This window comes from Pinus tabuliformis, chromosome 8 (assembly GCF_031772625.1).
Source record: "Pinus tabuliformis cultivar Carrire ecotype Pingquan chromosome 8, CPIR1, whole genome shotgun sequence".
Lineage (NCBI taxonomy): Eukaryota > Viridiplantae > Streptophyta > Pinopsida > Pinales > Pinaceae > Pinus > Pinus tabuliformis.
Window position 1 is genome coordinate 1,613,253,599 of NC_142294.1, and position 144,179 is coordinate 1,613,397,777.

Sequence of the window (144,179 nt, forward strand, 5' to 3'; positions counted from 1 at the left end):
TCGGATAAAAGCAACTTCCCGAACAAAGTGGGGGACGTTTTAATTTCGTCGTATGCCCTTCAGACTAATAAATGTTGGGGAAACGTTCTAGAGAGCAATGGATATCACCTTCTGAGGTCTAATGGGTCAGAGCATGGTGGTCTACCTTGATGATGTCACCGTTTTCTCGAAGAAAAGGGGTGACCACCTTCACCATTTGAAGCAGATTTTTGAACGATGCGGGAAATATGGAATCTCCCTCAACCCTAAGAAGATCATATTTGCGATTTCCGAAGGAAACTTGCTGGGTCACATCATCACCAAAAACGGAATCACTATGTCAAGGCTAGAACACTTTAAAGTTTATTTGTGAAAAGTTTTTTATATTCAGTTAATATTAGTTATGAATATCTAGTTAAACGAAATGATTTTATAGTTAGTAGGTAGTTAGGGCTAAGGGATATTGGTTCACATCCATGAACTCGTTTCTTGCACAGTTTTTATAGTTTTTGGAGAGAGGACGAACATTTTGGGGGCTGGAAGTTTTGGTGTGGGAGAGAGGTACACTGTTTTTTTTTTCTCTGTGTGAGATTGAAGTTAACTGAACAACATTTCTTAGACCAGTGGTTTTTATCAGTAAATCGAATTTGTAAGTGTGTGAGATAGTTATTTGCATATGCACTTGTGAGGTTTGTGAATCATAATATTAATATCTGGAGATTGAAATTGATTAGGTCTTTAAATTGTTGTGCTGAATGAGGAATTCATGTACTGTATTTTCTTTGTTATTTATATTTAAATGAGAAACTGGAGAGTCACATTTCAGTTAATCTTCTAATCCAGTGCTTTTGTATCCAAGATTTTGTATTGGAAAGAATCATTTACATTATAGATTCGAGAATACAAACCACTATGTATCAAGCCAATAGAAGAAAGAAAATTCTTAAGGGAAAACCGTCATCAAATTTGCGGGTCAATTTCTGATTAAAGAAAGATGAAATTCGAAATTCTGGCATTTGGGTTATGTGCAGAGCGGGGTCTATTTGGTAACTCGCAAGCGATTTTCCAAAACGATCTTTGGTTTGGGAGTTACAAAGGGATCTTTAAACTGTGTTTTTACAGACTACGTGACTAGGAAAAACGATTTGGTGTTCCCCCTGTACCAGCACTGTGGTTTTTTGAGATAGCAACGATTTGTTGTTCCCCCTATACTAGAGTTATAGTTTGCTGAGATAGCAATGATTTTTTGTTCCCCTTGTACCATCATTGTGGTTTGTTGAGATAGCAACAATTTGTTGTTCCCCCGATACCAGCACTGTGGTTTGCTGAGATAGCAACGATTTGTTGTTCCCCCCTGTACCTGCACTACAGTTTGCTGAGATAGCAGCCATCAATTTGTGGTATCAGAGCCTTAACATTATTGGTCTCTATGGTATAGAGAGATGAATACGCAAGCATGAAGGGCACGAGGTCGCGGAGGCAGACCCGCTAGTAATGCAGAACTCCGAGAAGAGATAAGGAGACTACAAGTTCGGTTAGAAGCCATGGAAGTAGGGAGACAACGGGATCCTAAAGGTGGAGATGTTAGTGAGGCCAAAGAGGAACTTAAAGAAGAAGGAGCGCCCCTGTTGAAGAAGTTGTTGAGAGCAGTATTGGGCTCAAGTTCAAGGCAAAGCCTGAAATCTCTATTTATTATGGCGGTTTAAAAGATGAGAATCTACTAGATTGGGTCAGTGAAATGGACAAGTATTTTGAGTACGAGGAAATTGACGAGGATAAGAGAGTCAAGTTTGTTGTGACAAGGTTGAAAGGCCATGTTGCACTATGGTGCAACAATGTATAGGCTGAAAGAAGGAAGAAGGACAAACCATTGATCAAGAGCTGGGATAGAATGGTGACAAAGATGAAGAGTAAGTTCTTTCCAAAGGATTCCTAACTAACTCTTTACAAATAGATGAAAAATCTTAAATAAAAGATAATGACATTGAGAGAATACACTGAAGAGTTTTACAAGGTGAATTTGAGAGCAAGCTACGTAGAAGATACCCCGGAAAAAACAGCAAGGTATATCAATGGTTTGAGGCTAGATATTCAAGATGAAATCAGCATACTTTCTTAAAGGACAATAGAGGAATCATACCAGTGCGCTTTGAAGGCAGAAGAAAAGATAGCTAGGAAGCAAAGCTCTGGCAGAGGACGTGGTTTTTCCAAAGGGAAAGGACAAACAAATGGAAGAGGAAATTTTCTTGTGCAAAAGAATGGTGAAGGCAACTCAAATCAGCAAGGGCGGTCAAAGAAAGGTGGTGGCAACAGAGGAGAAAGACCTTACCAGAGAGGTAGAGGTAGAGGAAGAGGCAAAGAGACTCTCTACCGATGTTACAGATGTAACAAATTGGGTCACTGATCTTTTGAATGCCCTGAGAATGAAAATATGGGACAGTGAGGTGCATACATAGCTCAAACCAAAGCAGTAGAGGCACAAGTACCTGAGGTAAAGAATGTGCCAGAGACTAGAGAGGTGTTGATGATGCACAAAGTCCTGAAAAACCAGCAAAGGAGACTATTGAACTAGTCCAAAGGAAACCCTTATTCAAGACAATGTGTAAGGCAAAAGGCAAATGCTGCAAATTGGTGATTGATAGCAGAAGTACAGACAATCTAGTTTCCCAATAAATGGTGGAAAAATTGGGATTGAAAAAGATGAAGCACCCCACACCTTATAAGGTATCGTGGTTGTGAAAAGGACACCAATTGTTGGTGCATGAACAAAGTGAAGTTGAGTTTCAGATAGGCAGGTATAAAGACAAGGTGCTCTGTGACATAATGCTAATGGATGCTTGTCACATTCTTTTGGGTCACCCATGGCAGTTTGATAGGAAGGTGACACATGATGGAGAGAGCAATTGTTATAAGTTCGAAAAGGATGGCATCAACCACACTCTTGTACCATTGAAAGAGGAAGGTACATCTGAAACAAGCAGCCCAAAAACACTACTACTTAGTAGAAATGTATTTCTACAACAGATGGAAGAAGAAGAGGTAAGCTATGCAGTGGTTTGCAAGCCAAAGGTAGTACTTCTACACACTAAAATTGTAGATCTACCTATTGAAGTTCAGGAGTTGTTACATGAAGTTCCTGTGTAATTGATGAATTGCCAAGTGAATTGCCACCCAAAAGAAGCATCGGTCATCACATAGACTTGATACCGAGAGCAAGTCTTCCGAACAAGGCTGAATATCGAATGACACCCAAAGAGAATGAGGAAGTGAGGAAGCAAGTCCAATAATTGTTGGACAAAGGACTAATAAGAGAAATTTTGAGTCCATGTGTCATACCTACAGTATTAAGTCCAAAGAAGGGTGGAGAATGGAGAATGTGCACTGACTCTAGAGCAATCAACAAGATCACCATTTGTTACAAGTTTCCATTGCCATGGATGGATGATATGATGGATTCCTTGGGTGGGGCAACGTACTTCTCAAGGATTAACCTGAAAAGTGGTTATCATCAAATTCGGAATAGAGAAGGAGACGAGTGGAAGATAGATTTCAATACCAATGAAGGCTTGTACAAGTGGATGGTCATGCCATTTGGCTTGTCAAATGCACCCAGTACCTTTGTGCGGCTGATGAATGAAGCCTTGAAGGAGTTCATTTGTAATTTTGTCATTGTTTACTTGGATGACATTTTAATTTTCATTCAAACTAAAGAAGAGCATTTAAAATATTTGAAGTATGTTTTAGAGAGATTGCAGCAAGAAAAGTTATTGATTAACATGAAGAAGTGTTCTTTTATGAAAAGCGAGCTTGTATACTTGGGTTTTGTCATTTCTAAGGATGGCTTGAAAATGGATTCGGTAAAGATAGAGGCAATTGTAAATTGGCCCTCACCTAAGAACATTTTTGAGGTGAGAAGTTTTCATGGCTTAGCCAGCGTCTACAAAAAAATTATCAAGAATTTTAGTGGCATATGTGCACCTATCATTGACACCATCAAGAAGAATATGCAACCATTTTATTGCACTGCAACAGCAGGAAAAAATTTCAACTATTGAAGAAGAAGATCACTGAGAAGCCAGTGTTGAAGTTGCCATACTTCAATCATCCCTTTCAAGTGAGATGTGATGCTAGTGGGATAGCCATTGGAGCTATACTAAGCCAAGAAGATAAGCTCGTTGCATATTTCAGCGAGAAGTTAAATGAGTCAAAACAGAAATACTCTTCCTACGACAGAGAATTTTATCCAGTGGTTCAAGCTTTGAACCATTGGAGGCATTACTTGATGCCTAACGAGTTTTTCCTATACACGGATAATTATGCCTTACAACATTATGCAGCAACATAAGTTAAATCATAAACATGCAAAGTGGATGGAGTTCCTTCAAAATTTCACTTTTGTTTTGAAGCACATTAGTGGGAAGGAAAATAAGGTTGTTGATGCCTTGAGTAGGAGATGCTTAATCATGCAAGAAATTCAAATACAAATTTTAGGCATTGAATTTTTGAAGGACTTGTATGACATTGATGTTCATTTTAAAGAAGCTTTTGTAGCGTGTAAAAAACTAGTCAATAGGGACAGCAGTCCATGGAAAGAGTTTATGTTGCAGGATGGGCTATTGTTCAAGAACAATCAACTATGTATTCTCAATTTCTCAATGAGGGAAAACTTGGTCCAAGAAAATCATAATGGCGAGTTGGTTGGACACTTTGGTGTTGTGAAAACACTTGGGCAGCTAAGTTGCTTCTATTTTTGGCCTAAGATGAAGGCAGATGTACAAAGGTACGTGAGTAAGTGCAGGGTATGTCAACATGTGAAAGGGAGAAGTCAGAATGCTGGACTATACATGCCATTACCCATTCCCAACAAACCTTGGGATTCGGTGAGTATGGACTTTTTTTTGGGTTTACCGAGAACTCAACGAGGTAATGATTCAATCCTTGTAGTTGTGGATAGATTTACTAAGATGGCTCATTTCATTCCTGTTTCAAAACTAGTGATGCCACCCATGTGGCTAATTTATTTTTTGATGAGATTGTTCGGTTGCATGGTTTGCCAAAAAGTATAATCTCTGACAGGGACACAAGATTCACCAGAAATTTTTGGAGGACCTTGTGGAAGAAACTTGGCACTAAGCTAAATTTTAGCTCAGCCTATCATCCACAGTCTGATGGGAAAACAGAGGTTGTAAATAGGAGTTTGGGTAATTTGTTGATGATTTTAGTAGGTGACCGACCAAAGCAGTGGGATCATGTGCTAGCCCAGATTGATTTTGCATATAATGACTCACCAAATAGGAGCACAAGAAAGAGTCCATTTCATATCATGTACGGCATGCATCCGAGGGGAATTTGTGAGCTAAGAGACTTGGAAAATCTTGAGCATAGAAGTGATGATGGAGAGGATTTTGCAACAGCCATGAGTGAGTTGCACGAGTAAGTAAAACAAAGATTGCAAGAGACGAACAACATTTACAAGTAATGAGCAAATGTACACAGGAAAGAGGTAAGCTTTGAAGTGGGAAATGTGGTCCTAGCTCACCTAAGAAAGGAGAGGTTTCCAAGGGGAGAATATAACAAATTGAAATGAAAAAGATAGGACCTTGTAAGATCCTCCACAAGTTTTTAGCAAATGCTTATGAGTTGGAGTTACCTCCAGGAATTGGCATTTCACCCATTTTTAATGTAGCAGATTTGTATCCCTACACTATTGGTGATGCGGATCAAGCTTCTGGGAATCTTGACCAGGATGAAGGAAAGGAACAACAGTGGTTGAAGCAATTCCTATGGCAAAAAGTTTAGAGGTTGAACAGATTTTGGATATGTGTGTTGTCAAGAAGACCAGAAGGAAAGAATAATTGGAATATATTGTGAAGAGGAAAGATTGTTCGATGGAGGATTCTACTTGGATGGATGAAGCAACAGTACAGAAAGCAAGTCATTCTATAGAAGATCTTATGTGCGGGAGCTCATAAAATTTTCTTTCTTTGGGAGTCTGATGCAGGTGCATTAGGCCAAGCAAATGATAAGTTATTAAAGTCAAACCAAGAGCCTAGCAATGTGATGGATTAATCACATGTCAAGGCTAGAACATTTTAAAGTTTATGTGTGAAAATTTTTTGATATTCAATTAAGATTAGTTAGGAATATCTAGTTAAAAGAAATGATTTTATAGTAAGTAGGTAGTTAGGGCTAAGGGAAATTGATTCACATCCATGAAATCATTTCTTGGACAGCATTTTTAGTTTTTTGAGAGAGGGGGAACATTTTGGGGGCTGGAAATTTTGGTCTGGGAGAGAGCTATGCTGTTTTTTTCTCTGTGTGAGATTGAAGTTAACTTAACAGCATTTCTTAGACCAGTGGTTTTTATCAGTGAATCGAATTTGTAAGTGTGTGTGAGATAGTTCTTTGCATATGCACTTGGTGAGGTTTGTGAACTATAATATTAATATCTGGAGATTGAAATTGATTTGGTCATTAAATTGTTGTGTTGAATGAATAATTCATGCACTGTATTTTCTCTGTTATTTACATTTAGATGAGAACTCGAAGAGTCACATTTCAGTTAATCTTCTAATCCAGTGCTTTTTCATCCAAGATTGTGTATTGGAAAGAGTCTTTTACATTACAAATTCGAGAATACTGACAGCTTTGTATCAAGCCAACAGAAGAAAGAAAATTTGTAAGGGAAAACCATCATCAAATTTGTGGGTCAATTTCTTATCAAAGGAAGGTAAAATTCGAAATTCTTGCATCTGGGTTTTGTGCAGAGCAGGGTCTATTAGGAAATTTGTGAGCGATTTTCCAAAAATATCTTTGGTTGGGGAGTTACGAAGGGATCTTTAAACTATGTTTTTACAGACTGCGTGGCTGGGAAAAACGATTTGTTGTTCTCCCAGTACCATCACTGTGGTTTGCTGAGATAGCAACGATTTGTTGTTCCCCCTGTACCAGCATTGTGGTTTGTTGAGATAGCAACGATTTGTTGTTCCCCCTGTACCAGCACTGGGGTTTGCAAAGATTGCAACGATTTGGTGTTCCCCCTATACCAACACTTTGGTTTGCTGAGATAGCAATGATTTGTTGTTCCCCCATTACCAGCATTGTGGTTTGCTGAGATAGAAAGGATTTGTTGTTCCCCCTGTACCTACACCGTGGTTTGTTGAGATAGCAGCCATCATAACTCCTGCTAGTACCCCTACAAGTAGTTACCAAATTAGACAATACTTGTATACAAAATCTCACTTCCACATGCCTTTGTGTATAGAAAGTCCCCTAAGTATACCTGAAATCATCTTTAGATAACCTAATTTACTATCTTGTTTCCATAATATACCAAGAATAGCACTTGCAGAGACCACCTCTCTAGTACCTAGGTGGTTGAGTAATACAGTTAAGGGCACAATTTAGTCACCTTAATTAGTACCCTGAGATATTGGGATGAGTTCTATTGTTGAACCCTGCAAGTATGTCAGAGTTATAACACCTAACACTCCCTTTTCCTTAAGACTTAATGACTTATCATGGCTCCAAAGGGATCTATAAAAGTTACTTCACCAATAAAACCTCTAGAAATATCATCCACAATTCATGAAGAAATGAAGAGTTACAAAACCAACTATCCAAATTGGACAATCCAATTAACAAATTGATGGGCAGTGAAAATTGTTGATTTGATAAATACACAAACAAAAATAGAATAAAATGTGGATTAAAATAAAAATAGAACAGTTCGAATAGAAAATGGATGAAAACAAAGCTAAAAATGGACAAGTGTATGGAACAATTGGAACATAAGATGAGAGATTCCATAAATTTGATAATGTTATTGAAGAGTTCATGAAAAGCATTTGTCAAGCGGATTTAACTCTAATAATGGAGTTACTTATGGATGATTTCTAAAGGGTATGAACCTTCCCAAGGTTGAATTAAAGAAGTTTGATAGAATGCAAGTCTTAATTTGATGTGAATTTATGAAGGGGACGAAATGATATATAATTTATAACCAAAACAAAGAGATATGGTGAAACTTGACTTCTACTAATAAATGGGAAATGTTGAAACTATATAAATGTACAATGAAAATAAACTAGCTCAAATGGTGGTGGCTTTGAGATGTGATGACTATGCATCTTTGCCAAATTGTCTTACAATGAGGCTCAAAAGCATTTTTATCATAAAGCAATGAGAAACCACAAACATCCAAAAACCTAATCCTAGGAGATGAAGTGCCAAAAGGCTTGTGGGCCCCGATTGAGTAAGTTGGAACATCAACTTCTCGGGGTCATAACTTTGACCTGTGATATCTGATTGGCGCTGTCAGTAGCCCGTTGGAAAGTTCTAACCAAGTACATTTTTCAAGTGCTCAGTTCCCCATAAAACATCGTTTACGACCTCAAAATAGCTCTAAAACTTCACAACCGAAAATATGTAAAAAATTGTTGTGAGCTAGTGGAATAGGTCGGTGGCCACCAATATCCATTGAGATCATTATCTGGGTGAACCTAACATAGAAATATTTTTAATTGCTTAATATTACGGATGATGAGCAAAGGATTTACATAACTTCGTACTTTGAGATAAAATCTTATCAATGGTATTAATGGGTATTTAAAAGAAAGTCTCGTTCTTATCATCATATTTGGGCTTTATTTATAAGAGACTTAGAAACACAATATGGGAAAGCTTAAAAACAAGAATATTTCATTCAATTGACAATAATCAAGCAATTTGGCAATATTAAATATTAGAATTTAGAATTTAGAATGTCTAAGTATTAGTCACAAGGGTGGATAACATAAGTGATTAACATTTATTGGAGTTTTACATGGGTGGATTAGAAGGAGACATTAAACATGAAGTTTTCTTCAAACATTTTGAAAATATTATGGAAGCTATGCAATTTTATTGTCATATTCAAGCCAAGATTAGGGCTACACACAAGTCTACCACTGGAACATATGCAGGAAGAAGAAATGATTTTGGGGTTGATAAGGCAACTCTACCTCATCCTACTCAAATACCATAGAAGGAAATGGAGGAAAAAATAACATGACAATTGTGATTTGGTTCTAAGAACAAATATTTGAAGGGGCATAAATGTCAAGAATCAAAATTGCCAACCTTGAAGAATAATGATGAAGAAGGCATGGAGGCATCCACATAAGGAGATGAGGAAGAACATGTCAACATAAAAGAGCAAGAAACATAGGTCAAAATTGTTCACAACATTGATTCAAGTGGGTGCCAAATATATGTTCATGTAGTGGCAAATTTATTTGCACCTCAAATCCTTAAAATTATAGGTTACATTAAGAAGAAAAATTGGCATAGTGTTTCTTGACTCGAGTAGTACCCGTGACTTTCATTGATAAATGATTAGTAGAGCACCTCAATAATTTTGTATGTTCAATGATAAATTTTCAAGTTTTGGTTGCCAATGGCAGGAGTATTGATTGTGGAAAAATGCCAAAACATTAAACTAAATCTGGGAGAATATAATTTGGAAAGCCCAACATATGTCAATCTCATCGAAAGTGTAGATGTTGTTTTGGGTATCCAACGGTTGAGAACGTTAGGTACAATTTTTACAAACTATAAGGAGTTATTCATGACATTTGAGTGGGAGGGAATTCAATATGGACTGAAAGAGTTGAAGTATGGACTTTCTCAAGTCATTAGCTCTCACAGAATGGAAAAGTTCCTAAAAAAGGGTAGCAAGGGAGTCGTGGTTAAACTCTATTTTATGGAAGTAAAGGAGGAAAATGAAAATATTCCATAGTAATAAAAATGAACCTTGGAAAAGCATTAGAGGGCCTTCTAAGAAATTCCTAAAGGTCTACCTCCATACAAGATCATGAACGTCAAATTGAACCAATACCTAAAAATATTCTTCCTAATAAAAGACCTTAAAGATATCCTCATTAGGAAAAGCAGTGGGTTAAGAAAATGGGACAAGACATGGATTCAAATATTATTCATCTTAGTAGGAGTTCATTTTCAACTCCAATATTGATAGTGAAAAAAAAATAAAAAAGATAATTTTAAGGGACATTTCCTAATTACAAAGATCTAAACAAAATTGTCATTAAAGATAAAATTCCTTATCCCAAATAATCACGAGCTTCATGGAGTGGCTTATTTGATAAACCTCGATCTTAAATTGGGACACTACTTCAAGACACTACCAAATCAAATTAAACGAAGAACACATTCCCAAAACAAATTTTATTATACGTTAATGATAGTATAAGTTCTTGGTCATGCCTTTTAGGTTCACTAATACTCCCCACTTTTCAAGCCATATGACCCCATCTTAGAAACATTGTGTGGGTTTTCTTTGATGATATACCTACCTATAGCAAATCATGGGAATACCACATTTTACTTGTGGATAAAGTTCTACAAGTTCTTGAGAACAATCAATTATATGTAAAAATATCCAAATGTGTTAGGAAACAACTAGGGTATTTGGGTCATATTATTTCAAAAGAAGTTAAGCTAGACCATAAAAGGATCTAAGCTATTACATAATGGCACATTCCTAAGAACATCAAGTGTCAAAACTTTAGGGACTTATAGGGCATTAATGGAAATGTGTTAAGTAGTGTGTGCATTGTAGGCTCACTCACCTCTCTTGAAGAAAAAATCATTTGTAAGGAATGATATGACTAATTTGACATTCTTTCTCTTAAAGGATGCCATATCTTCTACACAAACATTAACAATACATGATTTTGGTAAAACATTCATAGCATAATGTGATGCATCAAGACAAAGAATTGAAGCAATATTTACACAAGGGAGACTACTGGTTTTTGAAAGCAAACAATTCAAACAAAAAAATATTAAATCTATATATGAAAAAGAGATGGAATCAATTTTACACGTAATAAAAAATGGCACTTTAAATCAAAAAAGACAATGATAGTCTAGAGTGTTTTTTTGAAGTAAAGATTGTCATCAAAAGAGTAACAAATATGGATAGCAAAAATGCAAGGGTTTGATTTTGAAATAACCTACAAAAAGGTAATAGACAATGTAGTAGCAGATGTTCTTTCTAGAATAGAAGAAACCTCAAGTGTATATTTTATTACATCTTTTATTCATGTGAGGCTAGAAGAAGCTCATCATGAATGGAAAAATGATAACAATACCAAATCGAAATAAAATGTAAAAAAGAAGAAATTAACTCTATGAAACACTAGGAGTGGAAGGGAGATAAGCTTTTGTACAAAGGTAGAATATTTTTATGACCTCAATCAAAGTTGAAGTAACAAATACTAAGGGAGACCCATAGTTCTCCCATAGTATGACATAGAAGGTTTCTTAAAACATAACAAAGGATTAAAAAAAAATAAAGGGAAGGAATGAGGAAAGATATTCAAAAATTTGTAATGGAACATCATATTTACTAAAGAAATAAAAGAGAGACAATAAATATCTAGAGTTAATTTAGTCATTATACATACATAACCAACGATGGGAAGAATTATCAATGGACTTCATTATAAGGTTACCAAAAATTGAAGGTAAGGATGTCATTTTTGTGGTCATTGATAGACTCAAAAATATGCACATTTTTTGTGAAATTCAAAGTACATATACAACATGGCAAGTGGCAGAAGTGTTCATGAAGGAAATTCATACACTAAAGAGAGATACTCAAAATTTTGTGAGAGAATGTCAAATTTGTTAAAGAAATAAAGAAAACACAATAAAAGATATTGGGTTACTTTAGTCATTACATATACCTAATCAAAGATTGGAAGAGATATCAATGGACTTTATTACAGGATTACCAAAAACTAAAGGTAAAGATGTCATTTTTGTAGCCATTGATAGATTCACAAATATGCACATTTTTGTGAAATTCAAAGTAAATATATAGTAAGCCAAGTGACAAAAGTGTTCATGATAGAAACTCATAGCATTCATGGTTTTTAAAGTAATAATAAGTGACAGATCCAAAATTCGCTGGAAATTTTTAGAAAGAATTATGGAAGGTTAATGGAACAACACTAGCTATGAGTTCAACATATCATCGATAAATAGTTAGTCAAATAAAAATAGTTAACAAAAGTTTAGAAGGTTATTCCATTGAGATTTCTCATATCAAGAATACAATCTAGAATGCAATGTTTTATTGTATTGTTTGACGAAATTGCTCACTAAAAACTCAAACATAACTTGGGAAATTTGTTGGGGAATTATAAGGTTTGCCCACACATAACATCGGAAACTAGATAAATTCGATCCCTTTTGCAACATAAATCGGCCTCATAAGACGCAGTGAACTCAACAACAGTATATTCAACTTCTGGCTAGGAAATCGTGGTCCACAAACACAGAAAACTCTGCCTACATGAGGTACCCAACTCGGCCAGTTAGAAGAAGAGGAACCTAACCCAAAAAGAGATGTAACTCTACCCTCTTGGGTGACTGATTCAAATCATTGTTATTTGCTAAACCTAGCCCCCCAAACTAAGCTTGGAAACTTGGAATCTTCATGGGTATTCTCAGTCTACAAAGATTTCATAGAAATTTCAATATTAAAAAATAAAATCAATTGATAACATTGTTACCTCCATTATCTTCTACAAATTCTCTTCTTCACTAAAGCACAATGGCAAAATGTGAGTGATCTTGCTCCCCAAGCTAGCAAAGGTGTATAGTTTCAACACTAAAACTAGCATCCAAAAGTAGGGTTTCCAAAACCCTAGACTCTTCTCTAAGAGCTCTCCAAAAATCATTTTTCTCAAATGGCAAAAATGTTAGAATGAAGAGAGACCCCCTCAATTCCCTTTTTTATAGCTCACTTGACTCTTTTTTGTCAATATTTTTACCTTTTTCCTCCAATTAAACATTAAAAACGCTTTTCCTTTCTTTATTTAATAAAGTGACTTTGATTAACTAACTAAAGTCACTTTTAACCCCAACAAATGCTTAATTTGCCTCCACAGTCACACTGGCCACTCAAAGACCCTTTTTATCATTTTGCCATGTAGATGTTTTTTCCCTAATTCCAATAAGCTATTACACTTTGTTTCTCCATGTAATCAACTTGAAACAAAACTTTAAGCGTAATTAATTAAAATATGTTATAACTCCATTTTATAGAAATCATCGAAATGCAGCAGAACCAAGATAGAATTGTGCAGAACTAATCCTAATGATGAAAAATGGCAAGTGATCTCAATCAGGCCCTGTAAAACTCTCCTCAAAACCCTTTAGGCCCACTAATAAGGTAATCCAACACATGTGACCTAGCTGACATAAGCTCTAGAAACTCATAATCTCGTCACAAGGTAGTGCAAATATTGGGGACAAAACAGATATTTGGCTCCTAGTATACCATACTTTTTGTAAGCTAAGTCCAACGTGCATGCAATAAAGTCACATGCAAAATATTAAAAAAACTTTGACAATTATCAAGGAAACTCTTAAAGTGATGCAAAACATAATGAAATAATTGTCGAAAAATGTGTAACTAGGTTCAGTCTTCGTAAGTATGAAATGTATTCTTGTAAATATAAAATGAAAAAGAAATTATTATTATTATTGGAGCATGGGTTTCATGCTCAAGTTGTTTTATTTTATAGGCCAAGCACCCATTGAGTGCTTCTAGGGTTTGTCGTAGGTATAAGAGTCATTGTCATATATTGAACACCTTATGGGCACATTGTAAACTGTAAAGAAGAAATTATTTTGTTTTTAAAGTGTCAAAATACCTCCAAGATCAAGTCGGCCTACATGAAGAGCAACGTCCACCCTTGAAGAAGCCTATATATAAGAGGAACTCGCCCTCCATTTGGATCACTCACTCTCTCATCTCTTATACGAAGAAGTAGAAGGAAAATTCGAAGAAGGAAGTGAAAAGAAGAGGAATTCGAAGAATTCAAAGTGTTTATGGGCCTTATCTATTCATCTGGGAAGATCAAAGTTAGGGTTTTTGCGCTAGATCTTCTGGGGTTCGATTTTGGAAGCAGAAGAGAAGGGAAGGCAATCGAAGGTCTCTTAAGGCATCTTACTAGCCCTAGGACTCAAGTCAAGACAACCGAAGTCAAGAGGAAGGCTATTAGAGGGAGATCGAAGTCTCCTAGAGAAGCAACAGCATTTGCAGCAGTTGTTGGGGAGAAAAATTCCGGATCTACTGGGAGGTCGAAGGTATTGCAACAGGAGGGCGTGGTAGACTTGATCTTGGAGGGTATTTGTCTAAGTCTAGGTCATGGTAATCGTCAATTGAAAGATCTGAAAGATAAGAAGAGATTTACAGGTTTTCCCCTCAAGAGGAGGGGTTTTGGCCCTGGTTTGCTGCCTATATATTGTGTCATTGTTCTTATTGTTTTGGTAGTTGTTTGATGTATTGCACATTGGAATAATAATGAACAAAGCTAATAAGTAAAGGGTAACACAAATAGTTATCAAGTTAAGAGAATTAACATATGCATTACCCTATTGAATTCTCAACATGGTTTCAGAGCTTTGGTTCTCTAAGGGCATCATGAAGATCTCCGTTATAATGAAGAAGTTCATCAAGAAAATTGCAAGCCATCTCAAGAAAGGTATCAAGGAAGCATGGAGTTTCTTATTATCTTCAAAGAATGCATCAACCAATGAAAGGGATGAAGGTCTCTTCGCAACTCTCTCTAGTACATTCCAAGATGAAGACATCTGGTTAATTGATAGTGGTGCATCAAGGCACATGACTAGTCACTCCAACCAATTGAAGACCTTATGAAAAGGAAAATTTGCTTACGCTATGGAACTTGAAGACAACAAAAGCTATCCGATGAAGGGCATTGAATCAACCTCCATAAAACTCAAGGATGGAAGCAACATCCACCTCAACAACATTCTATTAGTTCCAAGTTTGCACAAAAATTTACTTTCTATTTCAATTTAGAAGATAAAGGAGATAGAGTAGCCTTCATTGATGGAAAAGTGGTTGTTTGGGGAAAAGACTCGAGCATAAATCAAGCAAAATTTATTGGTATCTGAGAAGGAAGGCTTTATAAATTAATATCTCTCGTAAACCAAGCCCTAGTTCACACTGAGATTAGTCCATGTGAACTTTGGCATCGAAGGTTTATTCATCTACATTTCAAAATACTTGGAACTTTAAATTCCATTGTAGATGGAATACCGAATTTGAAGGAGGATCATGAAGGTGTCTGCAAGAGATGTGCATTGGGAAATATACCAAAAGACCATTTGGAAGCAGTGCTTCGCGGTCGAAATAAATCTTGGATCTCATTCACTCTGATGTGTGTGGCCCTGTGACTCCAAAATCACTTGGAGGCCATCTATACTATGTCACATTCATATATGACCATTCAAGAAAGACTTGGGTTTACTTAATGAAAACCAAGGATAAAGTGTTTACAAAATTTCAAGAATTCAAAACTGAAGTGGAGATCTTTACAAAAAGAAGAATCAAGATACTAAGATCTAATAATGGAGGAGATTATACATCCAAAGAGATTATAGCATTTTGTAAGGAGTTTGGGATTAAGATGGAGTTGATAGTCCCATACAATCCCAAACAAAATGGAGTCGCAGAAAGAAAGAAAATATCTATTGAAGAAAGTGTAAAAGCAATGTTACACGATCAAGATCTACCTAAGTTTCTGTGGGGAGAGGCAACAAAGACAACAGTCTACATTCAAAATCGGTGTCCTGACAGATCTCTAGATAACAAGACTTTGGAAGTAGTGTTCACTGGGAAGAAGCCATATGTAGATCTGAATCTTTGGGTGTCTTGTGTATATTCATATACCAAAGGACAAAAGAAAGACGTTGGATCCTTCCAGTATGAAGAGAATATTTGTTGGGTATAGTAACTCATCAAAAGCCTATAGAATCTATATAAAAGATGGACATCACATTGAAGTTAGTCGTGATGTAGCATTCAAGAAGTCAAAAGAACTTTCTATAGATTTTGATGATGAAGAACTTCCGCTATTTGAGGAGGAAGTTGACAAGGAAGGAGAAGAATCACATAACGAAGAAGAAGAGCCAAGTGAACCTGTTCAACCCGTGGTCATTCCATAAACAAGAAAAAGACTACTTGATGCAGAAGGTCATGGGGCAGCGCAAGGATCATTTAGAGAAAGTAAGAGACCCGAGAAATATTACGGGTATGTTGCATACATGACAAAAGTAATAGAAGCATAACCATCCACCTTTGAAGAGGTTGTAGAACATCGAGAATGGAAGGATGCCACGAATGAAGAGTATCAATCTATAATGAAGAATGAAGTCTGGGAGATCGTACCTAAGCCCAAAGACAAATTTGTGGTTACTTCCAAGTGGATCTATAAGATCAAGCATGCAGCTGATGGAAGTATAGATAAGTATAAAGCAAGATTTGTGGCTAGAGAGTTCTCTCAACTTGAAGGCATCAACTATGAAGAAACATCTGCTCCAACAGCAAAATATACAATGATTTGATCATTAGTCTCTCTGGCAGCATCGATGGGATGGAACATCCACCAAATAGATGTCAAGACTGCGTTTCTGAATGGCACTATAGATTAAGAAGTCTATATAGAACAACCCTTGGGATTTGAAGTCAAAGATATGAAGGCATATGTTTGCATATTGAAGAAAGCATTATATGGCCTCAAGCAAGCACCAAGGGTATGGAATACTAGAATGGATGCATACCTACAGAGAATAGGTTTCACAAAAAGTTATGCTAACTCGAACCTTTATATTAAGGTTGTGAACATTGAACCTGTCATTATTCTTTTGTATATAGATGATCTTCTCTTACATGTGTAGAAAGTCGAATTGAAGAATGTTAGAAACAACTGGTAGTAGAATTTGACATTAAGGATCTTGGGTTGATGCAGTACTATTTGGGACTATAAATCTGGCAAGGGCCGAATGAAATCTATTTGGGTCGAGGAAAGTATGTGATCGAGATTCTAAAGAAGTTCGACATGATGGATTGTAAGCCTATGACCACTCCGATGACCAAAAACTTGAAGAGACTAAGGAGTTTTGAATCAAGCCCTTTGGATCCTTCCAGGTATAGACAACTTGTTGGCTCATTGATATACTTGGTGAATACAGTATTCTGATAAATGGTGCTGCATCCCATTTCTTCCACTCTGAAAGGGGACTTCGTCAAGGATGTCCCCTTTCCCCCCTCTTGTTCCTATTGGTTACAGAAGCGCTCAGTCGTCTCATCATTGATGCAAAGAGGGATGGAACTATCCGGGGCCTAAAGATCTCAGAAGCTTGCTTCCTAACTCACCTTCTATTCGTGGACGATGTCCTTATACTTCTCGATGGAAGTATTCGGGATACCTCATCATTCAACAGAATCCTTAATCTTTTTTCACATGCCACGGGCATGGTGGTCAACCATGAGAAGTCTTCCATCACTATGGTTGGTACATCTGTAGCTGAATCACAATCGGCTATGCAGGCTTTTCCATTTATCACACAACCTCTGGATCGAGGTCTTAAATACCTTGGATATTGGCTAAAGCCTACAAACCAAAAAATTGCCGACTGGGTATGGCTTGTCACCAAGATTGAAAAGAAAATAACTTGTTGGTACTTCAGATACCTATCCAGAGCAGGCAGATTAACTCTGATCAAATCTGTGCTGGAAGCAACTCCTGTTTTTTGGATGGCTTTAGCATGGATTCCCCGAAACATTCTCTCAAAGATTCAGAGACTCTGCAACAGATATTTGTGGGCTGGAAAGGAAGAGAAGCGCACCTTTGCTTGGATCTCCTGGAGTAAGATTGCCCTCCCTAAGAAGTGGGGGGGCTGGGGATTAAAGGACCTGGCATCCTTTGCAAAAGCCCTCGCTGCTAAAATGGGTTGGGCATTGCTGACTTCCCACAGTTTATGGACAGAGATTGTATACCATAAGTACATCTGGCCTCTCGACATCATCGATTGGGCCAGACTCCCAAGCTGGAACAGAACGGGCATCTCTTCCATTTGGAAAGCCCTCCTACACTCCCTCCCCCTCCTCAGGAGCAACATCATATGGCGCATAAAAAGTGGGAACAGAGCACGCATCGGAATGGATCCATGGAGTGGATGCGGAGGAAGACACAGACTTCACTCAGACCTGATTGCCCTCCTAAACTCCCGTGGCATTAGAGTGCTTGCGCAGATCGCTGACCCTGAGGGCTCGGACATATTGCATCAGGCTTGGAAATCTGGCACACAGTTAGACATCCCGATCAGATGGCACGAACCATGGAAAGCATACTGTGACGCCCTCTCAGAATCCCATATCAGAATTGTGGATGGACCGGATGAACTCATCTGGCAGATTGCTGATAGTGGGATTTACTCTCCTCGTGAGGGATACAAAGTCATTATTTCTCACAGAAAGCCGGAGGTGCTTGATAGATGGTGGCACCAGATTTGGAAGCTTAATGCATCGCCCAGGTCTAAGTTATTTACTTGGTGTGTCCTTCGCAACCGCATTCCCACTGACGAACACCTCAAGCGCAGGGCGGTATCCGGTCCTTCGCGTTGTGTGCTGTGCAAAGCAGACACAGAGACCACCGAACACCTATTTTTAAGATGCCCCATTGTAAATCAATTATGGCATCATATCAAACATCACATACAGTTTTCGGGCGATTGGTCTGGTACAGACCTTATCAACGCGTGGATGGATTGGGGGAACAGACACAGTGGTTCGAAATCTGTAAACCTTCCGATCATAGTAAATTGGTCTATATGGAAGACTAGGAACAGAATGATATTCGATGGATGGGAGCCTACATGGTCTCTCGTTGAAGCTGGTATCATTACAGCATATAACGAACTACCGAATCCCCCTCCCCCAAAACAGCGACGGCCGACCCCTCCTCCCAATATCGACATGAGCTCACCTTGGGCTTTCTTCGATGGGGCTGCAAACGAACATGGCTGTGGAGGGGGCATCATTATACACAAATCATTGAGGCACTTCTATCACATCAAAGTAGGACTGGGGGCTGGCACAAACAATTACTCTGAGCTCATATCTCTCCGCCACTTACTTCATTTTGCACTCAGCCATCATTGCACCAGCATCAACATCTATGGAGATTCTCAGATTGTCGTTAATTGGGTCAATAGAGTTACTACATGTCACTCACACACTCTAAATATACTGCTTGATGAAGTCTTTATACTAATGGAGGCTTTTAACTCATTTCACATATCTCATATATACAGAGAACATAACCAGACTGCTGACAAGCTTTCCAAGGAGGCCGCGGTGATGGAAAATGGCTTATGGGAAATCACTGAATCTTTGGAACAGCAGGAGCAGAAATACCACCATCGGCCATATATAGACCCGTCATATCCTACTGCGGGTCTACAAGCGACTTAACAATCAGTCTTTTTTGTTATTTGACTGCACAATATGATATATATGTAAATAGATCGAGGTTTGCCTTAAATGGCACCATTTTTGCACAATTTTTGTAAATGTAACAGACAGATATACAGCACTGATCTGCAAATATCTTGAAAATGCACTGAACAGTTTGGCATATGCGACAAAGCATCTACATATGTAATCTTTCATATTTATAATGAAATATTACGGATTTTTCCAGTGGAAAAAAAAGATATACTTGGTGAATACTCGACCAGACATGTTTTGCAGTAAATGTACTTAGTCAATTCCAAGTGGAGCCAAAGCATGATCATTGGATAGCAGCAAAGCATATTCTAAGATATCTGCAAGGAACCATCAACTATTGTCTGAAATATGATAGAAGGAATGATGTCCAATTGATTGGACATACAGATTCTGTCTAGGCAAGCAGTGAACAGGATGGAAGAAGCACTACGGGAGGACGTTTCAGTTTAGGATCCTCCATGGTCTCATGGATGAGCAAAAAGCAAGACATCGTTGCTTTGAGTAGTGCTAAGGTTGAATATGTTGCAACATGTGAAGTAGAGACGCAGTATGGTTAAGGACACTGCTATCTGACTTGTTTAAAGGACCGATGAACCCTACAATGATACTTTGTGATAACACTAGTTGTATTCATTTGTCTAAGAATCCAGTGTTTCATGGAAAGACAAAGCACATCAACAACAAGTATCACTATATTCAAGAGCTCGTACAAAATGGTGTGTTGCGGCTACGATATATCTCCACTGATGAACAGGTAGCTGACATATTGACAAAATCACTTCCGAACAAGTTGGTTGTATACTTAAGGGACAAGCTTGGTTTGGTAGATTTGTCCTCCCTAATTAAGAGGGAGAGATAGACACTTCTTCACTTGGGAAGAAAGAACGGAGGATTGGGTAACCATCTGGCATTCGATAGTCTTTGAGAATGTGGTAGGGCATTCAAGACAAGAGCAGTTGTGGACGGATATTCTTTGAGGATTAGCTACCCAAGATAAGAATAGTCCAATGGGATGTCATACTCTGTGAACACCCAGGTGGAGTATGTACCTTGGGAGACAATGATCATGGTGTTTATACATCATTAGTCTTGCTAGCATTGTGCTCGGATCTTGTAGAGAGATAGAATTGTTAGTCAAGACCTTGCTATTGACAATGTTGGTTAAGAGGGAGTGTTGAAAAATGTGTAACTAGGTTCGGTCTTCATAAGTATGAAATGTATTCTTGTAGATATAAAATGAAAAATAAATTATTATTATTATTATTATTATTATTATTGGAGCATAGGTTTCATGCTCAAGTTCTTTTATTTCATAGGTCAAACACCCATTGAGTGCTTATAGGGTTTGTCCTAAGTACAAGAGTCATTGTCATATATTGAAGACCTTATGAGCACATTGTAAATTGTAAAGAAAAAATTATTTTGTTTTTAAAGTGTCAAAATACCTCCAAAATCAAGTCGGCCTAATGAGCTATCAAGTTGGCCTACATGAAGAGCAATGTCCACCCTTGAAGAAGCCTATATATAATAGGAACTCATCCTCCATTTGGATCACTCACTTTCTCATCTCTTATGCAAAGAAGTAGAAGGAGAAGTCGAAGAAGTCAAAGTGTTTCTGGGCCTTATCTATTCTTCTAGGAAGATTGAAGTAAGGGTTTCTGCGTTGGATCTTCTGGGGTTCGATTTTGGAAGTAGAAGAGAATGGAAGGCAAGCGAAGGTCTCTTAGGGCATCTTACTAGCCCTAGGACTCAAGTTAAGGCAAGTGAAGTCAAAAGGAAGGCTATTAGAGGGAGATCGAAATCTCCTAGAGAAGCAACAAAAGTTGCAGCAGTCGTTGGGGAGCATAATTTCAGATCTACTGGGAGGTCAAAGGTATTGCAGCAAGAAGGCGTGGTAGACTTGATCTTGGAGGGTGTTTTTCTGAGTCTAGGTCATGGTATTCGTCAATTGAAAGATCTGAAAGATAAGAAGAGACTTACGGGTTTTCCCCTCAAGAAGAGGGGTTTTGGCCCTGGCTTGCAGCGTATATATCATGTCAATGTTCTTATTGTTTTGGTAGTTGTTTGATGTATTGCACATTGGAATAATAACGAACAAAGCTAATAAGTAAAAGGTAACACAAATAGTTATCAAGTTAAGAGAATTAACATATTCATTTCCCTATTGAATTCTCAACAACAAAAAACAAACAACATCGAAGTGAAAGACAATTTGAGAAGGGTGATTGGGTATTTTTGAAACCACGATCTTATAAACAATCTACACTGAAGCAAAATCAGAAATTGGCTCCAAAATTTTATGGACCCTACAAAATTATTGTGAAATTGAACAAGTGGCATATGAGTTAAATTTGTCGCCTTCTTATATTCATAAGGTTTATGTATCTTTCCTAAAAAAGGTTTTGGGACAAGTATACTAGTGCAAACATATTTTCCAAAATTAGATGAAGGAAATTCATTCTTACTTCTCTATCTCTTTGAAATCAAACCATTATGGAGTGCCTAATCAAGTGGAAGAACAAGCCTCTAGCATAAGTTATGGAGTACCTAATCAAGTGGAAGAACATGCCTCTAGAAGTTGTGTAGAAAAATGAATAGTTCATGAAGAAACACCCTAATTACAAGCTTTGAGGACAAAACTTTTTTAAAGGGCCTATGTTAACACACTAATAAGCATTAATTACTAATTTATTAATTATGTTTAAGTCAGCCTAGTGGTAGATTGCATCATGTCATTTTATCTTATATTTATAATAAAGGAAATTCATTTGTATTGGCATCATATCTTGTCTTATGTGTTGAATTCATTGTAAAAAGAGGTTCCCCCTTGAAGTGGATGGAGCCTATGAAGAGGAACCATTTATTGAATTCAATGCAAATATCTGAAAGGAAAACCTCTCTCTCATCTTATACAAAGGAGGCCTTTCACAACTTCAAATGATTACAAAAGCAAGAATATATTTATACACACACGTACAAGACAAAAGGCCTAGATAATCCAAATCATTTAACAAACAAAAAATGGTTGAAGGATCTCATCTCTAACAATTTCAAGGATCTAGCCCTCTAATAACTAGAGAAATCTAAATAGAAAGGACCATCTCCATTTCAATCATTTATGTTGGTTCATAATGCAAATTTGCAATCGTGCACCTTTAAAAAAGAACATTGCTAGACTAATAGAATTACTCATCTCAATGAGGCAAGCTCTTGGTACAACATAGCGAGCTACTAACATTTCTTGTGCTTCCTCGTCCACTAGCCAACGGTCCCCAAGGAGGTGCCACTCAAAATCAATTATTTTATTCAAAGGATATGGAACCCATCACTTTTTACATTACTTGAGCGACAAGCAATCAATTTCCCTAGCAAGTCATTTTCTCTAATCCAAGATTCCAAGAATAAATTAATTGAAGATTTAGAAGCTGCAACCATAATTTATTGCAGAGGATATTTGTGAGAGTTCAAACAGAACATGAGCAAGTACAAGTTGAATGTAGTGTGTAGTAGGAATTTATGCACTATGCTTTTCATTACAATTTCAGCCTATAAAGTTCAAAGAAGAAAACCAGAGCACTCAATTCGAGCTCGATACACACACTCCCTGAATAACTAGTACACAAACCCAAAAGTTGAGGTCCCTGTTGATGTAGCTATTGTCCAATATCAAACATTTTCCAGAGTTATTATTAAAACCTACAATAATTTTGATCTTTGCTCTAGTCAATAAAAAAGGACACTGCCATTTACTACTGAAAGCACCTTGAATCTTTTATGAATTGATCTACTGTTGACGCAAACCATGGAGGATTTCTACCAAAAGAACAAATATTGTTGTCACACTATCACCAGAGGCAAGAAACATTCAAAGGGGGAATGGAATTAGTCGAGTGTTGCAATAAGTAATGTTTTAGGGTTTTTACTGCATATTCAAATAAAAATAAAAATTTAATTACCCATACCCATCACACCAAAAAAGTTTAAAACAATGCAAATATCAATATTGTTCAATCCATAAATGATAAATGGGTTCATAAATATACTAATATTCAGAATCCACATCAATCATTGGCTCTTCTGGAGTGAAGCCAAAGGCACTGCTTTGACCAGTGTTATAACTGCGGCCTTCTAACATCTGAACATACATTTTGCATTCCACCGCAACACCTCTAAAGGTTGCTCATTATCATCATCATTCTGAAAACCAACATAATCCCACATCCTACTCAGTGCAATAAGGTAATCTATTTTTTGTCAAAATATAAGGCAAAGTCCTCATAGAATGGATGAAAGAGTATACACATACCAATGAGCTAGTAAAAAACATGGCTAAAGAGAATGGTGTCCTTTAAAATTTAATAACAGAAACTTGAAGTAGTGTTTTTTCTATTAGTCGTCTTTTGCAAACCAAAGGCCTCTAACAAACAACCATTATAAATGCTAACCATTTCCCAAGAAATTTTTTTACCATCCAAATAAGAAATAGATCCCAGAAACAAGTTCCTGGTATGGTTTTGGTTTCGAGACAGATTTCTGTAAAAAATGACACCCTTGGGTGCAATTTTCAGTATCATAGTTGTCAAATATGACCTCAATTTAGCCACTGTATCAATCCCACTGAATATCAGTCCACGGAGATTAAATAACAAAGAGGATCTTTGAGTTGTAAAGGCATTAGTGCTTCAAATCCAAGTCTAATTCTGATAGAGTCTAATGCTAATCTGTAGAACACATTTATTGCATCATTGGCATCGTCGCATAATTTGATGTTTCCAGTGATTCAACCAGATTCTTCTATCTTGATGTTTGATAAATGAGGTAAAATATCCTCTATTAGTTGATATAATCTCAATAATTGCCCATAGGATTTCATTAATGGTAATATGTAGCAGTAGAACACATTTATTGCAGCACTGCCAATGTCTCATAATTTTGATATTTCCAGTGGTTCGACAAGATTTTTCTATCAAGGTTTGATAAATGAGGTAAAATATCCTCTATTATTTGATATGTAAATTCATTTTGATGAATCAACAAAATAAATGCTTAAATTTCAAAAGACCAGCAATGGTCAATTATTCAACCCTCGAGAATATCTCAAGCAAGGTCCTTTTCCTTTATTAGAAAGGTCAAGTCCTGCAACGTCTTGCATTCTTTTTTGCGATTGCAACTTCTACATACTGGTGAGATCTAAAAAATATCAGGAGTTACAAGCTCAAGCAGGGTCTTAGCCTTGCTTTAGAAGGGTTGGCCTTGCTAGGTCTTACCTAAGCTCTCACCTTCCCTTTGGCAATTGCAACGTCCACATACTGGTGAGATCAAAAACTTTTCTAAGTTACAAGGGCAAATCACTTATGTTTCTATTATAGAGCTATATCATGATACAAAAGGCTAAAGTCCAGTGCAATTCTATTAAAACTTGAGTGCTAGAATAACTATTCTGTAATTAAAACATAACTGAAGAGATTTGCACTTGTGACTCAGTCAAGTGCCAAGTATCAAGTGTCAAAAAGGCATTCAGTCAAGTTTAATGTAAAGGCACACGAGTGTAGGCACAACCAGTACCAAACAACTACGAATGCAACGTCCACATACTGGTGAGATCAAAAACTTGAGTTCTAAGTTACAAGGGCAAATCACTTACGTTTCTATTACAGAGCTATATCATGATACAAAAGGTTAAAGTCCAGTGCAATTCTATTAAAACTTGAGTGCTAGAATAACTATTCTGTAATTAAAACATAACTGAAGAGATTTTCACTTGTGACTCAGTCAAGTGCCAAGTATCAATTGTCAAAAAGGCATTCAGTCAAGTTTAATGTAAAGGCACACAAGTGTAGGCACAACCAGTCGAAACAACTACGAATGCCAACATTTAATAAGGCAAGTGAAGCTTAATTCTGGGGGCAGGTTAATGTCATATGAATTTACAGAAAGAAACATTAAGAAAATAAAATAAAACAGGACAGAAAAGATTTACAATGGACAGAAAACAGCCAAATAACAGGGTTACCAAACCACAATGTTCACATGAGAACAAATGAAACCCAACAGCATGACAACATTATTGGCAACTTGTCGTTTGCTTTACAAAATAAAATACAATGCCACTGTAGCAAACCTAACTTATATGTATTAAGGCCCAGGAACCAAGCATGATGATGTGATTTACATATAATAAATGACACTCTAACAGCCAGTGAAATTGAAGTCATTATTTCAAAGAGCTACAAACAAAACGTAAAATATAAAAAAAAGATCAGCTATAGTTCACAATCACTGGAAATTTGTAAACAACAACTTGATGCATTTGTCACTCTCTACTTTGGCATTTATCATGCTGGGTACAAAATATATTATTAGTAGAGAATGAGTCAAATACCAGGGTGTAACCACTGACGTACTCATGAACATGGCAGATGGCCTGGCTCAACTGTTGTCCACAGGAACTGAAATAGCACACAACTGAAACCTGGAAAACTTTCCATCTGAAAAACGAGCCAATTGGTTATCTCATCGAAACAGGTAATTCTCTAAGAAAGAAACACACAAGATTCACCACTTAATGGAGTCAAGGAAGACATTGACACATCCTTGTTCTATCTAGGTAAACATGTGAATTTACTTTTCCTGTGATATGTGACATACATCTCCTTGGCTTTAAATTTTCATTGGAATGTCCTGTATTTACTATTTACATTGCCAGTGATTTATCTGGCTAAAACATTATCATAGATATATGTTTCCCTTTCTTTGAGAATTACAAAGTACTAGAACTCAAACTAGTAAGTGACTAGCATATATGGTGATCAATAAATGCAAGATTCACACTGGTGAAAGATACGAATGAATGCAATGTTCATCAGCCATAGAAGTGCTTGATGAAATCATAATACACCAATATTCAAAATAATGATAAGATTACAGATCACCATAAACCGAGGTCTGAAAACCATCATCAGCTGAACACTTAAAATTTTTCTGAACATCCTGCAAAGAAGAATTGTACAGAATATTACAACACTAATAGAATTGTCGCAGTGATTGAAAATGAATTGAATGCTAAATTTTTAACAGATAGATATGCTTTAAACTCTAATGCTTACGTGTAGGTAAGATTGGCCTTAAAACAGTTCGAATGTTTTTCTCCTTCACAAAGGCCTTAACCTGCTCATTGCCCGTTGCCATGAAAACCATCAAGATTCTTTCAGTCAGCTTTCCAGCCTGCAATGTTTTCTGTTAAACACATATTAGATTGTTAGATTGTTAATATGATAACGATCAAAACAAACCAAAACTCAACAAAATCCCTAGAAGAATGTCAATATTGTGTCTAATCCAGATACAGAACTTCTCCTAGTTCAAGCTTCATGGATTTCCAAGGCCACGCCAACTTACACCCATTTGCTTAAATCAAAAATAGACTTTGCTCAGTAATGCCCACAAATTGTCAATAGTAATAAGTCAGGTAACAAACTCAGCCACTAGTCCATCAAACAAATTTAAAGGTTAAGCTCATTTTTCACTATGCCTAAACTTTAATGCAATTTCTCTGTAAAATACAGATGAGAATAGAAACTCGTCAGAGACATCCTAAACACTGAATGAAGCATAGAGGATTGGCATTGCATTGCATAAAAACAAAATATCAAGAAAGGGTTCAAAAACCTTTAAACAAAAAAGCATACGATCTTTTAAAGTGATTTCTCAAAAGTAAACAAGGGTACGAGGAAGTGCTTCTATAAGGGGCTTTTGTTATAAGTGTATTTTAATGAAATTTATAATTCAGTAATATCTAAGTAAATGTGAAAATGGATAGAATGCCACAAGGGGTGATGAATAGAAATTTGAATAAAGAGAAAAAGAGAGGGTGAACAGAATTGTAGGGAAAAAATGCAGGATTTCCTCCAGAACACTGTAGAGATTGAGTAACTTGTGTAGCTGAATATAGAAATTAGTTGAGTTTCATGTATGAGATAAATCCCCTTGGCGGAGGTGTTGCTGCTTGCCTAAGAAGTTTAGTAGTGGAAACACTACCACTGAAATATATCTCGTTGCTGAATTATTTTGAAGTCCTCGGTCATCATGCCACGCAGCTCAGGGATCCCAAAGGAAAACGATTACCCTGGGTATGGTTGGGTGGAAGCAATGTAATGAGCTAGGCACTGCAAGGTAGCAGGTGAATTCAGCAGCTGAACCTCAGGTATAATTCTTGGTAATTTATTATATGAAAATGATTTATTTATTTAGTTTGAATTTGATTTTTGGTGGATAATAGAACTCTTGCAATATAAGAGAAATTGTTTGATATTCGTGCTATAACTGCCTTCCTTGAAGAGCGAAATTATAAAGGGTGCCTGAGTGCTTTCGAGCTAAGAATATCTGAATGGTGTTATTAATGTTGTTGCTAAGAGAAAACGCCTTTTTCGGAAAAGAATTCAGGAGGAAATGACGAGCAAAAACTAGGTTTTTCAAGCTTTTGACTTTCATTTATGTTCTCAATTTGCTTGTTCAGATGGTATTTCTGGTGAATTCCACTGCTACAGAATTAATAGCTAGCACCTGTACATTTATTTACGATTGATTACAAGACTGGAAAAATGTTTCTTATTGGGCACAATTCTATCCCGTATGTTTTGTATGTGAAATCCGTTTAATGGAACTAGTGGTGAACAGTCCAAACCATGCTAAGTACCATGGCTTTGTGCATTGGTAAGTACTAAGAAGTCATCTTAGCTGTAGCAATCATCTATCTCTGTAAACTGATTTAGTATTTTGTATTCATGAAGCATAGTATTTAATGCCTGTATGAAAATTCAATCTGTGTGAGTGGATAAAAGAAAATATCAGTAAGCGCATATTCATATTAAAATGCATATTCATATTAAAATGCTAACAAGGGGCAGCCATACTCTCCTGCCTTTTTCTTCTTGTACTTGATAGCTGGAGGTTGCTTCCTTGAGGTAAAACAAAATTGTTCGAGTGTTCTCGTTAATGGTAACTTTCCCAGCCATCTAAATTGCAATAGAAGTGCAGAGGGCGCATTCTCATATCCACAACCTCTCCGTATCTGTTTGGGGTCTCTGACTATGAAGGACATGCTCTAATAAATCTGTTAGCATGCTTTCAAACACTCAGCAATGAGCAGAGATCTCACCCCAAGTTGATCTGTCATTTGATTGAGAGGCAACGCATTCAAATGGTGGTTAAACAAAAATCTCTTGTATTTACGTTTGCCGGTGCCGGGTGCTTGTAGAAAGATCTCAACCAAATTTCTTTGTCTTTACTATGATTGCTGTTCGGTATTGTTGCCTCAGAATCTAGAAGATCTTATAAGGGGGCAACCTACAATGCAAAAACTATACCAAGGGACAACAATGAGATATGGCCTACTGTCACCACAGCCACTACCTTCTGCTCTTTTCGGATTTTCACCACTGGGAAGCTTCCCTTTAGATAGGCCACCTATGGATAACTCTTCCTATGACCAAGGCTTAGCGAGTGAGATAAAGAAATTCGCGTCCTCTAATAAGGCCAATTTAGGGAACAAGTGATCTAGGGCTTGAGAAATAGCAAGCCAAATGGACTAACCTAGAATCAAGAGACCAAGAAAAGGTTTCCAAACAATGAAAATTAGCAACCAAAGGAACAAGAAACCTTCAACAAGCCTCCAAGTTGAAGCCTAGGGAAAACTAGGGTTTTCCTGGGGCAAAATCTACCTAGGGCAAAAGAATTCAGCCTCAGAATGGAAGGATTGGCCACTAGAAGGAAGTAATTTTGAGAAAATCAACACTCCTTCCAATGTTGAATCCTTCCACAAGCCAAAACTTCCACACTAGGTCAATTTGTGCCCTAGCCCTAGCTACCGGCTTGACCTTAAAGGGAGTGAAATCATAATAGGAGAGAGAAAATTAGATTTATGGTGAAATTTGTGTGTGATCAACAAAGTGACTATGAAATTTTAAGCTTGTTACAATTACTGGTTATTAATCTCCCATCTGATTTGATCATTTGTCTTTTGCAATTAACTTGCGACAGATATTGAATACAACACAACAGCAACTTCACTGAAAAAATTAGTAACCACAGGAACTGAGATAATTATGCACACGCAGAAATAATGAACACCAAATTTTCAGACAAATGTCCCTAGAAAAACCCCGAAGGGAAAACCAATTCTGCAGATGAGGGTTTTATTATTAATTCTTCAACAAAAATATTACAACTGGTTTCTGTAAAATAGCAAACCTTCGGCAAAATATTTTCTTCACTTTTGCAAGTCTATCTAACCTCATGGAAGCAACTCGGCTCCTCAGATTAAATTTGGCCTTCTTCTGGCTATTCAATCTGGCTCACACTTGCGGCTTGGCAAATAAATTCAGTCCTCCTGGCAACTCGCACTACCTGGGAAATGCACTGGCTTCCACTGGAAAATTTGATCTCACTGGAAAATCAAACTTCCTTGGGCAAATCTACCCTCTTATGGGAATTTCGTCCTTCCTCCGACAACTCGGCCTCCTTGATCAATTTGCACCCCAACTAGAAATTCGACCTCTCTACAGAAAATCAATCTCCCACTATCACTGGGAAACTAGAAATCACTATGAAAATTTTCTCTCCAGAAACTTGATCTTCGATCTTTGTTGAAGCCCTTCTGCTAGTGTCCCTGTACTACCTTCGCGCCCTTGCTCTCACTGCAATGTTGTAACTCGATCTCTCACTGATCTTGTGTGTTCTCCAAATGACCCATAGATCTCCTCTTATAATCTTTGGTTGACGAATCAACGACCATGATCTAATCTCAATCAATGGCTAAGATCATCTTGACCCCATCTCATGACTTCTCCGGAAGTCTCTGGAGGAAAATCAATTTACCCCAATTAATACTAATTAATTAAGCTATTTCCCTAAGTTAAACTTACGAAAATTAATTAATTGCTTAATTAAATCTAATCAAGTTATTTTCTTGTGAAACCTTTTCTGGGTATTGGAGAAATTGTGTTCCCTACCCTGATAGACACAATATGAGACTAGAACACATGTCCAAGGTACACAAACCAACACTCCCTTCTAGCGAGGAAGGTAATCTACATAACACCCAACTTGTCTCTGAGGAAGATGAATCTCGCCTTTCCCAAAGCCTTCGTCAATATATCTACTACCTGCTCATCTATAGGTATATATTGTAGCTGGACAATCCTGCGCTGCACAATCCTTGATGAAGTGGTACCTAATGTCTATATGCTTGGACCTGTCGTGAAACACCAGATTCTATGACAACCTGATGCAACTCTAATTGTCGTAGTGTATCATCGTCATCTCTATCCTCTGACCAAACAAGGCTACTAGCAACTTACGAAGCCATATGATCTCACATGTAGCCATGCTCGCTGCTATGTACTCTGCCTCTGCAAAACTCAGTGCCACAGACTTTTGCTTCCTACTATACCAAGAAACAACTCTTGATCCCATGTTGAAGCAGCACCCTGAAGTGCTTTTCTGATCCACTGTGTTGCCTGCCTAGTCTGCATAAGTATAGCCAACCAAAATGATACCATCACCTTGAGCATTCTTGATCCCATACTCAATAGTGCCACGCAAATATCTTAGAACATGTTTTGTCATTGTCCAATACACTCTCTTTGGCTCCACCATGAACTGACTAAGAGAGTCTACTTCATAAGATATGTCTGGCTTGGTGTTGACCAAATACATGAGAGAGCCTATCAACTACTTGTACAAGGTGGGGTCCACATCCTTCTCCCTGGATGTATCTATCTTCCTCCAATTAGTGATCATGGGAGTAGACATGGCTCTGCAATCCTCCATCCCAAATCTCCTCAAGATCTCTATACAGTATTTCCCTTGACCAAGGAAAATCTCACCATTTGTCTGCCACACCTCCATGCCTAGAAAATAGTGCATGAGCCCCAAATCCTTCATCTCGAACTCAACTACAAGATCCCTCTTGCACTCCTTGATGAGCCCCAGTGAACCTGTCAAGAACAAGTCATCCACATATAGGACAAGAATGAGAACATCTCCCCCAACCACCAAGTAGTATAGGTTAGTGTCTGCCTCACTCTTCACAAAGCCCATGCCCTGCAAGTATCTGTCAATGTGATCATACCATGCCTTGGGAGCCTACTTGAGCCCGTACAAGGCTCTCTTCAACCTGCACACATAGCTCTCTCTATTGTGCCACAAAGCCCTCTGGTTGTTCAATGTACACCTCCTCCTCCAGTTCATCATTCAAGAACATCATCTTGACATCCATCAGATGGATTTGTCGTCCCATTTGTGTTGCTAATGAGATTACAGCTCATATAGAAGTGTCCTTGGCCATAAGAGCAAATGCCTTGTCGTAATCTATTCCCTCCTTCTGAGAGAATATGACATTCCCTAATCAATATTTTTCTCATTGTAAATACTTGTAATTATTTAAAATCGCTGAGAGAGGGACACAAATTCCATTGCTTGAGGAAGGAGATTGCTTGAGGGAATGGTTATTTTTAAATATCAGTCTTGGGTGGTTGAGTGGTTTTAAATGGGCTGACTGAGCCATAAATAAACTGAAAGAAGAAGGGGCAGGTCTAGGTGTCCTTTAGATCCAACAACAAGCAAGAAGAGGACAAACTATTGAAGGCAGCATGGGTTGCGCTGTCCTGGGAGGTTGATTGGCGTGCAATCGTAGAGAACAATGGGTAGTTAGTCTGTTGGGAAGAGAGAAGAGGATCTTCATTCACAACTCTCTCTCACACACACACTTGCACATTGCCATAGGCAAAGAGAACTAGCTCTCTGGGGGCGCGCAAAAGCAGTGGAAGAAAGCATGCAAAGAACACGGTTGTAAGAAAAAGAAAAAAACCAAAATCTTCCAAGGGTGGAGGTGAGAGCACAAAGAAAGTAGCGACTAGAATTCGTTGTTGTTAAGCGTTAGAGAGATTAAAAGCCAACTAAAGAATCCTCACAGAGGCTTGCTAGGTGAAAGCATTATAGAGAGCAGTGGCTTGCCTGAAGGCTAAAGAACCACTAGAAGTTTATGAATTGATGAACCATTGGATAAGAGAGAAACACCCAGGTTTTGGGGGAGTTGACGAACCACCAAGTGATGACTACACTGGTGTTTTCTCTCACTGATAAATTATCTAGTAAATATGGCTTCTATGCTCCTACAGTAGCTTATCAACTGATGAACCTTCCTTTATTGTGGGCTCTCTTCTCCTGAAAGTGAGTTGAACTCTCTGCACTATGTTATACTGGCATGGATGGTCATCACGTATGAAAAGTCTAAGAGGACTGATTGCAAGCTTGTGTAGTTGGTGGGTGACAGGAGAGTGGCCTTGTGGTATCCTGTTTCAATTGTTTATTTGTTTAAGTTTTCGCTCTGAAAGCACTCCACCTGAAGCTCTAGAGTTTGGCTCGGGGTGACAACTACAAGTAATAGTGGTTGTAGCTTGTCTATGGTTGGGTGGAGAGTTGAAGTCTGACTCTCAATTGTCAGCATATTTGCCACATAAGATAAGTATTTAATTATGCTCTTGATGTTTGAATGACATGTGCACGGCAATGGATCAATGGTCTAGCTATTATTAAGGAATGTGAATTCTTGTGTGTTACTAGATATCAGATTTCCTGTATGCATGTTTAAAAAATGGTTGAATTCCTGTAAGTGTTGTGTGAGCATAAATTGTTGTGTTTCTTTCATGAAAATGACGAATATGATTTGTTGGATCGTTTGCTAATGAGTTGCTATGTGTATGTGAGTTGATTGGTTATAAGAAATGTGTTTTATGCCATGTGAGTGAGTTGCTCAAGTTCCCGGTGATTCTAAAGAAAGGCCCTTAAATGCACATTCACTAAGTACATCTTTCTAGGCAAGTTATTTTTCCAAGTTTTTTTAATAGAACTCTTGTGTACCTTTCAGTGAGTTAGTTGAATGTCGCAGCGTCTATGTAAAACCAGAAAGGAACTCGAAAAAATTCTAAGTGTAAAAGGCTTGCAAAACAGGCTTGAATTCATCTGTAAGACCCGCCAACTCAGGGATCGGGAGGTCTTTCGAAAAGGCTGAACTCGAATGAATTCATGCCTAACCTAAGGTGTGTGGGCCAAGCAGTGGTGCAAGCCCGCTAGTCGGGATTCAAGTCATTCAAAGTCACAGTGCTTAGTCAGCCCTGGAGGTAATGTCAGGCAAGATCTCCTAGTCGGAGTTGGGCAGACCTCCAAGTCGGGGGTCAAGCCCCTTGGTTAAGTTTAAAGTTTTGCAAAGTTGTGGAATTAGGTCGACCTCCGGTTATTCGGACGAGTGCGTCTATCCACGTGGATTTGTCCACAATGGCAGAGCGAGCATGTCTGGTGCCACACGGGTTATTGTATGATTTCCACATGGGAATCATTAATGATGTGGCAAGGTTTGTAACTGGTCTATATATATCTTGATCTAGGAGTCGGATTGAGGCAAAATTTATATCGTTGGAAAGATATTGACGAGATGAACACAACGATGTTATCTGTTTTAGGTTTTGAAGTAGTTGGAAAAGAGTGAAAGTTTAGACGCCATTTCCATAACGAGACCATGGATATTGTGTCAGCATCGTAACTACCTCCTTCTATCCTTAGTTGGGACTAGGTTTAGGATGGGGTTATGTTACAGATTGGTATCAGAGCTTCCAAGTTCAACACTTGGACTATAAGGGCATCACCGCAAAACTAATAAGCGAGGGTTCGACAATGGACCTTGGGAGATCCAGTGAGGCCACGAAGCCCTGTGTCGAGCATTAGAAATCGTGTTGTTTGCATATTGATTATGTGTGTTGCTTGGTATATTTTATTGTGATAATTGCATTGATAATTTATATGATTCAATGATGCTAATATATTAATCAATGTGTAATGTTACAACTCACTATGCACCAGCAGATTTCCATCAGCAAGCAAAGGTGATAACGTCTACCTTATATTTGCATTTTGTTAAATCTAACAGTTATGTGTGTGTGTGACAACACATAAGAAGACACTAAGGTTTAAAGAGATGAGGATAGGAATGGTGCAATATAGCTCTGACCAATCCCAGCAGGGATATGAAGAAGCAAGGACAGTTGAAGAGGAAAGATCAGTTGAGTAGCAAGGAGGGGTAGACTCTTCTGATTGGATGGACACACTGAGAAGCCTAAGAGCAAAAAAGAAGTTGTAAAGCTGACAATGAGAGGCTTGTCAGAGCACAAGAAAAGCAAGTGGAAGTCAATGCAATTATACTGCAAAGCCTATCAAACCTACAAAGGCAAGGGCAGCATGAGTTGGGGATCAGCTATAAAGACGTCCAAAGTCCTTTGGGACAAGAAGAAAGAACCAATAGGGCGAATGAGAGCAGACCTAGAAAGAGGAACCGATTGTCCAGTGAATACACTGTGAAAGGGGCTACTCCATTAAGTACTCCTACAAAGATGTCAAGCACCAATGAGCAGTATGAAGACACTCATAGTAGGCCACATCGTCGTCATCATCATCATGGGAAGATAAGAGAAAGAGAGTACATACAAGAGGAGTTTAAAAAGGCTAAGGCTCCCACCTTCAATGGTAAAATGAGAAAATCAAAGGATGTTGAAGCATGACTGCTAGGAATGAAGAAGTTTTTCGAATTCATACTTATTTAGAGAACATGAAAGCAAGAGTAACTACTTTTAGCCTAAGAGGCAAGCCTGATATATGGTGAGAGGGTCTGAAGAATGTAAAGGGCTTAAAAGAAGAAGAATTGTCTTGGAAGAAGTTTGAGGAGTATTTCAGGAGCAAGTATCTATCTAAGAGATACTTCGACAACAAGGCTAAGGAGTTCTATGAACTCAAATTGGGTCAAATGAAGGTGATGAGTACACCACCAAATTCTTGGAGCCGCTAAGGTACATTCCCTACCTTAAGGAAGAAAAAGTGAAGATTCAAAGGTATATCAGTGGACTGCCACAATCCTTCAAGGATAGAATTGAATTTGATGAGCCCAAGACACTAGAGGGTGCGATCCGAAAATTGAAACATTGCTATGAGCAATCTAGGCGTAGGCTTGAGTATAAATCAGACTAGAAATCCAAAGGCAATGCCAAGTTCAAAGGAAAAGGGCAAAACTTAAAAGTTAAAAGGAAACCAAGGGAACGAGTTCGACCCCTATCAACCAAGAAAGCCAGCACAGGTCCAATGTTGTCAACAAAGGCCATTCTACCCAAGATGAAGTCAAAGATTATGGGAAGGGTCCATATAAGTGTTGGAATTGTGGAGAAAATCACCTAAGAAATATTGCCCACAATGTAAGGGCAGTGGCCTGAGGTTGTACAATGTACAAGAGGGTGGGACAGTCAATGACATAGCTCAAAGTACGCCCAGAATTTATGCAGCAGTGGATAATCGCCAAGCTAATCATCAAGCAGTGATTATAGAGATGGAAGGTATGCTCCATGACCAAAATATTTCAATTTTGATTGACCCCGGTTCAAAATTCAGTTACATCAGCCTCGCTATTGTTGAGAAATGTGCACTAAATAAGGAAGCACACGAAGAACAAAAATAAGGGTTTAGTATTGGGTGAAGACTTGCCCAATCGAATTATATGGGATGTCGACAATTGTAAATCTTAATGTGTTACCACTAGAAGCATATAACGTATTGTTGGGCATGGATTGGTTATACGTGCATCAAACAAAAGTAGATTGTTATGAGAAAGCAATTGAATGCCTTAATGAAACTGGAGAGAGAACAATGTTGCAAGAGAAAAGAAAGCCTACCGCTATGAGATAAATTTCGGCTATGCAAGCCAAATGAAGCCACATATAAGGATACCTTTTATTTGTTGTGCAAATATCCAACACCGTTGAAGCTAATTACAGTGCTTAGAATAATGACAACGATGTTTTGACGAAGCACCTTGTTTTGCAGCAGTTCTCAGATGTATTCCTTGAAGAAATTCTTGGTTTAGCTCCTCACCGAAAAGTAGATTTTTCCATTGAATTAGTGTCAGGAGCAACTCCAGCATCCAAAGCACCATATAGAATGAGCACTCCAGAATTAGTTGCGTTGAAGATACAACTCAAGGAGATGTTGGATAAAGGCTACTTAAGGCTAAGTGTGTGTCCATGGGGAGCACTGGTTGTGCACTGACACCAACACATTCAAGTTGTGCATTGACTACCGGCAACTAAACAAGGTGACCATTAAGAACAGGTATTCATTGTCACGAATCGATGACTTATTTGACTAGTTAAGAGGAGCAACAGCCTTCTCTAAAATTGATCTGAGATCATGATATCATCAGTTGCGTATAAAGGATGAGGATTGTTGAAAAATCTAGGGCAGCTTTGTTATGGCATTTAAATTTGATTTCTCTTTAACTGTGATAGATGCTTGTGATTATTAAGTTCTTTTTCTTTTAGTTATTATTATCTCTTTGATCATCAAATAGCTATCAAGAAATGAAAAACACATAGACACCAAATGTAGGCACTAAATCAGGGCAAAACCCCTACGGAAGGGAAAACAGAGTGAAACTCTTCCTTCAGTAGATTCAAATCAAAGTAAGACAACCAAGACCTTTGACACAGACTACTACCCCTCCATCCATCAAGTATGAATATTGTCCTTTCTGCAATTTGTCCTTTACTCTGTAATGGCAATTTTGTCTTGCAATCACATGATGCCTCAAATACTTCAGTCTGTAATTTCATCTACAACCACTTCAAGATTTTGGTCCTGTAAATACTCAATATTCAGTCATGTAGATGATCTAAGTTACCCACACTTCATTGTCTTGCAATAGAGTATTTTCATCCTGCAATAGAGTACTTTTTATCTTCTTCGCACTTCATCCTTCTACTTCAGAATCACAGATCCAAGTGTGCTTCAATAGGTCGAGTTTACCTTGCTATTTATAGTGGTTTTTATCCATAATTGAGATGACATGAATAGTTGACAAGCCAACTTGTAGAGAGTCAATTTAAGATCTTATGAGGCCGACTTGAGTTGTTGATGGATGGATGGTTATTCATGACCAAAATAAATTATCCCAAGAAGGGTTTACATAATAAATTTGACTCAAATTCCTAGGGCACTCAATGGGTGCTTTGACCTATAGACCATTGACCCAAGAATGAAACCCATGTTTTAATAAGTCAAATTAATAATAATAATAATAATAATAATAATTTGACAAATATATTACATCATGACTCAAGTACAATTATGAAGACCGACACTAGTTACATTCTTCAACAAGGATACCCATAAAACAACCTTCAGAACAAGTTATGGGCATTATGAATTTGTGGTAGTGCCTTTTGGGCTTACCAATGCACCTGCAACTTTTATGTGCCTTATAAACAATGTGTTGCGCCCTTATTTGGACAAGTTTGTCATAGTCTTCGTGGATGATATTTTGGTCTATTCAAAGACCAAGGAGGAACATGAAGAGCATTTGACCACAATATTGCAATTGCTAAGAGAACATAAGCCTTATGCAAAGCTTAGTAAGTGTACTTTCTTTCAGTCACGGATTCACTATTTGGGACACATTGTCTCAAGGGAGGGAGTAGCAGTTGATCCAAAAAAAGGTCAAGGCTATTATGGAATGGCCAACACCTAGAAATGTGGCTGAAGTTAGGTCCTTTATGGGACTAGTAGTCTATTACAAGCGATTTATTAAGAATTTCTCCAAGATCAGTTGTCTAACTACTTCTTTGCAAAAGAAAGAGAAAAGTTCGAGTGGACAGCTGACTATGCACCAAGCTTTGATCAGTTGAAGCAGTGGTTGACTAGCGCACCAGTATTAAGAATTCCAAACCCATAGAAGGATTTTGTGGTTTGCACAGATGTCTGCAAAAGACTTGATAGAGTCTTGATGTAGGAAGGACAAGTAGTATGCTATGAATCCCGAAAGTTAAATGAGCATGAGCAGATTTATGTAACTCATGATCTAGAATGGTTGCCATTATACATCCCCTAAAAATGTGGAGACACTACCTCGGTAGAAAATTTACTTTCATGACTAATCATGGAGGGTTGAAGTATTTATTTGAGCAGCCCAAATTAAATGCAAGGCAAGCTACATGGTTGGCTACACTCAACGAGTTTGAATTTGAAATTAAATATATAGAAGGCAAGGAGAACAAAGTGGTTGATGCACTTAACAGGAGGGTGCAATTAAACCACTTAGTAGCCATAGGTTCCTATGGAACTGATCTTGAAGAAAAGATCAAAAACATTGGGTAGTAAGACGAAAAGTATTAGCAATTAAAAGAGAAGCTACAACAAGGCTCTCAAGGCAATGAAGATAAGGACTTGTTACCGCTCAAACAAGCAGGGGACCTAGGGGGAATCCCTAAAGGGAAAATGCTAGGCCAAGGGCAACAAATGGAGACTTAGCCCATTGTCACCTCAGCTAAGGCTCCCTTCTATTTACGGACTTTCACCGATGGGAGGAAACCCGATATGTATGGAGCCACTAATGAAGGATAAGTCAATGGATATGAGTGACCCAAATGGACCCTTTCCCAGAAGAGTTTGAAGGATGGAGCTTGCTTTCTTTCTAAGCAAGGTATTATGTACTCTAGGGAAAGGAAGAGAGGATTTGAGGGTTAGGTTTATGAGATAAGACTTGTGAAAGAGTTCCCCAATCCCTAAAATCCTTGTTAGAATTGGTATCCTGAATGGTTCTTGAACGATGAAGGAGTGGGACCACACAAGGCCAATTAGACCCAGTCTAGGGTATGAGGAAAGTATGTAGCAACCAATGATATTCTTACCCTAGACAAGGTGGGGGAAAGGATAAAAGAAAGAATTTCACTTGAAGATGTTGCTTTGACCCTATGAGGTATTAACCTTGGGGATGGTAGGGTAAGTTTTGATCCCAGAGCTAGGGCTTGGCTTTTCTCCCAACTCCACAGTCTGAATGGCTTCAAAATTGGAGGACAGCGAGAGGAAAGGCCAGCGCAGGAGACCGTAGAAGATCGATTTTTTTTTATGGCTAGCTTGTCGAGAAATTGATGCCCTAGTTACCCCAACTTGGCTAGACCTATAAGGTGTAAGAATATGACTTTTAGTGACCATCCTTGGTAGATCAGTGCCTTAATCTTTAGAAGAATGGAGTCTATGATGAATATGAGTAAGATTTCTTGCTTCCTAGTCAAGGAGGCCTCAAAATTACTTCACAAGCCCTCTAGGTCAAGCGAAAGCAATCTTGCAGCTTTTATGCTTCAAAAGCACAAGACGAATGGCTTATCAAGGTCAGATTTTACCCCTAGGAGATTTCACTCACACTACATGGCCCATACATGGAGAGAACGTTATAATTGTTGAGAAATCTAGGGCATTTATAGTTAAAACATTTCTCTGCTTGATAATTGCTTGTGATATACTTTTACTTCTTAACTTATAGTCTTTTCTTCGTTATGTTATTACTATGTTATTTTCATCAAGACAATTACCAATATGCACAATAAAAGACAAGTGACAAAGTATGTAGGCTTGTCAGCAAGGGCCCAAATTTCTCACCTCTTGAGAGGAAAACTTGATCAAAATTCTTCTTCTAGATCTTCAATTGATGATTACCAAGACCATGACAAAGACCCTTGACTCTAGTATCCTTCCAAGAACCTTGTCACTAACCATGATGCTCTGCCTCTTCCCTTTCTCGACTTTCTTCTTGATCTCGAACTGCTCTCCTCGGCTGCTTCTAGAGAAACTCGGTCACTATACCTCACACTGCTTCTTCTCAACTTCTCCTATAGAAATTCGGTCTCTATAATCTCACTAGCTTTCTCTAGAGAATCTCTGTCTCTAGATCTCTATCTCGGTTACCCATAACAAGTATCCAGAAGAATCCTACCTTCACTGCCCCAGAAGAAACTCTTCTTTGTTAACCCCAGAAGAAACCTTCTTCGCTATGCCCAAAAGAATCCTCCTTCGCTTGCCCAGAAGAAACTCTCTTTATCACTTCTTCGCACTTCTCTTTGTAGCCCTTCTTCTTTGCACTTCTTCACCAAATGCTTATCGAGTTGCTTGTCTTCAAGTGAGGCCAAGTGTGGCTATATATACACTTCATTACATGTCCTTTAGGCTTACATGATTACAAGTGTATAGGCCGACTTCTTCTAGCATGTTCTTCCATCATTGTAGGCCAACTTGAAGAGGATAAGTGACAAGGTCTTGGAGGATACTTTACATAGACAAGTTTGACTCTATACAAAGTGTAACATGACTTCATTACATGACAATGACTCTATCATTTTATGACTAGATGACAAATAATTCCTAAAGACTCTCAATGGGAGTCTTGACTCAAAAACAAAATCTCTTGCTCATGAAACCCATGAAGCAAGTCAATATAATAATTTTATTTTTCTTCTTTACATCTCATTACATAAAATGATAATTATATGTCATGATGAAGACCGAACCTAGTTACACTTTTCAATAATAATAGAGACAATCCCACAATATTAAGCAATAATTTGAATGCAGCAATTAGCCCTAAAACAACAAAAATCCCAATCCAAGACATATGACAAAAATAACAAGAACAACATCAAAATTTCATACTTACATGTAGTAGAGTATATCCAACCATTCACAAATGACAATAAAGAAGCTCCAAGAGAAGATAGACTAATAACCATACATCAAAATTCATCCATAAATGCTCCAATTCATCCTCCAGAAAAAGTGTGAAATTCTCTAAAGAAGAGAGAGATCCAATCCAAAGTAATGATGAGCAAATGAGCTCATCTCACTTGTATTTATATACAACTTAGGAGTTCGAATTAGCCTCCTTGGCTTACATAAGCCCCAAAAATAAAATAATGTTCTAATAATTCAACTTTTGGTGACAAGCCCACCAAACTAACTCATAGATGAAAAAATAAGCCTCTCAAGAGGTCAAATAATAATTTATGCATTTCGTAGGGCCCTCTAAGAGGCCTAATGAGGTCCATGGGTGCCACAATGAAGAATAGGATCCTCAAAAGCAATGGGCAAGGGGTTGGCCTCTTGTAATAACCTGTGGTGCTCCACATGACATGTGGGGACACACAAATGTCCTCATGGGTCTCCAAACAAATCGAAGATCTCTGTAGATCGCCTGCAAGGGCTAGGATGATGGTATAGGTGATGCCACATCATCCTGCAAGTCCCGTATCATCTGCCAAGTGTATGGTGTAGATTTGGGGTCAGCTAGGCATGATGGATCAGGTGCATCCTCCTCATCCAATAAGTGAACTACAAGAAATCTCTGAATAGTTGTGGGGATCCATGGAGTGCAATCTACTGTTGTGGAGGCCCATGACTCTCAACGCTCACCCTACATGTGCCAATGTGGCCCTCTAGAGGATTAGGACCCCATATAGGGAGACCAAACCCAAGATGGAAACCATCTGCAATCCTGCATAAGATCCAATGTGTCCCCCAACCTTCCAGTACAACAAGTCATTAGATAAATCGAGTAAATGAACTTACTTAATCATGGACCATAGGTGGGGACTTCATAATGGTCTTCCCTTCCATAATGGGCTTCAGGATGTGCCAATGTCTCCTAAAGTCCAAATGGGGTTAACCAATAATCCTATTTAGTGGTTTCTACTTCTAAAGGGGATAATATAGTCAAGGTACATCCTTCAAAAGGTGGTGGCATGTGACAGATAGGTGAATGAAGTAGGGAATGAGAAGTGGCAGTGTTGGGTCACATGTTGGGGTACAAGGGTAGCTAATAAGAGGGAAGCCCACACTTGGGTTTATAATGTGTAGGAGGGAGCAATCATGGTACATGAGGTGCCCCAACCTTCATTCTTCCACCCTTTCTTTTAAGCCTTCTGTCTTTTTATGATTTTCTTTGATTAACTGCTCAAGGATCAAGGGGTTAGAGCATGATGTATAAGATATAGGCAGTGAATTCCCCCTTTTAAGGTGGGGCAGTTCATCGCCCACCAGGGGTTGGGACAATCATGGGTTCCTATATAATGAAGAAGGCTCGTAGAACTTGTAGGAACCAGGGCAATGGCCATGATGATGGGGTACAGCTCATGTATTGGCTTTTGCCCACGTGCTAAATGTATTTGTCCCAACCATATTTTTCATTTTGTGGCACATTTTCCTGTTGAATGTGGCCATATATGCTTTTATCTTTCTTTTCAGCTGCATCAACCTCCGGGCTTCATTACAGGCCATGACCGAAGGTGTGGGCAAGGGGAAGGGCAATATAACCCTATGTGGACCCAACAGAGGAATGTGGACCCAGGTGCGAGAAATGATGAATAAAGTAATAATGAACGAAAAGAGGTTAATATAAGCGGATAAAGGAGCGAAACCATGCAACCAAAATCGTGGTTTCCCATGAAAAACCATCCCTAGAGTCAAATGGTCAGTAAAAGAGATCCCACAAGACTAGAATCCAAGGTTAATACCTAAAAAGGGTCTAGGAGACAAGAGCACAGACCTAGTTCATTCTTTCCACCGAATCCCCCCCATTAATCCATGCTCAGAAGTGTCCATGATAAGCAAACTACAATACTCAATTTCCAAATGACAAGGCATACCTTTAGATTTGGGAGGCCCACCTTCAAACATACGATCATGGCAGAAGGGCGAGGGACCACATGGCTAGCTCAGGTGGCAGAGAAATAGCACAATGAGCTAGCTGGTGGTTGCAAGGGGTTGTTGGCTGCCAACTGAGGACCATCTAGGAGAAAAAATTTCTCCTAGGGATATCACCCACAAAATGGTGGGTAACAGGACTATTGCCTTACAAAAAGAGGACTGATTAAATTCAAAAGCAAAATTTATGTACCAAATAACGACTTGAAGAAACTCATTACGGGAGTTTCATGCCAAGTCATATTTTGGCCACCCAAGTTACCAAAAGACACTGACAGCGATAAAGAAATTTTATTCCTAGCTTGATTTAAAAAGAGAAGTGGCAAATTTTATCTCCAAATGCATAGAGTGAAAATACGTAAAAGTTGAGTGCAAACACCCAGCTAGTTTCCTGCAACCCATTCCCATTCCGGAATGGAAGTGGGAGGTGATTTCCATGGATTTTATTACAGGGTTGCCAAGGACACCAAAACAACATGATGCAATCATGGTAGTGGTCGACAAGTTGAGCAAGGTGGCTCACTTCGTGACTGTTAAATCTACAAATTCAGCTAGTGAGGTGGCTCAAGTTTTCATAAAGGAAATCGTAAGACTGCATGAAGTTACCAAGAAAATCATCTCAGGTAGAGATGCCAAATTCACCTCAAAGTTCTGGAAAGAACTCTTCGTAGGCTTGGAAACAAAGCTGGCATTCAGCACAACATACCAACCCCAGACTGATGGGCAAACGGAGAGAACAAACAGAATTCTTGAAGAAATTCTAAGAATGTATGTAATGCACCAACCTAAGAAGTGGGAAGAGTACCTTCCACTTGTGGAATTTGCATACAATAATGGGTATCATGAATCGTTGAAAATGAGCCCATTTGAAGTGCTTTATGGGAGGGGTTGTAACACTTCTATTAGCTGGAGCGATCCAGTGAATAGAATCCTCATTGGGCCCGGTATGTTGAAATACATGGAGTAGGAAATGTGAGCCATCAAAAGAAATTTAAAAGTGGCACAAGATAGGAAGAAAATCTATGCGAACCAGCATAGAGTGCACAAAGAGTTCCAAATAGGGGAACATGTATTCCTACGAGTTAAACCCAAGAAGAGCTCTTCGAAATTTGGAGCGTGCACCAAGATGACATCACAGTTTTGTGGGCCATTTGAAGTGCTCAAAAGAACAGGGCCAATGGCATATAGACTGCCTTTGCCTCCATCAATTAGAGTACATGATGATTTCCATGTTTCATTGCTTAAAAGATATGTGCAAGATGCTAATCATGTAATTGATTGGCTTGTCTTACAAGTGGAACCTAAGGGAGATTTCCAACTGAAACCTCTATGCATCATGGATCGGAGGCAGCTCATGCTCCGAAACCAAGCAATAGAGTTATTCAAAGTGTAGTGGAGGCACTATGGACCCAAGGAAGCCACGTGGGGAATGCCTGACCTCATGCAAGCAACATATCCTTTCTTATTTGCTAAGTAAAGCAAATGTAAATACGTTGTAAATGTTGTACAAAGACATGTATATAAAGCTCCATAATCAACAATGCTTGGTCTAGAGCATGTTTTGTCGTATATGGTTATTGAACACCAAGGACGGTGTTCCCCTCCCAAGGGGGAGGGGACTATGACATCCCCTAGTCAATATTTCTCTAATTGTAGATACTTGTAATTATTTAAAATGGTTGAGAGAGGGACACGGATTCCATTGCTTAAAGAAGGAGATTGCTTGAGGGAATGGTTGTTTTTAAATATTAGTGTTAGTTGGTTGAGTGATTTTAAATGGGTTGACTGTGCCATAAATAAACTAAAAGAATAAGGAACAGGTCTAGGTGTCCTTTAGCTCCAACAACAAATAAGAAGAGGACAACCTATTGAAGGCAGCATGGGCTACGTTGTCATGGGAGGTTGACTGGCATGCAATCGTGGAGAACGATGGGTGGTTAGTCTATTGGGAAGAGAGGAAAGGACCTTCATTTACGGCTCTCTCTCTCGCACACACACATGCATAGGCATATGCAAAGAGAACCAACTCTCTGGGGGCGTGCAAAAGCAATGGAAGAAAGCAAGAAGAGAACAGAGTTTTAAGAAAAGAAAAAAATCCTCCAAGGGTGTAGGCGAGAGCGGAGAGAAGCTAGCGACCAAAATTCATTGATAGAGAGATTAAAATCCAGTTGAAGAATCCTCACAGAGGCTTGCTGGGTGAAAGCATTATAGAGAGCAGTGGCTTGCCTAAAGGCTGAAGAACCACTGGAAGTTTGTGGATTGATGAACCATTGGCTACGAGAGAACAACCCAAGTATTTGGGGAGTTGACGAATCACCAGGTGATAACGACACTGGTGTTTGCTCTCACTACCAAATTATCTAGTAAATATCACTTGTATGCTCCTATAGTGGCTTATCCACTTATGAACCTTCCTTTATTGTGGGTTCTCTTCTCCTAAAAGTGAGTTGAACTCTCTATACTGTGGTATCTTGGCATGGATGTTCATCACGTATGAAAAGTCTGAGAGGACTGACTAGAAGCTTGTGTTGCTAGTGGATGAAGGCAGATTGGTCTTGTGGTATCTTGTTGTAACATACCCAACCCCTCAAATAACATAAGAGGAATGGGGCCGACAAACAGGACATCTACAAAGCACATGTCCAGCAAACAAAAAAGACAATCGCAGAAAGAAGAAAACAGAAAAGCAAGCTAAGGGATGGCAATTTTCTCCACCCTCCCCGAAAGACGAGGAGGAAGAAGAGAAGGAATTTGCCAAACCCACTGAAACCAGCCAGATAAACAAAGAACCAGCAGCAGAAAATACAAACCCACAGGAACAAATAGACACAGCACTGGAAAGTATATCTGATACTATGGATATGGGTAGAAACAAACGTCAACACATATCAGATACATCAGACTCCGAAAAAGACAATCCACAACCTGTGGCTGAAACAGCGCTAGCACTAATAACTCCAACAGAGACACAGGGGGTTTGGAGAAAGGTTGAGAAGAAAAAAGGGAGAAAAGTCTGACTTTTCCCCACCTGTACATTAAATTTTATTTCTGCATTACATGACTATTTCCTGAAATCCGCACACCCTGCGTGGTGATGAAGGATCTTTGCTTCTTTTTTGCACAACATTTTTGAATCTGTTTTTACAGCATATGCCGGAAGGCATCTACAACATGTAATTTTTCAATTATAATGAAAGATTACGATTTTTCCAGGGGAAAAAAACATAAGAGGAATGGGGTAAAACATATTTATTATATATATATATATATATATATATATATATATATATATATATTTAACTCTACTTACGCTTCCCAACTCAACATAAGATCCTCACTACTTAGAGTTTGCACTCTATGTGCCTATATATATATAGCAAACCCTACTAAATGCAACAGCCTCCGCTCCTGCAACAACCCGGCACCTTTAAACACAGCGCCTTTATGCCTTCCGGGTGGGTTCCATTGGACATGCCACCCCGCTTACCTTCTCCGGGCAATTCCCCAAGCACGCGCTTTAGCTACAGCCAGGGCCTTTGTTTCGAGCTTACGAGGATGGCGGGACCATACTGCTACCTCCTCATTAGTACACCCTTCCACTATAGCCTGCCATCGCGACCTATCCCACGTCACTCTGACTCCTTCATATCGGTGCCTCCTTTGTTGCACCGCTTTACCCTTCTGGGATCATAGCGTCGAGCTGACATGGCCATGGGTCCTCCCACCAATGAGAATATTGTTGGTCGTGCGTGTCTGGCCAATGCAACTGCCTTACGTCAACCAATTGGGTCCCTCCCTGCCCATTCCTAAGGATGGGCCTTCGCTAACCACCGAACTTATGTGGTTAGTAGGACTGCTCCCTAAACAATGGTGAAACAGTGAGGACACATCATCCTGATAGGTCTATCTCAATGCTCTCTTCCGCTGCACTTCTTAATTCCTCCGGAGTGAGACTTCCGGGGTGGCATCAGACGACATCATCCTGCATTTGTGTTCCTGACGCTTCCTAGTGGGCCTTCCTTTCATTCTTTTAGGATAGACTTCCAGGCCACCTAGCCAAGATGGATAGACTTCTGGCCAGTGGGGTTACTTCTGAGCTCACGTCAACCTACTCATGTCAACCCATCGCACTAACCCATCTCTCTCCAACATGTGCCCTCGCAAATGTTCTGGGGTGAACCTAAATGGGTTGACCTATCAAGAGGGTCCACCTCTAAACAATCACAAGAATTTCAAGTTGGTGTCTCTGCCAACTAATCCTGACTGACATCATCATGGTTGGTCCATTTGCTTCCCATAAAAATCTTTTGGGGTAACCTTTTCGAGCCACGTTAACCTTCCTCGTCCAATCAGATTAAGGGGGATCCAATCGCGCCAATGTGAAGCCTCCACGACTAGGGTTTTACCTAGTTATGGATAGGGTTGCCCGATTATATCTTATAAGTTCAGCGCTCAATCCATCCTGCGTCCCCTCAAGTTTTCATTCAATCTCTGGCATGGCTCAAGCAAGGGATCTTGACCCTGCGTTATGCAATGCATCAAACGAGGATTTTTATGAGCGTCATAAGAGCAAGTCTCGACCTTGCCATGATTTTCCTAAGTTGGTTACTTCGACCATGGCTCTATCTCAAAGGTCCTACAGACCTCTAGATCAGCGCCAGTACTCGGTGCCAACACCAAAGGTTTATTAAAGCGCCCTATGGTTCTACCCCTCCTGAGCTTGAGCCAATCCAACTCCAAGGAGTTCTTGGCCCATCTGCATTCCCCATTCTCGGACAGGGAATTCCAAGCATGTTGGCGTAGGCACTCCTGCGGCCCTTACCTACCACGGGCTTGGTGTGAACTCTTGAAAGGTCTCCACCTCGCCTACCACACGCCGAGAGTGTCATAATCCATGTCAAGGTTGCAAGCAGCTCCATGGCGTTATGCATAAGCTTCCAAGGCCTAGCTAGCTATGTCATGATGCTAGCGGAAGATACCCAGACTGTTGATAATGCATGGATCGTGAAGCCTGCCTACAAGGGTTTCAACTATCCCCACACTTAAAGGGAGAATAATCCTTCCAACATTAGTATAATGCCTTTTGTACAGGTTCAAGGGCTTGTAGCCCAGTGAAGGAATATCCATGTACATGCACAGACCCTGCTAAGCGGGCGATCTCTTATGTAATTATTTAATGTTAATAGAAAGGGTCTTTGTGCCCAATGTTTCAAGTTCATATCGCTCATGCTACAGCCTATAACATAGCATGATGTTTCTATGTTATTTATTTAAGTGCTATTATCAACATTGTTATGTATTTCATACAGAGTGGGATTCTTGTGTAGAGGAGTGGCATGATCTCAGTTATCGAGTTTATTCAGTTATATTTTTTTGCATATTGTAGGTTATGACGACATTAGCAAGCGCTCCACACAACACCTCTTCACAATCTAGAGGCATCTACTTAAGCAACGCATTTAACAGCAACAATACTTTCGTAAGTGTAACACACATATATCTATGCATATTTGTCATAACCATAAAAGCCATCTCCACACAAAGGGGTAACCACATGCTCAGTACATCAACAACATTATTTCAGTCCAGAAATCCAAAACCATTCCATCCAGAAATGCATCATAAATTAATCAATGTGTAAACAATCACAGATAGTTAATTATCTTTAAATTTGCAGGGCAACTGAGTCTAGGACAAGGACTCTCCACCCAACCATAGACAATTGTAGCCACACTTACTTGCAGTTGTCACCCCCAAGCCAGATTCCAGAGTCTGAAGGGGGTGCTTGCTTAAGGGAATCGATCACCAACTACCAACTGAAAGCAGGGAATCCCAAAGGACCTCTTCCTCAATCCCACCAGTTGACTGCTACCATCTTCTTTAGCACAAGGAGTCCAGAGGTTCTCTACCTCACCCCAAGTGTGCACACAGTGATTCACTCCCTTCTAGGAAGTCCAAAATCCATTGTAACAGTAAGGCAATAACCAGAGGTCTTCGATCAAGTTTTCATTCGATGTTGCTACAGGTTTAGCCTCTTCCCAAGTTGTCCAGGGCTCCAAAGATTACATCACAACCCACAGCCTCTAGGGACCCAAGCTGTTACAAGGCTCCAGAGACTTTATCTCAACCCACAACCTCCAAGGACCCAAGTTGTTATAGAGCTCTAGGAATCCTATCTCAACCCATAGCCTCCAGGGACCGCAAGCTGTTACAGGGCTCCAGAGACTAGCAACTCAACCCTCAACCTCCAGGGAACCTGAGGAAAATCCCCCTCTTCTCTTCTCTTCTCTTCTGCACAGCCTATTGATTGAACCAAAGTTCTTTGCTTCTCTGATGCTTGAATGTGTGTCTTCTTCCACTACTGCTCGCTTTCCTTTCTTCTTTGAATTAGCCCTGCTGCTCACTTTCCTTTTCCTTGTTTTGCAGGGATTCTTCATCCCTGTCCTTATTCCCTTACTTGGTCTCCTCCATAAATTTTTTGTCCTCTTTTCCTTGCTAAGGTTCTTCAGTGTATGGGCTTGTGTCCTTTCTTTTGCAACTCATTTAATTTAAGAGCTAACCCATTAAAATCATGCACCCACCAGCCTTTAATGGTTGTCCAAGCAATTCAAGTTTCTTCTCTGCACAAGAAAACCTCAATCATCCCAAGCAAGCAATCCTCCTCCCCAACTCTAGAATCTGTGTCCCTTTGACTCAATCCCCTTTTTAAATTTCACATATTTGTAAAAATATTTACAATGAATTTTATGAGAGAACCATGGGTGGGGTTGTCACAAACCCCTCCCCCTTGAGGGAACACCGCCCTCAGTGTTCATCTACCCATATGCAACACCAAAAATAAAACACAACTACATATTGTTTTATGGAGCTTTATATACACAACTCTATACAGTATTTACAATCATATACACACTTGCTTTAACCAGCAAACAAAAAGGGATAATTAGCTCTCATGGTATCAGCCATTTCCCACGTGGTTTCCTCTGGCCCAAAGTGCTTCCATTGCTCCTTAACTTGCTATATGGCTTGATTCCGGAGCATGAGACTCCTCTGGTCTAGAATGCACATTGGCTCTGGCTAGAACTCTCCCTCTGGTTCCACTTATAGCACAGACCAATCAATCACATGATTAGAATCCTATACATATCTTTTAAGCAAAGAGACATGGAAAACATCATGAACTCTAATTGATGGAGGTAAATCCAACCTATATGCCACTGGTCCAATCCTCTCAAGGATTTCAAAAGGCCCACAATACCATGGTGCCAACTTGGCACATGTCCCAATCCTTAGGGAACTCTTCTTGGGTTTAATTCTTAGATAGACATGCTCCCCAACTTGGAACTCTTTGTGCACCCTATGTTGATCTACATAACTTTTTTTCCTATCTTGTGCCACCTTCAAATTTTGTTTTATGATCTAAACTTGTTGCTCCATATCCTTGAGCATATCAGGTCCTACATGGACCTTGTTAACTAGATCACTCCAACTAACATAAGTGTTTCAACTCTTGCCATATAATGCTTCAAATGGGCTCATCTTTATGGATTCTTGGTATCCATTGTTGTATGCAAATTCCACAAGTGGAAGATATTCTTCCCACTTCTTGGGTTGATGCATCACATACATCCTTAACATGTCCTCAAGGATTCTGTTAATCCTCTTTGTTTTCCCATCTGTTTGTGGATGATAGGTTGTACTAAATGCCAATTTTGTTCCCAATCTTGCAAACAGTTCCTTCCAAAACCTAAAAGTGAACCTAGCATCTTTGTCTAACATAATCTTCTTGGGGATGCCATGTAGTCTCACAATCTCCTTTATGAAGATTTGTGCTATGTCACTAGTGGAGTTAGTGGACTTGACTGCTACAAAATGAGCTACCTTGCTCAACTTATCCACCACCACCATGATTGCATCATGTTGCTTGGTGGTTCTAGGTAATCTAGTAATGAAATCCATAGAAATTACCTCCCACTTCCATTCTGGAATGGGGATAGGCTGCAACAATGTTGTCGGATGCTTGCACTCGACCTTTACCTGTTGGCATTCTATGCATTTTGCCACGAAATCGGCCACTTCCTTCTTCAAATTCAGCTAGTAATAATACTTTTTAATGGTCGTAAGGGTATTTTGATACCTTGGATGGCCTGAATAAGGTTTAACATGGAACTCTTTCATTAGCAATCTTTTTACTTCATCACTATTTGGCACATAAATTATGTTTTTAAACCTAATTAGGTCATCCTCAATGAGGTGATATTCTTCATCCTTGCCATTTTGCAGCGTTTTTTTTCATTTGTTGATATTTTCCATATTGTTGCCCAGCACTTTTGACTCTTTCTATCAGGTTTGTTGTATAAGAACTTACAACTGCCAAGTGATTTACTTGAATTCTTTTGCTTAAAACATCAGTAACCTTGTTTTCTTTACCTTTTATGTACTTGATTTCAAAGTCAAATTCGTTGAGCGTGGCCAACCATCTTGCTTGCCTAGCATTCAACTTGGGTTGCTCAAACAAATACTTGAGCCCACTATGGTTTGTCATGAGTGTAAATTTCTTGCCAAGGAGGTAATGCCTCCACATTTTTAAGGCATGAATGATGGCAGCCAATTCTAAATCATGGGTTACATAATTCACCTCATGCTCATTTAACTTTCTAGACTCATAGCATACTACTTGTCCTTCCTACATTAAGACTCCATCAAGCCCCTCTTTGCAGGCATCTGTACACACCACAAAATCCTTGTCAAGATCTGCAATTCTCAGCACTGGTGCATTGGTGAGCAATTGCTTTAACAACTCAAAGCTTTTTGCACATTGTGTAGTCCACTCAAATCTTTTTCCTTTTCTCTGCAAGGCTGTAATGGGATGGCCTATCTTGGAGAAATTCTGGATAAATCTCTTGTAATATCCTGCCAATCCCATGAATGATCTAACCTCATCCACATTCTTTGGAGTTGGCCACTCCATTATGGCTTTGATCTTTTTAGGGTCAATTGAGATTCCTTCCTTGGAGACAATATGCCCCAAGTAATGTATCTGTGATTGGAAGAAATCACACTTGCTAAGCTTTGCATAAAGCTTGTGCTCCCTCAACAATTGTAACACTGCAACCAAATGTTTTTCATGCTCTTCTTCTGTCTTTGAATACACCAATATGTCATCAACAAACACAATGACAAACTTGTCCAAATAAGGACGCAACACACTGTTCATCAAGCACATGAACGTGGCAGGGCATTGGTAAGCCCAAAAGGTACCACTACAAACTCATAATGCCCATATATTGTCCTGAAAGCAATTTTATGAATGTCTTCCTCCTTGATTCTTACTTGATGGTAGCCTGACCTCAAGTCAATTTTGGAGAAAATTGTTGCTCCCTCAACTAATCAAAGATATCATCAATCCTTGGTAATGGGTACCTATTCTTGATGGTTACCTTATTTAATTGTTTGTAATCAATGCATAATCTAAGTGTTCCATATTTATTCTTTACAAACAATATCGGTGCTCCCCATGGGGACACACTTGGCCTTATGTAGCCCTTGTCAAGCATTTCCTTTAGCTGCAATTTCAGCTCAACCAACTCTAGGGTGCTCATCCTATATGGTGCCTTGGATGTTGGTGTTGCTCTAGGTACTAGCTCAATAGAGAAATCTATCTCTCTGTGAGGAGGTATCTAGGGACCTCCACAGGAAAGACATCTACATACTGCTGCAAAACAGGGTACCTTTGTTGCAATTCAGCATCCTCATCTTCTATTTTTGTTAGCTTTCTCTTCCTTAGAAACATGCATTGCAAATAGTGTGCATCTCTTTTTGTTGATGAGTTTGGCTTGCATAGCAGTGATCAACCTTACTAAAATGGACTTTTTACTGCCCTGCAGCACTCTTTTTGCTCCTTGCTCATCCAAGCATTCAATTGCTTTTTCATAACAATCTACCTTGGTTTGATGTAAATACAACCAGTCCATGCCCAGCAATATGCCATACACACCCAATGGCAATACATTCAAATGGGCTATTTTGGGCATGTCACTAAGCTTGAATACACATGACCTTACCCAATGGTTGATCCTTCTCGTCGTCATAGTTTCCAACTGAACCAACCAAGTTTCCTTATGCAACTCCTTACCCATACCACATTTCTCAACAAGCCCTGGGATGACATAGCTATAGTTAGAACCTGGGTCCTGGATCAATTAAAATAGAAATAGTTTTCTCTTGCTCCATCTCAATGATGAATGCTTGGTAATTTGCTTGGCAGTTGTCCACTGCGGCATAAATTCTTTGCATACTCTGAGATACCTCATCGACCGTGTGAGCCTCCTGAGCACTGTAAATCTTTGGTCTAACATTTTGCTGATGTGGACAATCTCTTCTTCTGTGGTTCTCACCACAAGTCCAGCATTTGAGCAACTCTAGGCCTTCAAACATGAGTTGTGTTGATATCGGTTGTTGCACATTTTTCTTAATAGCAACATCGACTTTCTACTTAGACTGTATTGTATGAGTTGGGTGCTTACCTTCTCTCCTTTATGAGCTTTTCTTGGGCCAACTCTTCTTATGTCCAGTGTTGTTTTTGGCCTGCCAGTTACTTTTAATATCAGGTCTACGTTTTGCTTTCTCATAGCAGTGTTCTAGCTTCTTGATAGCATCTTTCAGGGTTTTGGATTCCAACAACTCAATTTTATCTCTAAATGTCATAGGCAACCCACTGATGAATCTTTGAATTTTCGCTTTTTCATCCTTGATATATGGCACATACCTCAATCGTTCTAAAAACTTGGTGACAAACTCATCACTGGTTATTTGACCCATTTTGGGTTCATAGAACTCTTTTTCCTTACTATCATAATAACGTTTAGACAAGTATTGCTCTCTGAAGAGCTTCTCAAACTCATCCCAGGTCAATTCTTTCTCAACAATGGCTCTAATGTTCTTCAAGTCCTCCCACCATATGTCGGCTTTTTCTTTTAAGTTGTAGGTGGCGACCCTGGATTTCATATTCTCAGAATAGTTATGTATTCTAAAAAAATTCTTCATTCCCAGCAACCAAGCTTTTGCATCCTCTCTTTCTTCGTATCCCCATCAAATGTAAGCAGCTTGTTTTTCTTAAACTCCTGAGGCATGTGATCTTTTCCTTTGCATCCTGAATGATGATGATGGTAATGATGAGAATGGTGGTGCCTCCAGTCAACAGAACTAGATGGCTTGCTAGAGTAATGCACCTGTGTGCTAGTTCCTCCCCTTGGAGTGCTCAAAAGTACATCTCCTGACAAAGTGTCCTCACTTTCCCGCCTGTGCCTTTTCCTGGACCTGCCACCCTTTGCTCCATTGGTATTCTCTTCTAACTCATTAAGGTTTTTCCTGTCTCTATAACTAGCCCCCATCTCGGATTGCCTTTTCCTCTACCAATCCGAGAGACTTTGCAGGATGACTTCATTGATCTCCGCTTGCCTTTCTTGGACTCTTACCAGGCTCTCACTATCGGCCTTAAAGCTTCTCACCTTAGCCCTCGAGCTTCTCAAGGTGTCCATCCAGTTTGGGGAGTGATTCCCTCCCCCTTGGCCAATTGATCTCTCTTCTTCACTAGCTCTGACCCAATCACTTCCATGTTGTGATTGATCGGAATTGTATTCAACCATTCCGGTCCTCATTGTTGTATTCCTCTATTTTTATGATGCTTGTGATGTGTTGTCAACCACACACATTGTTAGACATTTCATGATAAATAAATAAACACATAATCATGACCATGAACTTGCATTCATGGGTCTGCCATGGAGATTTCTGCTATGACAAAACGACCATGTTAGTGTGCCAACATATTTACAAATCATATGCATCAATCATTCAATCCTACAATCCTATCATGATAATTAAAATAATAAAACATATTTATGGCCATGATCCTACTCTCACCGAGTTGTTGTCTATCTGCAACCAAACAACTCACATTAGCACAAGGTTTCCATCAAAGCGGCAATCAATAGTTTAGACCAGCTTTTAACACCTAGACAATTAATAATTTTTTCATAAATCATCACTGGCTCGTGATGAAGCCCATCCAATCCAAGAGTTGAACCTGGATGCTCTAATACCACTCTGTAACATACCAAACCCCTCAAATACCATTAAAGGAATGAGGTAAAGTATATATATATATTGAACTCTACTTAGGCTTCCCAACTCATCATAAGGGCCTCACTACTTAGAGCTTGCACTTTGTGTGTGTGTGTGTGTATGCATTTAACAAACCCTCTCGAATGCAACGGCCCCCGCTCTCGCAACAACCCGGCGACTTTAAACACAGTGCCTTTATGCCTTCCAGGTGGGTTCCACTAGACACACCACCCCACTTACCTTTTCTCGGCAATTCCCCAAGCACGTGCTCTAGCTACAATCGGGACCTTTGTTCCGAGCTTACGAGGATGGTGAGTCCATATTGCTACCTCCTCCTCATTGGTCCGCCCTTCCGCTATAGCCTACCACCTTGACTTATCCTAAGTCACCTAGACTCCTTCATATCGGCGCCTCCTTTGCTGCACCGCTTCACCCTTCTAGGGTCATAGTGAAATAGCAAACGCACAAGTGACACCATTATTTTTGGACAACTCGTCCCCAGAAAAACCCAATGCAGGGAAACCAATGCAGCAATTCTGAGGGTTATATTATTATGCTGTACATCCTTGAGTACAAATGAGTGCCAAACTGGCTCACCAGACAGAGAAAAACAACCAACAGTAATACCTCTCTATTCGGAAGCAAGTATTCAGAAAACCTACCCCAAGAAACCCTCTCCAACAACACTGAAGCACTGCGTCAACCCTCCTAGCCTCTGCGTCAGCCTCAGAACCCTCTACGTCAGCCCTCTAAGGCACTGCGCAGCTTCTAGGACCCTCTGCGTCACTCCAACTACCCTTTGCGTGGATGATACAGGCCCTCTGGCCTCTACATTGTCTTTGTTGGGCTCTGCACGACCTGTTCTAGCTTCTGCGTCTGCCTCTCTACCTCTGCATTGGTCTCTCGGCACTATCTCTACATCTTTGTCCAGTACTCATTGCCCCTCACTACTAATCACTGATTCGACTTTACTTAGCAACCCCGTTCTAGCAACTCGAATGATTGATCACTCTGGTGTATTCTCCAACTGACCCTCAAGCCTCTTCTTATACTTTTCCTGTTGGTCCTTCAACGGCTAAGATTAAATTTGGCTTGATCCATGACTTTTGGAACCTTCTAACCCAGTTTTATATTAATACCCATTAATATTTTATTTTTCCTAAGTTTAGACATAGGAACTCCATTAAAAATATTAATTATTTTAATATCTCCCAAACCAGGTACAATCTACCAAACCATTTTTGGGTCTTGGAGATCTCATGTGCTTTAGCCTCTCCACCAATTTTCATGGCTAGATCACATCCGATGCTACCCCAAATCAACACAAGGCATGATCCATCCTACGCTGCATCAAGCTTTCCTTCAATCTTTGCCATGGCTCGACCAAGGCATCTTGACCCTGCCTTATGCAATGCATCAGACGAGCATCTTTACAACCATAGTAAGAGAAAGTCTCGACCCTGCCATGATTTTCTTGAGCTGGTTAGTTCGACCATGGCTCTGTCTTAGAGGCCCTGCAGACCTCCGGAACAACGCCAATACTCGGTGCCAATGTCGAAGGTTTATTAAGGCGCCCTATGGTGCTACTCCTCCTAAGCTTGAGCCAATCCAACTCCAAGGAGTTCTTGGCCCATCTGCATTCCCTGTGTAAGAGGCTTGCAAAACAGGGTTGAATTCACTTGTAGGACCCGCCAAGTCAGGAGTTAGGAGGTCGATTGAAAAGGCCAAACTCGAATGAATTGTGCCCAACCCAAGGTGTGTGGGCCAAGCAATCAGAGTCACGGTGCCTAGTCGGCCCAGAGATAAGGTCAGGCGGGATCTCCTAGTCGAGGTCATGTCGACCTTTAGGTCGAAGGCCAGGGCCTTTGGTTAAGTTTAAAATTTTGCAGAGCTGTGGAATTAGACCGACCTTTGATTATTCGGAGTGCGTCTATCCACGTGGATTTGTCCTCGATGGCAGAGCAGGCGCGTCAGGCGCCACACGGGATATTATGTGATTGCCACGTTAGAATCAGGGATGACATGGCAAGGTCGTTAATTACTCTATCTTCAAATGGTCATATCTCTTGATCTAGGAGTCAGATCAAGGCAAAATTTATATCGTTGGAAATATCTCAATGAGACAAACACAACTATGTTATCCGTTTTAAGTTCTGAAATAGTTGGAAAAGAGTAAAATTTTAGACCCCATTTCCATAACGAGACCATGGAGATTGGGTCAGCATCGTAACTATCTCCTACCCTTAGTTGGGGTTAGTGTTAGGATGGGGTTACGTTGCAAATAACCCCTTGGCCACGAACCTTATCTTGTATTTCTTGGTGTTGTCATCTGCATTGTGCTTGATCTTATAGATCCCACATGATCCAACCACCGCTCTGTCTGGCGATCTGCGTACAACCTCCCATACATCATTTTGCATGATTGAAGAATACTCCTCAACCATTGCATCACGCCAAACCTGCTACTGTGCAACCTCACGATAGTTGGAAGGCTCGCTATCCACCAACTAATTGACTAATGCCATGGAGCCAGTGTAACCTTCTTGTTGTCTCCGCTCTCTCCTGCCCATCCTAGGAGTCCCCACAAACTCTTAAGCATCCTTGAGTGTCTATTGAACTTCTCGGTTCCTCCTGCCAACAGTGGAGTTAGGAATATCCACCTCCATATCCTCCTCATGCATCTACTGCATCTGTTGCTCCATGCTCTTCGAAGCCTCAAGAGCACTCGCACATGAACTCATGCTTGTATTGGTCACTGACTGGAACTCTACTGCTACCCTTGATTCTACTCCTCAACTCTGGGAGCTTCTGCTGGCTACTCACTCTGATCTTCGGCTACTGGCAAATCTCTGGATCTCTTGTACGCCTAGTCCTCCATGAACCTAACATCCTGCCTAACAATAATCCTTTTGTGGCCCCTGGGATGAAGATCCTATATGCCTTCGAGGTTCCGTTGTAACCAACGAATTAACCTCGGTCTATAGTCTGATCTAACTTCGACAGTGTGTCACCTGGAATGTGACAGTACACTACGCAGCCAAATATCCTGAAATGACTGACACTAGCTTCTTCCCTATGAATGCCTCCTCAGGTGTCATCTTGCCAAGTGCTCTATGTGGGACCCTGTTTTGGATATATATCATCGTACTACATGCCTCTGGCCATAAATAATGTGGAATACCCTGGTCATACAACATCGCTCTAGCTACCTCCGAAATAGATCGGTTCTTCCTCTTAGCAACCCATTTTGTTGCGAGTTGTAAGGAACCGTCCATTCTCTCCCGATTCCTGCCCTAGTATAGAACTCCTGGAACTCTTTGCCAATGTATTCACCTTCGTTGCTTGACCGAAGAGTTTGGATCTTTCTGCCTATCGCAATCTCCACTAGAGCCTTAAACTCCTGAAAGCAATTAAAGACCTCATCCTTGATCTTCAACAAATAGATCCAGGTCTGCCTAGAGAAATCATCGATAAAAGTAGCGAAGTACTCAAATCCCCAGTGAGACTTCGTCAACATTGGTCCACATATGTCTGAATGCACAAGGTCAAGCATCCCCTATGATCTACTGTTACTCCTTCGAACAGCGCCTTTCACAAACTTCCCCAAAACACATCCTCTGCACACATCATCGTGCTTTGTGCTCACATTTGGAACACCTGTCACTGTCTCATGAAGCAATCTTAGTGCTCCATGATGAATATGGCCCATCCTCTTATGCCATAGCTCCCCCTGATCCTTTGGATTGTTGCTGCTAACTAGTGCCTTAGGAGTATCCATCTACACCTTATACAACCTGGCGCTCCTCACTCCAAACGTTATAGGTGACCTATAATCCTTATGCTTCAATGGCACCTGTGCCCCTCTAAAGATAACATCATAGCCTTTGTCCTAAAGGACTAGTATGGAGATCAAGTTCTTCTCCACGCTTGGCAAATGCAACACATCATGAATAGGAATTGCCTTGCCATTCTCCCTTTGAAATGGAATAGTCCCTCTAGCAACTGGGTTGCACTTGGACTTGTTCCCCATCTAAATCTAGAATCTAATGTCCTCCCCCTTGTAACTGGAGAAGTACTCTCTAACTCCTATCATATGCAATGACACTCCATTGTCTATATACCAAACACCCTGTGAAGTTGAGCTAGACAGGTAAGCTATCAATGTGAATTCTTGTTCCATCCTGCAAGAGAGCTCATCTGCATCCGCTGAAGCTACTCCTTGCTTTTTTCCCTTCTTCCTGTGAGGACAATCACTGACAATCATGATAGCCATATCATTTGACCTTTGATAGGTCCATCTTCTTTTCTCCTTTGGAGCCAGATCCCTTGTTGGACCCCTTCTTCGCCTTTACCTTTCCTATTAGGGCAACATTTTCCTATTCCTTCTCCACCTTCAGTGCCTTGTCGCTGCTACTGGTGCCATTAGCCAAGTTGAGCGTAAGCTCCTCCTGAATGAAGTCACTCCATAGGCAATCCCATCCTGGAAATGTATCTCGCCCAGAAATCACTTGGACGAACATACTCCATTCCTTGGAAAACCCATTCAGTGTTATGCACACTAACTTGTCATCACTAGGCTTGTCTCCCACTGCGGCTAACTCGTCTCTGGCAAGTCGAACTCTAGTGAGGTATGAAGTCACACCTTCTCCGTTCTGCTACTTGATGGTCCTCAGCTTCTCTTTGATACGGTTTTGATATTTCCTTTAAGAAGGTAATGTAGATCTTGACTTCAAAATGCTTGAGTGTCCCTTTTTGAACAACCCTTCCTTGATTTTGTCACCTTTGCTCTGATCCCATGTTGAGAAATCTATGGCATAGGAATTTAGGTGATTTCTCTTTGAATGATAATTGTTTGTGAATACTTTTTACTTCTTTAAATTAGGTTATTCTTTGACTTAGATTATTATAGTGTTCTTCTTCATCAAACAACTACAAACCCTAAACAATAATGAGACAAGAGACCCAAGATGTAGACGATCAGCTAAGGCCAAAACCTCTCCAACTTGAGAGGAAAACCCAAACGAATTCTTCTTCTTACAAAAACTTCAAATGACGAATACCAAGACCAAGACCAAGACCAAAGACCCTTGACTTATCAACCACTCCAAGACCAAGTCACAAGGCTTCTAAGGTCAACTTTTTCTTTATTGAGTCAACACTAGTCAAACTGCTCACTTTCCTTTGGATGTCGGTTACCCTTCAGATTTTCAGCCTCTTGAATCAGACTTGCAACTCTCGGCTTCTTCAGTAACCCTAGTTGCAACACATATGAGGGATCTTGACCAATTTTGTACCTTGATTCCCTTCGCTTGGATAGTAAGAATTCCTTCTGCAATTCGGCTAGATGAATATCTTGTCTTCTTCCTTAATTCAGCCTCTAGAATTACCATGCTAGCCTCGGTTTCTTCTGCAACAGATGGCACCAATTCTCCTCGCACGTGTGAAGTATATTGGCCCAAAACAGATCAAAACTAACTCGATTATGATCCTCCTTTCTTCGCTTGGTTATAAGCTTATTCTTTGGTGTTTCTCACACTTCTTTTTCTATCTTGGATGCTTGATCGAATTGTATTCAAGTGATGTCGAGTTCTTCTATATATAGTGGTCTGTCCATGTGTAATAGGTCGACTTGCACTTGTGAGTAGGCCGATATTTCCTTCTAGAATGATCTATAGCTCTTTTGGAAGGCCGACTTCAACACATGCTTGTGACAAGGTCTCGAAGGGTTTATGACACAAAAAACTCTCTTTTTACTATATGTAACATGCCCAAATGGACCTTCAATACATGACATTGACTTACTAGACTTTATGACTTGATGACCAAACCTAATAGCTCACAATGGGAGCTTCATCTATAAAAATAAAATTCCTTGATCATGAAACCCATGACTCAAGCATTACAAAATAATTTTATTTTTCTTCTTTACATCAACTACATAAAATCATGATTACAAATGTCATTATGAAGACCGAACCTAGTTACATATTTCAACACCTCAATCTGACGGGCAAGCTGAGATAGTGAACAAATGTTTGTAAGGATATCTTTGTTGCTTTGTATCTGATAAACAAACACAATGGGTCAAGTGGTACCTCTAGCTGAATGGTGGTATAACACTTCCTTCCATACTACAGCAAAAATGACCCCATTTATGGCACTTTATGGATATCATCCACCCTCACATCATCTTTCTTTAACAAAAAATTCTAAGGTTCAAACAATGGAAGATCACATCGAGCATCAACAACAAATTCTCCAACTCTTAAAGGATAACCTCACTCTAGTGCAAAATCGAATGAAACAACAGGTAGATCAGCATCGCAGTGAAAGAAGTTTTGATGTAGGAGACTATCTATTTTTACAACTACAACCATACAAACAAATGTCCCTCAAGCAAGCTAAGAAGAATAATAAATTATCACCCAACTACTATGGTCCTTACAAGGTGTTGCAAAAGATTGGTACTATGGCATACAAATTGGAGTTGCCTACATATTCCTGAGTACACCCAGTTTTCCATGTTTCATGCTTAAAGAAGGTTATCAGTGACAAGCTCCCAGTTCAAACAGTGTTGCCAAAACTTGACAAAGAAGGAAAAATCATATTTGAGCCTGAAGCAATCACAGAAACAAGAACCTGACAGCTACGGAATCGATTAATTTCAAAGTATCTCATTAAGTGGAAGAGCTTAATTTTATAAAAAAACATCAGAACTACTCAAGCATTGAGGACAACACTTTTTTAAAGGAAAGGGGCAGGTCGTTATAATACTAGTGTATTCCCCTTATTGTTATTGTTAATGTAGCCCCGTAGTGTTATTGTTGTGCCCATGTATTCCCCCATATTGTTATTGTTGTGCCCCATAGAAGCCCACTATTGTTATTGTTGTGCCCTTACATTATTATTGTTATGTAGGCACTGATTATATTGGGACCCCTTAGACTCCTATATATACCAAGGAGGTCTTTTCATTTGTATCATCCAAGAATTGTTCATTTATGTGACGTAAAGGAGGTTTCTCCCTCGAAGAGGCTATTTTTCAAGTCATTGATCTATCTTTTATTCTGTTTGTGAGTTGGTTGCATAACAAAGTAAGTTGAGTTGCACGCAGTAAGCCAACAGCCACAAAAGGAAGAGGAGCAGGGACGTAAGCACGGAGGGGGTGGTCACATAGCAGGGGCAGTTTGCAAGACGAGGCCAACCACTAACAGTTGTAGCTAAGTACAACAGGGGGAGGTCGCGAAAGTTCCAGTCAACTGCATATCACAGCCATGAACTAAGCACAAGAGACAACAATCAAGCAAAGTTACAAAAGCATTCGCTGGCATAATAACTTCACAAGTTAGTGAGGTAGATTCAAGCTACGATATCCAAATGTCAAGGTAGCAGATTAACCAACAGCCACAGAAGTGGCAACAGATTAATTTTAGTTGGATGCCTAAAGGTCCAGGTAGATTTCTTCCATTAAATGTGCTTGACAGGACTTAGCTTATATTTTTGGCAAGTTCTGGTGACTTTTGGTATAAACCAGTTTTATTTCAAGAGTTTATTATTCAGAGAAGTTAAATAAAATTAGTAAAATTTAAAACTTCAATAGGTTTTGGCACTTTCCCTGACACATTAAAGTAGAAGCTTCTTTGGTAGGCACATCTTTCATGCAGAGAAATCAACAACGAAAATTTATTTCAACCCCCCAAGCTAAATGATGGTTAATGGACAAGGGGGATCCAAAATGATTTCGGGGCAGTATACTGTCAATCGAGGGTACATGGCAAGCATACACATATTTTGAGCCCCCTCCTCGATAAATCAAATTCATTTCATTATCACCCTAAAAACCACCTTGATAGCTTGATGTGAAAACTATGGACCCTGCAACTAAGGCAAGCCAACTAGGACAAAGCATACAAGTCATCAAGATTCCATAATACATGGCAGCCAATGATTGGTCCGCGTGGATCCACATGAATATGACATCAACGCACTGTGACAATATAAAGTAGAAAAAGAAATTTCACGTGTTTATATCCAATTACAGGACACCATGTGTTCAACAATAAATGGGTTGGTTTTAAAAGAGGGAAATATTTGTTTCATTTGCAATTCGAAAACAAAAGCTAATTTAAGATCCACCAGCAACAATTGTTCGAAGCATGATTTCTAAAAGTTGCCATCAATCTTCTTCAACCACTTTCCCTGATTATTTTCAAATCTTTGTTCTTGTTTACAATGTGGAAAAAGTTGACCTTGGGAATAAATCGACAAGGGTCCGGAAATTGAAAAATTTGTTAAAGTCAAGAGAAAATTGAAAAATTTGGCGAAATCTCGGCAAAATTTAAAAAGTAAAAAACATTCTTTTTTTTTTTTTTTTGAGCATCTAAAGTATCCACAATATCAGATAAATGCATTGCCACATAAATATGGAAAGAAATCTAATATATTATATATATATATATATATATAGAGTCCTGACTCGGTCTCAAGAGTCAAAATATCAACAAAAAATATAATAAATGTATATCATCATCATGAGTCATCTACATGTCATAAACTAATCAGTCACTAAGTTCCTCTACCCCTTTTACGGGAACAGGGAATGGTTTTGCCTTTTCCTCTAGAGGAAGAAGGCCCTGCCCCTGGGGCTACAAATGGACTCTATCGTCCCCTAGAAGCAAAATTAGGAGGTCGCCTTTGTCCTCTATTGCTAGCCATCCCAGATGGTGTCACCTCCTCCTCATGCTCTGTCTTATTGAGAAACCAAGCATGGAATAGATTAGGCTTGATTCCTCTTACTTGATAATTACCTGTGAATGTTTAATGTCTTCTTATTACTTCTTAAGTGTTCTTCATCAAGCAATTATACAAATGTTCAACCTTTCAAAACAACAAAGAGATAAGAGACACCAAAATTAGGCTCCAAGCTAGGGAAAAACCCCACAAGGGGAAAACCCAACAATCCTTCTCTTATAGAATCAGATCAAAATGAGATATCCAAGACCAAGACCAAGACCCAAAAATGCCACCAAAATGTCAAGTCCAATCCTCCAACAAGCCACCTCCAAATTTGGTCAACTCTTGTCAAAGTCAACGATGGTCAAATTGTCCAAATCTGGTCAACATTCTGAAATTTTAGACCTGCAATAGGAGGTAGAAATTTGGCCATGTGGCAACCCCAAAAAATTCGGCCATTTTTACAGAAATCACAGTCACACATGTGAGTTGCTCCAAGGTCAAAATTTTAGTCAAACTTGGAATTTTCTTCCTGGTTTGACTTTGTCCTTCTCTCTTTGAACTCGCTTTGACTCCTCTACTTTGTTGATTTCAAATATATCTTGTTGGTCAAATGGATGATCTTCAATTGGATTGAACTTCCCTCTAATATATAGTCGTCCAAGAGGTCAAATAGGTGGCTCTTGGAGGCCCAAGCCGACTTGTTCCAAGGAGGGTCGACTTTCACCATTTTGGTGGAATTTGACTAAATATAAAATTCACAGTACTTTTCTTACAAATGTCCAAATGGGACGTGACTCAAGTACATTTTTCTTTGACTCAAAAAAATTTCTTTTTGACTCTATAAGCATGAAGAACATGCTTTGACTAAAAATATATATAATAGATTTTATAATAAATACATCAATGATAGATTACATTACATTATGAAGACCGACACTAGTTACATCTTCAACACTCCCTCTTAACTAGGTAGGTATTCATAATGACTCAACGGGACAATCTCAAGTTGAAATATTCATATAAGAAAGGATCCAGATTGATAAGCATCAATGATGATTTACATCATTATAACCAGCATTATCAAAATACCAAGGCCTCGACAAGTACGCTCTATCTCCCCACTAGATCAGAGCACAAGGTTGGGAAGCATAAATTTGGACAGCATAGCCTCTCAAGGCACATACCCCACCCGGGTGTTCCCAAGGTATGACCTCACAGGACCATTTCCTAATCCAAGGAAAAGTACGTCCTCCAGACCATTCTTTACCAAGTCAATGTATCCAACTTAGGTTGTTAATCCTAGTCAACCAAAATACATTACTCAATAATGTGCATCCCTGATGCTTATCCAATCCACCATTCTCCCGACCAGTGTTCATGCACTAGGCTTACAATTGTTAGTTGATCTGAAATGATCATATGTTAAAACTGATGTAGAATTGATTATGCCATTAATGAATAGAATGTTAACTGAAAGTGTTGAAATCGTGAGAACTGCTTAAGAAGATTGAATTCACAACAGTTGATAAAACATAAGTGAGATGCAAAACAGAAGTGAAAACAACAAAACACAGCGATACCAGACAGCGAGATTGATTACGGAGTTCGTCCCTGATGGACTACGTCTCCGGGTCCGCTTTCAAGATGGGCAACCGCTTTATTAGGATTGAAAACAAGGAGGTCGATTACACAACAATTTGACCGAACTAAATGTGCACGCAGGCACTTATGGTCACTGTCATGAGAAATCTCTCTGAACAAGCGTTCCAACGCCTGTCACGGTTCCCAATTATGACTCTGGATGCTCCTGTTACACTAAAAACAAAATCGACTATAACCTCCAGAACCTGCATACAAAACCCAAAACCACTCTCCCTTTTATTTCAATGAGAAAACTGCCTTTTAAAACCCTGCAAGTACACTCTAACCTTCTCAGGCTGAGTTTGGGATGAACGAGCTACAATCTGGGTTTGTTTGATCTCGGTCTTGTCACTATTTGCCACCTAGGATAACATACATGGTCCTTTAATTAATGTTTAAAACAAAATTGTAACAAAAACCCATATTCAGAATTTGGGTTATCACCAAACTACTAGCGGTAAGGAAAATGTGCGAAGTAGGTAACGGTTGGCATGTGACTAGTGGGTTCTAACCGTTGTTGGACACCTAGCAGCTATCCCTTAACAGCGCGGTAACAGACCCTGATCACATGCGCATTCTCCACTGATAGTTTTTGATGCGGTTTCATTGGTGCGGTCTACAGTGATCTCCATCCGATTAACACAGCGTTGTTCACATGGTTTGAACCATTCCCCGCGCGGTCTAATTCTGGTAGTTAGGACTGACATCTCCACCGCTTACACACTATAACTGCTATCTCCCAACTGCACACATGACACGGTTCCAACGGGGCTAACCGCTGCGATTAGGGGACCTATTATGTGTTTTGCAATGGTTTTATAATGTTTTCAATGTAATACAATAGGCCGAGAGTTTGAAACATAGGTTTATATGTTTTGTTTTTTTAATTGTTTTGATACATATGGTCCGATAGGTTTAGAATTAGTTTTTAATGTATTTCTAATACATTGTTTGTATAGTAATGTGGTTTGATAGGGTTTAGGACTTAGGTTTATGTGTATTAGAGTTTTAGGTCTTTAGGTTAGGATTTGTCATTCATCCTTTTGTTCTAACATGACCATTTACATCAAATTGTCACAAAGTGACATTTGCGACATTCGTCACATGATGACGACAACCAAACCCTACAATATGGACGACAAACCCACACCAACACCAAATCCTGCCATATGGACAACAATCACATATCGTCGACCAAATCCTAGTGGAACTAACAACAACCACATGTTGACAACTAGGTTTCAAACCATATCACCATAAAAACCATTGACATCACTTGAACAACCTGAACCATAAACAACACTGTCAAAATGGAACGACATCGGGCTGAATTGCTGACAACGACACTGAACCTGTGTAACTGATCTGACGAGATCCTCCTGGATCATTAGTCCTGGCCACAGTGCATGACACATGGAGAACACGGTGTCCACACTCACTCCCTATCAACTAGGGAGGATATATCCACAAGCCTAAGCATGTCTCAGAAATACTCATCCTTTTCCATAAAAAGGAACTTCATCAATTCATTGGCTACCTGTGTTTCTGTGGAGATTTGTTGTATTTTCTCGGCTCCTATCTGCATCATACTCTCGAATCATAAAGCACTCTAACAATCTTCATGCAGCTTTGATTAATATCATAATCGAATCTAGCATGTCATTAAGTAGTCCAGCAAAACCCTAGTCTTCATATGTAGGCAAAAACTTTGAATGCTAACATATCAACGGATCTCTAACATATTTATGCAGGCCCTTTTATAATACGATAATATCTTTCATAAGATCGTTATTTTACTCTACATATTATTCCCTAGAATTTTTTCATAATCTAGTAGCCTAAGCATTTTATGCAAGATTAGTTGCAAGACAAAATTTGAAATAAACAAAAATTATACGTACCTCTTTCATCCCTACCTTATCCATCTTTGCAGAGATCTGATCCTTTGACTTTTTCTTCAGTTGACATGTATCATTTTCCTCCAACAAAGATACTTCAGATCTTGCAGACTTCAATGAATCAAATAGATCGGCTTTGTTGATGTAATTCGTCTTTCTTTTATGTATAAGAAGGAAATTTTGGTAGCATAGCTACTTCATATACTTGTGTTACAGAGATAAGCTTCATAAACCTTCAGATATCTAGTCATAGTTCTTCCAAATATCGGCCTTTAACTACAGAGATGGTTAGCATAGTTTCGGTCTCTTCCATAGATTGTATACCACGGCAAGGTGACCTTTATACATGTTACAAACTTCTATCCTTTATATAAACTCTATCCAAACTTTGTCTTTCTTATAAACTATCTCAGGACTTCGCATATGATCTTAGTGCCTTATAAACACATATAGTTCCACAAAAATTGCATTCTACCATAGAGAAATTCATCATTTGAATTCTTGGACTTGATTAAAATAATTTTGGATGTCTTTCTTGATGTTTATCATAAATGCTTTGACCCTTAGAAATATGTTACCATAGTGAATTCAAATGTCATAGGAAGATGTAACCTTAGTAAGCTTCAAATGCTTCAGAAAGATGTTGTGACAGAATTTTGTAAACCATGGTGTCATAGAAGATTCAGATGCCACCACAGAATGTTTGTACTTGTCAAAGGTCCAGACTTCAGATTTCAAGATACCCTTCCAAAGATGAGCAATTTTATTTTTTTACTTTTGGTCTCATAAGATAAGTTTCTCTTCTAGGTCTCGACCTAGACTCAGTCTAGTAACCATTCTTACAAACCTCTTGGAGTAGCCTTAACTTTGGATTTCAACCAAGGAATAAGTCTTGGATTAAAGATTTCGGATCTCCTAAACCACTGTCTCAATCTTGGATGTAGAGACCACAGACTCAGATATATTTGTATATGCTTGCAATGTTACAAAGATATAGAAGCCACTAAAAGTTTGCCACACGAACTTGGTTTAGCATAGATAAATATATCATAGAAACTCGCATCATCATTATTGGAACTTGGATCATCATCACATGAACTAGCATCACAAAAATTGGTGTCACATTATAACTTCTTTGGACTAAATGAATGAGAAGGTTTGAGCTTCCATAGATTGACACTTTCCATAGCAAATAATAGTAGTTCTTGATCTCAACAACCCTTATAATCTTGGCTTCTTAGGTCCTCTTGCAAACTAGACTTTTGCTCTGTTTTTCCTTCAGACTTAGCCTTACTTAGGGCTTCTTTAGCAATGCTCCTGTATTTACCATAGCTCTGATACCATGTTGAGAAACCAAGCGTAGGATAGATTAGGCTTGATTCCTCTTACTTGACAATTACTTGTGAATGATTAATGTCTTTTTATTACTTCTTAAGTGTTCTTCATCAAGTAATTATACAAATGTTCAATCTTTCAAAAAAACAAAGAGACAAGAGACACAAAAATTAGGCTCCAAGTCGGGGCAAAACCCCATAAGGGGAAAACCCAACAGTGCTTCTCTTATAGAATCTTATCAAAATGAGATATCCAAGACCAAGACCAAGACCCAAAACTGCCATCAAAATGTCAAGTCCAATCCTCCAAGTCACCTCCAATTCTAGTCAAGTCTTGTCAAAGTCAACAATGGTCAAACTGTCCCAAGTCTGGTCAACGCTGAAATTTCAAACCTGCAGTAGGAGGCCAAAATTCAACCCTGTGGCAACACCAGAAAAGTCGGCCCTTTTTACAGAAATCACACTCACAAGTGCGAGCTGCTACAAGGTCAAAATTTCTGTCAAACTTGGAATTTTCTTCCTGCTTTTGACTCCGTCCTTCTCTGTCTCTTTTGACTTACTTTGACTCCTCTACTTCGTTGATTTCAGATATATCTTGTTGGTCGAATGGACGATTTTCAATTGGGTCAAACTCACCTCTAATATATAGTTGTCCAGGAGGTCAAATAGGTGGCTCTTGGAGGCCCAAGCCAACTTGTTCGAAGGAGGGTCAACTTTAACCATTTTAGTGGACTTTGACTCAATATAAAATTCAAAATACTTTTCTTCCCAATGTCCAAATGGGACATAACTCAAGTACATTTTTATTTGACTCAAAATATTTTCTTTTTGACTCTATAAGCATGAAGAACATGCTTTGACTAAAAATAAATATAATAAATACATCAATGATAGATTACATTACATTATGAAGAGCAACACTAGTTACATCTTCAACACGCCTCCTATTCCTGCTTCTCCTCTACCTCTCTCTCCCCTATAGTTGCCACCTTATTCGACCTCACAAAATTGGTAAATCTCCTCCTCTTGGGCAGTGACAAACACCTCCTCTCTCCACAAGCACAAATCGCAAAGGTTAGAGTGCAAAATGAGTGGAAAAAATAGTCTTTTCCTAACTTATACATGGCCTGACACCTCACTCACAAGTTTTTGGATTGACTCCCGAGTTTTACGAAAAAATTCTGAGTTTTTCATTTTTGAAAAAAATCATGAAAGAAATTAGAGTTCCTGATGTTATCGCAATTTTATCGAGACTTTTTCCACATAGCTTGTTTATTCCAATATGAAAATTAAAAAATCAAACCTTAGGTTTGTTGAGACTTCTCGACCTATCAATTTTGAAGAGATGAGCAGAATTGACAGAAGAGATGTTTTTTATACCCACTATGAATTTGATCTTTTCATGTTGAGAGAAAAATCCTTCCAACGATTCAAAATTCTTCAAGATATCTCGTCGGTCCAAGAGTATTGACTCGTTTCACCATTCTCCGAACCTTTCACTTCCAAAAATTTGTAACTTAGTGTGCTGAAAATTATATCCCAAGCAAGAAAGTTGTTATTTCCCAAAATGGAGTAATTCTAATTTTCAAAATCACTTAGTCAATTCAAAAAATGCTTAGGATAGTCATGCCTACTGAAACCCAACCCCTTGATGAAAATACTTTAAGCCTCAATTACCTAGAGTTATTTTGTTTTTTGCTAATGCAAGAGTTGGACCTTCTGATCATTAATTACAAAATAAAGTACAGAGAGTAGTACAAAATTCTCAGACTCTGAGAAAAAAGGGAAACTGCAAAACAGCTTTACATTGTCCCTATCTTAACAAATAACGAACCTCCAAAGTAGGAAAGAAGAAAAAGGAATTAGACCGAGAATAACCCCTAAAAAAGCACCAGAAATGGCCAAAAACCCGCCCGAAAGCGTAGACATGGGTTCTAAAGCCCGGGAGGAGAACATCTTGTCCCCCGACGAACACCGTCACCGATTGACGGGTCTGTCCTTTAAAAAACACGACCATGGGACTTGTCCAAACGATCAGACAGTTACAGACCCAAGCCGCCGGAGAAAACCGCCCACCAAAAGCTGATCAATCAGCACCATTGAAACGCCTAAAAGAGATCTGACGGTGGAGAAGGATATCGCACCTGCCAACTAACTTGGAAGTTAGCGTGCGATAACGGTGGTAATCCTCCCGACCCCAACGCCACGTGGTGCTTCCTGAGTGGGATCACTCCCAAAAAGCAGAAACCACTTTCCACTTGAGCGAGCCGCGATCAACAGAAAACCACCCAGGTTGCGGAAAGAAAGACCGGGAAAAAGAAACATTGGTTTCACGGTCATCAAGAATCATCTGCTCCCCGACGTTCACAACGAAGACCCTTCAAGACCCGAAGCGCTAAGCTTACAGCTCCTTCCTTTCGGCTTCCCCTGAAGCACCTTTATCCTTGTCAAAACAACTGTAAATCTCCGTGCATCCCTTGAACTGGGAAACCCCGGTTATCTTATCCGAACTAAATCAAAAAACCCCATTGTGAGCATGCCTTTGAGCCGACCCCTGCTGGTTGACCATACCCATCTCCATTGCTCTCTTAAGGAACGTTGTATTGTCTTCAATAGCTTGGTTTTGACAGTCTGTTTTTAGTCTGTTGTTAGGGGAATCGCACCAATTCATCACTGCCCTGTTATCTGTGCAGACAACTCCTTGATTAGCTAGCAAATCCGCTAGCTTGTTGGCCTTTCTTCTCACATGTGCAAATCTGACTGTTCTCAGGCTCTGTAGATGATTATGAATCCGTTGGAAGACTTGAATAAGCCTCCAATTTGAAGAGGCTTTTTCTGGTCTTGTTCCCCAGCTTATTCTTCTGACAGAGTTGATGACGATTTCGGAGTCCGCTTCAATGATTGTGTTTTGCCGATTTTCCTGAACCAGGAACTCAAGACTTTGCTCCATGGCCATTAACTCCGCCATGTTGTTGGTGGTTTTTCCTAAGTTGCCATAAAAGATGAAAAGAATATCTCCCCTGTCATCTCTTAACACCCCTCCATGGCCTGCCTTGCCCGGATTACCTTTGGAGGCCCCATCGATGTTGAATTTGAGAAAGCCCTTAGGGGGAGGATGCCAGAAGTCAAGTTCCGGGTCCCCCATTGACCCATTCCTAACAGAGCCCTGAGGAACCAGTCCCTGCAAATCTAGCCTGCAAAGAATCCTCCAGTCTGTGGCCGAAGGGGGGTTCGAGGGAAGATTTCTGAAACCGTTTCCTTAATCTGTTTTAGGATTCTATCAAAGATATTCTGGGAAGAGTTCTTAACATTCTTGAATATCCTATAGTTCTTTTCTTTCCAAACATTCCAAATTATGAAACTTGGAGTAAGAGCCCAAGCAGAACCAAGAACTTCATTATCCGAAAAGTTATTTCTCCATCTTGTGAGAGTGTTGAAAAGGCTTCCCATATCTCTATCAGATTGTTGGAAGATAACTGCAAAAGAATCCCATAATCCGGAGGTGAAAGAGCAATTGTTGAGAAGATGCTCAATGGTCTCCTCTTGGGCTTCACAGAGATGGCATCTAGAAGGCCCTAGGAATCCCCTTTTCCTAATATTATCCCAGGTCAGGATTTTCCTTTGAAGAACCAGCCACAAAAAGAGTTTAATTTTCATCCAACCCAGATGCTTCCAAAGGTTTTGCCAGAGCCTATTAGGAGCATGGGGATCGAGTTCAAGGAGAATGAGTTTAGCCTCTTTAAGATTGAAGTTCCCTTCATTGTTGCTGCCCCATCTCAGTTGGTCATGCCCCCTAGAAACCAGAATTTTCCTTTGCTCCAACATTTTCATCAGTCTTTCAGCTTTGGTTAAAAGATGCCTGTCCTCTCGGAGGTCTAATTTTCGCCAATTTCTCCACTTCCCTGCACTGTTGGTTTGATCCCAAAAATCCCTGACTTGGGTGAGCTCCTTAGCATCAGTCTCTGCTTTGAGGTCCTTCAAGTCCTCCTATAAGAGAATAGGTTCTTGTTGCCATCTATCCTCCCAGAATAAGGCCAAGTCTCCCTCTCTAATTTCCCAGAAGCTATGGTCTTGAATCAATCTTCTGTTATCCCAGGCTTTGTTCCAAATATGAGATCCTCTTATATTCCCATCCATCCATATGCGTTCATTAACAGTCCAAGTACTTGCATATTTTTCTTTCCAAGTAATGGCCCATTGTGCTTCTGGTTCCTTTATCCATCTCCACCAAAGTTTAGCCCCTAGAACCTTACAAAGAATCTCAGGATCATCTAATCCAAGACCCCCGTGGTTTTTGGGTTTGCAAATTTTGTCCCAGGCAACTAAGGCCCATTTCTTCTTTTCTTCCCCCTTGCCCCAAAGGAAGTCTCTTTGTATGTTTCTCATTTGATGCAGAATACCTTTGGGAGCAGGGATGGCCGAAAGCATAAAGATTGGGATTGATTGAAGCACAGCCTTTGTGAGGACCAATCTACCAGCCAAATTTAAAGATCTTATAGTCCATTTCCTGGTTTTGTCATGCAGCTTACTGATAATCGGTTCCCAAATACTTTTGTGAAGTGGTTTAGCAGTTAAAGGCACCCCCAGGTATTTTGAGGGGAGAGAGTCTCTTTGGAAACCCAGAATTCTGGAAATGTTCCTCTGAATAGCAATATGAGTATTAAAGAAGAAGATCTTAGATTTGGAAAGATTAACTTCCAAGCCAGAGGCCTTGGCAAAGTCCTTAAGGATTTGTTTGTAGGCAAGAGCTTCTTTGACAGTGGGTATTCCTTGCAGCATGGTATCATCAACAAATTGTTGATGGGTTAAGGCTTGACCATTGTCAGAGAGTTGTATACCCCTGACCTTACCAGCATCATTAGCATCCTTTATGGCTCTGCCTAGACCTTCCATCATAAGAATGAAGAGAAAGGGAGAAAGGGGATCACCCTGCCTGAGGCCTCTAGACGGGGTAAAAGTCTCCGAGGGAGAGCCATTGACAAGAATTGAAAAACTAGAAGAAGTGATCAGAGCCATGATCCATCTTACCCAATTGTGATCAAACCCAAAAGCAATAAGAACCTTCCTGATATAGTTCTAATTCAGTTTATCATAAGCTTTGGCTATATCAAGTTGTATGATCATACCAGCTTTTTTCTTACTAGTCAGCGAGTGCACCACTTCATGTGCTTGTATGATATTATTAAGAATTTGCCATCCTTCCACATATCTTGATTGTTCCCTTGAAACTAATGCAGAGGGGTTTGAGTTTGTTTGCAACCACCTTTGATATTATCTTGTAAACCATATTGCATAGAGCTATTGGCCTGAATCTATCTAGGGTTTGAGCCTGCTCTTGTTTAGGGATCAGGGCTATGAATGAGAAATTCGGAGCTTTCAAAATGGTTCTATGCTTCCTGGAGTCTTCCACTACCTGCAGAATATCATGTTTGACTATATTCCAGCAAGCTTTAAAGAAATCGACATTGAAACCATCCGGGCCTGGCGCCTTACCATTCTGCATTTCTTTGAGAACCCCACTAACCTCCTCTTCCGTCACAGGCCTATAAAGGTTAACATTGTCCTCTCTAGAGACTATCCTGGGAATGTTCTTGGTGATTTTCTGGATATAGTGTTCTCTGTCATAACAGGTTTCCTGAGCTATGTTTCTAAAGTGCTGGAGTAGCACTGCCTCTATTTCTTCATGAGAATTGAGATTGTTTCCTCTTTCATCCTTAATCAGAGCAATTCTATTATGTGCTCTATTTGCCATGGTGGATTTGTGAAAAAATCTGGTATTGCGTTCACCTTCTTTTAGCCATTGGATTCTAGATTTTTGTTTCCAAAAAATTTCCTCTTGACTGCATAAATTCTCCCATTGCTGCTGATATCTGGTGGCTTGATCATGTCGAGCTTTGTCATGGCCTTCTTTAATAAGGCCTTGGTTAAGTTCCTGCAGTTTACTTTCAATCATCTTTTTCTCTTCAAAGATATTTCCAAATTCAGTCTTGTTCCAGTCCTTGAGCCGTAGCTTGATATGTTTTAATTTTTTTTGAAGGATAAACATTTTGGAACCCTGAATATTTAAATCCTCTGCCCACCACTTGGTTACATTGTTGATGAAATCTGGGTGGGAGAGCCAGATATTTTCAAATCTAAAAGGTCTGTTCCCAGGTTTACCAATGCCCTGCACCTCCAATTGTATCAACCAGTGATCAGATCCCCCAAAGGGTAGCACTCCAGCTACCATTTCCTTGTCATTGAGCATAAGATCTTCTGAGATTATGAATCTGTCTAATTTGGAAGCTACTTGAGACTCTCCTCCTCTTTTATTGTTCCATGTGAAGATGCCATTGTGCATTTCAATGTCCACCAGCTTCATTTCATCAATAAAGGTTTGAAAAGCCACAGAGTCTTTGCCTAGAACTTTGGTTCCCCCTTTTTTCCGTGAGTGACTTAATCATGTTGAAATCACCCCCTAAGATCCAGGGTATTCCTGCATGTCTGTTTCTGAGAGTCTCCAAAGAATTAAGAAGCCTTAGTTTAGCCTCCATTCTCTGTGGGCCATAGACATTTGTAACCAGATAGGTTTCCTTAACTCCTACTGGTTGAAAAACTGCAGATAAATAATCTCTAGATGCCTCCGCATCTATTAAGTCAATCTTTTGTGGATTCCACAGAGTGAGAATACCTCCTGCTGTATTCTCTGCCTTGACTTCCAGAAACTCAAATTTATTGAGCCATTTACTATGCATATCTCTTATCTTCTGAATGGAACACTTGGTCTCCTGTATGAAAATCACATCCGGAGATGCTTGTTTCATTCTATTACTCAGTAACCTTTGTTTTCTTCTACTACCTAGACCTCTGATATTCCAAGAAGTGAACTTCATAATTAAAGATTAGTAAAGGAGTAACTGGATAGGTCTTTCATCTTACCTGAATCTATCATTAGCTTTCCGCATTCCATCAACAGCTCATTCTGCTTTTTTCTACCCCTCTTCTTTCCTGGGATTCTGGGTGCTAGTCCTGCCATATTTTTCATCGTCTTCACTCCTTCGTTGCCTTGTCTTTCTTTGTGATTGAGTCTGTTCAATCCTTTAGTTTGGGTCCTCCATAAAAACAGTTGTTGAACCCTGTTGAATTCCTCTGCAGGTAATGAGTCTAGCCCTTCTTTGGTTCCTTGATTCAAAAAACTTTCTAAATCTAGGTTTTCTTTCTCAAGGATTTCCTGGAGATCATGGTCCTCCATATCTGTCTCACTTTGGGTCATATCAAGATCCATCGCCTGTTCAGCACTACTCATCATAAGTTCTTTCATATCGTCATTCTCTTGTATTTGCTCCTTTTCTTTTTCATTCTCTTCCACTGTGTTTCCTGCTTCTGCTTTATCAGTATCTGTAGGATCTACATCTATTTCGAGGGTTTAGAACCTGTTCTGGTTAACATGCTGCTCTTTGGCTTTGCTTGTTCTTAGTCCTCTTTTGCTCCCTTTTCCTTTGTGTACCACCTTGAAAAAGCTTTCTGGATCCTTCATTGTATTAGCTTTACTTTTATCCTCTATCTTATTGAGGGGGCAGTCTCTGACCAGATATCCATGCTCGTGACATTTGCGACATCTGAAAGGAATGTGTTTGTAATCTACTGTTTGTGTCCATTCCTCATCAAACACTTCCAAAGCAACCTCATCCGGCAACGCTCCAAAGAGATCCATCTCCACACATATTCTGGCGAAGGAGGTATACTTTCCCCTTCTAGTGGCCTCAAAAACTTTGACAAAACGCCCTAACTTGTGTCCTATGACTGACAGAGATTCCGTTTGCCAGTAATCAAGGGGTAGAGAGTAGAGTCTTACCCAGACTGGAACTGAGGCCCGGAACAAAGTTCATGATCCACGGCCTCATATAGAGGCCTGCAGCAGCAAAGAAGTAAGGCCCTCCTTCAAACACTCTGTCTTTGTCTTCAATATTAGCAAAAACTACAATGAAAAAACCCTTGGATCCAAGATGTAGGTCAATGCTGCCTTTTGGTTTCCAGTGGTATTTAATCCACATTTGTAAAGCCTTTTCAATGGGCCACAGCCCCATGAATTTGCAAATGATTGCATAAGTTTGCATGTGATCCCTGTGCGCCTGCAGCGCTGGGTCATTTAAAATGATTCTGGGAATTACCGCCGCTTTGGGTTTGCATGGTCCCATGTGTGCTTTGCTCCCTGATATCTTCCACATTCTCCGATGCTTCATTATGCTCCCTTGCTTTGGTTCCCTCCTGCTCTTCTTCGTTGCTTCTCCCTTTTCCTTTTGAAGACTCTCTGTCATTTTCCATGGGCTTTTTCCCCCTGCCAACCACTGCCTGCTTGAAGGAGGGAGTGGAGCTCCCTCCTGTGCGTCCTTTCATGGCGGATTGCCTCTATGATCGATCAAAACCCTGGTTTTTTTCCTCCCGCGCCCAAAACCTCTTCTCTCCTGACCGATTCGATATGGTAAGAATATTTCCTCGCCTCAATTACCTAGAGTTAACCATAGAAGAAAAAGCAAATTTTTTGTAGGAATTCTTACCTTTAGAACCCCAATACCTGAAACTCCACCACCATACCTTGCTAGCATCTTCCCTAAGTTATCAAGACAAGCCGTGTCGATGGTTTGTTGTCTGTTAGGATATGATAATGACCAAACTACTGATGAAACAGTTTCACTTTAGCCAATACCTATCTAATGCCATAAATTTTCAATTGTCTTGGTACAACCTAGGTAGGTATTTTAGATATCAATACTACTTAGTATACATGTTTCTTTATTTTCTAGCTATAAAATTCTCACATCTACATCTACAACTTCAAGATGAAAATGGGAAGCAAAACTCTGTCATTCATTGGACTCCAATTGTCAGAAAGCAGCCACAAAATCCATGTTTTTCTGAATTCATCAACAAGTTTACATCAGTTGCTTATTAAGTAATATATGACGAATCGATTTTTTCCACAAGAAAAAAAAAATTGCAGCTAGGTCTCGATACTAGAGTTAGGGTTGGTTTTTATTTAAAGGGTATAAAAAAAATCAGAATATATCGTTGTGAGCTACCTCCTTATCATCTACCAGTTTTCCTTCTTATGAGAATCTTCGCTCTTGAATATATTAGACAAAGTTTGAGTTCAGATCAGCTACACTTCATTTCCAAGAATCGCGAAGCCATGTTTAAGCTAAAGAAAGAAGTAGGTCCATTCATTGTTAATACTAGGGTTGTTTTATAGGAATTTGAAGAGATGTTGAAACAGATGAATTCCCCCTAAGAGAAGTATGGTCATATGATCATATCAAACAAAAGGACCAAGCAAGGATTTGCTCCATATATACATTTACAAAACCAGATATAGAAAAGATGGCCAACAGGGACACTTTGGAACCTGAACAGAGTATAGAACAAATTGTAGAGGCAGGACAGTGTTCTCAACCCCCTGTTTTAGGAACCCCTCAACCACAAGAGAAAATCTTGAAAATAATTCATGCATGGAGTTTTCAAATAGTTTAAAAAACAGAGGCAAGGCGCATTGTGTGTGGAGAAATTTTCAATGGAATCACAAGAATGTGGAATGGGTGATGAATCAGATTTGGTATATAATACACAGCAAGCCATTCAACAGATTCAAAACCAGTTGGGTAACAAACCACAAATAGCTAATAAACATGTCAAATTTCTGAATTCCAGAACTTGGGACCAATTACATGAATTGGGAATTCAAGATAGGACCTCGATTATTATGGAAACCAAAAAGGTTTTGACTAAAAGTGATCTAGACCAACAGGCTCAGGATAAATACAGAACGGCAAAGAAAAATGTTGATACATTTATGAATTAATTTAATAATCTGATAGAAATGGATTTGCCATCCTACTGGGATCAAACTGAAAATTTGATATCATTCTATCCCTACAAAGAATTCCTATTGAGGGAAAGAAACAGAGTAGAAAAGTTTTCAAGTATAACTGGAACATTTGAAGGGCAAACAACAGTTGACAAGTTAATTGATGATTTTTATGTTCTCTGGCAAGTGAAAAATCTGTCCCAACTAAGCCCACTTATCAGAAATACACCGAGTTGGATATCACCTATAAAAAGATAACAATTTTTAATTATCTAGTTGGAGAAAATTGGAATTACCTAGCCAAATTTGCACCATGAAAGTTTTGGGAGCTTGTCAAACCAAATGTACCTAATCCAGGCCAGGTGGCAGACAATAGTTGAAGTTGTTCAATGATTTTACTTATCTTGTAATTCAGTTCCTGAAAAGTTGCTTTTACAACTAATGTTTGTTGTGCTCATCGTGTATAAAAGTTAGTAAGGGACTAGAGTGAAAGACTTTTCTCGAGGGTGGGAAGAAAGGAGGGAGAGGAATTTTGCACTAAGCAGGTGGAAAATTGCTTACTGTGTCCAAATAGATTCTATTTCCAGCAAATTTCAGTCTGTTCATTTGCTATGTAAAACACTTTCCAATAAATCAAAGCCTATTTCTTCTAGGAATTAATCTGAATTATACGGGTTGAATTTATAAAATGAGAATTAAGTATCATTGTTTCCTTTATATACTATTTGCAAAGATTTCATAAGTCAAAAGATTTATGTGAGATACAGTTTGTCTTCAGCATACCTTCTTTCTTGTGGAATTATATGCAGTACAATTCATATGATTACAATTAATTAGATTATTTGATTGCTAAAATTTATTTTCAGTACGTCTTCTTCACAAAAAGAATAGGACATTAGTTTAATGTTTGAAAGCTCTCCTATTTATTTTTCATGGTCTTCATCCATCATTATTCAATACAGAGATAGTTGTTTGTTTTAGTTGGAACTTGGAAAGTAGCCTAATGAGTGATCACTGAGAACTTATAGTCCTACTACAAAATATATAATTCACCCTGATCACTTATTTTGAGATAATCTAGTGCCTTAGCATAGTTCCCTAGCCAGAAACATCTCGAGGAATAGCAGAAGGCTAGGATCACCTTGTTTCTCAAGAAAAACGATCTCTGGGAGATTGTCGAGAAGGTGGTCCCGAAGTCAACAGATGCCATGGAGAAAGTCGCTCTAGCGAAGCGGGAGATAAGGCACGAAGGCACTCTTGGATGCGGCAACGGACCATTTGATCAATCACTTGTCTAAGAAGAAGTCAGCCAAGGAAATGTTCGATGCTTTGGTGGGTCTATACCAGACCAAAATTGTTAACAGGAAAATGATGTTCAGGGACAATCTCAGGTCTACAGATATAACCAGATCTGACTGAGAGATGAGTTACCTGATGAAAATCATTCAAATTTGTGATCAAATTGCAGCAGTGGGGGAAAAGTGGACAACACTGAGTTAATGAACATGGCACTGAACAGCTTCCCAGGGATGTGGGATCTGTTAGTCAAAGGAACCTGTGCTTGGGAGAGCCAACCCTCATTTGATAGGCTACAGGATGACTGCATCAAGGTGGAGATTAGGGAGCAGTCAAAGGCCAAGGCTAGCAAGCAACAAGGTGACAAAGACCGAGCTCTTGTTGGTAAGATAAGATAATGAAGAGCAAAGGAAAAGGTTTAAGCTGGAGTGAGGGGTCAACCCCACAGTCAAAGAAGAACTTGACTAAGGTCAAGTCTTTTGCATGTCATAATATAGGACATTATGCTTCACAGTGTCCAGAGAGGAAGAATGGTGAAAAAGGTATGCAGTCAGTTGTATCTACGTCGACAAAAGCTCAGGTGGAAGAGTTTATCAAGAAGTTTGAGACAGAATTCACATTTATTTCCTACCTTTCCACGAGCTTTATACCAGATGATGCGTGGTTGTAGGATAGTGGAGCCACACATCATATGACAGGAGCATGAGAGTTGTTTGACAGCCTGACAGATTGGGACTTGGAGTCTCATGTGAATTTGGTGTTAACACCAAACACGCAGAGAAGGGTGTTGGAACAGTGTTATCCTAGCTTTAGTCAGGAGGTGTGTTGGAAGTAAAGGATGTGCTATGGGTGCCAAAACTCGAGAGAAGGTTTCCCTCAAATTCTATGATAGACAAAATGGGGTTTGTTGTAGTGTTCTAGGACGAACAAGCACTGATTAGACCCATGGGATCTAGCTCTAATGATGGCCACATCATTAGATTTAGAGAGGACAACTTGTATAGGCTAAAGGGCCAACCTATTCGAGCAATGGCTAGCAACAGAATAGTGACAGAGAACAAGTAGCGAGAAGCTCTGAGGGTTGAGTTGAATAGAGGGAGTCAACTTTCAAGTTCAGGTGGGAAGGACCAATCAACAAATCCTTCCAAATCTATCAACGAGGCCTCATGGTATGAGATGACTTTACAAAATGTTCAAGAGTAGGAAGCTCCTAGGAAGCAAATCTTTGAAGATGATTCCAAACCAGGTGGCACGGAAGGTTTCCAATTCAAAGGGCGCAACCATTGTAGCAAGATGCAATTCTAGGATCAAAGCCAATTCTAGGTGGCAGAAGTATCTCCCTCGCTAAGAGGGAGTGTTGATGATTATAGCTTGAACAGGTACTTCTGTACAAGCCTAAGTGTATAGGCGTGTAGAAGTCACCCAAAGTCTCTTTAGGATACTTGCTCAAGCATTAAGTAAGTTGCTTTTGTAAATTTGTAATTTAGCCTAAGTCTAACTTAGAAAAAGCACATAATTAATTATGTTGGCTATTGAGCTAAAGAAACTATGGAAAAGTAAAATTATGTTTTAATCTCAACCATTAAATTCAAGTGAGGCAAGATCTAATCTCATCCATATTGAGATTAGGGCTAAGGATTTAGCTCAATAAAGAAGTTATAAAAGCGAGGCTAAGGAGAGGAGAAAGACACACCACACAGTGAGCACAAGACTTGAGAAGAGATCTCAGTGATTGAGTGGAGGACTTCCATTCATGTGTGTCAGGTCCAAGGAAAGTGCAAGGGTGCAGCAAGGAGATCTGGATCAACCAAGGCTAGGGCTTGATCAGCTGGATCAGATCTAAGATATGTTGTATTTGTAAATTCCTCAATTGGGCCATTACCCCAAGATGGGAGTCCGAGTAGGCTCACAGATTAATTTAATGAAGAGCTATTGATTGAGCAGAATTTGTGTCAAATGTATGATTGAGATTGGTTGTGTATTTGCTTCCACTAAATGTTTTTTATGTAAAGAACTCAGCTATGCTTTTAATCAATAGACATAAAATCTGCTAGGAATTAATGGCCAAATGTTGGGTTCAGAATTTAACAGAAATAAGCTAATTTTGGCAAAGACTAGTAAAAGGGAGTCAAAGCAAATAAAATAATTGCAGCCCAAAGACATCAATGGCAGAAAAGGAAGAGAAAGTAACTGACCCAAAATAATGTAAAGGAAAGGAAGCCAACCAAGAAGATCATAAACATATTTTCAAGAAGAGGGAAACACAGCCCAAGACTGTCCCAGAAAAGAAGGCATTTAAGTATGGGGGATTTATGCAGTGCATTATATTAGATATCATTTTTGGGATTCAACTGCGTTAAGTAAGTCATTCAAACGTATGACCATTTCCATGAGAGGTAGTCGTAACTGACTAATTTCTCATGATTTTTGAATAGTTCACTTAGCACTCATTGCATCGGGTGATGCTCACAGGGGTGAAGAAGTGGGATTGAAACTAGTGAAATGTGGAGAACGAATCACATAGCATCAATCATCACTTCCGGGGCTTGCACCTGGTAACCAGGACTTCCCAGGAGGTCACCCATCCCAGAACTCCTCTGGCTCAAGCGCGCTTAACTGTGGAGTTTTCCCCACAATCAAACCCACTTAGCTTGCTACCCCATTTGCTACTCTACTTGAATGGTTCATGAGGCACAATACTTGCTAAGGTTTTGCAAATGGGGTAGCAAGCTAAGTGGGTTTGATTGTGGGGAAAACTCCACAGTTAAGCGCGCTTGAGCCAGAGGAGTTCTGGGATGGGTGACCTCCTGGGAAGTCCTGGTTACCGGGTGCAAGCCCCGGAAGTGATGATTGATGCTATGTGATTCGTTCTCCACATTTCACTAGTTTCAATCCCACTTCTTCACCCCTGTGAGCATCACCCGATGCAATGAGTGCTAAGTGAACTATTCAAAAATCATGAGAAATTAGTCAGTTACGACTACCTCTCATGGAAATGGTCATACGTTTGAATGACTTACTTAACGCAGTTGAATCCCAAAAATGATATCTAATATAATGCACTGCATAAATCCCCCATACTTAAATTCAAAAAGAGTCAAGGGATCTCTACTTGAATGGTTCATGAGGCACAATACTTGCTAAGGTTTTGCAAATGGGGTAGCAAGCTAAGTGGGTTTGATTGTGGGGAAAACTCCACAGTTAAGCGCGCTTGAGCCAGAGGAGTTCTGGGATGGGTGACCTCCTGGGAAGTCCTGGTTACCGGGTGCAAGCCCCGGAAGTGATGATTGATGCTATGTGATTCGTTCTCCACATTTCACTAGTTTCAATCCCACTTCTTCACCCCTGTGAGCATCACCCGATGCAATGAGTGCTAAGTGAACTATTCAAAAATCATGAGAAATTAGTCAGTTACGACTACCTCTCATGGAAATGGTCATACGTTTGAATGACTTACTTAACGCAGTTGAATCCCAAAAATGATATCTAATATAATGCACTGCATAAATCCCCCATACTTAAATTCAAAAAGAGTCAAGGGATCTCTACTTGAATGGTTCATGAGGCACAATACTTGCTAAGGTTTTGCAAATGGGGTAGCAAGCTAAGTGGGTTTGATTGTGGGGAAAACTCCACAGTTAAGCGCGCTTGAGCCAGAGGAGTTCTGGGATGGGTGACCTCCTGGGAAGTCCTGGTTACCGGGTGCAAGCCCCGGAAGTGATGATTGATGCTATGTGATTCGTTCTCCACATTTCACTAGTTTCAATCCCACTTCTTCACCCCTGTGAGCATCACCCGATGCAATGAGTGCTAAGTGAACTATTCAAAAATCATGAGAAATTAGTCAGTTACGACTACCTCTCATGGAAATGGTCATACGTTTGAATGACTTACTTAACGCAGTTGAATCCCAAAAATGATATCTAAGAAGGCATTGTTTAGGATGACAGGTAGCACACGTAAGGGTTCAATCTTGATGTATAATTCTTACATCCTCTATCATAACTTTTGTTTTCATTGTTTATGAAGCAATGAAGGGGAAAATTAATTGTGAAAGATATCTGCATCTGGGAGGTAAAAAGGTAAACACCCTAGGAAGAAACCTTCCCTCAAGAATAAAAGACTCAAACTCAGACAAAAAACTAGGATTGTGAAATTGTGCATGAACTCAAAAGAAAACCCAGGGCAAGAAATTGTCCAAGATAAGAAGGAAAAGGAGGCTGACCAAGAATATTATAAACATGTTTTCAAGAAAAGGGAAACACAGCCCAAAGCTATCGTAGAAAAAAAGACATTGTTCAGGATAAGAGGGGACACAAATAAAAGTTCAACCTTGATGTATAGGTAGAATTCTTACTTTCTCTGCCATAACTTGTATGTCTTCTTTGTTTATGGAGTAGTGAAGGGGAAAAATAACTATGAAAGGGATCTGCATCCGGGAGGTAAAAAAGTGAACAACCTGGGAAGAAACCCTATCTCAAGAATAAAATACTCAAACTCAGTAGGAAAACCTAGGATTTTGAAATTACCCATGAACTGAGAAGAAAATGTGTGCCTGAATCAAAAAACAATGCAGGGAAAGAAATTGCCCATGATAAGAAGTTATTGGTTAAAATTAAAATATGTATATATAATACTAAGCCTAGCCCAAGGGTTAGCTCAATTGTTTGTCATCAATGTTGCAAGTTCCATGCCAGCGAATGCATTAAATTGACACCTAATTAAAATTTCACAGAGAGCTTCTCTCTGTGGAAGCACAAGATGTGAATGATCATGTTGGACAAGCACTTGTGGAAGTTTGTTGATAAGTCATAATACCAAATCCAGACTCAAATGCAGCTACAAACTGGAAACATGAGGATGCAATGGCACTAGCAAGAATAGTTCAGTCTGAAGTACTCAAAAGTTTTGTAAGAAGTTGATGCAAAGACCTTAAAAGAAGTTGGACATAATGGTGGAAACCAACGTTATTGGACCCAAACCGGTGATCAAACCAGAAAACCCTCTAAACCCCATGCTTTCCACCGAAGTGTGTGGGAAGCATGAGGTGCGTGCACCCCACCCTGTAGGACACATCCATGTGGAGCCCTTTTTAATTTACATTAATTTAGTGCTTTGGTAATCTTATTAATGTGCAACGAATAACCATAATAGGAAGTTAATGGGACTCGGCAATACAATTCACTGTACGAACGGTGAACCTAAGTTGCACTGAAACAAATACCGATACAGATACGGGGTTTGAAACGGATACGACAAATTTTCAAAAAATCTGGATACGATGCGGTAGGAAACAACAAATTGAAAAAAAAAATTATATATATATATATAATAAAAATTTCATATTACCATTCATATTTTAGAATCTAGATTAGATCTAAAGACTAAAAATACATAATCAATTATCATCTATGATCTATCATGATTCATCATCATCAATTCAACATAAACATTGTCATCATCATTAACGATTATTATAACATTCATGATTCAACATATCATCAAGTTTTTGTTTCAAATTTCAATCATCAAGTTATCAACATGACAAGTTACACCATCATTACCAAAATTAATAATGCATACTAATTACTACATAGTACAAAGTACAAAATGAACTATGACTGGCAGTCTACTATCATTATTCATAATTCATATGGTTGTTCAAAAGTTTAAAAGTTAAAACACCATCATAAATTACATTTACATATCATCAAATATGTCTTCATTCATGCCACTAAAAGGTTCCACATCCTCTCTAGAAGTGGGACTGGGAACATTGTTGCCATGTCCACTTGAAGATCCACCTATTGGTGACTCTGCATCAAACAAATTCATATGAGACATGGCATTCAATGTCATATCCAAGTCAGGCAACTCTGGTTCCACGTCCCATAATTTGGTGGGCCCAAATTTGTATTCATCTCTCTTGTGTGACAGAAGGCGAAGGTTTGAATGAACATACACTAGTTCCTCAGCTTTCTTAGAGCCCAATCCATTTCACCTCACTGAATAGATGAAGCCGTATGTACTCCAGTTCCTTTCTGCTGAAGAGGAACTAGCAACCTGTGATCTTGATGGCCAATTTTTGGATATGTGGAAGTGCCCTGTTGGAAATAATACTGAGAGGGGGGGTGAATCAGTATTATCAAATTCTTTTCAATATATCTTCCTTATTTATACTTTGAATAATTCTTCAAATATTGATCATTACTTTGTATGTCAGTATCATAAAATAATGAGCAGGAACAAGAAAAGCAAATAGTCACACAAAAGAACACCAGATATAAGGTGGAAACCCAATGTGGGTGAAAACCACCTGCTGCAATATGTCTCTATCTTCTTTTAATAAGAAACTCCTTTTACAATGATTTTGTACTGGTGCAGTCCTTTACCAGTACGCAGGCTACAACCTGCAGAGAGCTACAACTCTCTCTCTCGTTTTCCAGTCTCTCCTGGAAGGGAGCTACAACCCCCTACTTCTTTTCTTTCAAGGACCACTTTTCATTAATTTTCAGACTGGATCCAAGAACATCAAAAAACCCATCAACTACACTTGCATCATCAATCTCTGATTTATCCAATACTGAATCAATGCTTTCACCAAAGCCAACCCGCATACAGATCTGCAAATATTTCCTTATAACTTTGCAGTATACCCAGATCATAACATGTGTACAATCAAACATGCATCAATAATTCAGATCTATAAATTCATTCTTTCAAATATTTAGATATTAGTTAACCCAGATTATTAGATTTATAGATCAAGCGTGTGCCACATATCACAGATCAAAATCATATGGAGATACCACTATTCCAGCCTTAAGATTTTGACCCATCAATAGAACTTATCCTTCTCCTTACGCTCAGGTTCCTTCTTCATTCAGATCCAGATCTGCACCATAACCCAATCACCATATTCCAGATCTAGCACTTTATCAGATATTCAATAATTCAGAAGATGCTTTGCCAAATGATCTCCTTCCTCTTTTATAGCCTTAGTCCTTTCTCAATACCACGGTCCAAAACCATAGGATCAAAAAACTGTTGGACTAATACCATGAACCAACCATGAAAGTGCGTGAGATCAACACTTTTGGATGCAATACCACGGACCAAAACCATAGGATCAAAAACTATCGGACTAATACCATGAACCAACCATGAAAGTGCGTGAGATCAACACTTTTGGATGCAATACCACGGACCAAAACCATAGGATCAAAAACTGTCGGACTAATACCATGAACCAACCATGAAAGTGTGTGAACTTTTCTCTTGCATGAAGGGAACTTTTCTCTGCATGAAAGTGCGTAAACTTTTCTCTACATGAAATAAACTTTTCTCTGCATAAAAGTGCGTGAACATTTCTCTACATGAAATAAACTCTTCTCTGCATAAAAGTGCGTGAAATTTTCTCCACATAAAATAAACTTTTCTCTGCATAAAAGTGCGTGAACTTTTCTCTACATGGAATAAACTTTTCTCTGCATAAAAGTGCGTGAACTTTTCTCTACATGGAATAAACTTTTCTCTGCATAAAAGTGCGTGAACTTTCCCTACATGAAGGAAACTTTGTTGCACTATAATTTATCAAATAAATTTGTTGCACTATAATTTATCATTTGTGTGATTTGCCATCAAGGACAACACTTGTCTCATAATGCCAACAATCTCCCCCTTTGGACTTGTCATACTGAGAATTGTCATCTGATATCTCTTCCGTAGATTCATCTAGATATATATAAGTGAGTTGATCTTCTATGAGTTGTTTGCCATCAAGTACAACACATGCATCATAATGCCAACATGCCCCACCATAAAAGTTCCACCACTCAATTGGACTTAATCTAGTCGTCCCGCATACACTCACATCACAACCCCAACCCTCTGATCCCACAAAAAGAGAAAACTGTGCACGAATCCCAAGCCCAATTTCAGGATCTACAAAAAGCTTTCTAAAATCATTTTTAAATCCTTTTGTGACTTCTGGGTCTTTGTTTGGTGCGGTTCTTTCTGGATCACTTAGCAACTCTGCAACATAATATTTTGGATTCACTGCATAAGCTAAAAGGTGCAATGGGGTGGTCATCTTGTTCCACCTTTTAGTTAATATATCTTTTACTTCTCTGTAAAAGAATTCATCCGGGTCATTCTCCTTGGCATTTATAACCAACCTTATCTTCTCTATCATGGAATCAATGCCCTCATACACCTCTCCCAAATTAGGCATATATGTGTCAAACATATGGAGCAAATCCACAATTGGCTTAGTAAATGCCAAGAGGTACTCCACCCTATCCCACCATTCATCATCAACAACCAACCATTTCATTGCTTGTGCTCTATCAGATTGGGATTGCCTCCATTGATTCCAAAGAGAACTGCATACCATTGATTGTAATGCATCTTTCACCTGCATAAGCCTTGTTAAGACTATGATGTGAGAAGCAAATCAAGTCTCGGCAACCTGCAGGTGCCAAATTGCCAATGTTTCAAATTTCAACAAATTAAAAATCATAATTTGATTGAATAACTATTATGATTCACGAATCATGACATTTGAGAATCCAATTTAGATATTTGAATTTAGAGTCAGAAATTAGAATTTATGAAATAAACTTTAAAGTATAGGTACCTTAAGGAGCTCCAACTTAGCAAATTCCCTGTAGATGCCTTGGGACATGTGGTGGTTTGTGATAAAGGCTTGAATTTCTTTTGCCTCTTCAAAAATAACTCGAATCCACTCAATTTGCTTCCCCATCTTGCTCAACATGAGGTTCAATGAATGTACAGCACAAGGGGTCCAAAAGATGTGTTGATATTTGCCTTCAATAATTAGGCCTGCTACTCTACACATTGTTGCATTGTCAGTTATTACCTGGACAACATTTTCAAGCCCCACCAATTCAATTGCTTCAATCAAGATGTTAGCAATGAATTGAGAATCTTTCATCTGCCCCTCACAATCCACTGCCTTCAAAAACATTGCCCCCTGTGGGCTCTGAGCAATCACATTGATCAAAGGCCTATTTCTTTGATCTTTCCATCCATCAGAAATGATGGACACCCCTAAAATGAGCCATGAATGACGAATGGGGCTTAATTTAGCCTCCAAATCTAACTTTTCAGCACTCAACAATGTGGTGCGTACCTTCTCATATCCAGGGCTCTTGTACCCTCTTGGGGCTTCATTCACTGCTTTTATCATCTTTGCCCAGTAAGGAGATCGCACAAGGTTAAAGGGAAGACCATTTGCATAAATGCATTGGGCTATAGTTGCATCTGTTATCTCTTGAGCGTCATTATTAAAACTCTTTTCAAGCGGTCCCAAATTTGACTGCTTTGAACAAACAATTCCATGAGAATGAAGTGGAGGCTTTGATGAAGATGCTCCCAACCTTGTTGGGTGTTTTAAATGGGAGGCAGGATTTGCCTCATTTGCTTTAGCATCTGCCTCGCCTTGTTCTCTCTGATATTTTGCAAGTTTTGTCTTGCTTAAACCATTTCCATCTGTCCCATTCTCTTTAGGTGGGCCACTACATATTCGAACCCCATTGCCTTTTAACCCAAGCAAATGTGCTTTAACCCGTGTGTATGATCCCTTATACTCCTTTTTACACTCACTGCAAACCCATGCCAATGATCCCCCTCCTTGGATCTTCCCAACAATAGTTACATATTTCCAAAGTGGTGACTTTGGATCGACTTTAGGGGCAAATTCAATTTCAAGTTCCACTTCCTCTGCCTCACGAATGGCTGAACTTGAAGTCGCCATGAATGATGAGGATGATGTAAATGAATTATGAAACTGCAAAATAAAATTGACAAATTGACAAATATGTACATTTTCTCTTTGTAATGTAAAACATATTTTTTAAAAGAAATAAAAATAAAATATGTACTTTTGAGTCTTGACTTTTATTGACCTACTTAAGTCTTATTGTGGTCATTCATTGGAAATAAATAAAATTATCTTATAGTATCTTACACTAATAGATACCATGCCTTCCCTTTAAGAGAAATGAATAAGGTTGGTAGTCTTTAATTTTCATTACAATATGAACTTTGAACTTTAAAGCCTCTCTAGAGTCTAGACTCTGGAGCCTTATTGTAAACAATGACAATATGACATCTTTCTGGAACCATATGGTAATCTCTGACTTTCATTGAAATATGAAGCCTCTGAGAAGACTTATGGTAACGTATCTCTGAGTTGTAGCCTGGGATTGAGTTTCTCTGAGACTTATGGTAACCTATTGATGTCAATGTACAGTTGTTGCTAGAGTTCTTCACAGATTTAACATTTGTATTCTTTGTTGAATTACAGTCATCTGACCAAACAGAAAACTCAGTCCTCATAGGAAACAAAGTGCGTATTTAGTATTTAATATTATCTTTTCTGAAGATATAAATGTCCATTTTAATGTGCACACCGCACTTTGCTTCTATCTTTCTGAACATTGAGCTTCCTAGAGTGAAAAAAGTCCCAAAATTTATTGTCCTTATTTAATATTTAGTTGATTTAATATTGTCCATCGTTTCTAAAGTTTGGGAGCATAAGTTATAACAGAACAAATTGGCTCTCCGATGGCAGCAGTGGTCAGGCAGCGGAAGTCTCAGCTCTGCTTCGCAACAGCAGTCCCTGCGGCAACCTCCGGCGACAGCAGTCTTAGCAGAGGCAACAGTGGACTCGGGCGGCAGAGGCACCAATCGACTCGGGCAGCAGAGGCACCAGCCGACTCGGGCGGCAGAGGCACCAGTGGGCTCTCCAGCGGCAGTAGTAGGGTAAATATATAAAAACTTAAAACATAAAAAATAAAAATAAAAATAAATAAAATAAATAAATAAATAAAAATAAATAAATAAAATAAAATAAAATAAATAAATAATAATAATAATAAAAATAAATAAATAAAACGTAAATGTGTAAACTGTTAAACATATGTACAACAAAAAAAATAAAAAAAATCGTTCCCATCGTTTGCATTCATGAAAATACGGGAAACATATTCTAAAAACCCCACATCCATTTCGAAATAGCCAATACATATTCCCAATTTCACTGATCCGTTTCAAAATCGGAAAACCTTCTCGGAAACAACGCCCGTTTTTCCCCAGCCATTTCAAAATTTTTGAAACGGAGCTGATACGTCTCAAGGCCGTTTCGTACGCGTTCATGTATCCGAAATGCTGAACGGCGGATCCGTGAGGCCAAGGCAGCGTTTCTGGCAACTTAGGTACAAACATAGTAATAATGTAAAAGCAACTCCTATCACTCATCTATAAACAGGCTTTCACTCCTATCACTCATCTATAAACAGGCTTTCACTCCTATCACTCATCACTCACCATAGTAAAATTGCTTTCACTATAAGAAATTATTTAATAAACCACATTTGTTAAGTTATTTCTGGATAAACCCATGAAGAATAATTAAATAAATCATTATTTATTTAATTATCTTCTAAGAATAATTAATTAAACCATTGTTTAACTAATATTCCTTCTCATATTTGACCCAATTATGAGAAATAATTAAATAAATCATTATTTTTCTTATTTTTCTCTAGGAATAATTAATTAATCATTATTTAGTTATTATTCCTTGTCAAGTTTGACTAAATCCTCTAGGAATACTTAAACAAATCATTATTTGTTTATTATTCCTTAACCACATTCCTTGAGATGATAAATAAATCATTTATTTATTTATTATTTCTAAATAAAAGTATTTAACCAATTTAAATACTTTTTCCCTCCAACCAAATATAATAAAATATTCCAAACGGTTAATTCTAGAATTTGGTTAATAATATTTTATTATTTTCCATTATTCGAGAATAACCTAATATTTTGTTATAAATTGGAGGGTTTTACATCCATTCTTCACTTTTGATCATTTTCATTGTTGCACTCACTGTTGCAACTCTGATTATTATCATTGTCACTCACCATTTGCCTTTTTCTTTTGAGTTCCCATTGAGCTCAAACATTTTGTTTGTTGGGTTTACACATTGTAGAGAAGAGAGAGACTCTACAAAGCTGAAGACATTGAGGATAGCCAAGAACCCATCCCATAGAGGGGGACTGGTAACATTATTTGTTCCCTTCACAGGTGTCATCTAATAAAACATATTCTTTATATCTGGTTTCCATTGGATTATTGGAGTTATTTGTGCTTATTTTCTTATTCCATTTTGTTGTTTAACTATTTAGTTGCATAAATCAGGACTTTGGCAGGTTTTTTTCTATCATTTGTTGCAGATCCACATTTTTTATAGCCATTTTTACTGTTAAGACTGTTTGTCATCCACAATCTAAAGTGGTTTCTTTTCGTACACCTTCGAGAAGAACTCTACACAATAGATGGCGACTCCACTGCGTTTATAATTCTGATTCAGAAACCTGGGTGACCTTCAATTTTCAGCTTAGGTTTTTCTTTTTTCAGTCTCTTAATGTTGTTTACTAGCATTCTAACCCTAGATCAGTCAAATTTCTAACTTCCGAAAGTTTTCTAGTTATTTCCGTAGGTGACAAGAACTAGCCGCACCAGAGACGACAAATTTTTCCACGACTTGCCACCCGAGAACTAAGCAAAAATCGCACTTTTCAGCCCTAAACTTGCGATCTGGAGGTCCAAAGTGCACTTTCTGGCCCAAAAAGTGTGATCTCCCCTAAAACAGGTCAGTACCTACGATTTTAGGGTTTCCAAGAATTTTTCTGATCATTTTCTAGGTTTTGCCGAGAGCACTCTGCTGGGTTGGTTGACCATTATCTTAGCTCGCTTAGGCCTTGATCTACTCTATTTTTCTCGTCGAAGTGGAATTTAGCCCCCTAGGGCTTCTAGTACGCTTCCACCTTTGTAGGAGGAGTTCAGCTGAGTAAGAAGTCTGAGTTTTTGCAGAGCTTTCAGCCATACATTTCAGATCTGTACCTTTCTTTTTCAGATCTTTAAAGATAGGTTGTTTCCATCCAAAGTTCCCTCTTGAACCTTGTTTGGTCATTTTCCTTAGGGTGCCACTGCTTGCCCTAGGTTCCACACCCATCGCCCTATCTTTTGCAGCGATTTTCCTCATTGGTTTTTTGTTGTTGTTGCACCACTTTCTAGCAACATAGTGTCATTTGATCCCAATCACACCAACGCTTAGATCTCTTGGCCATTTTAGTGTGTTTTCAGTTGATTTCGCCACCAACCAACACAGTGTTTGCAAACCCAGTTTGGGTGGGGTTTAGATAGTTGATTTGTTGTTTATTTTTTGTTTTTAATTTCAGTTTATTTACAGTATTTCAGCAAACTTTTTCTTTTTTCAAACACGATCTGGGCTTAATTCCCATATGTGGTGTTCGTGTAATTCCATCACCGATGACTCCATTCGTCTTTGGTTGTTCCAACACACGCTCACTGGAGATGCTGGGAAGTGGTATAGCCCTCCGCTTCTCATTCCACTTTTGCGACAATTGCTAAAGCGTTCCTTTCATATTTTCAGTTACCCATTCAATACGACACCGGTACGGAGCTCTTGACCACATTTCGTCAATCCTCTGCCACCCGTCTTTCCGACCATGTCCAGAAATGGCGTAGAAGGAGAAGCATGTGTCGTGCTCCTTCCTTCGAAGACCGTGTCTACCTCAATTGGTTTCTTAGGACTCTTTTAGCGCCCATTGCCAAAGATGTCGCATCTCACTTTCCTCAGACAGAGGAAGAGGCTCTCCAAACCGCTCTGAGATATGACTTGATTTATGCTCAATCCGGTTATGTCTATACTATTACCAGACCTCCCTCATCCTGGTGGTGTCAATGTACCGATGGCATCTCACGCCGCCGACGGTATCAATGGAGCTATTTCACATCCTTGGCCATATTCTCCGCAAAGTTATGGCTATCCGCAAGGGGCACCAGTTCCTCCAACACTTATCCCCCTCTTGCCAGCAACGTGTATTCAGGACAAAGCACATCTTATGCATTCACCCAACCACATCAGCAGATGTCAGGGCCAGCTAGTGCTCAACCTGTCTACCAGACCATTGCCCCTTCACCATCTTACACATATGCACCATCGAGCGCTCCAACCCCTCAGGAATTAGCGCCGCAGCCTCCCATGCATCCTCAACCCCAGCAGCCACTGCCCCCTCATGGCCAAGTGTATGCACAGCAGAGTACGACCAATCCCCAAAATTTGAAGAAAAAGAATAAGGGTAACCAAGGTAACCACGGTAATCAACCTAATCAACCCCAGGGGAACCAACCTAACACCAACAACCAGCAACAAGGCAACCAACCCAAGAAGAATAAGGTTGTTCGTACGAAAAAGCCTTGTGCATGTTGTGGTGTACATGGCCATTATACTCATGAGTGTCCCCTCTTACCTCAGATGTGCCAAATGTGGGAAGCCCAAGCAGCTTCTAGAGGTCAACCACCCATGTAGCAACCGCCTCAAAATCCTGCGCCATCTCAACCGGTCGTGCTTACAAATCCTTTCCCTCAGCAAGGATTTGTTGTTGCTCAACCTCAACAAGGTCAAGCAGCCCACCCTCCCCAACCTTCTGGTCCTGGTGACTACCAGATTCTCATGATGAATTCTGACGGGGTCAATACCTCCGATGTCAACTTGCAAACTCAGTCGCATCAATATGACAAGCCATCAACTTCATCTGCAACCGAGCCCAAAACCAAAGAGTCTACTGAGTCTCTTACGACATCAAATGGTCCTTTACAGATCCCTCAGCCCAAGGTTGAGTCAATTCCCAAGATCCCCAAAGGGCCATTGCGTCGTAATGCAGCTTCTAACCGAGTTGCCCACATGTACAGTATAGTAGACGACTTGGTGCAATCACCTGCCGCCATGTCGACGCTGGAGGTCCTCCAGTCGTGCCCATCTCAAAAGAAAGCTCTACTAATTGCTTTGGGCATAGTAGATCCTTCAGACGATCGTTTGATTGTCTTTCCTGTTGATGCGTCAAAACATCCTCCATTACCACCATCCGTTGCTTTCCAGATACCAGTCCGAGTCCGTAATGCCATCATCTCCCGATGCATTATTGACGAAGGTGCATCCACCTGCATGATGTCCACTGCCGTTTGGAAGCAACTCAAGTCACCTGAATTGTCCCCATCCACCATCACTTTGCGTGCTTGGGATGGTCACCCCTCCCAACCTCTCGGCATGTATTGCAATTGTCCAATGACTCTTGCGAACAAGACTGTTAACGTAGACATTGATATTATCGATGCCCCTCTAGATTACAACATTCTATGGGGTCGTAATTACACTTATGCCATGTTAGTGATCGCGTCTGCAATTTTCTGCAAAATGTGTGCTTCCCCCATGAAGGGAAGATCGTCACTATCGATCAATTGACGTACTACGAGTCGTCATCCTTGACCTCCCCTGAGTCCATTATCTCATCGATGTCCGGCAAGCAATCTACCACCCCTCTCACTGGTGTTTCACCCGGAGTCTACAAAGATTCCACCTTGTTGGGTGCTTACCCTGGTCCTCCCCCTCCCATCTCTGAGCCCAGCTCATCGAGTTTTTGCATGTTACAGTGCGTCACGGGCTGCTCAAAAGCAGTCTGGTACCTCTGGTCAACAATCAGTTCCACAGCGCCCTGTTATTGCAATTTCAGCCGAGCCATCCAAATCCACCCCTCCAGGACCTCCTCCTTTTGTCAGTGCCTCTCCTTTGCTCCCACCAGGAACTCTTCCTCCAGGTCTTAACCATCCAAGAACTATTCCACCGAGACATTATCCTACAAGACAGAAACCTTTCTTGTTTCGTCCTCCTAGAATCTTTTTTGTCCCTGTCATGGCTTCGTTGAGTTTCCCAATCTGGTACATTGATCCCCCAACGAGCACTCTGCCTGATCAACTCAGGCCATATCATGCTTTGACCCCAGTTCAACCAATCCCTACAACCCCTATCACTGCTCCAATTCCACCGCAACCTCAACAAGAACCCACTCCTATTGCAAAAGCATCTAGACAGGGGGGCAAAGCCAAGAAGAAGGAACCTAAGGACAAGGCTCCCCAAGCACCTCCAGCTCCCAAGGCTCCAAAGTCGACACCTCCGTGTGCTTTGTGTAATGTTGTTGGGCATGCCACCAATAACTGTCTCGAGCTTCCTCGTCTCAAACCATTAGTCAACGATACGTTTCCTGAGTCTAACATAAGGTCCAAGTTACCTTACCTGATTCAGCCAAGAAACTTAAATCGTTGCGCACAAATCACCCTTGTGCTTTGTGTGATCATTATGGCCACTATTCCCATTGTTTCCCTCGTCTCGATGAATTTCGCGACTACCTCCATGTGCTTCGTGAATTCGAGGCCACTCGTAGTGGATCATCTACTCCTCTACCTATGGATTTTGGTACCACTAGTACACCAAAACAGGGGACTCTAGTCCCACCATTGTGATCCCTCCCCCCGATGTCGAGATGACGGACTCCACGGTCCATATCCTTTACTTGTCGTCATCCTTGAGATCCTCGCAGGAAAACCTCTCTAAGGTTACTGCGCGCGCTTCTGTCAAACCCCCCTCGTCGAAAACCCGGGTCTCAACATAGGTAGATCTTCAGTCTACTAGCTAGTCAGATGATGCGTATGTGAACCGTCATTCTCAAGATGATGCACCAGGTACTTGCATCATGTAGCCAATCTTCCTCTCGTCCACCCATCTTCCATTCTGATGAGGACATCATGGAAGCCATGACTACCCTTGATTACCTTGGGACGATATGCACCATCGTGCGTACTTCCTCACATATTTGCAAACCCAAAAGTTTTCCCCCCATCTTACTCGTGATGATCGATGACGTATCTGATACCAAGCCCCTCACTATCTTCTCATCGGTGATGACCTTTATCATCGCGGTGTTGATTGTATCCTTCGTCGTTGTCTCACTCATCATTATGGCTAGGACCTTACATCATTCGTAAGGACTTGGGTAAGGGGGCATATCTTCTAGAGGATTTCGAAGACCAACTTCTTCCTAATCCTCGTAATGCACTCTACCTTAAGAAATTTTACCCATAACATATCCCATTGATTTGCGTGTATTTATTTTTGTCATGCATTTAGGTAGGTTGCATCATCTCATTTGTTGTCTTTTGCACCTTTCAACTGGATCCAACATCCACATTGTATATCGGTTATACTGATGGTGAGAGTCGTTTCTCCAAGAATCTAGCATCGGCATCATGGGCCATTTTCACCCCCTTGCATATGTTAGTCCATGCTAACGACGAGTGCATTGGATCTGCCACCAATAACCAAGCCGAATATGATGTAGTGATAGGTTTGTTAGTCGATGCCCTTGCTCATCACATCTGTCATCTTCATATTCATTTAGATTCCTTATTGCTTGTCATGCAATTGAATGGTGTGTATCATGTGCATAACCAAGTCCTATTTAGAAAATATCTACGAGTTAAGCTATTGGTACGTGAATTTGAAACCATTACTTTCAATCATGTTCCTAGAGCCCAAAATAACTATGTAGATACCATTGCAAATAACATTCTAGATTGGCATTTATCACATGTATACCACAGAAGACAACCATAAACAAAACACATGGCGAACCATCATCGTCAAGATGCATAATCACATTATGTATCACATAAAACATATAAGTGTTTGGAGCCCATAGCTCTAAATACATCTGACATGCCCATAGCATGTTACAAAAATCAAAACAAAGGGACCCACATGTCCCCGTCCCTAGTCACTGTCTAGCAGATCCCGCACCAAAGGCTCTGCTCCACCTACCCGTAGATCACGTACCACCTGACTGGCCATCACCATGCGCTGCATGATCCCTTGCCACTCTGAGGGAAGACCTGTACACTCATCTGCGTATTGATCTTCTAGCTCATGCCACCCGCACTCAGAAACTTCAGCCAGGAGCACATCACATCTACGACGTATGTCAGTGAGTAGAGCACTGTCATCTGGACCCTGGCATGATGATGATGTTCCTTGATCTATAGCCCCAGGCACTGCAACTCGACCTGCATGCCCTACCGGTTTCACCGGTGTTATATCTACATACCACATATTTTACACTCAGTACCATATACATGTGATAAAAATATGAAATGCACCATAAAAATAGCAACTTAACACTTACCGTCTGGTCCCCATGCTCGTCCAGGTGGAAGTGGTAGGTCAAGATCACCTTGGTAGTTCATCCCACTATAAGGATAAAGGGGCATCTGATCACAATGTGCGAAAAATTCAGATTGGAACACAAGATTTAGGGACTTTTCCTCCTCCCCAAATTCTCCAAAGCTCAATTAGCAAATGAATTAAATTGACTTGGTTGTTTCATGTTCGTGATTCATACACTTGATGGTCCAATGATGCAACAGATTGTACCAGTGATTCCCGGGTGTGTGTGAGATGTTTCAGACCTCATGAGGGGGTGGCCCTTCAGGTAGCCCCCCACATGCCCAATGACTTCATATTATGCTACAGCCTCAGATGCAGTTCCGCAGATTTGATGGGTTCAGTTCCTACCGCTTGCAGCACTCATAGCATGCATGTCTCCTTCAGATGATCCATTCAGTTTTGCAGAGCCTTTTCCTGTTCAACAAGGCTTCTTTGGTTGTTATACCCTCCCTCCCACCCATTTTTTGAGGGAAGGGCCATTATGTCTCATGTACTCAGATGTTATTGTATTCAGTCTTGGCTCATGTTTTTCCAGGCGCATTATGTATATGGGATACATTGTATTATTTTCTAGCTCATTTATGCCAGCATGTCATGTACCATTCAGCAAGAACATTAGTGCTCAGTTTCATTTTTCGGCGCGCATTATTTTTGTTGTACTAAGTTATCTCGGAGGGTATAGGTATGCCTCCCCCGCCTCACTCAAATTAGGTACCACATCATAAAAGGAGACTTACATCAGTTAGTTGGTCTCGCCCCCTCAGTGACTATCCTCTTTCGATTCAGCTCCATTGGCCTCTCTCTCTCTCTCTCTCTCTCTCTCTCTACCTCCCCTTCGGTGAAGTGATTGTGTCCTTACAATGTACTTCGGTCATACGTTTTGCTCCTAACACTCGTACGTTGGGGGGCAATCTGTTATCACCAAAAAATTGATCATCTAGCCATAACCTACTAGATGGATCGAAGTACACCATGTAGGGCCAATTTTACCATAGTAAAATTGCTTTCACTATAAGAAATTACTTAATAAACCACATTTGTTAAGTTATTTCTGGTTAAACCCATGAAGAATAATTAAATAAATCATTATTTATTTAATTATCTTCTAGGAATAATTAATTAAACCATTGTTTAACTAATATTCCTTGTCATATTTGACCCAATTATGAGAAATAATTAGATAAATCATTATTTTTCTTATTTTTCTCTAGGAATAATTAATTAATCGTTATTTAGTTATTATTCCTTGTCAACTTGGACTAAATCCTCTAGAAATACTTAAACAAATCATTATTTGTTTATTATTCCTTAACCACAATCCTTGAAATGATAAATAAATCATTTATTTATTTATTATTTCTAAATAAAAGTATTTAACCAATTTAAATACTTTTTCCCTCCAACCAAATATAATAAAATATTCCAAACAGTTAATTCTAGAATTTGGTTAATAATATTTTATTATTTTCCATTATTCGAGAATAACCTAATATTTTGTTATAAATTGGAGGGTTTTACATCTATTCTTCACTTTTGATCATTTTCATTGTTGCACTCACTGTTGCAACTCTGATTATTATCACAGTCGCTCACCATTTGACTTTTTCTTTTTAGTTCCCATTGAGCTCAAACATTTTGTTTGTTGGGTTTACACATTGTAGAGAAAAGAGAGACTCTACAAAGTTGAAGACATTGAGGTTAGCCAAGAAACCAAACCATAGAGGGGGATTGGTAACATTATTTGTTCCCTTCACAAGTGTCATCTAATAAAACTTATTTTTCTATATCTGGTTTCCATTGGATTATTGGAGTTATTTGCGCTTATTTTCTTATTCCATTTTGTTGTTTAACTATTCCTGTTGCATAGATCAGGGCTTTGGCAGGTTTTGTTTCTATCATTTGCTGCAAATCCACACTGTTTTATAGCCATTTTTACTGTTAAGGCTGTTTGTCATCCACAGTCTATATTGGTTTCTTTTCGTACATCTTCGAGAAGAATCTGGATTTTGGACAACTTTCTATTCAACTCCCTGTCCATATCTGACTTACAAAAGATGCTTAAGATTTCGTCAATTGATCAAATTAGACTGCAAAGAAGCAAAACCACTTGTAAACCCTCATATGTACATGAGTGGAAAGTATGTGATTCTACATCACGTGACATACTTTGTGGGGTAACTTGCAGGGATGTTGATGATACACACCTTATTTTCTTTGCTTGAGGATGGTTGATCAAAGTGATCCTCCTTGATGGATCATGTGGTTGATACTTTTGGTGGTCACAATGTTGATCATTGATGATGGCAATGCACTGATCTGATGGTGCATGGGATGTTAGATGTTGATTCGGTGGACTAGGTGGTTGATTGATACTTCGCTTGGTGCTTAGATGAATTTACACTCGATATGGATAAGCCTAACTCTGCTCTACTCTTCCTCTCACACTAGCATTGAGATCAGCTTATTAATGATATGATTGGCCTTATTTCAGATGATCTATCTTGGGACCATGATGACACACTTGTTGGAAATCAAAAAATCCTTACTTTTGGGCAGCAATTAAGCAAATTTAAAATCTGTCAACTGTCATCAACATGCCTAACATATAGATTTATGCTTGATACAGATAAGGGCTGAGTAGCCAAGAAACTACGGTTGGTTTAGACTGGAATCTACCACTTAAAAAAATTAATATGTGTGGATCAGTGCTTATGATCTAGGTAAGAATCAAGGAACCAGCATAATTTTGGCAGAATAAAACTAGCCCTAAACTACAAGGAAGTCTGCCCTTTGAAGTGCATCCCCTTAAACAATTCTACTCAACTCAAACTCAGAATCAACTACCAATGGATACGAGTTCTCAACCAAAATGCCAACTAGGCCATTTCTCAAGTTGCCTACACCATTGGTAGAGATTCCTCCCATGGAACTGTATGTGGAGTCATAATGATGCACAGGCACTGCAAGGGGTGTCACACCCCGAGGCCTACGGTAGTCTTTCAACCGTACTTGGCGAGGTACGGCACCACCGAACACTTTCTTTCACCAATACTTATGTTCATGGACTACGCCTAACCACTTGTCCTACTTAGTTTGTGTTTCTCAACCAAGTAATTATTATGTTTCCTTTATATCAATGAACACCCATACACATTCATTATCAACAGCAATTATACATGAAGAACACAATTGCACAGTATAAAGGGAGGGGCAACTCCCTGAACAATGAGTCTGCCTGAATATATTATATTAATCAACTTTCCAATATTACAAGCTTTACAAGTATACTTGGGAAACACCAAGTTTCATACTTAGCCAAATTTACAACTTGTCACACCTTCGTGTGCCAACCAAAGTTCCTTGCCCGAGCTGGGCGGGCGCACCCTCACACGAGCTGCCAACCGACTCCTCAACCGAACTTTATTTCGACGGGCGGGCGACCTACCCGAGTCACCCTTCACAACTTTCGCACGGCGGGCGGGCGACTCACCCAAGTCACCCGAAGACACCTTCGTTTACTCCTTCGCACAGCGGGCGAGCGACTCACCCAAGTCTCCACCCGCGCCTTCACCCGAACGGCGGGCACCTCCTACCCGCGCCTTCACCCGATACACCATACGATGTTTCACCGTGCGGCCTTGCCCAAGGTTGGGCGCATAGAGCTATGCCTCTTCTCTTCGCTGCGGCTACACCTTTCTACTTCGCACTTCCTCCTTGTATCCGTGAGAGCGTTCGAATTGCTTGATTAAAAGTCAATGCTCCAAATGCCTCACGCCTTCGTTGTATTTATATGGATGGTGGGGCGAGTCGAGCTGCCCAAGCCGACTCGTCCACCATGTAATGAACGCCCCTACCTTCGCAACTTTTCATCCGATTGTATGGTCAGCCTTTGTTCAAGTTGCTCCACATGTAGGTCGGCCCGTGGGTTGAGCCAACGCTCCCCACGCCATATAAACTCCTTCGCTCACCCTCTATGCGCATTATATTTATGTTACTTCGCACATTTGGCCGTAGAGCTACTCGCACTTCATTCGTCCAACTCGCTCATTTGCCAACAAGCCAAGTCGCACTACACGATGGTCGTGCCAAGAACCGCAGGTCCTTACATCCTCCTCCACCTGAAATCATTGTCATCCTCGACAACATCCCATCCTGGTAACCATCCACCAAGATCATCGTCAATAACTGTCTCATCCTTGGTCCATGATATCAACTCCTCCACATACTACAAACATCCCTGCAACATATGTAGAACTACCGTCTCCATCATGTGTCGTCCCATCCTGTGAACTGTCATCATTCTTGCCTGCCTAATGTCAACATCTCTCTGGTACACTGCTAGCCCCCATGACTTGAACTAGTCAGGTGATCAATCCAACTGTCATGCTCAAATCATAAGAATGTCCATCCTTATGCCTTCACCAATCTATCTCGGATTCTGCCACATCCTGGACTCACCAAAAATCTCACCCATGCTCACGTCCATGGAAACTCCATCCCATCTGCAACATGTCATGATGCTTAATGTCGAACCATTCCTACACCATCTGTCATACATGCTCAGCCTGTTTTAAGGACTCACTGCCATGAGCAGCTAACAATGAGCCCCATCTTCTATGTCATCTAAGAAGATGTAGAGGGAGTAGAGCCTGAAGGCTCACCCTCACTAATAAGCTCAATCCATCTGCCAGGATCCTCTATCTCCATCCTTTGTAGATATGCAACCTGATCCTCCTCTCGGACAATCGGTCTCACATAAACCTCCTCGTCATCATCATCATCCTCAACTTCCTCTAGCCTTCTTGACAAATCCAAGATACTATCAGATAGTGTCCTAATAACCAATGACTGCTCGGTAAGCTTTGTCTCAACCGTAGACAACCGCTTACTCATGTCTTCCATGCGCTTCTCATCCTCCATCTACATCACTGCCAGTTTACAATCAGGCTTTGTCACTCCAATGGTTGGAATACCAATGGGTACATCTTCCCTTCCATCGTAAATGTACAGCTTCTTCAAATGTGGAACGATCATAGCATCATATTGTTTCAAGAATTCCATCCCTAGTACAACTTCATAGTCATCAATCTGCACTATAGTGAAGTCGTCTTTCCCGGTCCACTCACCTAGTGTTGTGTCCACTCTTTCAGCTACACCAAGTACCGAATCAGGAGGAGAATTCACCATCTTCATTTGTGCCTTCACTGGTACAAATTTCAGCCCAATTCTTCTCGCAACATCTTCACTCATGAAGTTATGAGTAGCTCCACTATCTACCATAGTGAGTACCTCCATACCTCCAATCTTCATCCGAACATACTCCAAGCTGTTCCTTTCAGGATCTCTTTGAGAGACCACTTCCGTAGCAACAGCACCACCAAGAATCTGCATCATCCCCACAGAAGGTTCTTCTTTCTTCGTATTAGATTGTGCAATAGTAGCCACTTTCGGTCTAGAAGGGCAATTCTTCACCGTATGTGGTTTTGCACAAATCCAGCACTTCAATGGCTTCTTCGTCTTCTCATCCGACTTCGAAGCTTCATCTTTCTTCTTCTCTTTCAGCTTATCAGACATCTTCTTCCTCTCATCAAAAGTCTCATCATATTGCTCCACCAACCTATCCACAGCAGCAAAAGCTTCTTCAAGTGTTTTAATCTTCTGCCTCTTCACTTCATTGCGTGCCCAAGGCTTCAATCCAATAATGACGTTGAACACCTTGTCCCTCTCAGCCATGTCAGGAAGTTCCAGAACCGCACTTGCAAACTCCCGCTGATATGTTTGTAGGTTCCCTGTCTGCTTAATGAATTTAATCTTCGTTTCATCCCGAGGACTGAAATGAGCCTGCAAAGCTTTCTTCATATCATCCCAAGAAGTAATGTCATCAGCACTGCCATTGGCAATCTAATCCATCCGTCTTCTCCACCACATCTTAGCATCTTTTGTCAGGAATTGAGCAACCACTTTCACTTTTGTCTCATCATCGGATAGACCCAAGCGTTCCAAGTATTGCTCCATATCCCAGAGAAAGTTACCAAGAGTCTTCTCACTTCTTGTACCATCATAAGATTCTGGTTCCTTAACTTTCACGTGAGACACTCCTCCACCTGAGTTATGTCTCACGGCCTTCTTCAACACCGCGATCTCATCATTTGCACCATCAAGAGATTTCTGCAATTTCAAGATCTCTGTCGGACCTTTATCCCTTGCTTCTCCAATCTCCTTGACTTCAATTTCAAGTTGTGTACACTTAAGATCAGTGTACTCATGCCGAGTCCGGAGTTCATCAAATTCTTCCCTCATCTGCACATGATCCTCTAGTTCCTTCATGACTAGATCCATCTTTGTAGTCCAGTAAGATTCCAATGCCTCCATTCTCTCTAGTAGTTTTTCAATAAAGGCCTCAGTCGCATTGTGGCTAGATTCACCCGATACCACACTAGATTCACCTGCCATTTCTGCTTCCTTCTTCCTTCTTTGTGATCAAGTATCGACCATCCAACAGTTTCACCAAGTTGCCTGCAACCTGAACGAGCCCTTGTTCCACTTGTATGTGAAACAGCGTCCTTCACCTGCAAGTACCTGCTTCACTGTCACCAACTTCCAAGCTTCTTCAACCTGAATCAGCTTCAATGCTTCAACACCAGCACCAGCTCCCTGGCACTAGCTCTTCACCATCAACCAGGATATCAGCTCTGATTGGGGGCCTATGATAGTCTTTCAACTGTACTTGGCGAGGTGCAGCACCACCAAACACTTTCTTTTCACCAATACTTATGTTCATGGACTACGCCTAACCACTTGTCCTACTTAGTTTGTGTTTCTCAACCAAGTAATTATTATGTTTCCTTTATACCAATGAACACCCATACACATTCATTATCAACAGCAATTATCCATGAAGAACACAATTGCACAGTATAAAGGGAGGGGCAACTTCCTCAACAATGAGTCTGCCTGAATATATTATATTAATCAACTTTCCAATATTACAAGTTTTACAAGTATACTTGGGAAACACCAAGTTTCATACTTAGCCAAATTTATAACTTGTCACACCTTCGTGTGCCAACCAAAGTACCTTGTCTGCGCTGGGCAGGCGCGCCCTCACACGCGCTACCAACCGGCTCCTCAACCGAACTTTGTTTCGACGGGCAGGCGACCTACCCGAGTCACCCTTCACAACTTTTGCATGGTGGGGGGGCGACTCACCCAAGTCACCCGAAGACACCTCTGTTTACTCCTTCGCACGGCGGGTGGGCGGCTCACCCAAGTCTCCACCCACGCCTTCACCCGAACGGCGGGCACGTCCTACCCGCGCCTTCACCCGATACACTTCATGTGATGTTTCACCGTGCGGCCTTGCCCAAGGTTGGGCGCATTGAGTTGCGCCTCTTCTCTTCGCTTCGGCTACACCTTTCTACTTCGCACTTCCTCCTTGTATCCGTGAGAGCATTCGAATTGCTTGATCGAAAGTCGATGCTCCAAATGCTTCACGCCTTCGTTGTATTTATATGGATGGTGGGGCGAGTCGAGCTGCCCAAGCCAACTCGTCCATCATGTAATGAACGCCCCTACCTTCGCAACTTTTCATCCGATTGTATGGTCGACCTTCGTTCAAGTTGCTCCACATGTAGGTCGGCCCGTGGGTTGAGCCAACGCTCCCCACGCCATATAAACTCCTTCGCTCACCCTCTATGCGCATTATAACTATGTTACTTCGCACATTTGGCCGTAGAGTTGCTTGCACTTCGTTCGTCCAACTCGCTCGTTTGCCAACAAGCCAAGTCGCACTCCACGGTGGTCGTGCCAAGAACCACAGGTCCTTAGAGGGGGGGGTCGAACGTGAAACCAACTACCTGTGGATATGGATCCTTAATCATAAAGCCATACCAAAGCATTCAACAATGTACCAGAGTCACTGGTAGAAATTCAACCCATGGGGTTGTATGTGGAGTTGTACGGGACCTTGATCAAAATTCAAGATCATGGCATTCAGCAAGGTACCTATGTCATCAATTGAAATTCAGCCTATGGAGCTGTACGTGGAATTGTAACAAGATGCACAGACACCACAGCATGAGGGTTTCTTAACCAAAATGACAAACCAGAGCATTCAGAGTTTCAAAATTTTAAAAAATAATAAATAACAAAACAGAAAAACTCTAGTAAGTAAACTCATCTTCATATCCACCCAAATGGGATGATCTGATGGGATGCAATTCCGCACCACCACGTGCAGGCAGTCCCATCCAACACTTGGCGAAAGGTGATCATACGGGGGGAGGAGATGGTTGAGAGGGGTGTCCATATGACCAGACCCTTGGAGTTTGAGCACCCACACTGCAGGTTAATGAGGAGCCAAAGGAAAATTCCAAACCCATGCAGTGCCATGAAAAGCAGAGGTACATGAGCACCATCGCCTTCTTACCAGTAGATTGCCCCTGGAACCACTCCTCCATATGATCAGCAGCATCTGGTTTAAAATGGCAACCCTTGTGGCTTCTAGGCTCAGAAGGAGACAAAGCAACTTCCATGATGGGAAGCAACCATAAGTGCATAGAAGTATGGAATGGGGAGGCCATATAAGGTCCCAAGACGATGTTTGTTCATAGGGGGAGACCACCAACTACTAGAGCTACAATGCCACCAGCCCATCGCCTGCCATGTAAATGCAAACAAACAGATGCTAAAAGAATTGCCAAGGGATTCCGGGAGACACAAGCCAGCTACAATTTGAAAAATGAACAACTGTAGGCAAGGTTCAACGGAAAAGAAGGATCACCAGCAGTTCAAAGATTGATGAAGAGTTAGCTAGCATGATGCCAGACATCGGGTTCTCCAGGAGCAACACTACTCATTTCTCTATAACCCTTAATTTATATTGGCAAACAAAGGAGCTCATAGCCAGGCACTATGATGAGGTGGAGGAGAGAAACAATAATATCATGGAGGAAATTAGGGAGGAATTTAGGCAGCTGAACGCAATCTATCATTTTCTTCTCCAAGCAATTGAAGGCTCAGAGACGTTTCTACAGATAAAACCACAAAGGAAAGAGCAGAATAACCGCTGGGTACAGACTTGCTGCCCTTTTGCTCTAGATGACAATGAAGCCTAAGCAGCTCTGGACTTGGGCTCGCCCTTCTACTTGTTATTTCTGTACTGTGTTTTTTAATAGCATCTCTAAAGGTCATCCATTGGGATATCTGCAAAAATCTATGTTTTGGTAAAGTCCTGAAGTAAAGGCCACAGGACAAGTCATAAACGTAACATTTGTGCTTTCTGTTACTAAGGCCAGAAGCCAGGCAGTATGAAATCACGAACTTCATGCTTTGATGACAAGAACAATACCGGCCTTGAGCTGAAGTAGTCTGAACAATGGTTCCAGTATGGCTTCTAGGTTGGAATTTTTGGCTTGGTATATAAATATGTATTGCCTACTGTAATATAAAGACATGTCTGCTTGCTTGCAACACCAACAAACAAACAAAAACTCATTTTCTCCAAATTGGAAGTACATAGCATATAAATCTTCAGAATTGCACAAACATTATAAAAAATAAAATAAAAAAAGTGAATATTGAGCCCTGAAATTGTTATTGAACCCAGTAAAACCCCTGAAAATTGTTTCAACGTTTAAGGAATAGGAAATGCATACACACGTACCCGGAAGAGATCGAGGACAATATGGTCAGGAAGGCAATTGAGGTTGGTGATGCGGTTGATGCGGGCGACGGCAGACTCGATGGTGAGATTGAGGAGGGTCGGAGGGGCACTCGGGGGCAGTGACATATGTATGACTACCTTAGTCTCATGTGACAGCCCACTGATTCCTCCAGAGCCTGATCCCAGCCGAGTCCCAGTAGCATTAAACAGGTTCAGGAGTAGAAGATCGCCCGCCTTGAGGATATACGCACTGAATATACGCAGATTATTATCGTTCTTAGCATTGAATACGCAGTATATACCCCGTCGGTTTCAACTTCCTACCTTCTGGATTTTAAACCAATATTAATTTCATATTTTAATGCTGACTTCGCTTGGTCGAGGGATAGCCTGTGATATGTTTTTCGAACGAATATGTTAATGAGTTGCTGGCCAACGAAGAAAACTGATCTTGATCCGCTCTTCCATGGTCGTATAGATCACCTTAAAATCGGATAAAAGGTCGGCAATTGTTTTATTTTTTTTTATAAATGTTAAGAGGTTTTATATTTTGATTTTGCCACTAAGAGTAAGACGTGTTCCACAACTTGAACTCGTATATGGAAATTTTGTTTATGTTAAAAATAAATATAAATAATTATATAGGTAGGTATATGTGATAATATTTATAATGTGTTTTAAAATTATTTTTGTTTGGTTAAGAGTTTATTTTTCTTGAACGTGAGGAAATTGGTTAACGATCCAATACTTAAAAGTATCTAGTAGGACTGAAACCCTACCCCTTATGAACCATCAGCAGGTCATTTCAAGTGGCATGGTTTTCCTTAAATAACAACAATGAGTCAACTTGCATTCACAGATAGCAGTTAGTAATGGTCGTCCTCATTGTTGGTTTGACAACTAAGTTACGATAGGTTTTCTCATTGTGTAAATAAAAAATATGGTAATATTCAAAAACAATTGTCCTTGGGATAGTTTAATTAGCAATCATTATCATATGAAGTATGTGTTGTAACACCCTCCTCCCACATCTACCCAAGTAACCGGCCAATCGGGGTAAACATGTGACGAGAGGCTACTATGATGGGATTCAACCTCTTATGCGACCTTAAGGAAGTGGAATCGACGGAAACACAACACACAAACCCTCCACATCAGCAAGAGGACTCCCAGGAACCATCCCAACATCTCAGGTAACCAACCCCTGGGTCCCATTGAGTTTTTATACCAATTAACACTCGGATGCTCCCATGATATGGGCATGCAAGCATCCAGAAGGCTCTAGACGCTCCCATAGCATGGTATGCCAATGCCCAGGGACTATTTTTCTCAATGTTGTGCCAGCGTCCCCGGGATTTGAGCCACTTTTTCAGACCCAAAGCCCAGGTCATTGCCCATAACTAAATGACACCTTCATAACAGAAAGATAATAGTGGAATGATGATACAAATGCAATTACTTGGACAAACCCTTGATTGGACCCCTACTAGCCATGACAGGCATTTCGTCAAACATGTCACAAATATGTAATCTACAGGAGTAAACAACATATGTAAGAATCGCTAAGAAGCATTGTTCCCTTATATCTTTAACTACATTATCATTCATTAGGTCATAGATACATTGTTATTCATTTACAAATCAAAACAGGAGAAGAGCCATACATCATCACTGTCATAATACATGCTTATAACCAGCATAATAACAACAAAAATATCAAGCATACATCAACCATAGAATCCACATATAAACCAATACATTTATATATAAGATATCAAGGAAAGAACCTCTTATTAATTAATGCAAAAGCTAACGTGGTATGGGACTACCACATTCCACCTTACCATAGAATGCCTAAGCCAATTCTCTCTTTAGTCATTCACCCTCGTGCCATATTCCAAGCATGAATGTAGGACTCAAACCAAAAGAACCAACTAGGCCATCCCGAAGCTAAACCATCTCACCCTCATCAATAAAAACCAGTTTTTATCGTAATCCATCCCCAATCACTAAGCCAACACAATAAACATGTAATAATTGGCTTTACCATGATCTCCATCGGCTCACTAGGCCAAAACAAGCATGGATGCCACCAGATCTCTCCACCTACACCGTGAGGAATTTTCATGTCTCTTAGTCTCTCAGGCTTTACCGTAATCCACAGTCTGATCCAGGGATCACTAGGCCCTAAACCGAGACACCACCCTCTAGGCTTTACCGTATATCTCGCCATTCATCGACAAGGATTCCTAAACCTTAAGGGCAACCACCTCTAGGCTTTCCTGTATATACCGCCATTCATTGGTCAAGGATTCCTAGGCCCACCTAGGCAACACAAAATCCTTCTTTACAGCAACCCACAATCCAGTTCAGCGGTTATTAGGCCATGTGTTCTATCATTCAGAGATCCACGTCACTAAGCTTTGAATCCATCCAACAATCCAGCTCAACCAAAACATGATAACCCCATCACAATGTGGCTATTCAGACATGACAAAGCTAGGTTGAAAACATTGTCACACCTGACAAAACCCATGCCATAACAGCAAGGAACCACATGCAATACCATGCATGTCAAATCTTGTAAGGAAAACACACATGCAAATCGATACCTGCAAAAAATTCTATTATAGTTGCTTGATCTTGTTCTTGCTTGCTTGCTCCTTCCTTCCTCTTTCCTTCTTTGCCTTTCTTGATCCAAATTCAAAGGGCTCCAAGAAAAATCTAAGTGTCCAATAGTGAGAGAGAGAGAGAATAATGAGAAAGAGTTCCAAAATTAAACTAACAAAAAGGTTTGAGCAAAAGCTTCGCAACTAATCCTTAGAACCCTTGTTATCAATGAGGCCTCTATTTTTTTTAATTTCCATTATTTTCTTTCATTTTCCTCCTCACATACAACCTGTCACCTTTCACCTTCCTTTTCTCCTAATTTCCATTATTTTCATAAATAAATGTGCCAAAAAGACCATTTAATGCCACATGTCTTTCCAAAACCTTTGCCAATTTCCTTAACCATAATAAATCGAATGAACACCCACTAGGATGTTTTTTACCCACCATTCAGCTTGGAATACGTGTCACATTACCGTGGTCTTATATTTTTATATTTACATGGATTTTTAACCAGGGTTGTTACATGTGTAAACTAAGATTCAATATTTAAATCCTCTTGATTAACTAGTGCCTAAGGGCATATGTAGGCACCTAGAAGTATAATGGTAAGGACCAAAATTGACCCCATGTCATATGAGTATAAAACCAGCCTAATTGTCAATTCCTCTACTAAAAAAATAAAACATTTAAAAAAATTAAATCAGTTTAAGTTCACCTTAAACCCAAATTTATCAAGCACCAAGAAGGATCGAATTTCTTAATACATGACATGGAATTAAATTATTCAAAATTTTATATAATAAAAAAATTGATCTCTCTATGTTTGATGAATCTAGATTGGTTTATTGGTTTACTAGTGAAATTCAATAGCGGAGAAGCAACTTAATTTCTAAAGGAAATGGTTTTTATTTTTATTATATAATATTATAACTTAATTTAAAGTTACAATTTAGTTAGAGGTGAAATGGATATATGTGATTCTTTTATTTGTGGAAAAAACTTTACATGGGACTCCCTTTTTTTATAGGACAAGGGACTCTTCTGTGTTTACTTGACAAAGATGTACATACTCTGCCCCATGTTAAAATGTAGAAAGAAAAGGCTTCATTTTACTTGTGCCTTAGTGAAATGGAGAAATTCGATTTTCCACATCAATAGGATGACTTGGATTGTAGTTAGCTAGAGTGATATGGCTTTGTCTCCTAGTCAAATCAGTAAATTCGAGTTATAGGCTATAAGTAGAGTTGTGCATGGGTTGATTGCTAAAATTTAGCAATCTAATGGAGTTATTGTTAGTTAAACTTGGTTAATTGAGCTCTATTCTTTTGTGGAATGAGTAGGAGTTCAATTGAGTAGTTATAACAATTGTTAACTCACTAATCTCTCAATTAACTGATCAATTTACTAAAAATAGTCACAGTCATACATGGAATTCGAATTACCTAGTTGAGTGGAGGAAAAGGCACATTGTAATCATCCATTGTATACTAGTTGAGTGTACAATGCTTTTGCATTGAGTAGGTGGTTAATTCCTTCAAGATATGCACAAGGAAATTGTAGAAATTCCTGCAAATTCTCTACAAATCTACCTCTGAGATCTATTTAGAAAAGCTTATTGTAGATTAACTCGATAATGCAATATACCAAAGCATAATACAATAATCTACTTCTGCTATCAAACTTGCGGAAGCTTAAAGATCGAGCTGAATCAGAGCTGAACACGTATAACCATAAAAAGAAGAATCAATGCACATGAAACACAGAAAATACTCAGGGGAAAGCCTCAGCTAAAAGCCCCACTATCTATATTATCATACAAGGTGGAAATATCTCAGAATTACACAAAGCTTTAGCTCTCACAGCTAGTCAACTCTCAGTACAATCCACCTAGATGCTCACAGGTTAACAAGGCTTCTCACAAACCTTCTCCTCTGCCCTCCAAGCCTCCTATTTCCTTGCGCAGTTTCTCCTAGGTGATCCTACTGTTACCAAGTGTAACATTGATCACTCACACTGATCTCACACCCTGTAAAACTGCGCAATCCTTAAGCAACCTTACCTTGATTACATGCATTAGTTTCCTTTATAGGAAAACGCATGCAACTGATAGTACATTGTTCTTGACATTTAGCTCAACTGGGTCTTTCTCAGAATAGACATGCATGAGTTTCTGATGAGGGAATCTTTAGTTATCTGGAGTACACTAGTTGAGTGCATGCATGCATCAACTAATTGATAACTCACAATTAGTTCCTCAATTAGTTTGGAACCAATTTAACTGGACTTAACTCAGTAAACTGAGCTAACTAATTACAACTCAAATATAACTCAATCTTATCTCCTTAATTAAGGGATAATCTCCTTGATTTAAGGGACAACTGTTGCATGACTTCAAAAAGACTTCTAACTTGAATTTCTCCAACTAATTAATCCATAATGAATTAATTGATTAAGTTCCAAGCAACTGGTGAGACTAAATTCGAATTTTAATTCAAGGACAAATTAAAATTGGAATATCTGGATTCTATTTTTATCATTTCTTGTTGTTATTTTCAACACTCCCTCTCAACAAGAAAGGAATTCAACTCGATCCCAATCGTGAACCTTTGGAATGTTATGCATGCAACACTTCTCTCTAGTGTTGTTGCTCCAGTAACTCTAGAAACAAAAAACATCTGTCATCAAAGTCTCTTACTGTTATTGCCTCTGTCAACTGAAAACTTTGCGCTTCTGCTAACTCTGCCTTTCTGCACTGTTGTCAATCCTTCTTTGCACTCTTCAATATATGACTTCTCTAGCCTTTGTCACTTGGATCTCTCACTGCGTCAATCCCACTAATTCCTCCCGCTACTATGTACTTTGGGCTCCCGTAGCAAGGTACGATCCATGAGATAAAACCTCTTAATGGACCCTGCCCAATTTTAGCCTTCTTGGGACTATCACTTCACATCGCCCCACCTCACACCTAGAGGTATGGCTGCATGTGATCCCTCTGCTAACTCTAATTGTGGCTCCTCCACAATTGTTTGAGACTTCTTCAGGGACTGCATGTTGAGAGGTAATTTACTCTCCCTCTCAACCACCAAGTCTCTAACATTTGCCTTGCTCCTCAAGGCTTTGCATGAATCTTGAACCTCAAGAGCATACAGGTTTTTAACACGTGAACCGATCTGTTTCACCTGTCTCGTGGTGATGTGTCTAAGGAAAACCTTTCCCTTACTGAAGACAACATCGTAGCCTTTGTCCTCCAGCATCACGACCAATACCAAGTTCTTCTTCAATCCAGGCACATACTTCACATCTATCAAGGTAATAAGAGCTCCATGCTCCCTCTGAAAAGCAACCATGCCCACTCCTGAAACACTGTACCTTTCATCGTCACCCATCTCTATGCGCATATTGAGGTCTTTCTCCTCCAAGGTACTAAATAAAATTTTGTCGTTGGTCATGTGGAATGAGGCTCCACTGTCAAGATACCAACCACAACCCATCATCGATGACACCATGCATGCGATGAGGGTAAAGTCCATTTCGAACTGAGAGGCCAATGCCTCACCTTCCGAGGATCCCTTCTTGGACTTCTTCGATGGACAATTAGTCGCATAATGTCCCATCTCAATTGAAGTATAATATGAATTCGATTTGTACCTGCAACCCCGAACTTCAAACTTCGAATTATCTTCTCAGTATACTGTTCACAGCTCTGACAAACTTGGCTCTGATACCATGTAGAATTTCCTGCAAATTCTCTACAAATCTACCTCTAAGATCTATGTAGAAAATCTGACTGTAGATTAACTCGATAATGCAATATACCAAAGCAAAATACAATAATCTACTTCTACTATCAAACTTGTGGAAGCTTAAAGATCGAGCTGAATCAGAGCTGAACACATATAACCATAAGAAGAAGAATCAATGCACATGAAACACAGAAAATACTCAGGGGAAAGCCTCAGCTAAAAACCCCACTATCTGTATTATCATACAAGGTGGAAATATCTCAGAATTACACAAAGCTTTAGCTCTCACGGCTAGCCAGGTCTCAGTACAATCCTCCTGGATACTCACAGGCTAACAAGGCTTCTCACAAACCTTCTCCTCTGTCCTCCAAGCCTCCTATTTCCTTGCGCAGTTTCTCCTGGGTGATCCTACTATTACCAAGTGTAACATTGATCACTCACACTGATCTCACACCCTGTAAAACTGCGCAATCCTCAAGGAACCTTACCTTCTCTGCATGCATTAGTTTCTTTTATATGAAAACACATGCAACTGATAGTACACTGTCCTTGACATTTATCTCAATTGGGTCTTTCTCAAAATAGACATGCATGAGTTGCTAATGAGGGAATCTTCAGTTATCTGGAGTACACTAGTTGAGTGCATGCATGCATCAACTAATTGATAACTCACAATTAGTTCCTCAAACAGTTTGAAACTAATTTAACTAGACTTAACTCAGTAAACTGAGCTAACTAATTACAACTCAAATATAACTCAACCTTATCTCCTTAATTAAGGGATAATCTCCTTAATTTAAGCGATAATTGTTGCATGACTTCAGAAAGACTTCTAACTTGAATTTCTCCAACTAATTAATCCATAATGAATTAATTAATTAATTTCCAAGCAGCTCGTGAGACTAGATTCGAATTTTAATTCACAATTTTAAAGGACAAATTAAAATTGGAATATCTGGATTCTATTTTTATCATTTCTTGTTGCTATTTTGAACAGAAATAGGGAAGTATCCTATTTTTTAGGGGCTAATTTCCTCCATGATTGCACAAGGAAATAGGATAATTGTTGAGCCCTATTTTGGCTAAGTGTTGGCCTTTGCAAGTCAATGAGCAGGAGATCATAATTGTAGTGCAGGGTGCGCATCAGGATTGAACCAAGATATTGTAATTGATCCATATTCTCATTTGAATTAATATAAAGTAGCGGAGGGGTTTTTCCCAGTTGGGATCCCTTGTAAAATGATTGTGTTCCTTGTGTTTTGATGGTTGCATGTTATTGCATGCATTTTTATCGTGTGTTTTCCTTTCTGCAGAATAGTAGAAGAATTTTTTGTCTCTTGATTTTAGTTCGATTTCATTAGCAGTAGCAAATTTCTTGCAATTTCTACATCTCCTCTCAATCCTTGTAACGTTTAAAGAGGAAAGACATGTGCTTCATTGTCAAGTTCACTTAGATTATACTTACATCTAATGATTGTCCCAAAATGTACATGTTATTATATGTAATGATTATTTTACTTTTTATGTAAATGTGTTATTTATTAACATTCATTTTTGAATCATTATTCCAAAAATGTGGAAAACAATACTTTTGGGGAACTTATCCAAAAAATAAGCCCTATGTGAATATCATATGAGACAGTAATGTAAGTGTTTTATGTTTAAAGAGTTGCCCAACACTTTCAAAGTGGGCAAATATGACAAGAATTTAATAGAGATTTTAAGGATTATTAGAGTTCCAGTGTGATCCAAGTTTCATGCATGGTTAAAGGATGCCCCGAGCCTTGTCCAAATCTAAATCAACCAATATCATCAAAAAAATGATTACAATTTTGGACGAATGAGAACTCTAATTTTGGATGAAAGTTCGCTACAAAATAAAATGAATCTAACATTTTCAATATCAATTTAACGATACACATGTCTTACTTTAATCATGGAATTTCATTTTATTGATATGTTACAAGGAACATTAATTAGGAGAGATTGTGTACCTGTCAACATTGTATAAGCAATAATTTTAAGGAGAGTTTTGGGTTGGGATGAAAATTGATGGTGATGGGTTATCTTTCAATGAGTGCAATTTATGATGTTCCTTGGTGATATTGTTTAAAGGGAAACCCTTCAACAAATCCTCATAGTTCTTAGCCTCAAATATTTCTCAAAGAGGCATTAAGTTTGCCAATGATTTATTTTATAGTTCCTCCAAAGAATGGATCTCGTGGCCTAACCTAAATCAAAACATGAAGCTTAAAAACATTGACAAGATTATTATGAATTGCATCTAGAGTCTCATCCTAGATTGCCTTCAGCTCAAGCTTGGCCTCATAATGCACCATACATAGTAACATGATAAGGAAAGGCCACAACTTTCAAACATTACAAATTGGGCATGGATGCAAGTGGCTCTATCACAAACCTTGCTTTGAAGGTTGGTTTAATAACATTTATTGCTTACATTCAAATCAACAAACTTACTTATTTTATGTCATAAGTATGGGAAACCATTAACCTTTAATTGAACCTAAATAGGTATTCTTTGCCTAGGATTTAGTGATAAGAGGGTCTCCTTATCGACATAAGCTTAACTTTGTGGGAGAGTACAACATTTGGTGTCCATAATGTGGTTATGCTAAAACCTTAAACATTTTTTTATGGTTATGTTCACTGGCTAAGAAGGATTCTAATGTGTTAATAGTTTTAGTCGACAAGATTTCTTACTAGTTGATTACCTTCCCTAAGTCATGGAGCTCTAGACCACTTGGATTTTAATTACTCTTATGGAATCAAATTTGACATAATCAGTTCTTGTTTAATGTTATGTGGTGTGTCACCGGTATTCTCAGTATCATGCTACATTGATACATGCTAATATTGAAGTATAGTCCTACAAGGTGTCACTAGAGATGGAGCACCTCTACTAGTTATTGGATTATTAACACAAAGCTTCTGATACCATAAGCAAGGTGCCTTCAAACCCACCTAACATGTACCCTCCTAAAGCCTTCATTCTATTGGGTTAACTGGGGTCTCTCACTTAGCCAAGCTCAATAGGATGTTGATTTATTGGTTCAACTAGTTCTACTCACAACCAACATTACCACAAGGTGAATCACTAGGTCCAAGAGCAACAAAAGTGTGCACATAGTAAGAGACTTAGACCTTGTAGATGGATAAGTAGTGGATAAGTAGTTCCCTATGACACAAAACCATTTTGTGCAATTTATTATATATATTGCATCTGTTGTGCCTAAATAGGCATAATATTTGTGTCAAGTGTGTGAATTTGCATCGAAATACAACACAGATAGTATTTGCATCCTATTTCCATTGTTATTGAGTCAATAATAATACATTTGCATTGATACTTGTTTGAAGTTTTTATATGCTTCACTCATAAAGAGAAAGACAACCCAATGGACTTGTGAGAAGAAGAAAAAAATAGAGTGGTGTGTCTGAGGTATTTTTCTTGTTTGGTCCATTTGTCTTTCCACTTTCCCTATTTGTGGAATTTGTGGAAAATGTTGTATTAAGTTTTCTTCGTTTTTTTTACTACATTGCATTTACATCATTGTTACATCACAAGTGTTATTTTGACAATTGAAAACTATGTGAAATTTACACCATATGTGTTGTTGTTGTTTCAATGATAAATCCATTTATATTAATAATTGTTGTTAATTGTATTTACTTTTAATTAAAGAGTATATTTAATTAATAATAATTTAGTAATATTAAAAATAATTTAATAAAAGAAAAGTATTACTTTGTAAGAGTGGTAGAAACATTATTAATAACTATTATTATTATATTTAATTTAATTCTTTTTGTAAGCCAAAACTTCTATTAACTGCCAGTGAAAAGTACATGCAAAGGCATAGATCTATAGGTCTCACCCTGATCGGGTTTGTTGACCATAGCTAACTGATAATTACAAACTATCCAAAATAAACATAGTGTTGTCATTGAGAGGCACGTAGGCCAAAAAATCCAAAATAAGCAAAACTCTAGAAACCATACCTAATCATCATAAGTAATAGACATCGGATTATTTGGCCCTGTACCTGGAGGGGGTGGAGGGCGGTAGGTGCAATTAGCCTGTTGTTTCAAGTGAGCTAGGCATGCTTCCAGCTTGTCCAATTTCTCAAAAAGAAGATTTTGTCCATACCATACTACAACCACATGCTCACGAAGGTGGCACTGAAAATACTGCAATTGATTGAGAGCAACAACTAGTGCTTCATGCTCCTCCCGACGAGTTTTATCATGTTCCTCCAGCAATGTTGTCTAGTTTTTCTCTTAACCGTGACTTTTGGGGGTGCCTGGCCAAGAGACAATTGGAGCCACGACCCCCTCCGTGAACACCCTATTGTGCTCTATCGTCGCCTCTCCTTCGACCAACCAGAGCTCCAATCCTCTAACAACAACCCCGGGGCATTGCTTCCATCGAGGTTGCAACAACTACAACAACACGAAAACTCTGCCTAGTTGGCTTCATCTTGCCACTAGTATCACCAACAACAACACCCTCCACCCAGTCTCCAAAAGATAGCCGACATTGGCACATAATTTCCACCACCGGCTGCCAGCGTAAAGAGAGCGGGCTAATAAAGCCACCAACAAATGAGCTACCCCGAGAGCACCTAAGCTCACAAGCAAACCAACCACAAGTGGAGCAACCCAACACCCTAGAACCAGCATGACGAAACGACTCCCCACCCAACCGAAAATGTAACGTCCAGCCAACACGCAAAGACCAAATGCCACAGGTGAGAACACCAACACCACATATATGAACCACACACCAAGGGCGAGAAATCTCAAAACCCCCAATTACCCACCAAACTAGCCATACTAACCACAATAAGCACTTTAGAGCTCTTAGCCCACTCAACCCAGAGCACCACCACCAGAACCAAAGAATATCCCTAGAAGAAGAGTTAATAAAACCCCAAACCAAGACCAAAAAGGAGAACCTAATTTCAATAGCAGTCGAAGACCCAGGTATAGAGAGAGCCACTTTCCACCATGTTCTCTCGAGAACAAGACTACTCACGTACATAAAATGAAAACAGAGATAAATGAAACACCCCCATAGGAGTCCATTTACCGACCACCACAATAAGGAGTTCCCTATGAAATATCGAACCCCGAGTACAGGAGGTCGTTTTCCCATAAGGCTCTGGCTTACGTTGTAGGAAAGCCCAAAAGCCAAGAAATCAAACCAGGAGCCAAAAGGATGACCACGAAGCATACATAAAAGGAAACCAAGAATTAACATGACCCTCTTACCCATTAAAAGTTATGGGTTCTCAGTCAGGTGACGCAAATTACCACCATCACCATGAAATTGATGACATCACCTCGACCTGCACACATATTGTTTCCTTCTCAAACTTGTCGAAAAACACTGAGCAGGCCCGCTCTCCACCCAGTCAGACTAACATACAAAGAAGGTGTCAATTGAGTCCCATTGAGAGCCATAAATGCTCTATCTTCCCATTGCCACCACTGTAAATGCAACATTCCTTCACACACAGTTACCACCACACTTAACTTGTACCCCATGCGAGTGGGCGACTTGCCTGTCAACCCCTCACCCTAACATATCTTGTTATCCATGCAACCACGTGGGAGGAGCATGCCATACTCATGTTGCCTTAAGATCCTGCACCCCTAATGGGGATATATTTAATTAATTATTAGTATAATATTTAATTAAAATAATAATTAACTAACATTAAAAATAACTTAATACTATTAAACAATGGAGGCTAAAAATAATTTATTAATAATAGTTATTATTTTTAATTAAAGTTTTGTATTACTCACTTGCACGACTCTATCAAGCTTTGAGAGGGATCAAATCTCTTGAGGTGCAAACATTTCCTCAAGTTTTGCACTCAAAAAGAAGTTTGCACCTAGAGAGATTTGATCCTCTCAGCACTTGATAAATCCAAATTTAAGATGGATCTATGCTGGTTTAAATTATCTAAAATATTATAACTTTGTTTTACATTTAAATTATTCTTCATTAGTTTTCCTCTTTTCTTATAATAGAATATAATTTAAAGCTTTGAATGATTTGAGTTAAATTAAATTATGCACCCATATTATGCATTCATATTATCTTAAGTTTTTATATATCATAAATACTTACTATTTTTTACTTTGATCAAATTTATCTCACACAAGCACATTTTAATTATAATATCTATTTATGCAAATTATGGAAGCATCATTTTCCATTTAAAATATTAGTATCATTAAATATTTGCTTTTACCTAGACAAATTTTTTTATAATGTATATATTTGAGATACCTATTAATTTTTACTTGGATACATTTTACCTCACGCAAAAGCATTTTAATTATCATATCAATTTACGTTATTTATATTTCATAAATACTTATTGTTTTTTACTTTATGAACGTTGAACTCACACAAATACATTTTTAACTATCATATTAATTTGCTTAATTTATATATCTGAAATATTAACTATTTTTGACCTAGTCTAACTTATAGACAAATAGCCTTTTCACCGGGATCCAGCAATAAAATCTCAATCAAGATTGTGATTTTTTGTTGTTTAAATATATTTTTGAATGCATAAACGGATTCAACACCCTGAAAAATTCAACAACCTGATTTTTTTGTTGTTTAAATATATTGTTGAATTCTACAGATTAAACAAATTAAACTCAATTTTTTTAAAATCTATGTTGGATTTTAATTAAAATTAGACTACGCCATTATTTTTTACTTTGATAAAATTTACCTCACACAAACAAATTTAACTGTAATTTCAATTTACTTCATTTTTGTAGGCAACATTTTAGTTTTTGAAGTATTCGAATTTCATGCAACATTTCACATGTAAATAAGAGTTGATTTTGTTTATCAGTTTTGGTAAATAATCTTTATATGATTTTTTACATTACAGATAAAATATTATATAATATTTTCGAGGAATGAGGTGTTGGTTAGTTTTATAGTTGGGTGAGTTTGTTTTCCCACTGTGAATCGAGATAGAATTTATAGACAAATAATTGTATTTCATCCCTCTAGGTTACACATTATATATAGTTGAAGAATTTTTGAAGAAGCGCTAACCAAACTTTACACCTTTTTTTTTTTTTCATTTTTAATGAATTTTGTCTGTGTTTTATTTCCTTTTGATCGATAATATTATTGTATATATGCGTTTATTTGTTAAAAAGTTTAATTGAACCAACATATTCAATGTTATTCTTTATTTTCTTTAATTAGCCGGCATATATTTTTTAAATTTGTTTAATATAATGTTACATGACGACATCTCCCTCATATACTGGGTTGTAGAGCACCTCTTAGTGCAAAAAATCAAAGATATGCGATTTTACCATATTGCTCCTCCTCAAAACACTACTCATGTCGAAATCAAGACTGGAAATCCACACACAACGCAAAGTACAAAAGTTCCCATACATATTTATATGCCATGATCAGCACCTATTCAACTTACCCACAACAAAGCGCCATAACTGACAAATATACCAACAAAATAAGACCAACATAAATGTAATCGCCAACTCGTAAATAACAAATGTATAATAGTTTGCCAAAATCAACGAATATACAACCAAAAGCTAAGACCAACATAAAAAACAAAATCCTTGTTGATTGGGCCGAAGTCAAACACAAAATCCATCTAACTACAAAGCCAACTAGCTAAATCATTAATCATTTTCCAAAGAAGAGATTTTCGCAGGAGCCCTCGCACTTGAACCTGGTGGATCCAACAGATCCCCGCTATCAAATTCACAAGCAATATGTCCCTCCACATGTGCCAGACGAGAGTCAATCCTGTCCAAGCATATTTGTTGATTTCTAGGCATCCTTTTAATATCTTCCAAGGTGGCATTATTTTTTAATTAGTTAAAAAAGATTATGTTTAGAATTGATTAATAGGCAAGGAAACTCTATAAAAGGAGCATAAGGAAATGGCATCAAAACAATAACACAATAGCTTTCAAAGCTCTATCCCTTACTTTGGATTAAGGAATATGATTGGAAAAACATAAAGTTTCTAGGGAAAGCAAGAACACAAAAGCTTTCAAAGCTCTCTCCCCTGCTTTGACTTAAGAAATATTGTTGGCATAACATAAAGTTTTTTAGGGAAAGGACACCCTACATTTTAAGTGTGCTTCTCAATGTCTCAATATACTAAGTGCCTTTCCTCAATTCTCCATTCTCCCTCCTCATGATTAGGTATCAAAACGTCACATGAATGAAGTTAACCCATGGGATTTCTTAGATGGAGCCTCACATGGCAATCCACCAAAGGAAGATGCTAGGGGAATCAATTTTCTCTCCTAAAACAGTTTCTTCTTGTTCAAAGCAAGGTTTGGCCATGCTTCAAACAACTACAATAAACTCTCTACTCTCAAATTAGTTGTAATTCTTGCCCTAGTAAAAGTGATTTCTCAAATCCAAATCTTCATTGATTTCCTCTTGGTAATACATTGGATGAAAGAGAACTTTGTTCCAAGGAGTTTTATGCTTCAACCATTATTTCTAGACATAAAAAAAATCAATCTACTTTTTTTTCACATTATTTTTCCATATTTATATAGAGATAAAAACATTGAAGTTGACAAGTTGTCTAAGGAGACCTTAAAGTTGCAAGAAGGATCCTGAAAGATCAATGAGACCCAACATACACACATTACTTCTCATCTTCACGAGTCTTGGATTTTAATTTCTCGTTATTTTAGAGTTGATGGATGATTGTCCTAAATGTATTCTTGAGCGAATTGTTGGCACATTATTGGACCCTTTGGGATATTTTCTACCTTTTTGTTAATTATCTATAGAACATAGATGGTATATTATGGGAGGTTGACAATCCCCAAATTTGCATTAATCATAGATAATTTTTCCATTTCTATTGAATATTCACATCGACAAGGTTTTCTGGAAGTGGACCTCATGGTCATTTTGTTTAAGTCACATTATAGGAAGCTTGAAATACTTTATGGTATTCTATTCTTGTAACCTTATCATCCTTAATAAAATTACTAGATTGGTTTCCTTGGAATATATATAGCCCCAAGGGTTAGCTTAGTTGGTCAAGTCCTTGTCCGTAAAGCACATTTTCTATTGAGAGGTCACAAGTTCAATTCACTTGACACTCTCAGATTCAGGCTTCGTAGTTGAGCTAGCGGGGAGCGATCCCTTCTAGTGGATCTTCCTGGTACAAATATTTTATGGATGTAGTGGTCACTGATCTTTCGGCTCGTTGTGGTGAAGTAAAATTCTAAGTGCGAACACAATTCCTCTAGCCCGATAGCAGGTTTAGCCAAAAACAAGACATTCTATGGAAGATCTCCTTAGGTTAGAACCAATTAAGAGGGCCTACCTCTTAGTATGCTTATCTTGTTTGGTGATGACCTTGCTTGCTCGCTCCATCTATCTCTCGTTTCCTTCTTCGAACACTTGAAACATGTAAACAACAACAAACAACAACCGTCATGATAGACAAATTGTAATTCAACCTACTTATCAAGTCAAGAAGCATTAAACCATAAACATTTGAGATGACACATTATGTAGTAAATCAATCAATAGTTGCATATATATTAAATCAAGAAGAGATTACAACCGTTGTCTTGACGTTGTTGTTCTCCTCCGAAAAATTCAGGTTCCCACACACTTTTGTTAGCATTCCATGATGGCCTCAACAATGATAGTTTTAAGGCTCTTCCCTTTAGTCTTCACACTAAACCAAATTCACATTTCTCCCTCACACAAATAGAGAGCTACAACTATGAATAACTTGTTGATTACTCCAAACTTAGTTAGCACTAGCACACCAACACTAGCTTGTGATTGGGAAAAAGGGAGGTTTATATAGCATGAATGGATGGGAGATGGTTCCTCTTCTCATGGGAGAAGGTCTTATCTCTTGAGGTAGTTCCATCCTAATAGGGAAAAGGAGCCCAAACTGACATCCTCGACTCCATCCGTCCCAACCATTTACCAGACTTCCGTTATGAAGCTTCTAGAGCTGGAAGCTTCGACTCCTTATTTAAAAAACTTTCCAAAAGAGGATCGACATGACTAGAACAAGGCTCAGTCGCTCCGGTCAACGCTAGGGACAATTTTAATCCCTGCATATCGGTGTGAGGAGGAAACTAGTCATTAGCGTCGGTCTTGTAAACTGGAAAAAACATAAGATTTTTTGGAAATGATGCAAAAGGGAATTGTTCTGCTCATGAAGAGGGACACAATGGGAGTTTCTTCATGAAGGGGAAGCATGTAGGGTTCACTGTAGAGGTCCTCCAGGATCATGGAACGGGGAGTACAGGGACAGTGACAAAATGTTGTGTAACAGATGCCCCCCTAAAGCATGAATGCTAAACTAGAGTGAGGGATGAAATGCTTTGTGAATCAGTGTGGGGAACTAGAGACTGTCGTCGGAAAACCTGCAAGCAAGTATAGAAACATATACATAACTAAAAACTCTGTCAAATGATACATGAATCATGGTATGGACGTAGCCATCCAAAGAATGATCATGTAAATGGATCTAGGCATGGGCACAGCCATCCGATCAAGAGGATCATATCGAAACCAAGGTATGGTCGCAACCATCCAATAATGAGAAGGATCACATATGACAATTCATGGTATGGTCACAGCCACCCATCTGAAAGAGACATGTATATTGACATGATCATGTCACATCGCCTTGCACCTTGGACTTTTGTAATTTGAGCCTAGGGTCTTGTGCTCCAACACGACCCGATCAAAGTACAAATTCTAACATGCGATTAGATGTGTTGACGTCGAACATGCTAGAAAATTGCTTGATTACCAGCTAATGATGTAAACTATTAACAGGCGTGAGAGAAACCACCAATAATGACAATGGACCTCAAGGTACTATCAACACAATTCACAGAATGTGAATAAAGGAACTGTAGTCAAACACCCATGAAATCACTTGAACGAAAGCCAATGATGTGAACTTGCCATCGAGTGCGAAGAACTTGCCATTAGGGCATGCAAGCTCTAAGGTACTGGAAGGGAGTCTCTCGGTCAACTTCCTAGATAATGAGCTGAAGTCGACAGGAAGCGACTGTGTCGAAGGAGGGCCATAATGTATCCCACATCATCAACACGAGACAAAGAGATGCAAAATGATTCTGGATGATACAGAGAATCAGGGGTAAGTGTAACTGCAGAAGGATAGCTCTTTATCAGCGACACGATTGGAAATTTGGCAGCTTTTGGATCCATAGGGTCAGTGGTTATGATGATGTGGCAGAGATCAAATGGAAGGAAAAAATAAATAGCCCAACCCAGGAAGGTCAATGATAAAAAGGAGGATATCCCAACCCGACATGAAGAAGAAAGTGTCATGTTCAAGAGTGAGCTGCCGACACAACTGATTGGATTTCCAAAATTTCCCCCACCATTTCTGGCAGGTACCCCAATTATTTTTTAATCGCAAGCTTGAAGGGGATAACATATGCTTGCACTGTAAGTTCATCCTTTGGACAAATCTGACCTAGTAAGTTTAACGAGCCTTAGGAAGGAGAAGCTCATGTTCGTCATGGTGACGAATTTGATGTCGTTTAATATTTTAACGAGTCTGACAAAGGTGCAACTCGGTATCTTTTTCATGTTTAGAGAGTTTGAAAAAGACACGGAAAAGAAAACTCCACATGGTCCCTTTTCGTACATTTGTGTCTCTTGAGCTCGAAAAGGTAGAAAACGATACTTAAGAGAACCGCTTGACCATTTCAGTCAAGGAATACTTTTTTCTTAAATAGTGCATCCCAACCCAAAAAAGGGGTAAACGTATACTGGGTGCACAACATTTCACATCTGTTAATGAGTTCAAAACGACAAGAGCTTGGCGATCTTTTCCTGTTTAAAGGGTCGGAAAAGTGATTGAAAGCAGACCGCCCATTTTATTCTCTTTTACGAGTCAAAAGGGAAAAATACCCGACAATATTTTCATTTGAGTTTTACGAGTCGAGAAAAGTGCTGAAACATGACTCGACACCATCGTCAAACATCCATCACCTGTTGCTGCGCAAAAAAGGTAAAGTGCATTATCCAATTCTTGAGGCAAAATAGGTCAAAAATACTTAAAAACCCTAATATTTCATGAAAACTGAATAAAATGAGGAAAAATAAATATTTTTTACCATTTTACCTTGTTGTGAAAAACTTTTCACCCACTTTTGCCCTAATTTTTCCGTAGCAGATTGCGGGAGATTTGGGAGGTCATTCGTTGAGTCGCCAGTTGCAGGTAAGAACCCTAAGCTCCATTTACATACTGTTTATTCCTGTTTTTATCCATTTTTTGGATTTCTGAGGGAGGTTTTGGCCAAAAAAATTGCCCTCGGTTGGTGCGATTTCCAGGCAGGGAATCGCGGCGACTGAGGGTTGCTAAAAGGCCCAACCGTACCGTTGACGCAATTGTTTTTAAAACAGGTGCACCGACGCCGTGAACAAAGAAAAAACCCATTTTTCTCTCAAATCCACTGTTTGAATCCAAATTTTATTTGCCAAAAATGATTATTGACTAGAATACATGGTTTTTGCACGAAAGAATCGTCGAAAATGGTAGATTTGAAAGAATGTGAGCACGAAGATGTGGACACCTAGGCAATGAATGATCCAAACTGCTTGGATGCCTTGAGGAACTGTGGGCTCCTCAAGTTCTTTCTCACACCAGGGATGCGGGCTCAACCTGAGCTACTACGATACTTGATTAGTCTCTGGGACATAAACCAAGAAATATTTATCATTGGTGACCTGGAGCTGGAGTTGGAAACTTCAAACATCTATTTCATCATAAGACCATCCTGGAGAGGGGAACTAGTCAACCTATATGAGCCACGACCGATTGGGGCAAGCATATCCATGCTACTTGCTGAAAATTGCCTAGAATCCCTCAAATCCAAGAGCGGCAAGATTGAGATTGCCACTGTGCAAGATCTGACACTGAAAGTGTTGTCACGAGACTAACAAGTCAAAGTTTCTATATGCTATCGACTATACAACATCGACGATCTCCTATTGGGCGGAAGCCATGAAAATCAACATGAAACGCCAACTGTCAAAAGCTAAGGCGAGGAATTTGAAGCAATTTTGCTTCAGATCTGTACTAGTGACCTTCTTCTTGGAGCAGGTTCTGTTGTTCCAGTACCAGCTGACTGAGGTAGATCCGCTGATGCCACGAGACCCACGGATGGTCTGTTGGAGTCGTTTGATGCCTAGGATCACTGGGGGCCAGCATATGTCCTATAGGCCCGCCTTCTTTTCATGGCTACGATGACAACTGATCATAATGGAGGATTGGCTGTATAGCGGTACCGACTTCCGTGGAGATCTAGATATTCTGCTTCCATTTGGGGTGAATTTCGACGATGAGGGTAAAAAATAATTTTTTTTTATTTTATTTTTTTAATTTTTTTTTAATTTTTTTTTTTAATTAATTAATTTATTTATTTATTTTTATTTTTTTCAATTGTTTTATATGTGTGTGTGTGTGTGTTTATAACATTTTGTTTTATCAATGCAGATGTTGGACCAGAGCGTCCCGCCGGGATGTCCCCGATAGCCAGGTGCGTCGCTCGCTAGTTTGATGTCACTCCTTATCAAGAGGGGAGTGACAACGAGGAGGAGATTGCGAGGAACCTTAAGGGGTTGACTCGTGGTATCCTAGAGTATGCCCGAGTGGGAGACATCCCACGCCAGTACCAGAGGCATACGGTGGGGGTATCGAATCGGATCTGCCGATTGCTGACTCGTGTTGCACGAGCAGTTTCATGTTACCATGATCACCATGCTGATTAGTTCCTAGGTCCATCATTTACATTTTTGAGGCCTGCATGCCACAAATATATGAGGTCTGTAAGCCGTCGATGTTATTTGAACACACATATTATTTTTTGGGGTTTTGATGTATCAAACATTATCACCATATATATATATGCTGTATTTTCTTGCTTACTATGGTACAAATGATTTGTTTTGTCTTTTCACATGTTTCGTAAATGTCTATCCAACACATAATTAGCTAATGCATATGTCAATGTATTCATGTGTCTAGGAATATGATGATATGTAATATAATCAAAATTTCTTTCCTGTAGACGAATACGTAGATACATTCTTAATATCTGAGGGTTTTTGATGGAATATTGCCCGTTGAGTTGAAGGACAACACACTGTTAATCCAAGTTGATAACTAATTCCCGAATGTCAAGAACAATGGCTTCTGACAACAATTCGATGAGTGTGATATATTCAACAATGTTATTGGTTGTGTGACCTAAAAAAATACCTTGAAGATCAATCAACTCACCATGAGGGTAATAAATGGCCCATGCTGCGGTGGATAGATTCCGGGTACTACGGCAAGCACCATCAGCAAAACCAATGTGAGGAGTCACAGACATCTGCAAAGCAGGGAAAAACATAGTAAACAAGAAAGTTATTTGAAAACTAACACACCAAGCCACACTGCACAAAAATGAATGACACGCTGATGTACACAAGTAACCATGCAAGATGACCTAAGCATAGTACTTTTTGAGATAAAGCCCATTTAATGGCTTGTCCAAAGGATTTCCTTCATAATCAATTAGCTCATAGGCCCCTTTTTGCAATGCTTGTTTAACAATGTAGGGCCCATGCCACATGGGTTCAAACTTGCCTGCCCCTAGCTTATCATTAACTTGATCGTATAGTAAAACCAAATCACCCTTAGAGAACGCGCGAGGGAGATCGACCGATCAAAATGGGACTTGCTTCTTTTGTGCTTCGATGACCAAAGCAATGAGACGATGAGTCTCATCCAGCCATTCTAAATACAAGAGGCGCTCTTCTTGAGGTGAGGTTTCAGGGAGAAGTTCGATAGCTAGCTTGAGTGAAGGAATTTCGCACTCAATCGGTAACGTTGCTTCCAGACCGTAGACGAGCTAGAATGGTGTGAAACCAGTTGCGTCCTTGGTCGAGGTTCGGTAAGCCCACAGAGATGAAAAGAGCATGAGATGCCAATTGGACTTATGCATCCCAATAGTATGCTAAAGCATTGTAACCAAAACTTTGTTCACAACTTCAACTTGACCATTGGCTTGAGGGTAATACGGGGTTGAGCCATCGTGGCGCAAACCCAACGTAGAGGTCAGCTCAGCCATCATGTAATCTCGGAAATGGGAGCCATGGTTAGTGACAATGGCTTGAGGTACGCTGAACCTGGAAACAACGCAATTGAATAGAAATCGAGCCGCTGTTTTACCATCGGTAGAGTATCTAGGCATCGCTTCGGCCCATTTGGTGAAATAATCCACAACAACGATAATATAACCATGCTCCCCGACCGAACGAGGGTTACATGTCATATAGTTAATTCCCCATTTAGCAAAAGGACCAACGGTAATGACATGGTGTATGTGAGTGGGCGGGGTGCACATCTTGTGCTCGTAAATTTGGCACTTACGAACAACAAGGATGAAATCCTTAAAAATGGATGGCCAAAAATAACCAGCACAAAGGATTTTTTGAGCAGTAACATAGCCAGACATATGACCACCACATGCCCCAGAATGGCAGTCATTGAGAACTCTCTTAGCCTCCTTAAGAGTAAGACATCGGTGAAGAATTGAATCGATACCGACACAGTATAAAGTATCTCCAATAATACGGTAGGGTTGGGAGTGATGCCGAATCCGTCAGCGATCAATCTTAATTAACACAGACCGGAACGTGGATGTATGGAGATACACAATGATATCATCGTACCACGGGTCAAGGGAGCTTATCAGGAAAAGAGTCTCATCCAGAAGCTATTCATCTACACTAGTGGGGAGAGACGTAGAAGGAAGGGAGCAAATCAACTCGACAAAAACTAGTGATTTCTTAGATTTGGTAGTAGTAAACACCAAATCAAATTCTTGAAGGATGACAATCCATTTAGAATACTTGCCCCCCAGCAACTGACGAGTCAGGATGTAGGTCATGGGGTTGCATTTAGAAATCACAGTGGTAGTGCGTAAGAGAATGTAGTGCTGAAAGCGCTGAACAACTTGTACGGCAGCCAAAGCCAACTTCTCAACATGGGCATAACGCATTTCGGTGTCGAGGAGATTGTGACTGAGGTAGTAGATAACATGTTCATTGCCTTCGTCATCGTCTTATACCAACACCATAGCAATGGTGTTAGGGGCTACAACTGGATAAAGGAAGTAATCACAATGATAATCTGGGGGATGCTGCAAAGGAGAATTTATGAGGACAACCTTAAGTTCATCGAAAGACTTTTGGGCAACCTCATCCCAAACAAAGGGCGTTCCTTGCTTGAAAAACCAGGCAAATCCTGAAGTTAGCCCAGTGTAATCGGGTATGAAACGACGGAGGAAATTTGCTTTTCCTTGCAGGTTCTGTAGTTGGTGCAACGAAGATGGGGGGGGGGGTAAATTAACAATGGCCTCGACTTTAAGTGGATCAAGGTGAATACTGTCCTTAGAAACGATAAAGCTGAGGAGTCGTCTGGATTTGATGCAGAAAACACATTTATGCGGGTTTAACCGAATGTTGTAGTGTTTACAGCGAATAAAAATCTAACGAAGATGGCCAGGGTGATCTTGGCGCTTACGAGAATGAGCGGGAAGGTCATCCAAGTAAGGTTGAATGATGTGGCGAGTGTCGTGAAATGCATAGGACATCGCCCTCTGAAATGTAGCCCCAACACTTTTTAGGCCAAAAGGGATATTTTTGTACGCGAAAGTACCCCACGGACAGATAAAAGTTATTTTCTTGATCAGTCGGCACAATGTTAATCTGGTTGTAACCAGAAAAACCGTCCATAAAGGAAAAAATTTTGCTCCCAGCACATTCATCAATGATCTAATCAATGAAGGGAGTGGGATAGTTATCCTTAGGACAGGCACGATTGAGATCACGGTAATCGACGCAAACGCGGATCGTGCCTTGTTTCTTTGTCACCGGTACAATATTTGACACCCAATCTGTAAGAGGGATCGGATAAATGAATCCAGCTTTGAGAAGTTTTTCAACTTCACCCTTGATAGTGGATGCTTTCCTAGGGTGCACTGGGTGGAGCCGTTAGCGAACAGGCTTCTCTTGATGATAAGTTTTTATTTCATGCATGACGATGCTAGGATCAATGCTAGGAATTTCCTCATATGACCACACAAACACATCACGAAATTCTTGAAAAATACAAGTATAGATCTTGATCTCATCTGGAGAACAAGTTACCCCAATATGGACATTTTAAACGATACCAGGCTTGAAAGAAATATCAATTGGCATCGTTTGGGTAATATTACCCAAATTTCCTTCTGCCCATACTTCATGAGTCATGATTGGCGCTTGGAGTGGTAGGTAAGGAAACTGAGAAGAGAACTTCTTGGGACAAGTAGACATGACCGTCGGGCTAGGCAGGAATTAGGAACGATGATGAGTATCGTTCCAAGGTGGTTCCTCTAGAGACATTACTTCCTTGATACTCTCGTCAGCAAGCAAAATCTCGGGTAAGGGATCAGGAAATTCCGAAGCACCAAGCCACGAGGATTGAGAATACGTATCGAGGGAAGTCCTCGAAACAGGAAAATCAGAGGATACGGAACTTGAGGCCGAAACAATTTCCACGTAATTGATTTCGGCAGGACTAAGTGGCATAAGCTCGCCCCTAGAATCAATAAGATCCGGTGAAGGTATGATCCAAGGATCAGATTTGACCGAGATCATGTTGACATAGGCAACATGAGGAGGTGGGAGTGGAAAAATTCCCATCAACGCAGAATCTTTAAAAAGTCCTACCCCCACACTCTCATAAGGAGCATCAGTGTGCTTGACATACGGAACATTGCCATTTGAGGAGGATGAGGCAAAGAAAGACAGTGGGTTGACTGTGACGATCCTCCCTTGATGGGAAAAATGAATCACGCGGAACAGGGTGGAGGATACAACATGCATGGCATGGGTCCAGCTCTGTCCGAGTAGAAGATTATAATTGAGATTAGCGTCAACAATATCCACCTTGACGTGTACTATCTTTCCCTCCAAAGTAATGGCAAGGTTGGGTAAGACACCGAAGGGTTGCGAATTGCGCCCGTCGAAAGCTTCCAAAGTGTTAGGGGATTGGTTCAAAGTAGGAGAACCAATTGCCTTCCAGCAAGCAACTAACATGATGCAGGTAGAAGCACCTTCATCGATGATAGTCCTATGAATGGTTTTCTCATTGATGATTACCTGAATGAGAAAGGCAATTTGATGAGGCAGGCGTGGAACGTGGTTTTCTAGATCAAAACATATCAAATTGGAATCAGTAGGATCAATACCCCCAATAGCCGACAACAAGGATTTTCACTGAGACGGACAACTTTGGAGTACCTCAAGAGCAGACATAGTTGATGGTGCTTAAGCCAAATCTTCAACAATATTATAGTGCTGAGTGGCTCGAGCATTGGGATTGTACGAGGACTTCATTAGCACACCTCGAGCAGGTGGTCGAATGGCATAATTAGGGTTAGGGCAACTTGAGGTAGGAGAAGGGGGGGTAGCCTCTTTCTCTTTCCCAGTTGTCAGAGCAGGAGTTTGGTAATATTTTGATCTAGTAGCCACATTAATAGGTGTACTCATCATGAACACTTGAGATCCTGAGGAAGCAGATGATTGAGGTTGGTCTACCATTTGAGTCAACTGAGACACAAATGGCTCTTTTATGATAGCTGGGGTCCCTTTGAGAAAACGACTAACTTCAGACTGTCGAGGAAAATCCTTAGTGCATTGATCATCCTCACAAATGAGGCACAGATACTTAGGCTTCTATTGTGAAGAATCACCAGCAGACGACTTAGGAGAACCCTGTTTTGGGGCATCGACTTTAACCTTGCATTTTCCTTTCCTCTTACCTTTCGAGGATTTGTCCACTGTGGTAGACTAGATAGTGTGGACCTCTGAGGTTTTAACAAGGCTAGGTGGATTCGAGGAGGAACTATTGGAAGCAGTGTTCGAGACTGACTTCTATTTGGAAGAAGGTTTTAGAGGGGTTTGGGACACTGGACCAATTACTCCATCAATAGGAGGTGTCACCTGTGACTTCGATGCCATTGGGTCAAATGATGGTCGTGGAGCATCGAGTAATAACTCATACAAAGTGCCAGATTGAGAATAAACAAGGTCTAAGTACTGGGCACGAGCAATGGCTTGTTCTTCAGTAACACATCCACCCATAGCTATATCGCGAGAAATTGGAGCGACGAATGACTTGGTAAACCATTTGGTGAGTAACTGATTGACAATCTCGAATTTGATCAGGTGACATCTACGTCTCCATTCATGGATGTGATCGGAGATGTGCATCGCAATATCTTTCTTAAGTGATGTGAGCAAATAGGTGCCAGTTTCATAGTGAACCGACAACTGGAAGTGCGTGAGGAAAGCCATGGCTAAAGATTTGAAGTCATGGTAAGTACTTCGAGGGAGCTCGATGTACCACTTGGCTGCAGAACCTGTAAGGGTTTGTTGGAAAAGACGAAGACGAATAGAATCATCAATGTAAGAATTAAAAGAGCATCAGAGGTGATATGTCATCAAATGGGCTTGAGGATCTTCTTTTGCTTTCCGATCGAACTTAGGACAATCGCTCGGGATCTTGGACGGAACCTAAGGCTCGTATGGTGAATGAAGAATTGGATCATTCATGAGTTGAGACACATATGGCAACTCTAATGTGGCCAAGAACGACAATTGAGTATTGAAAGGCATTTGAGGTCGATAAGCTGGTCCAACCGTAGGAGCCCAACCCTGCTCGTAAGGATTTTGTTCCCATAGTGGAGGTTTTTATCCATATGGCATTTGGTTTTTCCCCCACTGTAGGTTACCTTGGTTGTAGGGAGGATTTTGACCTTGAACACCTTGGAACTGTCCAGCCATAGGTTGCTGATAAGCAACATACAGGTTAAAAGGTTGTTGAGTCTGTTGACCTTGGACATATGGATATTGCACCTGTTGTCCCTGAACATACGGGTTTTGAACATGCTGCCCCTAAACAAGAGGATTTTGGACCTGTTGTCCTTGGACATAAGGATTCTGCACTTGATGTCCTTAAACATAGGGATTTTGGGCCTGCTACTGTAGGACTTGACCCTGGCTTTGTCCTTGCAAGAGTTGACCCTGTTGATATGTATATAAGGGTTGCTGCTACCTGGGTTAGCTTTGCGGCTGCAAGGATTGACCTTGCGGTTGTGAAGGTTGTCCCTACGGCTGCAGAGGTTGGCCTTGCACAGACATAGGCTGGGAGGTTTGCAGAGCATACTGCATCTATTGCTGCATGGTTTGTTGCAACTGTTGCGAGGGTTTCCCCTACGGTTGTTGTAGTTGTCCTTGCTACAATATCATCTACCCCTGTTGTTGCGCAGACGACCCTTGCTGCAACAAAGGTTTCCCTTGTTGTTGCAGAGGCTGTCCTTGCTGCTGCAGAGGTACTTGAACAGTTCCCAGAAAATATCCGAACTGTATCTGGCCATAGCCACCCTGAAAAGTGGATGGACCGAGCTGAACATACTGTCCAAACTAAAGGATGTAAGGCGGATTGACCATTCCTTGTGAACCATATGGAACATAAGGAGCTTGGTACTGAACCTGAGCCTCATAAGTATGTTGATACTAGAAATTGCTTGACCTAGACAGACCAACGAGATTTTGGACCTGTTGGTATTGGACATTGCTTGATCTAGCAAGATTAGCAGGGTTTTGGATAACACTAGAAGAAGGCTAGTTCATCCCAACCATGTGAGCCTATGAGATACTCACATTGGTTGTGCTTGACATAATAAGAACACTTAGATTCTGCCCCCCAGGCAGTGGCACAACTTGTCCACTTACTGGAGGGGTCGAAGAACTGACAGCAACATGCCTCGAGATCGTCGGTTGAATCGGACAGGTGACTGGGATAGACGAGATAAGAGGGTTCGAAATGGTGGATTGCACCAGGACTAAGGTAACGATAGAAAGCATGGCCTGTTGGGAGGTTGGGTTTGGAATGAACGAACTTGTAATAGGCATGGCACCAGACGCCCAAACAGGGTTGTGATAAAATGATGAGACACTAGGTGTACCTGAGACCAACTATGCTAAAGTCACATAATTAGGTGGCAAATCTCGATACACACTTATGGGAATGCTCCCCATGTAGGGGAAACCTTCTGGAAGAGATTGATGTTCTTCCTCTTCGATAGTGTGTGGAGTAGAAACTTTTGATTGATTAGGAGAGGTAACTGGAGCTTCGCCTTCAGGTTCCATAGCTGGGAAGAAAGGATGACAAATGACTGAAGATGTACGAGGGGAAATTCCAAAGGAACACCCGGTTGACCATACAGACTGTATGGACGCTGCGGTGATATCACAACAGGGTCGAACAAAGGATTCAGAGGATATATAACCAGTCCAAGCTAACCGTCAATAGTTGGCGAACTCTTAGGAGTATGAACGGGATTGTTCGGAGATTCCGGGCCAATATCAACAGGTGACCCAGTTCTGAAGTAGGTCTAGGACGAGATGAAAAAGGTTGAATGCTCAGAACGATCCCGAGTTCATCCTCGAGTGACTGGTAATTCAGGAAAAGGCTCCTCAGACAATCTTTTAGACGGAGGAGAGGAAGAGGAACTAGGTGATCCAAATGGTTCATCCACGATGACCTTGTCTTAGTAATAGGAAAAGAAAGATAAATTTCAAGGCTTTAAAATGTACTTTAGGGAACACTCATGATTTGGTCTAGAAAAGGCTTAACAAGATGGTATAAGATGCTAGGCAACAATTTTTTAAGATGCATAAATAAACTGGAGTTCTTTCATGTTTTAAGAGTCAAGAAAGAAGCAAAGATGACTCTGTCACTTTCGATTGGAAACGAACTCGAAAGGACAAGTGCTCGAATGATCTTTTAAGTTTAGTGAGTCAAAAAGATCTAATGACTACTCCAAATGATCTAGGTAAAAAGGATTACCGAGCAACTGTGAACTGCAGAATTCCTCCCGACGAATCGAGGAGTACGGGTAGGAAATCTCCCCGAATGCTGTGTTCGTTGTATCATGTTTGCAAGGTGGAAGACTCGGCTTCCTATGGATAAAGGATTGCAGCCTAGATGGGTCTCCCTTTATATACTTGATGGTATAGGGAGCACAAGTCCGTACTAGCATTGTCCAGTGCCAAAGCTAACAACAACTGCTAGGTTTAAGGACGTCGGAACACGTCTCTAGCCTAGAACTTCTAGATGTGATCGTTAGGTTTCAAATGCACCTTAGGTTAATTGAGTTCATTTTAAATTTTATCTTGAATTATGTCTCAATTTTCAGGCCTTAGTGATGTGACTCGAAAAGCCCTAAATGCAACTAAATGGGAGAAGACCCTTTCAATTCGACGAATTGTCTACACTAGAGAGGGTAGAAAACACAATGAAATGCAAACAATCAAGAAACCGAAAGCAAAATGATTTTTCACTACTTCACTTTTTGAAAAAACAAAGTAATGAAAAATTCATTCCCGTTCCTACTTTCCTAGTAAGTACATTCCAAACAGTCCTTTCAGAAGTAAAGATAATTATTTTCTTTTCAAATTCAAATGCAATCCTAGTCTTCAATGGTTCTAACTACCGTAACATATTGATGCAACAAACTAGAATTTTATACTTTTCATGAAATGACGAAATGAATTTCTCATAAAACACTCCAATGAAAAAGTTTCAAGACAATTGATTCTCAAGCAAATGAAAAACGCGAAAAGAGAATCTCTTTCAAGCTAATGATGCAACGACTTTACCAAAAACAATAAAAGCAATGTGATCTATGTCGAAAAAGGGACGTTTAGACAAGCAAACAAAACTTTTCAAACTTGTGTAATGGAGGTCAAAGCCATAGAAGGACCGTAAACGAAATGCAAGGAGTAAATGCACCAACAACTTGACTCATTGAGTTCACAATCAGCTGAATGGATGATAACCTAGACGCCCTAGGGCCACAAACCATCCAATGACCCATGAAATCAAGTGAAAATAAGGCAAATCAACAAGAAGATAAACCAAATGAGCAGCTTTCTAGTAAGGGAGAAGACGGTCTAAACAACCTACAAGGCAGAAATCAAGAGAGCAAGACACACTGGTCAAGATCTCGGGTGAACCCTAATCTTCACTTACAGGTATCGACGCGACTACCTAATTGACAACAAGTGCCAGAAGGGGGTCAGAGTGACTGTTCCTTAGCATATCACGCTGATCGGCGCGACTGTTAGTGAAATAAGCGCACTGAGCGAGGATGCAAAGAAAAAAATTAAAAATTTCAAAAGTTGAGACTAGACTTGCTGCTGTGAATTTTAGACCCAGAGTAGTAAACAAATCAAAGCAGACATAACTAAAGGGAAATGGCAAAACTAGAAAAGTTCACACAAAACCATGAAATTCCAAGCAAACAAATAGAAGGATTGGTTCCCTAGTGGAGTCGCCAATTTGTGGTGAAGTAAAATTCTAAGTGTGGACACAAACAATTCCTCTAGCCCGATAGCGGGTCTAGCCACAAACAAGACATTCTATGGAGGATTTCCTTAGGTTAGAACCAATTAAGAGGGCTTACCTCTTAGTACGCTTATCCCGTTTAGTGATGACCTTGCTTGCTCGCTCCAGCTATCTCTCGTTTCCTTCTTCAAACACCTGAAACAAATAAACAACAGCAAACAACAACCGTGATAATAGACAAATTGTAATTCAACCTACTTAACAAGTCAAGAAGAATTAAGCCATAAACATGTGAGATGACACATTATGTAGTTTATCAATCAATAGTTGCATATATATTAAATCAAGAAGAGATTAGAACCGTTGTCTTGACATTGTTGTTCTTGTCCGACAAATCCGGGTTCCCACACACTTCCGTTAGCATTCCATGATGGCCTCAACAATGATAGATTTAAGGCTCTTCCCTTTAGTCTTCACGCTAAACCAAATTCACACTTATCCCTCACACACAACTAGAGAGCTACAACTATGAATAACTTGTTGATTACTCCAAACTTAACTAGCACTAGCACACCAACACTAGCTTGTGCTTGGGAAAAAGGGAGGTTTATATAGCATGAATGGATGGGAGATGGTTCCTCTTCTCATGGGAGAAGGTCTTATCTCTTGATGTAGTTCCATCCTAATAGGGGAAAGAAGTCCAAACTGACATCCTCGACTCCATTCGGCCCAACCATTTACTAAACTTATGTTACGAAGCTTCTAGAGTTGGAAGCTTCAACTCCTTATTTAAATTTTTTTCCAAAAGAGGATTGGTGCGATTGGAATAAGGCTCAATTGCTCCAGTCAGTGCTAGGGACAGTTTTAATCCCTGAATATCAACGCGAGGAGGACACTGGTCATTAGTGTTGGTCTTGTAAACTGGGAAAAATAGAAGATTTTTGGGAAATGATGCAAAAGGGAATTGTTCTGCTCATGAAGAGGGACATAATGGGAGTTTCTTCATGAAGGAGAAGCATGTAGGGTTCACTGTAGAGGTCCTCCAGGATCATGGAATGGGGAGTACAAGGACAGTGACAAAATGTTGTGTAACACCCGTGAACCACATAGAAAAATAAAATAAAGAAATAAGTGTGTGTGTGTGTGTGTGTGTGTAATTGATTAATAATATTAACATTCATAATAAATTATAATCATAATTGATTGTCTATGTTATAATTATTTATGTATATCATCAACTTAGTCATTAAAGTTATCAAGGAATAACAATGAAGATATCATTGATCATGTACAAATAATAACAAAGTGAAACCACATATATGTGTATTTAAAATACGATTTAGAGTACATGCAACTTTTCAAAAACCCCTTTTCGCATAGGTGTACAAGGAATAACAAACCACTAATTTTTATTAAAGATGTCAAAATAGAAGAAAACATGTTCATGGTGTTCTTAAAGCACATATGGTTTGGCCTAAGATGCCAATATTTTTGTATGTACATTAATATGAATACAATTCATTAACCAAGTCATGTCTATCATATCTTCCGCTATCAAGAATGTTGATTTTGTAGTTGTCAATCTAATCTATGTGCATAAGCTAGGACATAATATTTAAGTCAAATTGGGTGTCAGTAAACTTAGAAGCACACTACAGTATGTAGGGAGTTAGGCTAGACTCATAGTCACTTGCGAAAATGAAATACTAGAGTATGGCTAAGTGCTAAAGCTAAGTGTTGGTTAATTGCTTAAGATCTAAAATCTTACACTTATAAAAATCAAAGGAACAAGATCAAAATGCATGAAACAAAACTTTAAAATCAAACCAATTCAATCACTTTTATTTGAAAATGAAACACACATATACCCAAAACGGGTTGAATGACTAGGCACCATCAGTGTGCCAAATGTTGCAACCTTCTTGGTTTCCTAGTGTTACAATGGTTATCTCTTGATCTTGTATAATGTCATGTATTGTTGGTTTTGAGAATACCACGCTAAAACAAAAACAAAAAAAATTGAAAATAAATTAAAGCAATGATAGAATAATTCCAATTCGAAGGGACTTGCATGCACTAAGGCATTTCCAGATTGGGTCGTCACTCTTAGTCTTCTACAACATTCAACAATAGGTTTGCCTTTTGATTCATTGTCTAATCTATGAAAGCATGATTTGATCTACAAAAGCATGGAAAACTAAGATTTCTTGAGGTAGTGCTAGTATAATGAATCAAGAATGCATTATGGCCTTTTCTCTTTAGAAGGGAGAAGAATGGTTTCTCATAATCTTTTTTATTGAATTCAACAATAAGATGATCTCATGTACATCAACTAATGATGGCTTTGTTCATGATCAATGATTGAAAAGAAAGATATGGACAACAAATAAAACAAGTATGCACGATGATTAAAATAAGTATGGACAACAAGTTAAGCTAGTATCGGTAGTCAATAAAATAAGCATAGACAACTAGCTTTAACAGCTATTGATGGGAAATTATGAGCATGTTAAGGTAGAAGTATGAGTATATATAATGTAACTTCGGAAAGTACATAAAAAGGAAAATATGCCAGCGTCAAAATAACACGAAAATATATACCAAAATACACTTGATGGACAACAAAATAACTAAGTACACAAGTTGATTGTGGGGGCCCTACACTCTAACCAAGCACACTTATTAGAGACTATCATCTAGAGCAACTCAAAAAACTTTATTTATTGGTGAAAACTTCATAGATAGAGCTACAACACAACTTTTAGAAGTCTAATTTTAAATCTCTCACAACTGAGTTATGAGAAATACAAGTTATTTTTAAGTCTTCACACATGTGGTGCCTTTGTACAAATTTTTAAAATTGAAAGGGCTATGATTTTTCATGCCATAAATTAAAATATTATTTTTAAGATCTATTTGGGTTGAATTCCACTCTTGTAGGCCCCTGGAATCTGAACTAACCCCTGAAAACTAAAACAAATTTGGTTTTAACTGAAAACAAGGGATTTTCCTCAAAATTGGCTGAGTTGACCAGGCTTGTATGGGATGATATTTAAGAAGTGAAAGGGTGTTTGTCTATGTCTGGGTCTCAAGGAAAAAAACCCATGTCTTGGATTTTTCCCAACTATTTTGCATATATTCAAACAAATGAGCATTTGAAAAAAGTTTGAATTTCTAATAGTTTCTTGGTTAGATTTTTCTATAATGCACATTTTTTTTTAATCGAAAATTTATGATTTAGAATAGGATGACTTGGATACCTTTTCCATGAATTTTGGAGCCAAAATAGAGATAAAGTGGGAAAAATGATGTATAAGGTGGGTGTATTATGCAAATTTGGGGTTTAGGCTAAGCAAAAATTAATAATCAAGAATGCACCCAACAATAGTTTTAGGTCTTTTGCATAGGTTTGTGTCTAACATGCAGGAGAAGAAGTCCTCATTAGATGGTTGTTTGAGAGGAGCAATTAATATGACCTTCTTCGTATGTTTTTAACTTTAGGAAAAGTACATTGATTAATTATTTAATTAATGTTGACTTTGGGATAATGTTTATTCAAGAATAAGTATTAAATTATTTAAGTGTCTTAGAGCTAATCTCCACCATTTCTTTAAGAAGCAAGGATTTAATCTAAGTTGTCTAACACTTTGGAGATTAGCGATTTGGCCCATGGAGAAATTATAAAGAGAACCTATGGGAGAGGATAAAGATGCATTGTTATTATTGAGAGAACAATTTTCTTAAGGAGTGAGAGACTCTAGGGATGAAGAGAAGGGAAAAGCATTGTAACAAGGAAATTTTGAGAATAAATTTCAGTGAGGCCGAGTCTAGGGGAGAGAGAGGCTGAATTGTTGAACAGGAGGTCTAATTTCAAGAGGGAGGTTGAATTATCCAGGGGCCGATATTTCTCAAGTGCGCAAGGATTGTATAAAGGGAAAAAGAGGGGTCGAGTTAGTTGGTGAAGGAAGTTGATTTTCCAGGGAAAAAATTTCAAGAGGGACAAGTTTCAAGAGGGCCAAATTCCTTGAGGATGATTTTCCAAAGGGGCCAATTTCCAAGTTCCAAGCGACTGTAATTTTTGTGTGTATTCTCTGTGGGTATAGGCCCTAATTTTCCTAAGTAATATAAAGTGAAGAAAGATTGTTTTGGGAAAAAAAAATGTTGTTGTGTGATTGATTTCCTTGTTTCATTTCCACTGCAATTTTAATTTCCAAAACTTAAAATACTAGTGAATTTATTTTCCAACAATTTTCAAATTTTATGGAGTAAATAATTTATGGCTATAAAATAATGGTTGAGGTATGAATATATCAAATATGGTATTGGATATTTAACATGGTATCAAAGCACCAGAGACTCTGTAGGGGAGCACAACACAAGGGTTTTACAACATCAAAATTATTTTACCAACAAAATTTACATTTTACAATTAGGGTTTTGTGCCTAAAATTGATCTAGTGAAATGGCATCACCAAGTCTAAGATTTAAGATAGGTTGGAGGGGGATACAAAATTCAATCCATGGAAGGAGATGATCACCATTTTTTTAATGTAAAATAGGGATTTGTTAAAAGATAAATCCAAGTTCCTTTGGATCCTACACAATCTAAAAGATGTGAAGGCTAGAGGGATCAAATTAGACAGTGTGCATGATCATGTAATCTCTCACATATCAGGGAAGAAAAAAACTCTCCAAATGTGGTTAGATTCAATTAAGTTGTACCAAAGTAATAACGAAAATAGGAATATGGTGCCAAGAGAGAAACTAAGAAACATAAGAATGAACAAACCTGAAATTGTAGCCTCATACTTCACAAGAATATAGCATGTTCATGATCAACTATTAATTTTTGGGGATGTTGTGGATGAGGATGATCTTGTTATGATAGCCCTAAGGGTTTGCACCAAGCAATGGGCTACTTTTATAACAAGTATCCTTGCTAGATACAAGCTTCTTGATTAGATTAGATTGTGGGATGACTTTACCAAAAAGGAGATATGGGAGAGTTCGATATCTAGTGGACAACATAGAGGTGGAGGTGGAGGTGAGGAACTTGGCCCTGTTGGGTAAGAAAATAAGGGAAAGGGTAAAGCCAACCAGAATCAAAGTGGAGTAGGATCTTCATAAGGAGAGAAAAAGTGGGATGTGAGCAAGGCTATTTGCTTTGCATGTCACAAATATGGTCACTATGTTGGATAATGCCCCAACAAGAAGAAAGGAAAAGTGAAGACATCAATAATTTCATTTGCAAAAATGGATTAGTTAGATGAGAAATTCAAGGAGTTTGCATTAGTGTCATGTCTTTCAAACACCATGACATGTGGTTTATGGTTTGTGGACAACATGGTTTCTCATCATACGAAGAGATCTTGTGACTTCTTCACCAGTATGGCCAAGGAGCATTGTGATCTTCATGTGGAGCTTGGTGACAATGCTAGGTATGAAGTGAAGGGAGTTGGAAGCATACAGTTCCAGCTGGACTCAAAGAGTCCTATGGAGGTGAAGGAATTCTTATATGTACCTAGGTTGGAGAAGAACTTTCTCTTTGTTTTAGCTTTGGAGGATAATGGACTTGAGGTCAATTTCACTAGAGGCGAGGTATTTATTAGGCTAAAAGGAGTTGATCCCAATGTGAGAAAGTGATAGGTAGCAGAGAAAGAAACTTGTATTTATTGAGAGGATAGCCAGTGAAGGCCCTTTTACATGACAATAATAGCCAGGGTGAGCTTTGGCATGGGATGATGGGGCATCTACACTACAAGGCTCTATCATTGTTATGGGAGATGGTCACTGGTTTTTTGGAGTTAAGTGTGGAGTAAGATAGTGTATGCAAAGGATGTGTGCTTGGTAAGCATGCCAAAATAACATTTTCCTAATAATGAGACCAAGTCCATGGGAGTGTTGGATTTGGTGCATTCCCATGTTTGTGGTCCTATGTAAGTGGAGTCTATCTTTGGGTTTAGCTATTTTGTGACCTTCATAGGTGACTATTCTAGGAGGATATGGATCTACTTCCTTAAGGTTAGGGATGAGGTCATTAGTTAGTTATATGAATTTAAAGCTCTTGTGGAGAACTAAACTGGGAAGAATATCAAAGTCTTGAGATCAAACAATGGGGGTGAGTATACCTCCAATGAGTTCAAAGGCTTTTACAGGGAGGCAAGAATCAAGAAAGAACTGAAAATGCCCTACAATCTGCAGTAGAATGGAGTGGCTAAGAGGAAGAACATGACTACAATCGAAGCAACAAATTTAATGACCCGTGATCAGGACTTTCCTATGTTCTTTTGGGCTAAGGCTTGTAACACAACAATGTACCTACATAACAAGAATCCTCACAAGGTAGTGGAGGACAAGACTCATGAGGAGGCATTTATAAAAGTGAGATTAGAGGTGATTCTTTTTTTCATCTTCGATAGCCCATTGTATGTCCATATCTCATCTTAAAAGAGGACTAAGTTGGAGCCCTCATTTGAGAGAGGAATTTTTGTTTGATATAATGAGATATTGAAGGCCTATAAGGTTTACATTCAAGGGCAGAGGAAGATATTAGTTAGTCAGGATGTTAGATTTGAGGAGG

At 39.5% G+C, this 144,179-nt stretch overlaps 1 protein-coding gene across 1 annotated transcript; it reads right to left on the minus strand.

The window, feature by feature from the left end:
* Positions 1–26,013: 26,013 nt before the first annotated feature.
* LOC149242235 (UDP-arabinopyranose mutase) lies at positions 26,014–108,173 on the minus strand. The gene is made up of 3 exons (XM_089374186.1): positions 107,704–108,173; positions 26,482–26,611; positions 26,014–26,365 (listed from the first exon to the last, which is right to left on the minus strand). The coding sequence occupies exons 1-3, from the start codon at positions 107,827–107,829 to the stop codon at positions 26,346–26,348; spliced, it is 276 nt and encodes a 91-aa protein (XP_089230312.1). The 5' UTR covers positions 107,830–108,173; the 3' UTR covers positions 26,014–26,345.
* Between the last annotated feature and the right edge of the window lie 36,006 nt (positions 108,174–144,179).

What these genes read in the sequence shown, in the direction of transcription:
- LOC149242235 (XM_089374186.1), bottom strand. Translation starts at nt 107,829, where the DNA reads ATGTCACTGCCCCCGAGTGCCCCTCCGACCCTCCTCAATCTCACCATC. An exon ending in TTGTCCTCGATCTCTTCCGG is followed by an intron (nt 26,612 to 107,703) that starts GTACGTGTGTAT and finishes TGTGTTTAACAG; the next exon opens with AAAACATTGCAGGCTGGAAA. An exon ending in AAGGCCAATCTTACCTACAC is followed by an intron (nt 26,366 to 26,481) that starts GTAAGCATTAGA and finishes TCTTCTTTGCAG; the next exon opens with GATGTTCAGAAAAATTTTAA.